Source organism: Pseudopodoces humilis, chromosome 14 (genome assembly GCF_049639895.1).
Source record: "Pseudopodoces humilis isolate 2021_Gansu_Grassland_sample_001 chromosome 14, ASM4963989v1, whole genome shotgun sequence".
Lineage (NCBI taxonomy): Eukaryota > Metazoa > Chordata > Aves > Passeriformes > Paridae > Pseudopodoces > Pseudopodoces humilis.
Genome location: NC_142213.1, coordinates 9,099,766 through 9,243,944, shown reverse-complemented (window position 1 = coordinate 9,243,944; position 144,179 = coordinate 9,099,766). Strand labels below are relative to the sequence as shown.

General features: G+C 39.5%; 4 protein-coding genes across 9 annotated transcripts; 3 read left to right on the top strand and 1 right to left on the bottom strand.

Annotated features, from left to right (window-relative positions):
* The first annotated feature begins 2,917 nt into the window (after positions 1-2,917).
* LOC102105745 (galanin receptor type 1-like) lies at positions 2,918-15,329 on the top strand. The gene is made up of 3 exons (XM_005526346.2): positions 2,918-3,628; positions 4,498-4,563; positions 15,012-15,329. Exons 1-3 carry the CDS (start codon positions 2,918-2,920, stop codon positions 15,327-15,329), a joined length of 1,095 nt encoding a protein of 364 aa, XP_005526403.1.
* A 1,822-nt stretch (positions 15,330-17,151) lies between these two features.
* On the bottom strand, positions 17,152-19,387 carry DDX28 (DEAD-box helicase 28). Its single transcript, XM_005526434.3, has one exon. It carries the CDS (start codon positions 19,385-19,387, stop codon positions 17,777-17,779), a length of 1,611 nt encoding a protein of 536 aa, XP_005526491.2. The 3' UTR covers positions 17,152-17,776.
* Positions 18,708-35,552, top strand: DUS2 (dihydrouridine synthase 2). Of its 5 annotated transcripts, none has more exons than XM_014255411.2 (16): positions 18,708-18,826; positions 19,820-19,959; positions 20,846-20,891; positions 21,594-21,685; positions 22,585-22,628; positions 23,275-23,335; positions 24,589-24,636; positions 25,236-25,301; positions 26,908-26,978; positions 27,370-27,456; positions 27,562-27,730; positions 28,656-28,777; positions 31,479-31,622; positions 32,869-32,956; positions 33,610-33,683; positions 34,887-35,551. In XM_014255411.2, the coding sequence occupies exons 2-16, from the start codon at positions 19,837-19,839 to the stop codon at positions 35,122-35,124; spliced, it is 1,473 nt and encodes a 490-aa protein (XP_014110886.2). In that variant the 5' UTR covers positions 18,708-18,826; positions 19,820-19,836; the 3' UTR covers positions 35,125-35,551. The 5 variants fall into 5 exon arrangements, with proteins under 5 accessions (XP_014110886.2, XP_005526402.2, XP_087918544.1 ...); XM_005526345.3 differs by lacking the exon at positions 18,708-18,826 and adding an exon at positions 19,406-19,492; XM_088062418.1 differs by lacking the exons at positions 18,708-18,826; positions 34,887-35,551 and adding exons at positions 19,406-19,492; positions 34,291-34,874.
* Positions 35,553-62,970: 27,418 nt separating this feature from the next.
* Positions 62,971-127,816, top strand: NFATC3 (nuclear factor of activated T cells 3). 2 transcript variants are annotated; one of them, XM_005526343.3, is made up of 11 exons: positions 62,971-63,232; positions 78,216-79,335; positions 88,458-88,620; positions 100,690-100,889; positions 101,558-101,730; positions 102,489-102,629; positions 103,837-103,892; positions 104,523-104,649; positions 106,427-107,473; positions 116,079-116,180; positions 124,316-127,816. In XM_005526343.3, the coding sequence occupies exons 1-11, from the start codon at positions 63,133-63,135 to the stop codon at positions 124,438-124,440; spliced, it is 3,354 nt and encodes a 1,117-aa protein (XP_005526400.2). In that variant the 5' UTR covers positions 62,971-63,132; the 3' UTR covers positions 124,441-127,816. The 2 variants fall into 2 exon arrangements, with proteins under 2 accessions (XP_005526400.2, XP_014110964.1); XM_014255489.2 differs by lacking the exon at positions 116,079-116,180.
* The last annotated feature ends 16,363 nt before the right edge of the window (positions 127,817-144,179 follow it).

The following is a 144,179-nucleotide window of genomic DNA, read 5'->3' as shown; positions in this document are numbered from 1 at the left end:
CACAGGGCATTAATTGTTTCTGGTTTCCAGATGAAACACTGTGAATTTTAAAGTACCACACATAATGTGAATGTTTCCAGCAAATCAGACATTACAGGTTCACTTGCTATCTGTGCTCCTGTACTTAAATGACTTGACCTTCTCCTGCTAGTTGGACTAATGAACAGGTCTTATGGCAGCTACTTTGTCTTGGCATGGTCAGTTCCCTTCTGATTGTATTTGGATTGGGAATTCTCGGGGACAGGAGATTTCTCACTGTCAAAACCACATGATTTAAAGCAGTTGAGAAGTGGTAAAATGAAAGAAACAGGAGAAGGAATCTTTATCTTTGTGAAACTTTTGACTGCCATGGTAAACATACTTTTAGGGTATGTTTTCAGCAAAGCATGTAAATTAACACTGGAAAGTACTTCCTTGTGAGTAAGGCCAGCCAGGAATATGTCCACACCAGCCAAGCTCCATTTGAAATCAGATTTGCAGCATCTCAGTTCCCTAATGAAAACAAGATGAGTTCCTTCTCATGGTTTTCTGTATGTCTAATTCAGCAAGTGAATATTCCAGAATATTCACCTTTCTTGCCCCTGCCCCTGTCATAACACCTTCACAGAACTGGAATATTCCTTTTGTAAGAATGTAGGTAATTGTTAAATTTTATTTTTTTTTTTTTTTACAAATCTAAACAATCCTATGATCTGTCTCCTCGCTGCCAAAACTGTGCTATTCCCTGCCCATGTTCTGCTTACCATGCCATGAGATTTTTCAGATCTGCAAAGCTGTATTTGTTCTGCAGGTGACATATACGAGCAATTCTTAAATTCCTGCATGCATTGTCTCAAATCCCCTGCAGTAGAAACCACACATATTGCAGTTTTATTACTTTGCCCAAACCCACTAAAAGACTAAAATGCATGTTCCCATTTGCTGTGAGTGTTACAGATTCTTTTTAAATAATTCTTTCTGGTATGAATGTCCACTAAAGAAAAGAGGAAAAAACAAAACCACAAAAAGCCCAAACATCGAAAATATAAAGATAGCCATTGAAATCACTTTCAATAGCCTGCTCTAAAAGGTTACATGAAGTAATATGAATAATATTACAAGAAGTAACCTTACAGCGGTCACATATTATCACAAAAGGAAAAGAGGTTTAAGTTTCATGATTTAAGGGAGGGGCGGGTGTGCATAAGGACGAGAGGAAAGTGCAGGCCTGACTCAATGGCTGAGGGGAGGGAAGGGTGAGGGAGGCCCAGCAGCTGCCTGAGGGCAGTGAAGGAGATGAAATGTCACTAGATGGCACTCGGGCTGCAGCACAGCGCTGTCCCCGCAGAGATCCCAGCAAACACACAAAATATTCGGGAACTGGGAGATTTAAAGGTGTCGGAGGTCCTGTGCCACAGCACCTCAGGCGGCCAGGCCATGGGGCTGAAGGTGACGCCGGGTCCCGGCACGGTGACCTGCTCATGACAAGGGGAGATCGTTTTTTCCGTTGTAGCTTAGACATCTTTCCCTCTCTGGCCTCACCCCATAACTACCCCGAAGCTGTGAGGGAAATAAGGGATTGAGCTCCAGGTCAGTGTTAAGCAGGGGTATAATCAGAGCAGGCTACAGAAGGCAGCACTGTCACCTCTCAACAAGGGCTTGGGAAAAAAATCACAAGACAGGGCAGCCCTCAGCTCCTAAACTTTGTTTCTAAAATTAAGGGGCTCCCCCCAGTCAAACCCTCCCATCCACAAGAGCCAGTGGATCACCATGTGCAGGTACTGTTACTGTTCACCTAAACTTTGTTCACTCCTCATTGCCTGAGGAGTCCCTTTAGAAATGTGAGGAAACAAACCATTAGAACTAACCTACTTAGTACCTTCTAAAACATATGTACTGATTCTATAAGTAAGCATTAAAAGCACAGTAACTGAGCCATTAATCTTTAATAAAACTTCTGTTAAAAAAACCCCACATCTCTATTCCCTGGCAGGGAATATTACAGCTGCTCACAGCTACTAAGACCAAACATTTCCTTTTCCAGTGCAAACACTCTTGGCACTACTGGGCTGAGCCCAAAATGTCTTCGAAGCTGGATCAACAGTGTCCATGAATATTCAGGCACTAAGGAATTAGGGCAGATATCCCAGAAGCGGCAAGACCCAGTGCTGAATCGAAAGCTCTCCCAGCTTTTTGTGTTGGAAACACAACCATTAAGATGGCTTTATGCTCTAATGGGACCATTGAAGATTATGAAAGAAATAAACAACTAAAATCATTCTCTGTTGATTAAAAGAAAGTATTTCTGCTTTTTTCCCTTCTTATGCAGCCAGTAACAATGCTGCCCCTCACAGAACTGCACACACTATTGTTCAGCAGCTGCTGCTTATCCATCCCTTTGGATGAGAACTGTTGCTTTGCTCTTCCCCCTCGTGAGCAGTAATGCATGGGGACAAAGCTGGCCAGGGGTTGTTTTCTGAAGGGCTCAGGTCACAGACAGCATTTGTTCTCTCTGCCACAGCTCAGCGTGGAGCTGGGAAAGCAGGTATGACAGCCACAGATCCAGGGAGTGTGGGAGGGAAGCAGAAGAGGAGGGGCAAGCCAAGCTGCTGCTGCTCTGCCGCTGCTCCAAGCTTCCAGGGCAGCCTCATCCTCCGCTCTTCTGGCACGGACTTTTTCTCTGCCACACCAGCATCAACTGCCAAACCTGGATGTCACCTCTTGGATGACACAAATTCCTCAACTCCTTTGTTTGCCAGTCCCTGGAATAATCTGCACCAGAGACAGAGAAAACTTGGAAGAATCATCTGAAGAAAATTACTCTTCAAAGGAAAGACACGGCATTGGAAAAGAGAAAAGTTCACCTCTGGCCACCCCTAACAAACACGGCCACACCTGTCAGAGTCAGGGCTGCAGTGACTGTTCCTTGCCTGGCTCCATGGAGGAGCAGGAAAACAACTTTGTGCTTTCCCTTGAAGCCAACACCAGCAGCAGGTGCAGCCTTGAGACCAACCAAACAGAGGCCCCAATGTGCTGGGCAGGAGCAACCAGGGGTGGCCCAGAGGTGGTGATTGTACCGGTGCTTTTTGGGTTGATTTTTCTCCTGGGAATGGTGGGAAACACGTTAGTGTTGGTTGTTTTGGGGCGTCTCCGGCCTGGGGGACGCCCATCACGCAGTGCCACCAATATCTTCATCCTGAACTTAAGCATTGCAGACTTCTCCTTTCTGCTCTTCTGCGTTCCCTTCCAGGCCACCATCTACTCCCTGCCAGAGTGGATCTTCGGTGCCTTCTTTTGCAAGTGGGTTCACTACTTGGCCATGGCTACAATGCTGGTCAGCATCTTCACTCTGGTGGCCATGTCTGTGGACAGATACATTGCTGTGGTCCATGCCAAACGCTCGCCCTGCATCCGCAGCAAGCGCAATGCTGCCCTCGGCGTGGCTGTCATCTGGCTGCTGTCTCTCCTCATTGCCATCCCTGTGGCCCAGCACCAGGCCCTCATGAGTGGCCATCAGCAAGCACCCAACAGCTCTTTCTGCTGGGAGCACTGGGCAAACGGTTCCACAGCCAAACAGATGTACAAGATTACCATCCTGCTGGTGGGATACCTCCTGCCCCTGCTGCTCATCACCTGCTGCTATGCCAAGGTGGGTGCCAGGGATGGGAATAATGTTTAAATGGAGTGAAAGATCCCAGACTCCTGGTGGCTTGTGTGTGCACACAGCTACACAGCCAAATAACTGATCCAACCCTTTCCATATCCTCTCCTGGTAGAGAATACTTTTTTGAGGTGGGGGAGGGAAGGAAAACAGAGAATGACATTGCACAAAAAGGATTACAACTACCAAGGTGACACCCAGCCTGACACCCCAACCCCCTGAAGATTCTTGCTGTTTTTCATATTTTTCATTTTGTTCTCTCTAAGTAACAAATGTTTGCTACTGGCAAGAGAGAAAGCCTACGGAGGTATAAACATTTCCAGGTTATTGCTGTGCTGTAATCAGGTTTCATAAGCTAGATCTAGATGTTGCTAATTGAGAATTGCCTACAGTGATCCAAGACCCCTTATGACCCTTCTTCTGGAGGGTGACCGATTCCTACCACTGCATTTGTTTGTGCTGCCTTCAGGAGTGGCAGGACAGTCCCACCAGGGTACAGGACTGGCAGCCTGCTCTCTGCCCATGTGTATCATCAGCCTAGAGAATAAATGAAGACAATCTGAGGCTCAATATAAAATTCAAAGTCCATCTGAAAACTCCTGTGGATTTCAGCATAGTGCCAACTGAGCTCTTAATATATGTTGAACTACAGAAAGCTTATCAGGTTTAATGCTTTTTCCAAACCTTGTTTCTTGAATGTGGAGAACTTAGAATTAAAAATCTGAAAGCATCAAATTCATCTTTGAAGTAATGTTAAAACGATTACTTTAAATTTTTGTGCTTGTATAAGGAGTTCAAGTACTAATACATAAATTTCAATTTCCCATTCAATATATTGTTCCTTTTTCCCCCCCAAGGTTTTATACCATCTCCATACGAAAGTAAAGAACATTTCCAAGAAGTCAGAGAGATCAAAGAAGAAGGTAAATGTCTTTGGTTTAATCTGTACATTGACTATAATACAATAGATGTGCCAGGTTTATAAAGCAATCAGCCTGGTCTGTGCTGATTCCAGTTAATTTAGAGAGTTACAGTTTCTGCCAGTCTTTTTTGCCTATGAATCCTAACCAGATTTAACTGTAGATTATATGTTGTTTCTACTGGTTCATTACATTCACTAGCATACACTCAGTTTTGTTTGCAATATACTTATGAGTATCAAATGCATAATTGGTCTTGCACCTACACTGTCTGTAAGGATAAAACTCAACTGGTGTTTTCAGTATTATCTCATAACACGATAACTGTAGAAGTTATAATACACCACAAACAACATTTACTATATGGGTGTTACTTCCCCTTTCCCCTCAGAGTGTTTTTGAACATGTTTTCTGTGTTCATCTAACCTTAAGTAGGTTCTGATAAACGTTCTTTTAATCACCTTTTCTAAGGCAGCACATTATGCAGCAATGAGCTGCTGTGTATTGCCGGCTGCAGGAACACCACCCAACCTCGATGGAACAGACTATGTTGAAAAACACCGTGTCTTGTTTTGCCTATTGACATTTTGATGGATGCTGCTGCTGTTGCAGATAAACTGTGAATCAAAATGTCAAAACCAAGAGTATAATTTCTGGATCAATAGTGCAAACTACAAACAGAAAGCAGAGTCAGAGTTTTGTGTGTTTAACAGCTACCATGAGAAAAGGCAACCATGATGTGTTGACAATTTTGATACTGTAAAATGCAGCAAATAAAGTGCTAAGAAGCACTGTCGTTCCACATAGAATGATTTCACAATTTCACAAGTTTGAAAAGTTGCTTTAGATCATCAACAAATCCCTAAACTGGTTGGTTTAAATTTCTCTTCAGAATTTTCTTACCTATGTATGAATGGCACACTACCTATTTTGTTGCTAATTTTTAAGAGAATGCTACCAACAGTTGAAAATATCTACTGTTACTTTTCTAGAAAGAAGTTAAGAATTTAATTTATGACACTTTTTGAAATGTATCCATTTGTGTTGTTTTCAGATTTGCTCTGTGGAGTTGGATGAAAAAATAGCTCTACAGTTTCTTCAACCTTGACTTTTGTTATTAGATATTGCCAAGAGGATCAATCTTTAAAAAACACTTTTGATTTTACCTGTTAAAATAAGTTAGTGGTACAGCATTTCTTCCTCCCTTCCTCCCATTATGTATTTCCCTGGCCATAATTATGAAACACCCAGTAGCAATTCTTGTTCCATGTGGCACAGTTAGGCGTAGTTAAATAGATGATCCTTTCAGATGAAAGAAAAAGCAAATATATTCCTCTACACACACACACACCATCCTTCACAATATGTCTTCTTCCAGCACTGCCTGTGTAGAAATTGTCCATCTAGCCTTCCTGCATGCCAGACATCTTCTTAAGTGTACTTACTTCAAGTATTTTTTGTTGCAAACACTACTCAGTATTTCTTAGGGAGACTTCCTTGGGTCGGTTGCAGACACACTCAATTCCTGCATAGGCTTTCAAAGCATACTTGAAACACAAGAGTGAAAGTCAGTCTTTTAAAGCACATCTTCTTAAGAACACTTCACACTAGAGCCTGATAGGAAACCCGTAGATGCCTGCCAGTTCTGTTAATCTAGCTTCCTTCATATGTACTTAGTTGGTCCATTTGTGAAAGTAGCTGTGTTTGGTTTTAAATCATAAACTTCATCAGAGATTAAGTGAACAGCTTTTGCTTATTTAATTGAAAGATGTTTGACAAATGAATCTTGATTCACGTTTGGAAGGTTAATTTAGTATATACAGAGCTCTGAGTTTGTTCTGAAATATGTGTGACTTCAGTGGCTAAACCCTGATTGCCTTGAGCTGTGAGAGAAAGTGTAGCACACCAGCCAAGTCTTCCCACATGAGGTGATAAAATTGTCTGAGTCACATTTATTAATTCACAGTGTGTGTCTTCACCAAACTGATATGGCAAACAAGGTGTCATATTCACAGAAAAGAGAATTGTCTGAAACTATGACCATGCAATTCCTGCTTATTCCTATAATTTCAAGAAAACAGGGCATTTGAGCTACTATTCTCCTTCTACCTCCAAGAGAACAGAACAGGGATTGGATTTGCTTTTTTTGTTTTTTTTCCCTTTGGGTTTGGTTTGAGTTTTTTTCCATTTAGTTTGTAGGTTTGGTGTTGTTTTGTTTTTAAACAGTTAAAAAGTAAATTTTGCAAGCAGCTTTCTGTTCAAATCTCCCAATGCTCATCTGGGCTCCATACATGAGTAAAGGTCTCAAAAGAATCAAATTGCAGACTCAGAGTCCTTGTTGAACAAGATTTTCCAGTGAAACAGTTTCCAACATTACCACTGCAAACAGTTTGCTCTGTCACTCAGCATTTCAGAAGCTGTAAGAACTCTCCTCAAGATTAAACACTTCAAAACATATAAAACATAGTTAAGAAAGAAATCAAAGCCACAGAGCTCAGGGAACGGTCTTGCCATGAGCAGCGTTCCACATGCTGATTGGAAACACATTGCTATTATTCTCCATTATAGGCTGCTTCTGAAAAAATAGTATTACCAGGTAAGATTTTTTTAAAATATCAAGATTTCTGGATCTTTAGCTTTCATTGACCTTGCTGGAGACTTGGTGTAACACCAGTCCCTTCACCCCCAGATCCTGTGACACTGATCACAGGCAGAAGAGACATCATTCTTACTGACATAGTTTGAGCCATAGAACACAGAAATGCAGTAAGAAGCATTACTGGGACAAATCCAAATGAAAGCTACCTGAAAGGTCATAGAGGAGCTGGTACTTTATCTGCTATTAGTAAATCTGGAAACAGCATGTGAACCTCAGTAAGACAAACATTTACAGAACAATTGTGACATTGCTGGATCCAGACCTAAGGTGATTTTTAAAGAGATGATGATGGCACAGCTAAATGAACTATCCCAGTGCTGTGCAAGTACATGCATGACTTTCCTAGCTGCATTGCTGTAGCAAAGAAAGCAAAGTAATTCTGGATTTAACTGACTCTGAATATGTGAATATGGAGCCCAGGTTCTTGGTACTGTAGCTGAACCTCCCCCTTTAAAGATTGTACTGCATCAGTAATTTGTATCTATGCCTTTAAAATGAAAAAAAAAAAAAAAATTTAAGACCTTTTCCTTTAAATAAATCAAACCCATGGGAACAGGACACAAAGCATAATGAACTACAGTATTAGGAATTTGTTTTTCCAAGAAGTCTCTTGTTTGATTCTCTACCCCTTTCTGCCTTTGTGTAACACAGCATGGTTCCCAGTGCCTGCTCCCTCCAGCTGCGCTCCGTTCCCTCCCTGGTGTGTGCTGCCTGCTCCTAGCAGAGCAGCACCAGCTGCCCAGGGCCCTGCAGAGCTGCACGAGCAGATGAGGCTGTGATAACTCTGTCTGTTATCACAGCATGGAAATGAAACCCAGTTAAAACAGTGGTAGAGTTTTGGTTATCCACACGGTTAAGAGGAGCTCTGACACGCCTACAGAGTGGCACTGCCACTCATTTCCTCTCAAGAGGATCTTGTCAAAAAGTTCCCACTGGTATATGAAGCATCTTCTCTAAATAGAAGTCTCTAACACCAGGCTTCACTTCAGCAGGATCTGAAGATCCAGCTGTTGTCTCCCAGACCACAGTGCCACAAGATACAGCCGGGGTTTCAGCATGGATTTTATTCCCTGCACAATGTTTGCAAAGTCACTTTTCCCTTCTCTTCCATTACAGGTTATCTTCCTGCTGTCTGTCACTGTCCCATTTGCCACAACATTGTACTCAAAGTCTGTTATTTGAAGTCATGTAGGGGCTAAAATGGCAGCTTAAGAGGGCCCTGTTTTTTAGGATTAACTACTCATGTAACTACTCATGGGCAATGTATAGACCCACTACTGTAAAGTCAGTTACAACCAGATTTTGTTTGAATGGGTCCAGTTTATGAATAATCCAGAGAGCTCTGACAGCTGTCACCCTCTCCAAGTCAGCGTTGAAACACCTGCTGAAAAGAACAAGTTTGTCTTTAGCAGAATCCTACAAATGACATACAGGCACATATCACAAAAAAAAAAAAAAAAAAAAAAAAAAAAAGTTTTGTGTTTGGGTTACGATCTTTAAGTTACAGGGTGTTCATGTTCAAACTACAGCAACCTTTTCAATTTATGCACACATAAAACTTTGCAAAAATGTCCCTTGCACAAAATTTGCTGCACCTTGATTTCACATTCCATTGTCAAAAGAATTTGACTCTTAATTCAGAATCCCACTTGGAAATTTTTACATAACTTTGCCATCTACGTGACAAATGTTGGACATGATCAATGTAAATGCTTTTCCATTTACATGTATAATCTGTGCATTAGAGCAAGGAAGATGTTTAGAACTTTTTGCATTCTTGTGCTGAAATTCTTTATGGTGAACTAAGACTGTGCCTGCAGAAGAGATATGTGACTGGCTGTTTCCCCATTTAATGCCATACTAGCTGTACAAGTTTGCTATCCTTGAAAATCAGATGGTGTGATGCTGCAGGATTCGCCTTTGAAGTTCTGGATAATTGTTTTTGAGGCCAGCCAGCAAGACCACATGCTAAGAAATCTTGTGCACCCCTCTATCACAATTAAGTATTCAGTCCTATTGCCTCTTTTCTGAACTATGCAGAGTACAGCAAGTCTGTAATTTGGCTCCAAAGAAAGTTAACGATTCCCCATTTGACAGTGTTACAAAATGTTTCATAAGAGCCCAGCCCCAGGAACTCTGGTCATACATCTGCCTTAAATAAGATGATTTAATGATGTAAATGAATGCAAACTGAGGTCTAGCATGGTCCTGTGGTGTTTTACTGGCCTCTGGAGCACACCAGGATTCCTCAGTGTTTACTCAGTTCTGTCTTGTGCATCTTTAAAGAACAAATAACAAGCCTTGCAAACTGAACAATCTGAAATGTTTTTTCAAGTTTAAGAATGTGTCTGGGGATGTGAATTTCACAGCTATTTTACAAGCTCCCTTGAAAGGACAGTAGGAGTTGTGGGACCTTGAGCCCAGATGCTTCAATTAACAGACCAAATGAGCCACTTAAAAATAACAAACTGGTATGATTTCCTATGATCTACTCTGATTTTCTTTTTTTTTTTTGTTAGCACAATAGAAAGGTGAGCCCTGCTTACCAGACAGGTAAGCAAATCAACTGTTCATTGCTTCCAGAGCTAAGTAAGACACATGGAGTTTATTTGGGACATTCCCTGGAGTGCTGCACTTTGAAGGTCATACAAGAGCCTGAGGTAAAAGACACAATTCATTCAAGGTAGATGGGTATTTCTGGACATCTTGACCAAGAGAGGCAGATAAAAGTTGCACTGTAACTGCTTTCCTGTATGCTAAACTAATTATTTGGCTATCGTTCATGCAAATCAAAGATTTCCATGTAGACGTGATGTTCAAGGCCTTGGCATTTGAACAACAGTAAATATAGCAAAGGAACATAGAAGATCCAAAAATCCATTGAGCAAGAGAATAGAATTCAGAAGTGAAATCCTGCATGTTGTTTGGTTAGCAGGAGCCCAGGGCAGCAGGAATTAAGAGCATCATTACCAATTAGGGGATAATGGAAATATCATAATGCTCATACGCATTTATGAATAGAAAGTGAGTAAGTTTCTAGGGCACCAAGAGAGGAAATTAGTGGCGTAATCCCAGAATGAGAGATGTGCAGATGAGCAGTTGGAACAATGCAAGCAAGCTGCTGGGAAATGAAGAGTCCCTCTTAGCACATAGTTGTAAAAATGAAGCAAGTAGTTAAAATGAATTTATAACATCTGAAAATATATTTACTTCCGTTCCTCCTCTTCTTCATGACATCCAACTGCCATATCTGGCTCCCAGAAAGAAGACAGAACAATGAAAAAGAACACTTTCAGTGCAGTTTTCAGATCATTGAAGAGTAGAATTAGACTCAAGTGTAATAAAAAAAAAAGAAGACCAAAGGGCAATGAGAAGTGCTTCAATAGTAATTAAAAGATGTGTGTGCTCTGAAGTAGAGACAGCTGCTATCCAACATTTAAGGTACTTAAGAATAGGTATGCCATTTTCTGAACATTTTGCATTTAGCACTAAGCCAAGGATATGTTTCTGGAGATCAGATTGTGCTGATCATTCTGTTAGAACTTTATGTTCAAAAAGGAAAAGAATGTGTGCAAATCTATCAGGGGGAGTCAGATTTGCTAACAAAGCAAACAAGAACATGGCACCAGGAGTGAAGAAACTGGCAGTTTTCACTTTGCACATTGGCTCACACATGGACTCTGAGCAAAGGGATGTTCTCAATTGGGTATCCCTGAATCTAAAGCCAGAAAAATTGTCTTCCTTGGAGGTCAGTAAGTTTCTCCATCAGTACAGTGGTATATTGCACTAAGCCACAGGTCTTTCCTGGGCACTGACACAGGGTACCTGCAATATCTAAAAACAAAAGCTTAAGGCACTGTGGGTCGCTACGTTTTTTCCAAGTCTTCATTACAATATAGTGAAGTCTGTAACTCTGTAACATATTCAAGCCTGGGGCTGTTGAAACATGCACCAATTGCCTCCATTTTATGGGAAAAATATACAAGTTAGAGATGAGCATAACAGGAGAAAAGATTTATCAGTAAATCACATAATCAGATATCAGATATCCTCCTGCAAAGCAGTAACAAAGGAAGAATTAATTGTTTGCTGATAAGACAGTGTGGAAGAACAGACATAGGCTTCTTTATGCTTCTTCATTTAGAATTATGGAAGAAAAAAAGAGGAAAAATAATCTCACCAATTTCAGAAAACAGCAGTTGTCTCCCTAATGAAGCCCAGTTTGTCTGCAAGCCAGTACTGTTTAATGAAAACCTAATTGAATGTTCTCTCCCATTTCTGTGTGCTGAGGTACACAGTAGAAATGGATGCTCTGACCAGCTCTGAAAAATGATGTGCAGCTGGGCTATCTCCAGCTGGGAGTAAATTAGGAAAGTGACAAGTCCTCTACCCTTCTACGCTGTTCTGTCCACTCTATATTTTAATCTCAGGAATGTTTATTAATCTAACATTCAGGCAGTTCTTCCTAAAATACGTAAATACATGGAATACTTGAAGCATTTGACTCATTACAGGGAAATCTTAATTTTGCACTTGACAAGATACCTGACAAGTTGAAGCGACTTCATTAGAATTTTATCAAGGACAACTGTTCTAAACACTATTAAATGTTAAAGATTTTTGCATCCCTCTGAATGAGGTATCTCCCCCAAAATGTTTTTTAAACACATTTTCCAATGCTTTTTTGGATGGGGGAAGGCTAAAAGCAAGAAATAGCTTGTCCAAGGCCAGGGGGAAAAATAATCAAAGGGCAAAACAGACAAAGGAATGCTGGAAAGCATAAATGAGAGGCAGATGGCCTACAAAGATAACAAAAGAATAAGCAAGTAAATTCAACACAATTTGCACATGACAAAAATGGGGGGGGGGGGGAATAACAGAAGTTTATCTAATTATCTGATGAATAAAAATATCTCCTAGTCTTTGTTACCATGCTATCGATTTACTCTACAGCTTAAACACATTTACTTTGCCTGTACAACAAGTCCACTCTAAGTTATTTCCTGGAGCTGCTTGAAAGACTTCTAGGAGAAGTACAAGAGACTTAAGTGGCCAGTAGTGGCCATTGTACATGTCTATTATGGACCCACCAAAATTTCAAAGTCGAATCAGAAGGTTTGCATTAATTGGGGACAGCTTGACCAACAGTAATGCAGTAACTGTGCAAACTACCACAGCTCATGGAAGAAACTCAAACAGTACACAAATTATTTGGATCAGTCCTTCACAGCCGGTCACACTCTACAGTAACAGTAGTCTAAGCTACAGGAAAGTTACCACAATAAAAGCCAGAGTTTTGTTTCAGTTTCCTCTGTCTTAACTACATGGTCCCTAACTTGAAAAAACAGACACAAGTTCCATTTCCAAAACCCATTTCTTGAGTCATGAATTATGTACATTATTTCTCTAGTATTGTCTGTGTTTTCCATCTGCAAAATCCCAAAAAGCTGGACCCCAGAAACAGCTCTGTGCTATTACATAGCAACTGCAAACACATTGTGTAATACTCAGCCTTATGTTAAATGCACGGTTTGTTATTTCACAATAAAAGGGGGGGAAAGCTAGGTATATAAGCCTTATTCAAAAGAATATTTCAGTGCTTGTAGCCCCCTAATTTAAGCAGATGGATGCTATGAAAGGTTGCCTGGGTAACAAGCCTAAGCTACTTAACATTGCTAGAGGGTAAAGAAGTAGCACCATTATTGCTGATGAAAGCTAATGATGGGACCTGTTTATTAATAATTTCTTTGGTACCATCATACCACAGTGGGTGAGCTAGACCCCACAAGACCACTAGGTCTGTGTCTCTCAGTCTCATCAACTTCTAATCATTCCAGACTATTTTCAAGGACATCATTTGACTTCCAGCATGGTCTGTTTGAGGACATTTGGCAGGGTAGTTTGTTCACACTTAGGGGAACATCTTTGTTAGCTCAGCTGTCAGACAGCATTCTGGTAGGTGAAACAAGGAAGCACCTGGGGCATGCCAGGTACACAATGAACCTACAGGTTATTGCCTCTCAAAGTTAATAGAACCTTATTTGAGAGACCTATTTGACAGAAATCCCTTTTTTCTACTTATATTGTAGTCTTTATCTAACACAATAATGCTTTCCTTAGAGAGGTTAATGGGTTTAACTAAATGTAGCCATGATAACCACTGACTAAATTAATTTCTGTTCACCAGAAAATTATCCCTTTTCTAGGAAAGTAACTTTACACTGTTCACTTAAAATCGTGCAAGGGAATTATTGACAGAAACATTGACATAGATTAGTAAGGCTGTAAATTTTGAGCTTAAATGAAACTTAAATTTTAATTTTTCTCCACTGCCTTTCTGCTACTTGTGCAACAACTCTCCTTAGGGGAAGAATATCATCTGTTACATTTATTATGACAAAATAGAAGTGAGAAACACTAAAGACCAAAGTTAAAAAGCATACATTGTGCAGAAAACCAAGAGGAGGCAAGAGGAGGGAAGTCACCAGCTGTGCATCTGCTACACCCCAAAACTGAGGGATTAAATACAGAACATTTGTGCACCTTGCATTACCATTTGTATTTCTGAAAATTCATGAAGTCAGGTGGAATTAGCCATGCAAAAACATCAGGAAAGTGTGGCAGTGAGGGTGGCTGTGACAAACCTCTGGGTCCTCTGATTTCAGGTCAGAGAGTGGCAGAAAAATAAATAGGAGCAGGAACAATGGTTGGCACCAGGAAAATGCTTTAATAAGGAATAAAAGAAAATAGGGACAATGCCCAAATGCCAAACAACAATAACCTGGGAGAGAACTCCTTTGGGGGTGACCAACCAAAGAGGAAAATAAAGGAAGGCACAATGATATATAACCTTAGGGAATGAACATTCTGGTAGCCTAACCATATAGGCAGTAACGTTACCCAGTCTGTGACTGACATGCAACTTAATTAATATAATAATAGAGGGGTATCTTGGGAAAGACTTCTAACTCAAATGAAAGATTCCCATGGCTTCAGATAGATAGGTAGCTCTTCAGAGGCAATAGTCAGCTGGCTTGGGTCCCCAGCCAGGCTGAACTCCATAGGAAAGGATGTTAGCACCTCCAAGTCAGTAATCTCTGATCCTTGCTAGGCACTCACTGAGTATTCTAGAAGTAGAAAATGAGAGAAAAGCAACACTATCAGCTTTCCTAAAGTTGAAAAGTGCAGTCCTGCTCCCACAGGCTTCAGAGTCTTACAGAAAGAAAGCTGATCCCAAAGGCACAGCAAGCCTCCCTCAGGTCATCATCCAGCTAGGAATATGTCTAACCAATGAGCATTGTGTATTTAAAAAAAAAAATCCTCTATGCCTTGGACTTCTGGGTTTCTCCTGTAATAGGGAAGATAGTGGAAAAGCCTTTCTCCTCAGGACAGCCTTTGTTACTCCTCTTAGGGGCATGCTTGCTTGCAAGTTGTTTTCCCCTGCAGTTATTTTCAATAGCCTTAATGTTTCTCACCCTCCAAATATTAGGGAATATTATTTCCACTCTTCCCTGTAACACAGTTAGGATTGTTGCAGCCTTTGAACTGTTTGAAGTTTTACAGGCACTACCTCAATTGTTTATAGTTATTTGCTTAAGCCAAAACCAGTTAATCAAAGTTTACCAGGGTTTTTAGCATCCTTTTTTACATTGTCATAATTTGGCCACCTGGCAGCTGTCAGTGTTGCCTGTGTTATGCTGCCTTCACTACGGACAGAGGAAAGCAAATTCACTCTTCCCACAGACTCACTTGATCACTGTGACCATTTAATGCACAATCTTCTCCTTTCCAGACAGCGCAGACAGTGCTTCTCGTGGTTGCTGTGTTCCTGCTCTCCTGGCTGCCACACCACATCATCACCATGTGGGCAGAGTTTGGGCACTTTCCCCTGAACAACATCTCCTTTACCTTCCGCATCATCTCTCACTGCTTGGCCTACGGGAACTCTTGCATCAACCCCATCCTTTACGCTTTCCTCTCGGAGAATTTCCGCAAGGCCTGCCGGCAAGTCTTCACCTGCAAGCTCTTCCTGCGGCCGGTTTCCACTGAGAAACTGGCCAGAGTGCGCATGGAGAACTTCTCTACCACGCACTCCACCACGAATGTGTAAGCTGGGCTCACAAATATGTTTCAGGAGGAAGAGGAGGGAAGAGAGTTCTGTCTGGGGAGAACATACATACAAGTGCATTCCAGGGAGCAGTGGAGTCTCCAACAGTGTGGACTTCGCCAGGTTACTGGAGTGGTAGGAGATGTATTTCCCTCTTGCTGTGATATGTGACAGAGATTGTCCTAGGGTACCTTGCTAGACATTGAGCTACAGAATTATCTGAATGCCCATAAGATAGAGCCCAAATGAAGCTGTAGTTATGACCATAGAATCTAAAATAATATTTATGCAGAAGGTAGAACATGTACAGAGAAGAATACAGCAGTTAATTATGTCTATAGACAGTCATTGAGATGTGAACAATGTGTGATGTGACATTCAGACAGTTTGGGAGAAGTCAAACTAAAGTCTTTGGATGTCTTTTTCACCAAATTTGACCATACACATTTAGCTCACTACCAGCGATAGGGTCTCTACAAATATCCTTGAAGACTTTGCTGTAGCATTTACCTATTGGGCAATTACACCTTTCACATGATGTGTTAGTGATGTGGCTGGCTGCATTTGGTGGCTCTGTATCATCTTATTCATCCCAGGGTCTGAGTGCCTGTGTGCTCCTGTGTATAATTACTGCTGTTAATCTCTGGGTCCAGCAACAGGAAAGTGTTATTTCTTGATATATGCTTAAAAAACTGTGATTCTGTTTAAAAGTACTGTCTACAAAAGGTTTTGCTGGTAAATACAGTGTTCTCTTGAGTCTATCTACCCAAGACTTTTTATTAGCCACTTTAGTATAATGCCTAAAATTTGTGGTGAGAATTTTTTGGGGTTTTTTTGTTTGTTTTTTTTGACAAACTGTTGTGGTCAACAGTGCGCTAGCAACAAATAGGTAAGAGTATTTGTACCCTTCAAGGTTACTACTTGTAACTATATGAAGTGCTTATTACTTCAAAAGTAGGAAGCAAATGGCTGAAAGAATTTCATTACTTCACTGTGTTATCTAACTTAGTATTTCTGTGTACTGCAGTGCAGACTGACCTGTTCACAGACAGTAAAAATGTGGGTTACAGAAGTTAAACTACCAATTATTTGTTGTCCATGCAATGAATGGGTTTCCAGTCTCCAAATGGATCATTCTTTCACTATATTTCTAAAACCTGGGAGCTATTGTATTAAATAATTTTACTGCAGTTTGTAACTTCTTTTAAGAGCACCTTAACTGGGCAATATGAACAGAGCACATGTACAATAGGATAAAGTCATTGCCCGATCCTTGGGTCATCCTTGATCTGTTAAGAGTTTTCTCTTTGTTTAACTTTAACTCTCAGTATACTAAGAGTAACTCCAGTGAATTATTTCCTTTGGAACTGGATTTAGATCCAATGCTGTGATCTTCTCATTCTCCATAATGTAGAAATCTACTATTTCTCCATTCCAAGTGATTGCACAACCTAAACTGGATAGCATGGGAAAAACAGACACTGAAAGAAAGGCTTGTGGCAAATCACTGCAACAGAAACCAGAGCTAAAATGCTTGTTTGTGTGATTATTTACCATGGATACAAACTAACAGCTATATATGAAATAACCTCAGCCTCACTTCAACTCTCTGGTTTGAAGCAAAATAGGACAAAGGCACTACATTCAAAAGAAATCTTACACTCATTCTGTTATGTGAAGGTCACTAGAACCCATGAACCAACACACTTCTTTCATTTTAACAGAAGACATCTTTCAGTGTGGTGGGGTTTTTTGGCTTTTTTACAGTCAGTTCAGAAACTGAACATGTCACTACAGTAGGCAGAAAAAAAAGGGCAGAAAACACTTTAGGGCTTTTTAGTTTTTATTTAATATAACATGAAGGAGCAAGATCCCATTTCTCAGTGAAAAGTAACCGTAAATTAAGGCCTTGAAAGAGCCTCAAGCATTATTGTGCCTTCTCATTCTCACTGTACATTATGGGTATCCCATCTAGAATTCTCTGAATGAACTGCTACATCACAAGAAAATCAAGTATCCTTTGTCCTTTAGTCCTTTGTGTCTGTGACTGGTCAGGTTTTCTCTGCTACCACAGCAGCAATTTTTAAGTTTTAATACTGAATGTTACAGATGGTGGTGGGCAGTAAATAAATGCAATAGAGCTGTATATCATACAGAGATATGTTCATTTGGATTTGAATTTAAATTATGTCTCAAAATAACTAAACTAAATCAACTGATGAAGTAATTCTTCAGTATTCTCCAAAAGCATTGTTACTCACTTACTAGTTTCCTTTGGGAAAGCTACATGTTGTGATAGCTGTGCAGATGAATACTGCAGCTTCCAGAACAGTGCACAAAGTTAACCTGACCACCTAGTTCTGAAATTCAACTCTATTCATTCACTCTGCCTTAGTGACCTCAAGGTAAGCCCCTACCAGGGAATGCCTGGCAACCTGAATTAACCTCCTTTAGGCAAAGGTAGAGTCCATTCCTGGGAGACCTGTCCTTTTTCGGGCTGCAGTCTCTATTTTCCGTACCAGGTCCACATCCCACCGATGGGTGACAAAACTAACCACAGCTCCAGGTGCCTTGCTCCCAACCCGGCCAACTCTCCCAGCACGGTGCAAGTAGTCCTGTAAGGTGTCTGGGAAGTCATAGTTGACCACTAGCTGCACACTGCTGGTGTCCAGCCCCCGCGAGGCAAGGTCAGTGCAGACGAGGACAGACACGTCACCCTTCTGGAAAGAGGCAAAGATGCCAGCTCTAGCAGCTGCTGACATCTGACCCTGCAGCCTCAGGTGCTTGATTTTGTGGTCGTCCAGGATATAGCCCAGCCAGTTGACAGTGCTGGCAGTGTTGCAGAAGATGAGAACAGCCCCGCCAGATGATGGGCGCTCCTTGAGCAGCTGCAGCAGTTCGGGCAGCTTGTCCCGGCCTTTGAGGCGGACAAACTTCTGCTGGACGTGAGGCGGCAGGCGGTGCAGGCTCTGGGTGCTGAGGGTGACAAACCGGCCCACGTCAGTGAACTTCGCCAGCGTCTCGCTGAGCCCCGTGGGGAAGGTGGCTCCGACCACCACCACCTGCGTCCTCTCCTCGTCGGGACCGACTGGCCCGGGAGCACCGGCGGCCAGCGGCGCGTGTGCCAGGATCTCCTCCAGCAGCTCCGTGAAAGACTCGTCCATCAGCGCGTCCGCCTCGTCCAGCACCATCCAGCGCAGCCTCTCCAGAGCCAGGAAGCGCCGCCGCAGCGCCTCCCGCAGCGCTCCGGGGGTGCCCAGCAGCACGGCGGGGCCCGGCGGCGGCGCCCACAGCTGCCTCCGCAGCCCGCCCGCGGCCCCGCCGCCCGTGGGGCCGCGCACCGCCAGCCCCGCGGGCGCGCACCGCGCCGGCGCCACCGCGCCCACCTGCGCCGCCAGCTCCCGCGAGGGCAGCACCACCAGCCCGCGGGGCGCCGCCGGCCCCGCCGCCTCCGCCGTCACCTCGGGGCGGCTGAGCAAGCGCTCCAGCAGCGGCAGCAGGTACGCCAGCGGCTTCCCGCTGCCCGTCTCGGCGGCGCACAGCGCGCGGCGGCCGCGGCGCAGCGCGGGGATAGCGAGGCGCTGCACGGCCGTGGGCCGGCCGATGGAGAGCCGCTCCAGGCCGGCCAGCAGCGCCGGCTGCAGCCCCAGATCGGCGAAGGTCGGGCCCTGTCCCGTCTCAGCCGGCGGCGCCTGCAGTGCGGGAGCCGCCTCCTGCGAGGGCTCCAGCTGGAAGTAATCCCCGTACGCCTTCCGGTGCTTCCAGCCCGCCGACACCAAGGGCGGCTGCTCCCAGCGCCCCACCGTCTGCCAGCGGGGCTGGCTCAGCTCCGGCCGCCGGCTCCGCAGCAGAAGCTTCCCGGGGCGCGGCGCCGCCGCCTCTCCCTGCCCGCGCCGCCGGCGCTGCGCGCCCCCCTGCAGGCGCTGCCGTAGGGCCCAAGGGACGCGCACCACGGCCGCGGGGGACTGCGGGCTCCCCGCGGCCGCTGTTCCGCTGCCCGCCGGCCGCCGAGGCAGCAGCAGCGGCAGGGCCAGCGCCGGCCCGGCCCGGCCCAGCGCCATCACGGCCCGCACGTGGGGCGGCGGCGCTGTCCGATGACGCCTGAAAGAGGCGCTGGCCCCGGTTCTCCCCGCCCCGCCGAGCCGCGGCACAGCCACGCCGGGAGGGTGAGTGCGGCGGACCGTGCCGCTCCGTTCTTTCGCCTTTTTCCGCTGCCGGCTGGGAGCCGTCACCGCGCCGCCACCGCGGGGGCGGCCTCGGCCCTGAGGGGCCCTGGCAGGGGCGGCGTGGGGCCCCTCGCTCGGGAAGGAGCCCGTGTGGCGGGGAGCATCTCCCGGCGCCCTCGGCTCCCTCAGGCTGGGTGAGCCTGTTCCCCGCTGCCCGGAGAGCCCTGTCACACCTGTCGGGGGACCCACCGCCCCTTCCCGGCAAAGGACTGTGTTTGCGGGCAGAAGTGACGCTCCATGGCAGTCCCCCTGGGCTCTGTCTTTCAGGTGGTACAGCAGCAGGAATGACGGTGAACACCCCGCTGTGCTTTAGAGGAAAGAAGATCCTGGCTCCAATGGTGCGAGTGGGAACACTTCCAATGCGTCTGCTTGCTCTGGACTACGGTGCCGATATCGTATACTGTGAGGTATGGAGAAGGAGCAGATGAGGCGTTTTTATCTGGTAACATTATTATTAAGAAAAGTACAAATGGACTTTTTTCATTTCATTTTCTTTTTACACATAGTTTTCCACTAAAATGAGGAAAGAAGAATCTCTGTGTCTTGAGGCATTTCTCTGAGCTATTTTCAAGTTATGGCAAACCCATATTTTAAGGCTGTTCAGTAGCTTCAAGTACTTTAGACAGAACACCATAACAATTTCCTCAAGTTGTACTTTTATTTTCGTTTGAGGGGGTAGTATTTTTTTTTCTATTTCTTTTTTCAGTAGAGTCAGAACTTTGAAGGAACTTTGAAGACTGACTTCATGTCTCATCTGGTTAGTTCTGCTGTGCATCTGTATATTTCACTCATAGCATTGCTCTCCTTGTTTCTTAAACACTTTTTTAAAATCTGGCTGAAATTGAGGTCTGGGGTCCCCTGCAGAAGAGCTTCGTGGACCTGTTAGAGTGGATCCAGAGGAGGCCACAGTGATGATCAGAGTGCTGGAGCACTTCTCTTACAAAACAGGCTGAGAGAGTTTGCCTTGTTCTCTTTGGAGAAAAGAAGGCTCTGAGAAGACCTCGCTGAGCCCTTCCAGTACATAAAGGGGGCTTTTAAAAAAGAGGGAGAAGAACATTTTACAAGGACAGATGGTGATATGACAAGGGGGAACAGTTTTAAACTGAAGAGAAGAGAGCTTTAGATTAGATATTAGTATTAGTATTTCTTTAAGCAGAGGGTGCTGAGGTATTGGGACAGGTTGCTCAGAGAAGTTGGTCTCTCTAGATAATTATTTAATAAAAGGGGCAACTGTTTAGAGCTGACTGGCTTAAACAATTCGACTCATTGACATTTTTTATTCTTTCTGCTCAGGAGCTGATTGACATAAAGATGCTGCAGTGTAAGAGGGTTATAAATGGTAAGTATGGCATTTCTTTTGATAACACCTGTAAGGAGTCTCTTATAATTACGAAAAAGGGTAATTATTTCTCTGAAGCATTTTTCTAGTGATTATAGTGATGTATCAGTACATATAATCTCACTGAATTGTGTCTAGGGGCTTACAGTAAACTTTTGAAGTGCTACCTTAGACCTGTCTGCTGCTGTATAGTTTGAAACTTTAGTTTGTTTGTTTGGATTGCAGTAGTGACAGTTTCCAACCATGAGTCTTTTTAAATGTTAGCTGTTTGTGACATGGTACCTTTTAGTTCTTCTGCAATAAGAAAGCAACATATACGAGATCTCTCTGTTTATCATTCATTTATTAACTTGATGGGCTGGACTTGGAATAACATGATTGTCACTGTAAGTTCTTAAAGTTCTTAAAAAGGTATCTTTGAGACCTGGCCCTGTTTGAGTGGCATAGAAACAGTTGTTTGCAGTGTTCCTGCTGGGAAACAGAAGTTCACTACAAATCTCCTTTCTCCTCCTGCCCCTTCCCAAAAATAGTACTGTTCATTCTGGCTAAGTCATCACTGGGCTTTGATACTTTTCAAAGAACATCAAATGACTTTGATGGCATTTCATTTATATACAAATGACATGGTCATATGACATTTTTTAAAATTTTTACATTTGTATAGAATTTTTGTCTGTTTTATCTGTTTCTCATTTCATACAGAAGTACTTGAAACAGTGGACTTTGTTGCACCTAATGAAAGAGTTGTTTTCAGAACTTGTGAAAGGGAGAGAGAACGTGTTGTCTTCCAAATGGTGAGAAACCAGATACTCTTCTAACAATGTAGTTAAATGAGGTAGTGCTGGTGACATGTTGATGTCAGCCTAAAGCAACTCTCCCTGATGCAGACTGTCAATTTCTTGATGTTTCCAGGGACAGGTAAAGTTTCACATCAAACGTTGCAGAATTTCTGAGCTGTTGGTACAAATCAAGATTCTGTCTGTTTTCAGAAGAGGTGATTAAGATAACCTCTGTGCTCTCCAGCAGCTTGTTTTTATAACAGGTATCTTAGATGTAAATTGTGCTGATGTCTGATCACACGTTGAAGTTTTTCACTGTCCTATAAACAGTCTCACTGGAAGGACTGAAAGAAATGGCATTGTTGAATATAGATAAGAGAGGATTAATTTGTGCATTAGCATTGCATAAATGAATTAAAGATTCTCTATGCAGAAGAGAAAAAGACAGTAATTTGCTCATAGAGACCACTCTGTAGGACAAGAGATGATGGGCTTGGAGGGAGGGAGTAGCGTGAGTGGACTGCGTTAGGTACTGAAAAGACCTTTTTCAGTGGTAATGTAGCCCTGAAATAGGTTGCTTGTAGAGTCTGTAGAACTGTTATTAGTGGAGGTTCTGAAGAACATTAAAATAGTTACCTATTGCTGAGGGGCTAAGAACATTTGATATTGCTGTAGGTGAAGAGGGCAAACAGATCTCTTTGGATCCTTTTTGTATCACCTTTTATCATCCAGTGGCTGACTCCTGTATGTGCTGTAGGTAAATGTTTTAAGTATCCAGTGTGCCTCTGAGTGGGTCTCTGTCTGTAGTAAATGTTCAGAACAAATACAGTTGTACACAGGTGCAAGTAAGCACTTTGGTTTTTTATTAATTTGATGATATTTTGTAATTATAAATCCTCTTCTTTTACCAACAGGGTTCAGCAGATGCTGAAAGAGCCCTGGCAGTAGCTAAGCTTGTGTAAGTCATCTACTCTCACCGCCTTTCTATCATGGGTTTGTCTGGGGTTTTTTTGTACAAGACAATTTTTTTGTAGAAGACAATTTTTTATGATTGAGAGCATCAGCGTAGCTCTTGATGGAACCAGGAAAAGTTCAGCTGCATATATTCCGTGCTGGGATGGCTTTTTGCTGGTGCAAATGTGTCCTTGATCTCTCCAGTATGAATGGGTATTGCACAGCTGCAAGACCAGTATACCTGAAAATGTCCCTTACTGTTTGTGGCTTAAAGCCTCCAGTAATGTGTTGTGCCAAAATGAAAAGTGACTCTCAAAAAGGAGGTCTTAAACCTCCATTTAAATAGATGGAAGTTTCAATAGGACTTGCTGTAGTGATTGTAGTGAATTTAGTGGTGGATTTGAGTGCTTCTGCACAGCAGTGGTTATTGAAACCTGTGGACAGGGTGATCTTCAGACTACCATTAAAATTTTTATATTTAACTTAAATAAGTGAGAGGCGTAAAATTCAGAAGTTCAAGCAAACTTTACCTTAAGTTCTCATTTAAGCCTTGATGACAATGGAACGAACTACCTGGAAGGAAGGATATCTGTTTCTTGATATTTGTTCTAATATGCTAAAAATAGTTTAATTTTTTCCTTCTCTCTCAGAGAGAGTGATGTGGCTGGTATTGATATCAACATGGGATGCCCAAAAGAATATTCTACTAAGGTAAGTAGATTTTGATTACTCTTAAATGGGCCTTTTCTGTCTTTCTGGTGTGGAATGTGAAATACATGGTCTAGTTTTCAAATTCAAGTAGTAAAAATTGAGAAAAAAATTGAATTTAATTTCTTGTAATAAACAGAAGACTCTCAAAAGTGTCATAGCCCTAATACAGTAAAATAATGTAGGCTGTTAGAAATTAAAGTCTTAAAGGCTAGATAAAATGAAGTGTTTTGTTTAGGGTATTGAAATGTTTTTCTGACATCATTAATTTGTTGGGTGAGTGAAAAAAGTTCTGCCTAGCTTAATAAAAATTGAAATCAATTTGTCATAAGAGTAAATAGATGGCAAAAAACAGTCACAACTTAGTAATGCTGAATTCAGTTATTTGTCAATTTTAAGTGGGAGGACAATGGATCAGTTAAAACCTGATTCTAATTTAATTTTTTTTTTGTAGTAAAGCACATGCAGTTCTAAATTAAACTGTTACTTCTAGTCTGTGACTAGAACAGAGCATTCAAACTGGTTGTTAGGACTGTTAAGCCATTTGGTGCAGAGATAAAGGATCAATAAATTGCACCATGGCGCTCCATTTTGATGTCAACTGCTCCACAGAACCATAATTAAGATCAAAACACCAAAATATCCATCTTGTACTAGAGTGAAAGATCAAAACTTCAACTGCTGGTGAATGGTTATTCTCCAACAATAGTTCTGGGTCAAAAAAGTTTGTTCAAAAAAGTTGGTGGCCTCTGCATCTATGTATGCAGATGAAACAGTGTGGGAAAAACAGGTAAAATATTCAGTTGTTCATAACTATGTTAAATATTCATTATTTCTGTTCAATAAAGGCACTTAATTTGTCTTAGTCTCTTTTTTAAATGTAGGGTGTAGACAGAAAGTACTGACTTAAGGACCTCTCAAATGTGGTGTGTAATGTTAAAACAATAAATCTTTTCAGCTGTCAATTAATGAGGAGAAACTGGAAGATTATATGTGCTCAAAATAGCTTTTTGAAATCCTATCCATTCAATAAAGTGATAAGAGCAAGTTGATGCCCTGAATTTCTGCTTAATTATTCTGATACAGGTCTAAGAAATGTTGCACCAAAGTGTTCACTGATGCTCCTGTATTTTAAATTTTGCTATTTTTTTCCTTAATACAACGTTGTGCTTTTGTTATGGTCTGCTATTAGGCAAAACAATTGAGTTGAAAAACGTGTTTGCCTGATGGGTAACAGCTTCTGTCTATTTTCCCAGGGAGGTATGGGAGCAGCACTGCTGACTGATCCTGACAAAATTGAGTCTGTAAGTATCACCTTGTGGGGTTGGAGCTGCCTTTGAAAGAATTGTGCATTGTGCTCTACTGGCAGCAGGAATGAGTTGCATAGACAGTAAATTTATGATTGCTGGAGTGGAATATTCTGTTTAGGACACTGGAATTAAGGTTATAAACAAATATTCCTAATTTACTTCTCATTTCCATTATCTGGCCTATACAATTGCTAGCTTCTTTCTTCTCAGTTTGAAAACTTCCAGTGTGGTGCAGTATTTGCGAGTTTTACGTGTCTGTGCATGCAATCTGAAATTATCAGAGTTCACTGGCCACCTCATATAAAAAGCAGTGTTGAAACTCCAGCAGCAGTTAATTGCTCTCTAAAAATCCAGTTGAAATCAGCAAAGAAGTGGAAGTAAAAATGTCTTAGACTGGAAGTAGGCTTGTGTATCTACTGGATAAAAAGGTATATTCAGTTACAGATTGTATGTCTGCCTAGCATGTAAGATTCTTTATAGAGGAACAGTAAACAGTATTACATTATTCTAACATTTTCAAGAGGGAGAAGAGGAGAGTTTTAGTAATGCCACTGTTGTGATCAGGATTTTGTCTTTTTTTCCTTTTTTTTCAGATATTGACCACCCTTGTTAAAGGAATTTGTAAACCAGTAACCTGCAAAATCCGCATTTTGCCTTCAGTAAGAACATAAATCATTGTGCTGAAGTGTTCAGCTGTAATTTCTCCAATTTATTAATCAGTTAGAATATATATTGTTCCAGTACGTTTCACTGTACACCTGTTGCTGTGAAATTACAATTTGTAATTGCTGTGCCAGCCTGAATGGTTATCTGACCTGCAAGGTGCACAGTGACTGTGGGCTTGTCAGATTCCATGATATGCAAGGGCACAGAGGCTTTTATCCTCTAAATTTCTCAATTGAGTCATTTTTATGTCATAGAGGTACAAAAGGGTTTAGGACAGCACCCTCAAGGAGCCAGTAGACACTGTTAATTCCTGTTTTTCACATGAAGTAGCCAATAAATTAATGTTTTCTGTTCTTTCTGACTAATTTCTCTTCCATACTGTTTTCCTGTTCTTGCATTTAGAACAGCCAGTGAAGTTACAGGGTCTGTCTTTTTCAGAATCTTTTCCCAGACTTTTTTTACAGCTGATGTATCTTCCTTACTGCCTTTTTTTTTTTTTTGCAGATAAATTCTCTACATATTTTTAAACCTCCAAGAGATGATTTGCCTTCTCTTTTAAAGACTGATTATTTTGCATTTGGTTATTAAATTACCTGCCTAGATACTATGATTGCATATGACCTAAATAGATATTTTAGTAGATGGATGAACTGTACCTGAGCCAGGTTTGTTCAGAAGTTGTTTATGTGTTGAGATAAACAAATGAAGCTTGTGTGAAAAGAATCAGTAACCCACTCTAAGATCATTTTGGTTCTGAAGTATTAAATCAGAGAACTGGCACCTTTATCCTAGAGCCTCTTCCTTTTTGTTTCAAGCTGGTTTTGTATAATGTCATCCATCAGAACAACAGGTGAGCTTCTGGCTCAGCATCCCTGCCAACTGGGACAGTTGCAGTTTCCAAAGACTGAATCTGATATATTTGGGATGAGCCACAGGTACTCCTCCAGCTCTTGAAAGGAAAATTTGCCTTAGGTTTTTTTCATTCTCCCTTTGCCTAAAGATGCATAAGACAGGCTGACGCAGCAGTGTGTCCATTTTATTTCTGCTTGTTAAGAGCATTTTACCTCCTTGAAAATATACTGGGCCTTTTGATTTACTGGGCACGTATGAATATCCTTAGAATTTTTTAGATGCTGGTTAACATTTTTAAGACACGTCTGAGAGGAATATTTATAGTTGTGTGATTGCTTGTTAGGTTGATTTCAGAAGACGTCCTCTTACTGAAAAGCATTTTAATTACAATTTAGAGAATAGTCATTAGGACTTGCTAATCAAGTGTTCCAATAATTTTCAATTGACAGTCTGAAAATCTGTTGGAAAATATTCTCCTGCTACAGAGTATTATGTTACCTGGTTTGAGAAAATTTGTAATCTGTATATTCAAGGAAGCATTGAAAATGGATTCTTATTTTTTCCATAGCATATAGTTCTTTAACAGATGAATATATTAAATGGTTGTACGTGTTGGGTGTTATTGTGAAAGTCAGGAATCACATCCCTCTTGATAAAAGACTTGCAGCATTTATTTGTACAGTGGTCTCATGATAGTTACTCTTTTTGCATTGAATTAAAATCATGTCAGTCTGTCTTATTCCTCAGGTTGAGGATACTGTCAATCTGGTGAAGAGAATAGAGAAAACTGGCATTGCTGCCATTGCAGTCCATGGAAGGTAAATTGATTTTAGGTGAGAAAGACTTTTTGTTTGTTGATGACTGTAGCACAGTATGACTGATGTGAGTATACTCTAAATGTAATATGTCCTTCTGATTTCAACTGTTAACTGATTTTGTGTTCTAGGAAATCAAGTCAATAATTAGGGAATTGAATTGCTTGCTGCTCTTTTCCTAAAGAGCATAAATATTTTCCTAAATATTCGTTTTCAAAAACCAAATAAAACTAAAATTATCTTGCCTGCTTTGTATCTAAAAGATCAAATACATAAAATAAATAAGCTGAAACAAGTATATCCGGATAATCATTGTCACATCTGCTGTGGTTTAGAGATCTATAAATTCCACAGGAAATCTTTGGTCTTGTCTTTTTTTTTGTTTGTTGGAAAGGAAGAAGGAGGAGAGGCCTCAGCACCCTGTCCACTGTGATGTGATCAAGGCCATATCTGAAGCTGTCTCCATTCCAGTAATAGCAAAGTAAGTTGGATTAATTAGCTCATTATGGTTAGGTGCCTGTACTTAAGATTTCCAAGTGCAGGAAGAAGAGCCATGATTAATTATATTAATGTTGTTAATTTTTAGTGGAGGATCTCATGACTTCATCAAAGAATACACAGACATTGAAACCTTCCAGAAGGCGACAGCTGCCTCATCAGTCATGATTGCTCGTGCTGCCATGTGGAACCCCTCTATCTTCAGAAAAGAGGGGTTTTGCCCCTTGAAGGATGTCATGCAAGATTACATCAAATATGTATGTTTTTTCTAAGATCTTGTAATTAACATTGTTTAGAATTGTTAATCCAAATCGTACTGCCATTTCTTAATTCCATTTCAAAGTGTTGGTTCTGGGAGTATTTTAAGATAATGCATGTGACACGCAATCAACCCCTGCCTATTCTGTTTGATTTTGTTCAGAAAAAAATATGCTTTTTCACCATAGTTCTGTGTCTTTGGGAACATTTATGAGATTTACCAGACTATCTAAAAATGTAAAGAAATTTAAAACTATGTAGTGCAACTCTTTCAAAGTCACAGTTGTACAAATTGAACAGAATATTATGTATAGTGCACAATATTGAATATAGAATATTGAACACAGAAGTGAAGGAATATTAAATACTCAGTTGCTCCTAGATCAGTTTTTAGAAATTAATTACTTTTCACAAATAGTGTCAAGAAATATTCACAGTAGGGAAGCAAAGGGAATGATTTGCCAATAAAGTAATGCTGTATTGTAGTGCTGTTGCTCTATTAGCCAAGTCATCTCATATATGAAGTTTTATCCATTATTCAAAAGACAATATTTTAATGACATAATAGGAAATTAGTCAGAAATCTGTAACTTTGATCATGTCATCAGTTCAAATTCTTTTTTTTAACTTGAGCTTGCTGTTAATCAGCTACTTACTAAAATATCAGTGCATTGCTAGTCAATGATGTAAACAGGTCAACTCTTTCTTCAGAAGTATATGAGTTAGTTGAATTTTAGTTCATGAAGTCATGCCAAAATAATCAGATTATAGTCACACCCATGGGTAGTATTGAGTATGTTACTGAGGAGATTGCACTGTGGTTTTCTTTTCAAAAATAATTGTGAAAGTCATCAAGACACCATGTGCAGTATAGAAGATAAATTTGTTTGGTGTGTTTTTAAATTCTTTGTCTCTTTCCATCAGGCAGTGAGATATGACAATCACTACACCAACACTAAATACTGCTTGTGTCAAATGCTAAGAGAGCAGTTGGAAACTACTCAGGGTAAGAAGCTTCATGCTGCACAGTCCACACAGGAGATCTGGTAAGCATGGACTTCAGAAAAGGAGTAGTACTCTGTCAAACTTGCACACCACTTCCCTGTCTAGCACTGCCTGGCATTTCACACTGTCAGGAGAAGTTGCAGAAACCCCCCAAAAAGTCCAGATGGGAGATGTGAAATAACAGAGTCAACTTTTCCAGGTTTCCCCCATGCTCAGACGTTAAATCTTTAACCCCAAAATTCTCTATATTCAGCATGCTAATTTGAGTGGTGCTTCACTGAGAGACAGGTATTTATCCAGTATTTGCATGAAGTGATTAAGAAAAATTTGAGCTTGTCTGAAATTTTGCTGAACTTGTCTTCTTCCAAGGATATTTATTTGATTTAGCTTTCCCTCTTGCATGTAGTTTTTTTAATGTTACTGGAATATTTATAGTACATTTGTTTTAAAATGAACCCTTAGAAACCATGTATCAGGGTTGTATGGTATTTAAATGTAGTTTTTTGTGCTGCTTTTCATACCTGGAATATCCTAACGAATGATGGCAATCTTTTTGAGGAAATCAAGTAGCTTTAAAGAATCTTACCATCCTGCACATCTGAAACAGACCGGATGAAATTTTTCAGTTGGAGAGACAGAAATGAAAGAAAAAAAATTTTGAAAGAAACCATAAAATAGGCAGATGAATAAAGAATTTGCACAGAACTAGGGGAGTTCAGGTTTGGACACATCACAGACTGAACAAAATAAAACTCTGAGCTTGTATGTGTCATATCCATGTTGTGTGTTATAATTATCCCTCTGATTGAAGGGAGGGGAAGAGTTTCCTTGTCTTTTTATAAAATGAGCAGTCTGAAACTCTTTGATATATAATGTGTATAAAAATGGACGGAAATACTGAAAGCCTGAAATATTTCGAAAAATAATTTATTAGTTTCTAGCAAACCCTATTCAGCATTCTTTTCATGTCCAAAATAAATGGAAATGCTTGCAATCTTTTTTCAATTTTATTGACTTTTACCAATTTTGGCTTTCTATAAATAATTCTGTCCATGATTATTGCCTTAGAGTACAATGAAGGGAATTTGTATTGCATATATAAAGTGAACGAGCCTTCATTATTCTTAAAGGAGCAGTATAATCCACGAACAACATTTCAACTTTGCAAGTTACTTTTCACTTTGGCAACTTAAAGAATTTAACACGTTTTAGTATTAACAGACAGATTAGATATTAGATTAACAGACAGACAGATATTAGATAGTAACAGACTATCTATTTTGATTATAGATTTTGTGTTTAGGAAAAAAGATGTTGTATAGATTGGAACTCAAATCTTTTGCAGCTTCAAAAAAGCCTTAGCCCAAATGGCGTTGGTGTTTTCTGCTGCATGAATAGCAATGCATAGTCTGCAAAGTAGACACTGTAAAGTAACAGTTTTGCACAGGTAATTAGAGATGTCATAGTTCATACACATAAACACTGGATAGAGATCTAGTGTAAAACTATGGGATTTATGTGCTATGCTTAGCAATTCTTTAGGGACTTCCAAAATCAAACTCTTGTTTTCGTACATGTGATGCAATACCAACTTCAAAATGGGCTAAAGCAATGTGTGTGAAGAGAGGGGGTCAGAGAGAGCCATTTGAAAATTTATGGAACTGCTTTCTGCCAGCACACTTGGTCTTTTAACCCCTGTTCTGAACAACCTGTTTCCTGTCCAGATAACTGAGGGACAGTCAGTTTTCTAAAATGCAGCAGTTTATCTTCAGACAAAAATAGTGCGTAATTCTGCTGTCTCCTGGTGGTGAGGATGGGTTACAGCCATTTGAGCTTTAACCTCAGTGCTGAATGTAAGAGAACAGCCTGCTCCTGTTCCCACAAAACATTTACATAGCAGTGTGTAATAAATTTGCCTTCCCTTAGAAGCATAAGTTAGTATTGTTCAGCTTCATTGCTTTTTTGCCTGGAGCATTGGAGATGGCTTTCTGGGCAGAATTCATTTTGTAATTGAACAGCCCCATATCAACCAGCATCCTCATAACAGAAAAAGAAGTTTCTTTTCTGCTGCAGGTTTTATTGCCATTATCATCTGTAGAAAATCAATAGTCTCATTTTTTCAAAGTAGATCCAGCCTGCCATGATTTTGAAATTTAAAAGGATTTGAGGCTTTTGCCTTTGACTAAAATCCTGGTTGCTCCTTCCCTTTATTTGGGCTTGTGAATAATACTCTGAAGTCAGAAAATCAGAGGTATTGAGGGGTTTGGATGCTATAGTGTTTATTGCTTATAGTATTTTTAATCACTATAATTAGAAGAAGAATCTTTTCTCTACTTCTTGCTTGTATTGCCCTTGTGGGAGCTGAAGGACCAGATTTCACTCTGAGATGTTTGTTCGCTGATTCATCCAACTGCAAGTTACTCAAATGAGCTAATAACTTGAACATTGCAGGACCTGTATTTCTGGCTGATGCTGCCTGTACTTCCAGGCTACAAATTGTACGTGTAGTGCTGGAAATCAGAATATTCTTTTTCTACTTGTAGCTCAACAATGTCTGGTAAGAATTGAAAGAGAAACAATGTAATGCTACTGTGCAGAATATAGGCACACTTCCACTTCACTCTCTGTACTCTTAACATATACTAAAAACACAATTGATTTCTACATTTTGTTTCTCTGTCATAAAAGTGATACAAAAGTTTGTAAATTGATGTGTAATATAAAGGAATTCTATTTGCATAGTGAAGTCTTTGAAATGGGTGACTTCTATGAAGAAACCACAGCTATTTTTGAAGCAAAGAAAACATCTTTGGAAACCAAGATGCAAGATGAAGATGACCAAATGGAAGATCCAGATGTAATAAAAATGGCTGTTAGATTTGACAAGTAAGCATGCTAATCAAGTTTTTCACTCTCTTGCATCTTTGAGTAATAACTGTGAGGTTGACAGTGTCTTAACAGTTTTTTGAAAATGATGATTTGCAAAACAGAACTTACTGAGTGAAGTCCTATGAAGCAATAAGTGAACATCATTGCATAATCACCACTCTTCCTGTGCTATCTGGATGTTGTAGGATGTTCTTTAGTTCCAGGCTTCCTGAGACTGCTTAATTCTCTCAGTTAACTTGTTAAAATGCTGAGTGCTCTAAAAGAGAGAAAAAAATAATATGTCTATGTAGAAAAGTATATTACAAAGGTGTAGAGTTCAGTTAGTTTTAGTGAAATTTGACTAAAACATAATAATTTTTCTATAAGAAGTCCTGAACAAATTTTTAATTAAATTTAATAATAATAAATTTAATAATAATAAAATTTAATAATAATAACATTTTAATTTTTAACAAAATTTTTAATACTCTTCTTAGAGTATTCTAACATGCTCATCTGAAGTCTTCTGTGTTCCACTCATAAGCTATTCCTTGAAAAATTAATTCATTGAGTTGAATTCTATTTTATATAATTTTTAATTATATTCTGTGAAGCCTATAGAATTGCTGTTACTTTCAATGTGAAACTCGTGTTTGCTGATTTTGCTAAGAGGCCTATCAAACAGCTGAAGAAGAATGGGATATGTAATATGCTCAACAAATCCAGTCATAATGCTTTAATATTTAGAGGATATATTACCTGACTCCTTGAGAACTGCATACAGATTTTATAATAATTTTTTTGTTCTGTCACATGCAAGGGGCTGTAATTCTGTGTCAGTAATTGAATAAATTCCTACATTTCCTACCCTTTTTTCATTTGATTACTGCTTTGTAACAGAAGCAGCTTCTCCTTTTTTCTACTAGTTTATAATTAGTACTTATAATAAGCAGTACCAAACTGTATCTCTTTTCTGTGTTGCATATTTAGTTAGAATCTCCTTTCTGGTAAGTATCTCTTCGCTAGCTGTATTACTATGGAATGTAAATATTCAGGAAGAATTAATAGAAAACTTGAGATTTTATTTTAGGTGTTTTGTCACACCTATTATTTGAGTTACCTAATGAGGAAGAAGCATCTTTTTCATAATCTGAGCTGTAAAATTAAACCTCAAATAACTGGTAGAAATAATACAATAAGCAGCACCGTCTGTTTTAAAATAGAATTTTGTGCACAGTTGTTGACCACAAATTTTTCTGCCTAGGCGAGAATATCCACCACAGATCACTCCAAAAATGTATCTTCTGGAATGGTGTAGGAAAGAAAAGCATCCCCAGCCTGTTTATGAAACTGTGAGTCAATGAAAAGCCCTTTCAAACCTCTTCCTCTGCCTTGTATATGAAATTAAGTATTTTAGGACTCAAGGTACTGAGAAATTCTGCTTCCCAGTCTGGTGTAGCTCTTTCAGAAAGCAGCTGTAGAAATGGTAATGCACATGGGTATGAAAATAGCAGCTTATTTTACTAGAAAATAAAAAACTAAAAGTCAGACCTTCAGTCTGCTATTGATTCATGTGTGAAAGAATTTGCTGTATTTTTTTGACCATTATATAGAAGCCCGTGGCTGACTTCCTTTTACTACATATGTGAAGTAAAGAATTAAGTCTTGTAATGTTTTCTGTTGCTCACTGTTACAGAGAGGAACTGTATGGGACAGGAGCACCTGTTTGGTTAGATGGCGACATTATTTGATTACTTTTTATTTTTGTAAAGCAAAAAATATTTGCAGCTTGGACAATTGCTTATTTTTTTTAATGTTGATTATGTATGGTGAAATTTATGCTCTGAGTTAGAGTAATTTTAAAGTTATGTTACTTGTTTTTCTTTATACCTATATACCTTTTAGTCTTTATACCTATGAAGGAATGTTGATGATGTTGTTTCTTCTGTAAATTACATGACTGGTTTTTGACAGCCCCTTCCCTTTTAATTCTTTTTTTCTACAGGTTCAAAGACCACTGGATAGATTATTCTGTTCAGTAGTGACAGTAGCTGAGCGAAAATACCGATCAACTCTGTGGTAAGCCATCCTTAATGGGTTTTTCAGATGGATTTTTGTTTCTGAAATGTTGCTTAAAATCTTACATTAAAAGGGTATTCCAGTTTATTTTATAATAAAGGTCAACTAAAAGCTACCTCCTAAAGCTACCTCTAGGAGGGAGAAAGGATTAAAAACTTCTGAGAATTGAATGTGACAAGAGGAAGTAAGTACTGGCATAATCAAGTAAACGGTTACAGGTTTTAATTCACTTTTTGTTAGTCCACTAGTTGTATTGGAAAGGGAGCAAATAGGTGACGCAGTTCCATTCTGTATGTGATGAGTTCAGAAAGAAGCCAAGGGAGGCAGAGGGGAATGTTGGAGGAGGTTATGTCTTCAGCCACGGCAGCAGATCCATTCCCAATAAGAAGTCAGGACTGAGAGTCTATATCTAGTGAAGCAGAGGACAGTACACTGAGTTCTTGGAGATCACAGTTAATTAGCAGCTACATCCAGGGCTACTGTAAAGTTTCATGATGGTATTTTATACAATCATCTATTAATACCAGAGCTGACTTGAGGCATTTTCACCTAAGGTGATCTTGATTTAACTGCAAAGCTAGAGCTCAGGATTGAACATTTTAAACAGGACAAGTGCACACAACTGCTTTGCAGCCTTCCTGTTCAGAGACTTTAGGAAGCTATGCTGATACGAAATTTTGAGAAGAAAATGTTTTAAAATACTGACTTCCACAAATGTGTGATGTGCAGTCTTTCTCAGAAATGACAGAACTTTTATTATTATGGAGCAGTTCCTGCTTTTGTCAGCATCAGTGAACTTACACATCTGCCAGAGAGTATACCTACGCCTGAGCCTCTTTCAAGAAGAGTGATCCTTCATAAATGTTTTGTTTAGTGATCAGATTTGTAAAAGTTTCCTTTCTGAGGATTGTGTGGGCCAAACACACATTGACTGTGTGCCTTTGAAATGAAGAGTGTTTTGAGAGACAAGACCTGATAGAGACAGATTTTCTAGGAATATTGCATCAGAAGTGTTGCATCAACACTTGACACCTAGCAAGATTGAAATAATTTCTGGAACTGACCGGTTTTGTTCCTCTGCTGTGAGATGGCTACAAATGCTGTTTGTTTCATGATGTTGCATCAGAGACAGGAAGTTGTGTCTTGGCAGTGTAGAGACCTCAGTTTCTACTTTTACGTGTGCTCTGTGTGCTTGCTCTTCAGGGACAAGTCCAAGAAACTGGCAGAACAGGCTGCAGCTATTGTCTGTCTGAGAACGTTGGGTGTCCCAGAGGGAAAGCTCTGTGAGGGAGAAAATCACCTGATTAACAAACGCAAGAGGGGAGACCAGGAGTGCTTGATTAGCAGAGGCCATGGAGAAGATCTTGCTGAGCCTTCCCATAAAAAAGCTAATTTTATTGAAGAAACTTCTGACAGGAATGTGCCGAAGATGCCACGATAGCATGGAAATTAGATGTTTCATGCCTGTGCAGCCACAAATGAGATCTTATTTGTATATCTTGCTGTTCACATTTCATTTGGATTCTCTCAGAGACAGATAAATTTCCTAGTTGTGAAAAATGCCACTGAGATGTTTACTGTTCACCACTCGCTGTCCCTATGGTGCCTTTTAGGTGATAATTAGGAACTTGATTTTAAAGAACATGGAGAAGTTAATCCCAATAATAAACTTTTTTAAAATATCAGGTATTTTAAAAGCAATTTTGTCATTGGTTTGTCATTGCTTGTTTTTTATTTATAATAAGTCTACAGTGTGCTGGTAAGAGATGTATTAATACATCATCCACAAGCAGAGGAATGAAACTGCAATTAATCAGAAAAATCAATGTAGGAAAATAATTACTAGCAAAGTAGACATGGTTGTGTCAACTGAGTTTTATGCATGTTCTGCAAACTTCGTTTACATTCCTCATGTGTATCAAGAAGAAGTTTTTTTTTAGAGAGAAGGACTTTAAAATTGTAAGACAATTATTAAAATAATGTTCTTCTGTGATAATTTCTACTACATTTTGCCTTTTAGAAATATGACAGTAGAATTAACCATCCTTTCTTGGTCTTAGATGTTAACAATTGTGTCTTCCCAGTAAGGAACTGGAGCCACACCTGGTAGCAATGACTTTTTTGAATGAAGACCCTTTGAGTTTTGTCTTTTGAACTTAGAAGTCCTTGTAAATGTCTACAAGTAGATTACTTGCAGTAATGGCCATCCAAATATGGCCTTGCATGTTCTTGAAATGTGACCTTGTTTGTCTCAGTAATCAGCTGTTGGTGATACAGGGGTATTGATCAAAGGCCCGTGTTCTCTCCTTTGTTTTCCATCATCACAACTACCTATTAAACTGTAAGTAAATGCTATATGCCAAGAGAGGATACAGACCCTGTCTGATTCATGGCAACTCAGCTGAGCTTGTCTGATATAAGTTAGAGTTCTGAATCCTCAAAAGAATGCCAAAAGAATTCAGAGATTTTTGTTATTAACAGTTTATTGAAACGGTGGCTTAGTTTCCCCCAACAGTGTGAGGGATCTTGAGATTTGCAGCTCTGGTATGAAAACAAAGTGATGGGAATGTATCATGCCATGATCTCTAAACTACTTTTTATAAAGAATGTGCAAGATATAATGCATTTGGTCATAATACATAAATAATCTTTCTATTTAAAAATTTGATTCTTTTCCTCAAGTGATAGTGCCAAATTAAACTTTCTTTTAAAAAGGAAGAACAATATCTCATCAGATAATATTCAGGGTTGTGAAGTTAAAATGTCTGCTGTTTCAGTTAGAGTAATTGACAGTAAATCTATACAGTCTAGGAAGAAGGAAGCTTCCTTGTTCAATTTGCACATTGCAGTAAATGCACTTTAATATGTTTACATTCAATATCATTTAGTGCTACAGTTTTACTCTGAAGCACTAAAAAAATTTGCAGTATTAATCAAATTTCAGAAGTAGCCTGTTTTCTAGTATAAGTTCTATCTGGATAGCTTACTTTTGTCAGAACTATTTGGAGCCATAATAATAAAGAAAAAGTCATTTTTAGGTCCTGCTACCGGTGTAGTTTGTAAGGTCTAATGTAATAGAATCATGGAATGTTTGAGTGTGAAAAAGACCTCTGGAGATTGTGTGGTCCAAACCTGTGCTCAAAGCAGGGTGAACTAAGTCAGGTTTCCCAGGACCATGTCTAAGTAGGTTTTGCACATCTTCAAGGATTGAGACTCCGCAGGCTTTCTTGGCAACCTCTTCCAGTGTTTGAGCACCCTTAAGGTAGGCAAAAGTGGGGATTTTTTCCTTTTTCTACATGGAATATCCTGTATTTCGATTTGTGCCCATTGTCTTTCATCCTGCCACACAGAAGGATCTGGCTTAGTCTCATAATCATTCTCTAAAAGGAAAATTCAATCTTTGGTAATATAGGTGGTGATGCTTAAATACAGTGTGAACTTGTATGGCAGCACAATTACTGTGGATCAGTGGAAGTTACAGTGGATTGGGATGAGTTTATAGGTAAGTCAGTCATGAAGAGCGTGTTATTTCTCTTTTGACTCAGAAAGAAACCCAAAAAATTTCTCAGGAGAAAGTGCCACTGCTGACTTGTACTTCTTAAAGAAGCAAGATAGGGTCATTGAGTTTAGAAGGCAAGGCCTTCATAATAGTGTTTGTACCATGGGGGTTTTTATTTCTGTTACTCTGTCATGTGATGTGAATGTGCATCCTCCTGCCTCCGTAGTGAGGTACAGCCTGTGCAGACTTTTCACATTGCTTCCTTCCAGCCAGTGACTCCATGCAATTCAGAGCACAGGTTTGTGGTGAGAGGTGGGTGTTCCAGTGTTGCTTCAGAAGGTGTAAATCTTGGGTTCATTTGAACAGCTGAGCAGATTTCTGCAGGATGCTGTCAAAAATTCACATGTAAGTGTAATAGAAAATAGATACCTTAACACAGGTATGAGTACCAGCCTGGAGTTGCTTTATTACTCATATTACAGAATATGTGCCTTGGCTTTGTTGCTGTAGAGAGTTGGATAAAACTTGCTGCATAGTTTGCTATGAGCAAAATAAATGTTAACACTAGTCTGCAAAGTGTGTGTATTAAATCAAATGGGTGCTAAATGTTGAGGGGTATATTTTTGTTTTCTAATAACTGCATGTTTTCAAATCCTTCCTGAAATTATTACATAGTTGCCAATGTTACACTGACTCCTCTTAACTCTCTGCACTGGTTGTACACATTAGCAGGGTTGTCTGTGCTGTAGTTATGGATAGGCCAAACAGAGCCTGTGAAAATGACAGTGAGGAGTCACTCTGTTGGAATGAGCTTTTAATGCTAAATATAGAAGGCCTGCAGTTCTGGCAAATGGCTAGAAGGCGTAACATTTGACATCTTTGATCAGTTTCAGGAAGAACCAAAGAAAAGTTGCTCTTGTGTATGTAGATGTATGTACTTGTCAGAATGTTGTGATTTAATGTATTTCTGTTACATACTTTGATTCCTTGTAACTCTGTTAGAACTAATGTGTGATGACTTATCCTACTTCGATCATTGAATTCGTCCTAACCAGTTCTACTGATAGGATAATTGTATTTATCGTGTGTGTTCCCTTCTCAGCACCAGTGGTAATTACTTCTGTGACCAGTGCTTTCCTCCTAGAAATCACTACATCCGCATTGCTTTTAAAGAGCAGCTGGTTACTCTGAGTTTCTGCCGTGCTTCTCTTCCCTGCTGTACCTTGCTGAAACAGAAGGTGGCGGGTTTTTTTATTGTTTTCAGAAAAATACGCTGACTTCTGCGGTACTTACCAATCCAGTCATTGCACTTCAGCATTCTTGCATAGGGTGGCAATTGAGACCACAGCTGGATTGGAGGATATTTAGCTTCACTTTTCAGAAACCTCTTTTTATTCTTCTTTTTCCTTTCTTTCTTTTTTTTTTTTTTGTTAAATTTAATGTAGTGTGAATATGATACTTGGTCAATACTGATGAAAGCTGTGCTCTGTGCTCTATTCTAAGTATTTGCTTAATGAAAATGTTTCACTATTAATCCCGTGGAACTCTGTGAAACAACTGGAGGGTTTTTTGTTCCATCAGCCAAAAAAGCAGTTGTATTTTTTCACTTGCTAGTGATGCTGCAGGGAGTATTTGTAATGATACCTGCCGAAGTGTGGTCCATGGGTGTGGGGAGAACTATAACTTGTCCTCCCTGTATTCTGCTTGCTAGAAATGTGAATGGGAATGCAGAGATATTTTTACCAGCCTTTCGTGTGGGTGCACTCACTGTGGGTCTACCTCCAGGGCCTTGCTGGCTGGAATGCTTTTTGGAATGTCCCGGGCTCTCAGCCCAACCCCGCCCTGGAATGTGAGGTTAAACGTTGGCGGTACAAATACAGAGTTTGAATATCAAAATCCTAGAGTTCCCCAGCACTGCAGTTTCAGACTGGCAAGTGAGCCACATGTCAGCTCAGCTGCTCTCCAGTTCAAAGAATAAGCGTGCCTCGGGTTGCTGGAGAAGGAGAGGGAGGTGGGATGGTTTTTGTTTTGGTTTGGTTTTCACTTACCCGTTATGACACGCAAAAGAACGTGCTTTTCAAACACGTCAACTGGCAAGATTGTGAGAGGTCCCAGACAGGTGTTAGCTGGAAAGAGTTTTCATTCACAAAAGCATTTGACTGCCTAGGTTAATCAAACCTAGGAGCTCAACATAATGAAAGCTATTGCCTTTTTAAACAGGAACCTACTTATATTTGGACTTGAGTCAAGGAGTGATGAGATGGCCTGTAAAGCTTAAGATCCATCTGTGCCACAGTGCAGGAGGCCAGTGCTTGAGGCTTTGAGTCAGAGGTGCTGATGACAAAGCTGATGAAAAACATTAAAAGCTAAACATGGAAAGTTAGTCTTTGGTGAAGAGGGGGTGCATCAAGTATTGCTAAAAAGCAGTTGCCTAGGTCAATCGAGGAGAAGAACTGCTGAGCTCCAGGGGGAGTCTGGTTCAGTCACCCGTATTCCAAGGAGCTCTAACCTCAGTGAGCTTTGTGAGAGGAGGCTTAAAATATGCCTCACTTGTGGTGTTCACTTAGCTCCCAAATGAAATTGTGTTGCAGGAGCTAATGTGAATCAGCTGTTAAACGTCTATCAGTTAAACAAATAAATACTTTTCCCTTGCCCTGGTGTGGTGGGACAGTCTCTGTTTTCTGTTTTTAGAAAATGAGTGTCTGCGAGATATCCTATTGTGAGAGTTTACAGAGCACTGTAGTACAAATCTGATACTTTGCTCATTTTAACTTAACTTTCCTTGATAAACTCCGTACATTTGTAACTGCTTCAGTATGTCATTGTGTTCCTGTTCAACTGCCTTTAAAAATTACTGCTTGGTGATTGGAACCAATGGATATAATCTAAATATAGTTGTGAACGTGCATTCTTTGATTAGTATTCTGTTGCATAGATCTGGCAGAACTGGATTTGAATACAGATCTTCAACCTACTTTTTAGCTGATTTAAAACTGTATAAGCATGTTTTTTCTAATGCTTTATTTGTTGATTTACAAACTTCTCTAAGCAATGCGTGCCTGTGCACTTGCCACTGCCTGTGCACACGTGTTAGCATGGATTGCCAGCAGCTGGTCGTGGGCCTTCAGGTTAAACTTCCTAAGAGACTGATAAAGTAGTTTCCCTCTTTGAGGTCAAAGAAAAGTGAGTTTTATAAAGATATTTAACTAAAGCTAGTACATTTTTACTTTTTCTAATCTCAGGTGTTGGAAAAGATTATCTTTTTGAATAAAGAAAAGCATGCTGTAATTGAAATTCATTGGGAGGTTTCTCAGTGACTTACCTGGTTTGGTTCAGTGTATGCTTATTTACCTAAGAAATGGACTACTGTGGTTTAATTTTCTAATTTTCTTGAAGCTTTTCAGGCTGTAAAAGCTTTTTTTTTTTTCCCTTTTTTTTTTTTTGGTAGTTTACTGCTTCATTTGCTCTCTGAATTGCTATAAAACTGAAAGCAAACTTTCTGGCCATCTGTGTATCCATTCTAGTTATATACTCATACTAAATCCCAACAAAAAGTTTAAAAACTGAAACCATTGTTTTCTTTTGTGCTGAAATAGAGCCAAATCCTGGACACCAGACAGAACACAAATAAACATGTGTGGGTAGAGGCACCTATATGAGCCACAAAACCCATGAGATCTGAAGGGTGTTAAAAGCAATGTGGGGCAGTTTCACTTGAGCAGAAGTATGCATTTATTTCCCCTGTATGGCGTGTTTGTAAGGGTGGTTTTTTTTAAGAGTTAATTTAACATTGTGTATTCAGATCTGTAGGTGGAAGGGAATGGAAGGTGGAGTGTTCACAAGGGCATCAGAGGTATGATTCAGGGAGGTGCAATATTGGGACTGCAGGATTCAGGCAGTAAATCACTGTACAGTTAGACCATGATGCCTACCTGTCACATCAGTGGCATGGTAATTATGTCATGCTGCCCTGTGACATTCTCTTATTACAGCTAATAGCAGCTTTCATATTTTGCTGTGCCTGAACATGGAAAACAGTTGTAGTTCTTAGAAAGTTTATAGCCTGTAGGCTATAGAAATACTGCATTACGAATGCTGAATTAATAGGTATTTAATAAATTACCTTCTCTCCATTAACTTTTATCAGCATGCCAAGTGTTGCAATGTAGACTGTAAAATCAGTGGTAGTTTGTTCATTGGTGTGGGTAATATGCATGACTGCAGCATGACTTGAGAGTGCATATCCCATCATGGCAGCAATGCTGGGTGAAGGCATAGAGAGAAAAAAAATAAGTTAAGTAAAAATTAGTTACTGCTGTCTTTCAGTGCAGTAGTACTGGTACAGCATTTACCCATAGATTAAACATTTACCCCTTTTCTTGTCTTTGTTTTTAGTATCTAAACTTATGTCTGTAGTAAGATTCTCCATTCTTTGTTAGAGGCAGAATGTGTACCACAGCGTTTATCGAAAGGGATGCCTTATGCCACAAAAGAAAACACAGCTCATAGTAGGATGGAGGAAAGAGTTTCCATTTAACTTTGTAGAAAAACACACTGAAGACAAACAGATTTGATCCACCCACACTTTATTTTCTTCATACCTCTTCATTAAAAAAAAAAAATTAGATGAAGAGGAGATTTTACAGAAAACGTTGATATATTTTCATGAAAGGAAGAGCTAACCTCATCCTGTTAGAAAACATCTTGCATCTTCATCTATGACTGCCTGACTGCTATTGTGTACTGTTTTCCTCTCAGCCCAGCCTGTGAATTCACCGGATCACCTGGCTGGAGAGAACATTTCACCCACACAGCTCAATCTTCTCACTTCCCCTGTGCTTTAGAACCCCCCGTGTCACTGTACTGACAGTGCAGACTCACAGTGAGCAGCTAAATTTTATTCCTTCTTGCATTAGGAATTTTTATTGGCTGTTCTAGGACTGTGACTTAATTGATTGTCACTAAATACAACTCAGCCCTTAGAGAAGAAGATGTCTGCAATTTTTTAATAGATTTTGGGGTATTGACAAAAGCTAGTCATAGCATATTGATGATACTCTTCACTCAGGTCTGTGCGGATCAGGAAGAGGGTATTCAAATGGTAATTCAGGATAGCTTCTGCTCAGGTGTTTTCTTAGCCTCACTGAGCTAAAGTTTGTTTTTGTAAACACCTTTCTTTTCTTCCACTTCAGTATTTAGAGCAGGCATGTCAGGCTGACCAGTCTTTTTAGCTGAACACTAATAGTCACCTTGTTAATCCTGGAATTTCCATTGCAAGTCTTTCTTGCATCCCTGGGTGAATGAATTTGGGATGCAGCTGTTAACAGTATTGTTAACAGTATTGTTGTGCTGAACAGTATTGTGCAGGTATTGACTTCCACTCAAGAAGGTTTTTAGCTGGGGTGACAAAAAAGTATGTTGGTTGTTTTCCAGTCTTTGACCTGCAAAGATTGTTTCTATAGCAGAGGGCATTACACAGCTTCTTCCTTGAGGTTTGTAGGGCACAGTTGGCAGCGTCCAACTGTTGCTAGTGTTGGTTTTCCTTACATTGCTTACTCACAGTGCAACTGGGATCATCAAGAGTATGTATGTACAAAACATCCTGTTGACAACCTCAGCACAAACATCAGTGGCTGAAAAAGAAAAGGGCAATTAAAATACTTTTTAGTTTTTTAAAGTACAGTATCTCCAGATCAGGACTCAGGACAGTGATAAAGGTGTCTGCGGAGTTTGTACAATTACTGTCTGTAATGTAGTTGATCTCCTAAAAGAATGTAATAATTTTCACTCTTTAGCACTTCTATGCAAATTAGCGGACAAATTAGTGCCATCAGAAGATACAGGCCAACAGATGCACTTTTTTATTATGCTTCCTTGTGACTGAAGAGACAGAAGTGGGAAATATCTGGAAAATTTAAATCCAGTATACTTCACATTTATTGACTGCTTGATATTGTGCAGACAAGTTCCTAAGCTTTGCATAGGTATTCAATTTATTCTGTTCATTTCTGTGAATTAATCAATTAATGAACAATGTACAGTATTGAGCTCTGTCAACAACTTGTATCTATAGAACAGAAAAACACCTCCAGTGCGTGGCGAACTACTGTAGCTTGACACAAAACTCGCATCAAGAGGATCTTCCTTGATAAGTGAGGAAGTGGCATGATCTGTCATTAGCTTCCTTCTAACGAGAAACAGGTATCTACAACCACATCTTTAGACTCCCACGCCACTGTGGATATCAAGATGTTAAACTTGGTTTATTTTAAAGGTCATCATGTGAGATCTCATGCACAATTTCTAAGCCATAAACAAAATATAGCTCCACAAAAGGAAAATGCAGATTATCAAAAGTGAGTGAAACTTAACACAGCATCTAAAAATAGGCTCTGACATTACTTTTCTGACTCAAAAACATTAGCAATTATGCACAGGGTTTGGGGTTTTTTGGTTGATATGAGAAAAAGTTCAGGTCTGAGTGGAATATAGTTTTATCCTATATGATAGCAAAATCCAAAATAGGCCAAGTGTTAAGAGTATATGGAGCATCTGCTGTGAAGAATTTACCATCTGAGAGAACAAAGCTGAACAACAGAGCAGACAGGATAGAGCTACAAAGGGTGAAAGTTAGGGAGGAGCACAAAGCTGACTGACCCATTTTTCACAAGAGTAGAGGAGAAGCTGGAGTACATATTTTTTCATTTTTTGTGCTCAGTGACAAGGATGGATGTGATGGAGGAGGAAGCTGAGGGACTCAGAATGAGCTCGTGGTATCATCAAGACAAAGGAGAAAGAAAAAACATTATACGAAGCATCTTAAAGAATGTGTTGTGGATGAACTGGTGAGCAGAAAGTTAAAATAGTCAGGGATGTGGAACTGGGGTCACATGAAGCTAAATTAATGTCAGGGGAAAATTATTTGCCATCTCCATGAGTTCTTTTATTGGTAATTTAGGTATGACTCCAAGATCCTGGATGATGTCCTGAATTCAGATCTACCCACTGTATACATGAGAAGTATTGATGTACTTTCTTATATATCATAGTTGACAGGAGATTGTTTAAAATGGAAATCAGCAGTTTTTCAAGTTTTCTCTAGTTGAGTATAAGGCTTTAGACTGAATTACTTATAAAGGATGAAATGCTGGTTGAATTAGATGGATTACAGCAACATACTTTGGATCTAAGTTCTCACAAACTTAAAAGCTATTTAGGAATTTTGCTCTGTGAACTTTTCTGTTTGAAATTTTTAAATTGTGTTCTTAAGAAGAAGGAACTGATATGCAATACTTCATGGGGACTGCATGAGATTTTTCATGAAATGTATTATGGTTAATGGAGATGGGAGGTGAACTGAAGAATGCCAAAAAGGGATATTGAATGACCATCAATTAAAGAAGTTGCTACCTGTCCTTGAGTCTCATAAGTGTGTTGGAAGGACACTGTGTTTAAACTATGTTGCCATTATATTCTTGGACCAATTCTTGAAACAACACACATTTCTTAGAGACACTCAAAGCTACTAAATAAAATTGTAGCATTGAATTCAAACCCTTTAAACTCTTTCGTGAAAGGAAAAGTGGAGATACAACTAAGGCAAGGGACTGTGAAGGCTGACTTGACATTATTCTGAAATCTTTAATTGACCTTTTCAGACTCAGCTGTAATTTCATCTCTTTACAGTTCCAGATCCTCTGTTAGAATGGACAGACTATGTTAGTAAGGCTAAGATAACAGGCTGTGGTTCAAACCAAGGTATCAAGTCCTTGCTTTCTGCTTGTTATTACAGCCTTTTTTGCTTCTTACCTCTTCCCTTTTGCCAACACAGACACTTGCTTGTGATTGCTTTTATTTTTCAGCTGAATCAGTTCCCTGATTTGATTCACTCTGGGACCACACAAGTCTTAGTGGTGGTAGAACAACAAGGATGGCACGTCAGCAAGAAAGGGTACCTAGGAATGGAGTTAGGGTTTCCCTAAAGAGGGAAAATGGGGATTATTGGCCAGTATTAGTCACCTGGGAAAGGTCAGTAGAGCCAAGCCTCATTAGCTTCAGGCCCAGAGAAATACCTCCTGGCAGTTTATGGGCAGCATTCATATTGGTCAAATGAGACTTACAACTTTTTTGCATTAAATTATCCCTGTGGATGATGAGAGTCATGGCAAAAGAGCCCTCCTGAGCAAGTATATGGTACTCTGGGAGAAAGTTTGCTTTGTAAGTTCTGTGATTTCTGGGAGCAGTTAAGACAAATGTTATTTCCATATAATTGAAGTTGTATTGTTAAAATACCAGTTAAAGTGACTGGCTACTGGCAGAAGAGATCTCTGAGCTGGCTAAACATCTCAAGTATTTATTCAGTTTTGTAGAACATCATGCACCCCTGCAATGAAATCTGTGCTGCAGGACTTCTGCTAACAACAGCTGCTCTACAGCCAGGCTGGCTGTGCTTCATGAGCTGTAGCTCTAAAAATGCCTACAGTGTCCATACACTCTCAGATACACTGGGGAGTTGTTGAGCCAGTATCTGCATTATTGAATGGTTAAAATAGTTGTAGTTCAGGTGGACTAGCCATTGATTTTGATGCATATGGCAGCAATGCAAGTTCGTGATAGAAATCTACATTTCTAAGCCTAGATGGTGATTTTAGGGAAGATTGTATCTTTTAAGCCCTAGACATTTTATTACTTCTTGCTAGCTCTCAATAGGGATCATGGCAGCTGATAAACAATTCACTCAAGTGTAGAATCTAAAATTAATTATCTTGTTGTACCTCCTTTATCCTCCCACTATTGTTTCCTGAAAACAAGCATTTTGAAACCATTATTGAATCCACAGCCTACTTGAAAATGTTTACCTTGGGAATTAGTGCTATGGAAGAGGTTTGGGCTAGTGTCTGTGTAGGCTGAAATTCTCTGTCTGTGATTTGGAAGGACAGTGGTCAAGTCAGTTGTACAAGTGTGACCTGTGAAGTCCATTCTAGAAAAGTACAGTGGAAATCTCCTCGTGCCCCTGTGTCACACTCTCAGTTCTGCAATGTGTACAACTGTCTGGCCAACTTGACTGGGGAACTGATGCAGAGTAAAAACAAGCCTGCAAAAGAAAGTGGGTTTGTTAGGTGGAATTTTTTGATAACAAAGGGCTACTGCTGCCAGAAGAACCACTCAGAAACCTCCTTTATTTCCCTCTAGGATGCCTTTGAACCAGGTTATATAGTTCCTGGGCTACGCAGCGCCCCACAGTTTGTATTACCAGATGCTTTGGACAGTATCTCAGTCCTAAATGAAAGATGAAAACAGATACCTTTTCAGCACAGAAGTGGCAGCTGGAAGTATTTAAAGGGTAGATATTGGCAACTAGAAATGAGCTGAAATGGAAGCTAAGTGGATTCTTGTATGTCTAACAAATAGCATTCTTGTACAAAGTGAGTTGTCTTTCCTGGCAATGAGGCACTCAGACTTGTTTCTTGACTGAGTAACAGATGCTGTGCCTCTTCTCTATGTATGTGAGATAGCAGCATTTAATATTTTGAGGGAAGTTAGTCTGTAGCAAAGGAAGGTTGTGCCAATTCAAAGTGTGGACAAGAGAACAAATATATTTCATCTTGCAGCAGTTTTTGAGTTAACTGCTTTTAATTGTAAGAGATTATTTTTAAAATAGAACTGCCAGAGGCTAAACTTTGCAGATCATTAAATATAAATACTTTTTTCCAAATGGCCATCAGTTCCTCTTACTAAAGAAACTGCTATACAGCTGCTTACTCCTGTGATATTCCTAGGGTTTCCTAGTGAGATTTCACTCTTATCTTCTAAATCATGGAATTAATTCACTTTCTGTCAAGGTATTATTAGTCATGGTAACTAACTGTCAGTGGGAACCTTGTCCAGTCCCTAGAGTAACAGGAGCCAACACAAAGGAGCATTTTTCTTTGATTCCTTTCCTATGGTTCTCTGATAATTTGCCACAAAAGGCAGATTATTTTGACAGACCCAGATATGAGAGTGGCTCCATGTGTAGTCAGACTGGCAGATCTGAGAGGACTGGCAGCTATAGGTGGTATGAAGGAGTTAATCTCTTAATACAGACCAGCTGTACAACTCTGACTATGTCCTCAAATTCAGTAAAGCTTCTTCTCAGATCAAGGCAAGGAAGACAGAAACTCCATTCTAGAAGTCCCTTGTGATACAGAGGCCAAATAAATGTTCATCTTATGGTCTGTATGATTTCTGAATGATAAATTTGAAATTCTGACTGCTCTGGACAGGCAGATGAGTCTGATCCTTACTGAACTGGTCCCAAAGAGCTTAAGGGATTGAAAAAGGCAAAGGGAAGGGAAAGGTCCAGGGGAAAGAATTGAAAGAAAAGTTGTTTCAGGATCCACACTAACCTTTTTTCACTACTCTTTGATGCTGCTCCTGAGAATTTATTATTTTCTAAATTAACAAGGTGGTGACATCTCAAACAATATGTCTTCCTGAGGAGTCCAGGTGTTTCTTACAGCTGCTGGGATAGGAGACAGACAAACTGCACAGTTATCTGTGAGCCATGTAACATATATCTAGGAAAGCGTATAAACTTTTGGGACATTATTCACACTTGAAGGCAAATTGGCAAAAATAATACAGTTGGCTCCAGTCTCCACGTTCCTACCACATCTATTTAAGCCTAGATAAGATACAAGCTCTTTTGAAAGGATTTGTGCATTTGAGTTTTCTTCTGACTTCTGGCTCCAGATTTTTGTCTATAGATTAAAAAAACACAAGCATGAAGGATTACCAAGAGTTGTTTCTGAAGGAAAATATTTGGGAGGGGAAGGAGAAAAACAAAAATGTGCCTCTGTTCCCTAAAACAAAAGCATATTCTTTGCAATCTCTTTATAGGGGTTCTATCTAGGGAGCATATACACTGGTCAGCCTGTGAAAGGTACTCAGTCTAGTCCCCTTGCCCTTCAGAAAATATACCAGGCCCTGGAAGTATCACTGGGGAGGCAGATATGACCTGTAAACAAACTAAGTGTTAGGGATTACCTCCTACCTCATGGAAAAACAAGTACTCTATTATATAGAGTAATAACTCAGCCCTCTATTCATAAAAGTGGGGACTGAGCAGCTGCTTAACAGCTCTTTTTTGTGTATTATAGAGCCTTTAAAATTCTGTCTATGAATTTTTACATACAAATACCTATATTGTGTGTCTGGTTTGGGGACAGCAAACATACTTAATCTTGGAAGTTTGTACATTCATGTGGGGTTGTAAAATAGTCTGCATGTTTTAATTTTTAATTTTCCAATAAACTGCAAGAGTCAGTAGCAACAAGCTTGTTCATACAAAAGCAGTGTGAAATTGCAACCTTATCCAGAGTGGGAGACAGAAGAAGAGACCAAGGAGGTCTGTGTGAGACCATTTTTAAGTGGGTATCTCCTTGGTCCTAATAGGGAGCTTTTGCAGGTTAAAACTTGTATTCTCCACATTAGTGCCACCCCCTCTCCAAACAGTTCTTTGAGGGCAACAAGGCAGAAAGAAAATAAAGGAACAAGTAGCCTGGAGTCAAGGATGGTTCAAGACAGAACTGCTGGCAAAAGCAGCATTTATCAGACTGTGTCATATAGATATTAGCTACCTTTGTTGATGAAGATGTCTGTAACATCAGAAATATTAAAGGCTTCCCAGCAGAGCTAGTCCAGGGAACTATAAACCAAACCCATTTGTTTCCAGATAAAAAAAACTCTGATCTATCAAAAGGGAGAATTGCCATTATGGAAGAGATGTGATTTCTTCAGCTGCCCCTGGGGAGGGAGAGCACTCAAAGTTCACATGTATACCATGGCCCTTCCCTGCACATATGTGTATTTGTCACATAAAACTGGTTGAAAAATTTCAACAAGTCAAAGTAATTTAAAATTTCAAGTTTCATTTTCATGGCTAATATTCGAGGCTACATCCAACTGACTTAAAATGAAAAAAAAATATAAATTTCTAAGGCATTTTGGAAATGAAATGTAGTTTTTGGAGGTAATTTATTAATGGTAGACTACTTATTTCATTCATTGCTGAAACTCACTCCTACTGCTGTGTATGGTCAAGCTTAATCTCTAGGCACTGTCATAAGAACTTGGAGTATGTCAGAGTTACAAATCAAATCAACTGAGAGGCATTTTTGATTTTGTGCCATGTAACTAAAAATCAGAATAGAAGTTGTCTTTCAAGTTGAATATATGGGGAATTTTTAATCTTTTAAAATGAAAACAATTCTCTCTTCTTTAACTGCACACAACTTTTCAGTGTTAAGCAAAATTTTACATTACTATCCCATTGTCTCTTTTAGTAACAAGAGGCAAAGTGAGTTTATGTAGGATAAAAGTCTCACCATAATCTTCCATTTTTAGAACTGAACTTTTTCCCCACAACTCCTGAAGACAAAACACCATGTGCGAGGTTGACTTCTCTCATCATATTCCAGCTGAGAACAGAAATAAAAGTGCCAACATCACAAATAAGCCTTTTTCTCACAAGACTTACAGCACATTTTTTTCTGACAGAAAGCATTCAGATGAATTTCCAAACTCTTAGATGTTTATCTAATCTATACCCACATTTTTTAATCTTTTGTAGTTTTCCTTATATCTGAGACTAAAAAATACATTCATCAGGGCCATGGCTTAGAACAACAGTCATCCCTAGCGGATAAATTGTTTGTTTTCAGAGTTACTGCTATGAATTGTTGGGAGGGGGAAAATTGATGAATTGTTGTCTAAGTGTTTTAAAGATTCACTCTTATTTGAAGTAAACTTTAGCCTATTTTTCCTGATTTACTATTTCATATACATCTTTCTGACAATGATCCTTTAAAGGATTTGCTGAATGCAAAACATCTTCAAAACAAAGGTTAACATGAGGAAATTCTATAGCAAACAATTCAATAGCCCTGTATTTATCACTTGTAAAAAGCCTTGTTATTTACTGTTCAGATTCACTTTCTCCAAGTTTCACTACTGATCAGCCTCATCACAGCTTTTCTTCTAAAGTCACTGTACAGCGATGTATTCACAGCATTTATGCTCGAGATCCCATCTGTTCATCGTTCATATGCTCGTTCAAAGGGGTTTTTACTGCCTGTGGATGTGACTCAGATTTCTCTGGGGCTGCTGCCCACCGTGGCCATGGCCAGGGACTGGGGCTGCTGCTGTGGTTTTGTCTCATGACACGCAGCACCCAGCAACAGTACTAACTTTAGACATCCTTGGTCTGTGTTCTTGCTGCAGCCACTGCACCATCCCCGCATGGCGGAGCTGACACAGCTCTTTGTGGGGCCACACTGTGCATCAGATGGGGGGAGCTTATCCAACCTGAACAATCCTCCCTTCTCCCCCAGATAAAGCTCGAAGCTGGGTCAGTTCCCTTGCTCTGGCTCAAGGGATGGTCTCACAAATGGTTCTGCTGAGGCAGCTGAGCAGATGGGATGCCTGTGGGGCACAGATGAAAGGAGCAAACTGGCATTGCCTAACACCATATTCTTATAAGCCTCAGAGCACAAACAGATACAAATTCTACATTTATTTCCTAATACTTGTAGTTATAACTGCAATTTGCCTTAATGACTAGGTTGCTGATTTTAAGGGAGGAGGTTTTGAGATTTACGTGTTATAACTTATCATGTAGCCTAAATTAATTTATTTATTCAAATTGATTAAAACATTGTTAGAGAAAAATCTGTACTTAATACACCCCAGTTGGCATTAATGGAAGTCTAAGTAACTGGTGCGGATCAGGGCATTGCTTCTTTTGCTAATTATTCTTTAATTGCTAGACTAATATCATCTTGGGTTTGTTATCTGGCACAGTAAAGATACATGTTTAAAACAGCAACAAAGGTCCTGCAAATGGGGTCAGGTCTGGCTCTGTTCCCTGGATTAGAGTGTGCTCTGGCATTCAGTCAAATTGAACCAATTCCAGTAATTTCTGTACTGTACCTGATTTGGGCTGGCTTTTCCTGCAAGTCTTGTAGGCTAGAAACCTGTGATTTTGCCTTTGGTGCCTTGCATTCATTCTCCATGTATTGTTCTCTGATCAAACCTTCAGATATCCCATGGTTTAAAATCTTTTTTTGTTCCTCCCCCCACTCTATGCAGTTTGGCACAAGGCAAGCAATTGACAATTTCTGTGGAAGCAACAGGTTCATCCTTATTAGTACTTTATTTTTGAAACTGGATGTGTTCAGTTGATACTAATTACTCTTTCTGTTTAAATTTTATGGAGGTGTGGAGATACAACAGAGGAACAGGAAAAGGTTACATGCAAAGCCCTGTCTTTGCATGTTTGTTGTGGCTTCATTGCAAAATTGGTGCACAGTGACAGAGCTCTGGTACACACCCATCAAATACCTTGGAGAATTGGCTCTGAGGTTCAGGCAGGTGGGCTGTTGGTGATAAAGTTATGATCGAAATACAGGTTCCATCCTGATTTTCACAGGGAAAGACCTGCAGTTTAAGCTGTGTGGGTAATGTGGCTTATTTAAATTGTGACTGCAAGGAAGTGTCACTGAGTGAGTTGTGGGTGCCTGGGAGAGGTCACCCCTTCCTTGAGCCATCCAACCAGGACATGCATCCCCAGCCTGACAGGGAAGAGCCATGGGCTGAGCTGAGTTGAACTGAAAAACTTGCTTCCAAAAGAAAATTACTCCATTCCCACCTTGTTCTGCCCCAGGCAGAAAATTAACACAGCAAAAGTGAGTGAGACATTTCCATCCGGTTTAGTGAGTTTAGGCAGTTCTCATACAAGGGGGTCATAGGGAAGAGGGTGTGTGGAAACCCCTCTTTCCCCACACAGGGAAATAAATGTCCAACTGGAGCAGCAATCCCACTGCACCTTTAATGTGCTGGTTCTAGCAAACCACTTGCAACAAGTCATGCTGGGCCATTTGTGACTTTTCTGCTGAAAGATGTTACTGTTCCCATGTTGGAAGTATCAGGTTTGGTAAAATTTCATCTGTTTAATTTACTACCTACCTAAAGCTAATTATAGTTCATGTCACTCTTTAGGCTGTGGACTCTGGGGCTCCCAGAGGGGTGGTTAACCACGGCACGCTGAGGGTCCCAAGGCTTCTCTGGGACCTCCTGAAGCTGAGCTGGCAAAGGTCCCTCCCTTGTGCCACTCATGCTACCTCATAATGAGCCAGTTCAGGGAACTGAGACAAAAAGTTGCTTTCTTTGGAGCACAAACCTTTAACTGGCTGAGGTCCCTGTGCTGCCTTGGTGCGCAGAGCTCGCAGCAGCACAAATCACCCGGCTCAGGGGAGGCTGGAGGGCCAGGCTATGGCAGCTGTAAATTAAGCTGCTTAAGGTGTTAGAGAAATATGCCCTGAATGGAAGCAAAAAAATATAAAAACTTCCCTTCCAGAATACTGTTTTTCTGGAGCAATTGAGCCACCACTGAGAAATGCAAGGATATTAAGTACAAAGGAATTTAAATCCTACATAATTCTAATTTAATTTTAAATTTTGAGTCATATTTGGGCCAGTTAAGTTATAAATATTGAAGTAGAGTTCCCAAAAAAGGAATTATTTCCACCCTTTCCCTTTTGTTTAAATACCTGTCATTCTGGTGATATTATGGGTTAATTAGTTTATTTTCTGAAATGTATTTCTGGGATATTTTCCCTTTAACTACTTCAACCCATAACCTCGTGTTCTGAGAGTTACTTAACCTTTGGTCTTGTAGAGTTTACTGGCAACCATTCCTTTCCTTTTAGGATTTCTTATTTGTGATTCCCTTAGCAATATAAACCACATATAGCTACTATTTCCTAACATGAAGCCTCACACAGACAATTGACGTTGCAGTTAATTAACAGAAGAGTTTTAGATATTTCACAAAGTTATTGATACCAGAAATGCTGTACATTAATACCAAATGCTTGACATCATTTACTGTAAGAAGAGATTGTACTCTCAGATTAAAAGCATATTAAAAAGTAGATCAAATTTATTTTCCAACTAAAGGACTACTATAGGAAAGAGTTAACATTGCTTGGATATCCTATGTAGTTCTAAGCTTTAAAAAGTTTGGATTACTTTCAAGTTCTGCTCTAACATTTCTTGGCTTACAAATGTTTTCTACACTAATTTTAAAGCTTAATTTTAAACTCTTAAAATCCATTTTATTACAGCCTCAGTATTATTTGTTAGGGAATCCCCAATGAGAAAAAGTCCAAGAAATCCAGTAAGACTAATTTTAATACTCTGAAGATATATAAATACCAATGTTGAAACTATTTTTAGTTTGATCTTTTGTCTGATTCACTGGTCCATACCAGTTGTTTTGTACCGGCACAGTCAGAGCCTGGTAGCCAGTTGAACTGGGTTTACAACTTTGGAAGCTGCTTAGACAAATAACTTTCATGTACTGTCTTGACTGGAAAAGATTAATTTTCAGTTTATGGTCATACTGCAGCAGACACACCCCTCCCTTTGTGATGATAAGTACAAAACTGCATTCTGTGATATGGATCTTTAATACATTGACTGTTTTTGGAAGGTGCTACTGTAAAAAAATTTAAAGCATTTTCTTAACACAGAGAAAACTTGGAGCAAGCAATGTCCCATTTGGTGCCCCTGGTGCTTTAGAAGGCTTTTTCTTTTAATGTTTCTTGAACAACTGTATAAACCCAGAGGATTAGAGTCTGCTTCAGGAGAGCACCAAGAAGGGCAGCTGTTGTTCTCTTCAGCATTTTTTTGCTGAGCCATCAGGACAGCTTAATGCTACTACATGCTAAAAAAGTCATGCATTATGGTGATTGTGGGTACATACAGTCCTGCTGAGTCCCAGCCCAGCTGAAATCACTCCATGGCTGATTGATTGTTTCTTCTTTTTGAATTGTGCAAAACTGGAGAAGATGCGTATGTTTTAATTCAAATGGAAAGCTAAGTAGCAGAATCCAGAGACCTTTTCTGATCTGAGTATATTTAGTTCAGCAAAAGGGTTTATTAAGTTAAAGCAAAAATCGCCATAAAACTACTTACTAGGACCTCCCTGTCTGTATTTTACCCATCATCGTGGAGGTGATCAGTTTCCATTAGCTTATATTCTTTGCCTCCCAAATGTTACTACCTGGATGTAACTACTAGTATGATATTTTAGCCTGACAATCACAGAAACCAGAAGTAAATGACAAAATTAGAGGGTAGTCCGAACACTGAGCAATTTTCTAATGATTCATTCTGCTTTCTGATCAATCAACAGATTGTGAACCTTGGTGTCAAAAAATGCTTTATAAAAAGCTTTATAAAAAGTCAGACTGAATAAAAATAAAAACTGAATAGTTAATTGTTTTTCCCAGGAGTCAGTGCAGCCTTGAATGCTTTAAATGTTAACTAGCCAACATTTTAAATGATAAAGGCACATGACATTTTGTACAGATAATCATATTTTCAGTCTGTCAAGTCAAGCAATTATAATGCCTCAAAAAAAAACATTATGCAATGAAATACAAAAGAAAAAAGATTTTGAGCACTCTGAAGTATGTATCATGTTTTAGAATGGATGTATTCTGTATTTTGAATCACTCTTAATGTCATGGGTTATAGAATTGTTTTAGATAAATTCCATTTTTTAATGGGAAGGTAATCTATTTAAGTTTAGTACAGACCTAATAGAATTATTTACCTATGAAATAATATCATAATATTGAGTTTAATAAGTTTAGCCTTTTCTCTTACTGGTTTTCTTAATGGGAAAGTATTGGTAGCTTATCGGTGTTATTTCTTCATAACATATGGAAGCACCAGATCCTGGTCTCCAAAGGAGTAAGCAGCAGGTCAAACATATTATTTTGTATTTGTAGACAGATGATATGTGCATATTCAGGCATCTGTGGCCTTTTTGATAATGAAGGCAAAAGGACTGATCATATGATTTGGTTTTGCTTGATGATTAAGTGACATGAACTCTTGCAATATTACTAGTGCATTACTAGGCATAATGCAAAGATTACTAGTTTGAATACATGTTAAAAATCCATTTTATGAGCATTCATTTAAACTCTGTTGTTTTGTTCAATAGAAATTACCAGCCAAGCCGTTCTTTATATGCATACTTAATGAATAAATATATAGGATCTTCAAATACAGCAAAACTAAATTAATTTTAAATGGTGAACCTTTACTGAGTAATATTCTTCCAGAGCTGACTGGGATCGCTTTATTAATTGAATAGCTCATTCTTCAGCTAGGAAAAATACTGAGATAGTATTTAATCAGTTATTCCTTTCTGTGTTTTGTCTTTTCTACTTTCCATAAATTTTTAATATACAGCAGTACCTTTATCCCAAGCCACTCTGACAATATTTAAGGAGCTAGAGGATGCAGCTAAGCCTATTCTTGGGAAGGGGTTAGGGTAGAAAGATAAGGATCAGGACCAGCAGCATATCAGATGACTGACTGTAATGAGGATTGATTCTGTGACCAAATCAAATAGTTAAAGCTCCCAGCCCTTGCTCTGTCAAAGAAGAATCAACCCTCTTACATGCTGCAATCTGGACATCAAGCCAGGCGGAAACTCAATCAACGTAAAAATGGAGAGGCAAGAGCAGCTAATGAAAACCACCAACCCTACAAAGGCAAAAAAAAAAAGGCAAAAAAAAAAAAATTTGCAAAGGCAAAAATAAACGTAAACCACCTGGCTGGCCTGTTTGACTTTAGACTGGGATGGATTACAGCAAAAAAGACACATAAGCACCTGCAACAGCTGGCGTACGGCAGTCGTGTTCCACATGTTACCTCTCAGCTGAAACCTGCTATGTCCAAATTGAGATGTTGAGTCAGAAAGCTCGTTAGGCACAGACTAAGCAAGGGGTTGAGCATATGTTGTCTAAGGACCGCACAATGGATCTACAAAGGAAAGCTGGAAGTCCAAGATCCAAACTGCCAGGGAGCCTTTAAAGTTTTCTGCACCACTGGAACCTGTTGTTTCATGTTGGCTTAGCCTGATCTGAGTCAAGGACACCAGGGTGGTTTGCACAAGGCTGACAGTTGTGCCAGTCAAGAGTGAGCCCATGAGGCTTCCTATGGAAACCTGGGAGTAGGCACATCAGGAAGACTTTAGTAATACATTTATTCTAATTGCTTATTCTGAATTATGGTGAATAGCTGTAATGAGGGGAAATACTCTTTTTCTACCCCGAAGATAATTAAAATACTGATGAAGAAACGTTAATTTATGGATAAGCAAAGTATATGTATCACTTATTAAATTATAGTCTATAAGGAGGGATGACTTAAGCACATGAGATTGTGGTTATACCTCAGCTAATCGAAGGATATCAAATGTATATGAAATACAGAAAAAACATTGCACTTTCTGCTGCATGCGCATTACACTTAAACCAAACAGAACCACTCCACAGAAGGACTGTAGTATTTATAGATCCTAGGACAGAACAGCTAAAGGCACAGGGGCTCAGGTTCCATTTTGCTACAACAGTTGTGTGATGCTTCTCCTTGACCAGTACAAAGAGAAACACCAGCCCAAATCAGCAGGCCAGGCTGCTTAAAAGTTAAAATGGAGTGTATAAGAAGTATTCCAGACTTGAGAGTCCTTACTCAGATGTGTTTGCAATCTAAGGGAAAAGAGGAACAGAAGTTGTATTAGCCTCACCTTAGAGGGAAACTAAGGCAATGTTTTGTGTCTATATAAATAGCAAGTTCCTTGTGCCCCTCTGAAGTCTGAAAATTAGACTGCACGAAAGGGGAAGCTTGGAACAGAGCCCATATTTTCTATATCCCAGTACTGTACAAGAGGACTGTCTGCTGGCTAGTAAACAGTCAAAAATAAAAGTTAAAATATGGAAAAGTAAGTAAAATGCCATCTTAGTATTTTTTTCAAGCCTAAGAGCTTTTATGAAACCTCATTTGAGTTTCCACAAATATTTATCTTATGCAAACGTTACTGTGCATTAAAGGAGTTTGTTCTTTTTCTGGTAGCAATCTCAGTTGTCATCTGATTTCACTCACAAACCACTTTAGGCTTTGTAATAAGACTCTAAGGTATCTGTAAAAGCAATCATTTCAGAAGCAAGTACTTGTGCCTGGTGTGTCCCTACGTACTGGTATCAATAATAATGCAGCTGATAATTTTACTTTGCTTTCACTTAATGATCTGAGAGCAAAATACTACAATTAAAAAGTCTGTGAGAAGAGCCATGCAGTTCTGTGCCAGATTTCTAGACCCTCTAGTCTTTTCAACATGTGTGATGGTAACCTCCAAATGGGAGGATTGCAACCTGCTCTGTAAAACTCTGGAAATATAAAGCAGCAGCAAACTTTATGAAGTAATGTCTGCTTTACATGGCATGTTAAACAAACAATAAAGTAAAGCAATGATTGTTTAATGTAAAAGTATATTGAAGAGAAATATATTAAAGTGTATTTAATATGACTGTAGTAGGTTTAGAAGAGTGATGAAATTTCTTGGGGAAAACTGTAAAATGGTTAAATGAGACTGTGACCTCATTAAGTTTTTATGTGGGTATGTTTTTGTCAACACACACCTTGTATGCAATCTTTTTTTTTTTTAACTTTGTAATCTTGCTATTACAAATGCCCCATTGATCAAACACCAAGCTCAAGATCTAGATAGGAGTGTTGTACCTAAATCATGACATAGGAAATCTTAAAAGGATGACTGTAGATTTTCACTGAAAATTTATCAAAGTTCAATCATATTAATTGTCTTGTACTCTATTTTTTGCTACTGTGTATTCTAATGCCTGAATTAGCACAACTCCTAATTTTGCTATAAAACTTTCCAGTGCTATGCAATCTACTTTTGTTTTTGTTTTGCTTTTAATTCCCCAATGGCAGAAGTTTCATATTTCACCCAGGCACTGGTAATTAGCCAAGGAAATTATTTAAAATGCCAGATGTCACATATTAAATATAAATAACCTATGACCTTGTGTGCAGAATGCAAGCCTCTTTCCTATATGACTGCTGAATTTAACCGTCTTCAACATAGGCTATAAACTGAAATATTATCTTTCTCCTACAGAACACCATTCTGCTTGTTTAAACAATGGATGTGCCTTGTTAGCTGTAAGAGACATGAAGGCTGTGATAATTTTGTTTGTATGCCATTTGCAAATGAGTTTGAGTATTAAGTATACACACTGATCAAAAAGTGTCCCTTGTTGTACTCATGCTTGCTTCAATAGCAGCTGTAAAAGGCATAATCATGGCTGCAGCCAAGGAACACTATCTGCTCAATCCAGGAGTCTTTCTCTGTGCTTTCTCATCTGCCCTTTCTATGCCACGCTGGTGTGTGTGGCTTTTAAACAGGTCCAGATTCAACCACAAATGGGAATGAGATCAAGCACATGAAATGCAACCTTCTGTGTTATATTCCTAATTCGAGGCTGTTTGGTTGATTGAATCATGCAGAACAAATGCCTGACCATGCGTCTTCCAAAGCCTATTCTGGCTACAGTTGCACAGCTGGCTTTGATTTGCTGCCCATGGGAAGGGGGGAGGAATCCCTATTACTCCAACACAAATACAGATCTGGGATGTGGCTGCAGATCCCAAATTCCTAGCTATCCAGCATTGGATGATGTGTGGAAAATAAAACACAGCACAATGTAGCCCTCAGGTTTTTGGAGCCGAAAGTCACAACACGCCTAAAAAATAGCCGCAGTTTGGAAAAGATTCAAATACCACAGGAAGCACGTTCCTTCCTTCTCAAGTCACATGCAATAACTCCAGCTCCTGACCAGATCAAGGTGTATCCCCATCTGGATGCAATAACATAGCCTAGAAGCAACAAGGACAGAAACCACCTATGCATGTTAAATAAATGAATAAATAAAGGAAACTTCTCCTCACAAAACCACAAGTGAAATAAAGTTGCCCTTGTTACTGCCACCGTTTCATTTCTCAGTAGCCAACAAAAGCCAAATCAACCATCCATGCCCTGGACCTCGAGCCCAGTGGTTGACATAATTCCCTGGAAATTGATGTGATCTCACTCACATCAGTTGTTTTACCAACTCACTCCTGGTCACACCCCAATTACTCTTTAGCTGTGTAGAAGAAGCTTGAAGGTGTGTTTCTCCTTACAGTTTCAAATGCAGAAAGGATGTACTTTTTGGCGCAGTGCAACAGAGTCAACAAAATGAAAGGTGTGGTGAACACAAGATAAAAAGAAAGAGTGATGTTGGCAATGGAAGTACTGAGCTCAAAGACAAACATCTGCTTTTGAAGTAAAAATCTTTATAAAGTTTGCTGTAAATAACTTATAATACCACCTTACCTTTTATATATTCTCTAAATTTTACCTTGTTAGCTAAGTGATCATGTCATAACCAATTACTCTGTTTATTTTAGGACATAGAGTCCATTTTCTCTTTCAATTGACAGCAGTAAGTAGGACTAAAAGCAACACCTAATGTCTTTTTTATATCATTGTTTTATGAATGAATAGTGGAAATAAGAAAAGGGAAAGAGATTTATTTTTACCATTAAGGGAAATGAACAAGTCATTAATATTAAAATCTTTATCATATTAATTAGAAATATACTCTGAGCATCTTATCAAAGAACATGGATCTTTGTGTTCAAATCTCCCCTTATAAAGAGAATATGTTTGATTGTATTTTTCACCAGGGACATGTATAATGAATAATATATTGGTATAACAGAACAGAAAACTGCTGTGGTTGCTCCATTTGCTGTAATCTGACACAATTATTTAACAATAAGACAAAGTCTAATTCAGCTGCTTTGAAAAGCAAAAGATTACCCAAAAGTTTTAAGACCAAAATTAGCCATTAAAAGTCTTTTTATGTATAGTGTATTTTACTGACTCGTTCATCGTAATCCATTTTCATTCAAGAATGTATGAGGGTTTTTCTTAACCACAGTTAATCCAATTACACATACTTTTCCAGCTTGTCTTGCTACGTGACCTTGGATTTAGAGATAAAAAGAGGCTACAGGCCAACTGTATGTGAGCTCCTTATAAAGGTTTGGGCTTTCTTCAGGGGAGGGAATTGTCTACCCTAACAAGAGCACAAATCTTTGGTTTAAGTGTTGTAAGAACAGTAGCTGTAGCTGCTCATGTATTTTCAGCAAAGAAATAGCTAGTGGTGTGTGGGAAGTGATAATGGCAAGGACAGTGCTTTACAAGATAAGTAAAAAACATATGGCTGCTTTTGCACTAGAAGCAACTTCCCATTTTGGGCAAACTTGGGCAAATTCCTGCTGTCCCAAGTTCTGCAAAGTATTTTTTCATACTATGTGTTCTGTTTCCACTAGAATTGCGATGTCACAAAGTAGCTTTTCATTTAGGCTTGCTTTCTTCAGCACAGATTACGGACCTTCCTCAGGAGTGCACAGAGAGAGAGAACTCACAAAGAATTCACTGCACTCTGTTAAGAGCCTCTGGACTGAGGATTATTCACTGTAGCTAATTCCTCTTCACGTGAACCTTCTTTTCTCACTTTCATTTGCAGGGTCTAAGGAGAACATCCAGGTACAAATGTATGCCTGGGATTATGACATGCATGTTTGGATCTGTCTAAACAGCAACAAACATGGAAAGACACTGTGCACAGAAACATGAGAATTAATGAGATTTAATTAAAATGAGAATTATTTTAGAATCAAACAATATTAACCTCCAGATGGTCATAGAATCACAACACACTAACTAGTTCAGCTGATTTTTCAACTGAGTAATGAAACCTTAGTGATAGCAGTGATATTTCTGTTTTATATGAATTTCACAGTCCATAACAAATTAAACTGTGAATATTACATAACTGTCTATAAGCAAACTTGACTATTTGTGACTAGTAGTTTAAATCCCATCAATGCCCAAGTTTCAGCACAAACCTAAAATCTTCCTAGATCATATATATTGAGGATTAATATTTTAGTAATTCCACAGCACACAGTGACTGTTACATTAAGTTAGAACCAGGGAACAGAATCACAGAATCATTTAGGTTGGAAAAAACCTCCAAGATATTTGAGTCCAACCTTTGACCGATCATAACCTTGTCAACCAGACCAGAGCACTGAGTGGTCTGTCCAGTCATTCCTTGGACACCTCCAGGAATGGTGACTCCACCACCTCCCTGGGCAGCCCCTTCCAATGCCTGACAACCCTTGCCATGAAGAAATTCTTCCTGATGACCAACCTGAACCTCTCCTGGCATAGCTGAAGACCACCTGAAGTCCTCTCATCCTGTTGCTAATTGCCTGTGAGAAGAGGCCAACCCTCACCTGGCTATACCCTTTTTTCTGGGAGTTATAGAAAAGGGATAAACTCACCCCTGAGCCTTCTCCTCTCCAGGCTAAACACCCCCAGCTCCCTCAGCCTCTCCTCACAGGACCTGTGCTCCAGACCCTTCACCAGTTCTGTTGCCATTCTCTGCACATGCTCCAGCACCTCAATGTCTTGAAGTGAGGGACCCAGAACTGAACACAGGACTCAAGTATTAAGCTCCCCTCAAGCTGCTCTATGATTTCTTAGAGTGCAAACTCCAGACACATCAGGACAGTTTCTATACTACCATCTCCTGCAGGGAATAGATGCCCATGCTGCAAGAACAACTTAAATTCTACATTTTATTTTTCCCTTTTTTGTCTTTCCACCTTAATGCAAGGCAAAACTATAGATTATGGTATGTTATGCCGGCAGAGCATCCTGAAGCTTCTGTGATCTTCCTGCTGACTGCTGGGCTCCCCACATTGATGACATACATTGCTAAGGAATATTTTAATTCATTTCCTTATAGTTAAAGACGTTTTGATGCAGATCTCACAAAATGCAAGTCTGGGAAGACTGCTTTAAAATTCTTTTTGGTTTCAGTGGAGAATTGCCCACAGTTCTACAGCCTTGGTGCAGCAATTGTGGTGACCAGAAAGTGAAGTGCATGAGGAAGTGCCACAGTGCAAGCCAGGGTGGCTGGGCACTGGAACAGGCTCCCGAAGGAAGTGGTCACAGCACCAAACCAGCCACTGTTCAGGGAGTGTTCGGACAAGGTTCTCAGGCACATGGTGGGATTCTTGGGGTGTCCTGGGCAGGCCTAGGAGCTGGGTGGGCCTAGGACCTTGTGGGTCCCTTCCAGCTCAACACTGAGCCGGAAGGCAAGCAGCTAACAGCTTAGAGTCCTGCAGCCAGCATTTCTTACCCAAGCGACATTCCTCAGCTTACGCCATCCTACCTAATTATTCGAGTCATTAGCTGGTGCCAAGAGTACCACCTATTTACATGCGGTGATTTAGAAAGTAACGCTCCGCACGCCGCAAGGGAGTTCTGCTCCTTTGCTCTGACGTGGGGCTATCTGCGCTTTGCAGGAGGGGTCACCCAGTGGGACCGGGAGCCGAGCGGAGCGGGCTGGACTCGGCTCAGCTCCGAGCGGGGCGGGCGCTGCTCGGCGGCGGCAGGGCCGACACGTGGCACCGCGCCCCGCACGGCCCCGCCCGCCGCTGGGGCGCACCATTGGGCGCCGACCGTCGACTACAACTCCCGGCAGGCCCCACGGCGCGGGGGGCGGGGCGAGGCGGCTTCTCTCAGTCCCTCGGTAGCACGGTCGGCGGTCACGGGGCACTGTCGGTGTCGTGACGTCACCGCGCGAGGGACGGACGGACGGACGAACGAACGAGGGGAGGGCCCGACGGGGCGGGCCGGGGCGGGGGGCGCTGCCCGGGGCGCGGCGTGGGGGCGGGTCCAGCCGCAGCCCGGAGTAGGCGCCCGCCCCCCCCGAGTGACAGAAGCGCCTGGGCACCGGAGCTCGCGCTGGGGCCGCAGCCGCCACTCGCGCCGCCGCCCCCCCTCCGGCCCCTCCGCCGCCCGGTGTAATGCGGCGGCCCTGAGGGGCGAGCGCAGCCCGGCAGGACCCGGCGCGGCCCTGAGGGGCGACGGGGTCTCGCTGCGCCTCGCCGGCCAAACCCATGACTACGGCAAACTGCGGCGCCACCGACGAGTTCGACTTCAGGCTGATCTTCGGCGAGGACGGGCAGCCCGGCCCCGGTCCGCCGCTGGGGCCTGCAGGTGCGCCCCGGGGCCGGGGGGGTCGGTCGGGTTCCTGTTTTTCTCCGAATGAGGCGGGGAGGGCAGCGGGGGCTGCGCCGGCCCCGCCGCTGCGGGAGGCGGCAGCCCGGGGGGGGGGGCGCCGTCCGTGCGTCCCTCAGGCCGCGGCCGCTTCCCGGCGCCGCTCCCGTTCCTCCCGCGGGACGCGGGGACTCGGGGGGCCATGGGCCGGCCCGGCCGGGCCTCTCCCCGCCGTAACAACTTTCTTTGGGAAAAGAAACTTAAGAGTTCGCATCGTAAGGGAGGAGCCTCCCCGGGCGCGGTGACTCCGGTGGAGAAAAGGCCCCGGGTTGGATCTGGTGGCCCCACGCCCCCCGAGCTCGGGGAACACGATGGGGCCGGTGAGGGACAGGGCAGAGAGCAGCAAAGTGTTAATGGGGCTGGACCAGAGCAGTGTTCGGGCATTTGCGATGAAAAGTTTCAGCCAAAGTGTTACCCGAATATAGAACATCCCAGTTACTCCAGTGTGTTTTGCACTTTGTGTACGTGTGGGTGGGCGAATACCGCGTGTCGAGATGTGGCGGCTCTTTGAGTCCGTGTGTACAGATGCACGCATACATCTCAGAGTGCTTCCATTTTACTTTCTTTTGTAGTATTTGAGCCTGAAAATCCTGTTTTAAAATGCTCGTATTTCTTGAAACTACAGAAAACAAAGTAGTCCCTGTGAATTGTGGTGTGAAGAATCAATAAGGACCAGCTGTGCCTTGTTTAGCTGTACCAGAGTTTGATGGCTGCGTGCTTTATTTTCTAACCTACTTGAAATAAGTTCTAATTTTTAATGGGCTGTCTTATGTCGAAGTGTTAGATGATAAGATAGCTCTGAAGCACGACTGTATCCAGGCTAAATGATGCAGCCATGTTGTTTAGTTCTCTCACTCAATTGTCTGCCTAAGTTAATTAGAAAAAAATTTGTTTGATACGGTCTGTGTGCAAGCACTCAGGATTGACTTCTTAGAAAATCCCTAACTTTCTTGATGCTCAGATTTAATTTGCAGATTCATTCAGATAAGGGAAGACTCTCTTCGCCTATTTTCCTTCTCAGTGCAATAGCAGACTGTGTGTTTTGTGAAAGGGGCCTGACCTGTGCAAACTAGATAAATGTATTACAGTACAGTATGAAAATGGAAAATATGTGAACAAATGACAACAAAAATAATTTTGACACCCCAGTTTCTATGATTTTGACACAAAACTGGTTGTCTAAACTATATTCCTTTGCAATGATAGATGAGAATGAGAGAATAAGTTTCTCAGAAGACTAGAAATACTAGTGTGGTATCAACTCAGTGTTATGATATTTATATTTGGGTAGCATTCCTTAACGAGCAGTTTAGATGATACTCTGAATACAGAGAATTTTCTTTGCTTGCTAACTCAAAACTATTCTTATATCAAATTTAAAAATGTGATATTTGAACCATGAACTAGTTTGTTTGCTGTAGCTCTCAGTAAGAAATCCTCCATCTGAAACTCAAGTGATTTTACTGTTTTGTAGAATTCTGGAGATGATCTCGCCTGCTGTGCACAGATGCGGCCTTCAGAGGAAAGGGTTAGAGTAGGACTCTGCCTTCATCTATTCTATTAAAAGTATTGCCAGAGTGCATCTGTTCTGCCCATGCATTTTACACATGAAAAACTAGAATTCATATGAGAGGTCCCACATTGGTAATCTATTTTTTCCCTTACCCCTCTTCCAAATATATTAGATGACCAAAAGAAATTTTCTTAGAGCTGCCTGAAGCATATATTTCATAATCCCGTATCACTTCCTTCAATGGTGGTGCCTGTTGTGCTGCAAAGTATGCATAAGGGAATTTTTTTTTCAAATGAATGCTAATAATAAAACATGTAGGTCACAGGGAAAGTTGTTTAATTTGAAATAAATAGTACTAAAATTACTAAGTTTTCCATGATCATGAAGAACACCTCAAAACATATTCTGATCCTTCATGCTTTGTCTCTAGAAGTTTGAGACTAGCATTCTGATGAAAGAGTTGTCTGGTACTAAGTTCTTTTGCAAATAACATGGAAATCTATGTTAATGGTGTCTTTTATACTGAGACTACTCTAGTGTTGTGAGGATTTTGTTCTTTTATATATGTACACATATAAGTATATACAGTTACATGTTTATATTTAACTGTGTTTGTAATCAAAAGCAAGGCAAAATGAGCTGTTCTTTCATTTCCTTGGAATACTTTTGATACTTGAACTACTAAGAAAGTGCTAGTGCCAGGCAGTAGATTACCCTTTTTATGATATTAAAAGAACAGTAAGAGAAATTAAATCAGCTGAGATCTTTAGTTATTACACAGAACAATTTCAGTGGGTTGCAGGATAGCAGAACTAACATTCATAGTTTTGTGCTAAGTGGTAAGGCTTGAGACCTCTGTTCTGCATTAGTGCTTATTTGCTTGATCTGAAAGTTGTAGTTCCTGCTGCAGAGAATGCATGAAAGATGGTGTGAAGATGCTTGAAATCCCTAGTGTAATACTGCAGTCTTAGCAACATACTTGGATTGAAATTAAAGGGGTAGCCCATTTTCGGTAGTTTTTGGGTGGAGGTAAAAATTTGCTCAGGTAATTGCTAAACTAAAGATTCTCAAAAGCTCTTCAACTGCTTTCAAGTGGATGTTAGGTACTGAGTACCTTCTACAAACTCTTGCCTTCTGTTTCTCTGATTGTTCAGTGTCTTTTGGTTCAGTTTTAAGGTACTGATGAGCTTCATCTTTTTATGACCAAGAAATTCAAGCCTCCAGTGCCCAAAGGTAATGCTATAGGTCTCTCTGAAGTGAACCAAATCTCTTTGGTGTGCTCTTTATTGCAAAATTTTGGGTAGCTGCAGTAGCACCTGATTGCATCATGCTGCCTTATATCAGCTGCATTGGAAATGTCTAAGTCAGCATGTGCATTACAGTATGTTCAGGTCCTCCACAATCTGCTAAAAGAGACTGGCATGCAACTGTCAGTGACAGTGTTTGATGTGCCACCTGGTTTGGTCTTTTTGATGAAGAGACCTTTGGGATGTAATATGTGACACTTGAGTACTTGAATTAGCATGAATGCTTTTGTAATGATGCCCCAGTTCCCTTCATCACTACCAGTGTTGCAATACTATTCAGACATAAATTCTAGACAAATTTGGGGAAATTTATCTAGAATTTATGAAGCAATTAAACTGCATTGAGTTTTTCACACTGCTGAGGACATTATACTTTTTAAATGCCGAATTTCCCATAATAGAAGCAAATATGAGTTGCTATGATATTTTCTGAAGTTTTGTTTTAGGGATTCATCTTCTCTTTTAATGAATGAGTTTTTACAAGGTAAAAGCTGTACTGGTTGATTTTGTTTATTTGCTTTCCCACGATATGAGTGCTTTAAAGGAAGCGTTCAAACTACCCTCCTTGGACTTCAGGTTCATAGTATTTATTTTATTTTCTTGGAAACCATGAAACAAGCTGAAAAGGGGTTCTTCGTATTTCCTTAATTTTGTAATCCTTTAACATTCGGTTAAGTAATACTATTTAGTAATCTTGTTACAAATGAACCTCACAATATCTCTTACTTTTCTTCTGAAGATTACAAAAAATATCCCAGTTCTGTGATGAAACATCTTTGTGATGTTGCTGCATCCTCATTTTGCATAAGGACACTGTCTGGATTTGCCTCTTTGATTGGCTTGCAAACTTCTACCCCTGTTCTTCTCAGAGATTTTTTTTCCTTTAGCTTAGAGCTGGTAGGTTATTGGTTTGTTACTGGATATCATGACTAAAATACACATTTTTCCATAGTGACTGTCAGAGTAATACCTGATCTTTTCTTTTGAAGGTTTTCATGTCAGTCCTTTCTCTGTGAGCATCCACGAGCTGCTTGGACTGCTCAGCAGTTGTCTCCTGCCCACATACCAAGTGCTCTGAAGTGATGATGGGTGCTGGATTTTCTCTCAGCTAGGCAGAGTTCTCTTGTAGCAAAAACTGGCACTATGTATAAGTTACTTCATTTAGGTATGTCTTAGAAGTCTTAAAACCACTGACTTGTACGGAAACACCGAAACACCGCCACAGTACTAGTCTTTATAGCTTTGCCTTCATCATTAACATGTAAAGTATCCTTTTTCCCTTCCTAAATGTGTATTCATGACTGGTATTGCTGTCAGGGATTGTTGATGGAGAGTAGGAAACAGACAAAGCTGTTGACAAGGCTTTGCATCGTGGTTGAACTTTTGTTCTTTTCCCCAAGGTCATGATTAAGGTAAATAATCTTAAGAAAGTCAAGTTGTGGTAGAAGAGAGAGGGTAGTCTTATAATCAGATTGAGCAGAAAATTAAAGATTGGATGCTAGCAATAGCTGTGAACTTGAGGTGTGAGTTGAGGATTGCTCTTGATGAAATTTGGTTTTGTTTCCAAAAGTGCTGGTCTAGAACTGTTGGAAAGTTTGCTTTCTTAGCTGAGTAAGAAGAGCTTGTGAGACATATTTTGAAGTCTTTTAGCAGGCTACCTTGCAAACCTGTATGGTTCACTTGAAAAAATAAGATATTTTGATTCTGTTTAGATTTGGTTGTCTATATAAATGGGTAAGAGAGAAAGTCTTTGCACAAGATGGTAACTGTGGTTAATATGTATAATTTGAGCCATCCATATAAATACAGCTGTCTGTGCTGGTCTGTTAACATTTGCTATACAAAAGAGTGTTCATGTGGGTTAAGAATAGGATCAGCTGGTGCAACTTTTAGCAAAGGAATGAATGGATAAGTTACTCGAATCCATTTATTTTTTTCTCTCTTATAGATATAAATGACATTTTGTAACAGAAATATTTGTTTACTTATTAGATAGCTGAGTATTAAATATATTGTGATAAACCACCACTTGCAGGAAATTGTGCTGCTATAATTTTATTTTACAAGCTAGTGGATGCTGGTATCTGCATGTAAAAGATTGACACACAGAGACACAATGCAAATCAGTCATATAGGCTGTGGTTATATAATCTGCTGATAGGGGGGAGGAGGGAAAACCAAACAGCTGCATCTGACCAAAACCAGGGGGTCCTGTGACTTCAAGATAGCTTAGAAAAACACTGAGGAAGAACCAAAGGAAAATGTGTACTAAAGTGATATTAATGGAGTCAAGAATTGCCTGGCAATTAAGAGTTAAAGATGATAATCCTAGCAAATTGACATGTTTGAGTATGTTGTGATTTTTCAAAGTATTCTGGATAAATTAAATCTTGCCTATTTGAATGAAGCATGACCAGGATGAGACTATTCAGGGAAAATATCAGATTTTTTTATGTGATGTTGCAAAGCAGTTGTAGTTGCAGCTAATGTAATTTAATAATTTTTCTGTTTTGGGAGTATGGTTCTTTGATCACTACATAGTGCATTGAGAGTCACTAGGTAGTGAGTCACTGTGTATTGCAGGGATTTGAAAAAGGTCCCCGATTTGACAAAATGTCATTTATTTTGTTTGTGAATTCACAGTTGCACATCACACTCTGTCCTTTTTCCTCCCAACTGAATTGTGGGCAGACTGTAAATGAAAACAAATCCTAAGATTTGGGATGGGGGAGATGGTCATGGTACAAAAGCATTTAGTCTAGTGCTTTTGTCTTACATATTTCTGAAAATTAGAAATAAGCTCACTCTTCTTCAAAGTAAAAAGTAACCCTCTGCCTAAAACATGACGGTCCCATTCCTTTGGTCTGTGTTGTCCAACTGAAAGCAGTTTGTCAGATGCCACCTGAAGTGTTGCCAGTTCAGTAGTGTTGCTGTGAATGAGAGAGAATAAATTTGAGTAGATGGGGCCTGGGTCAATAGTAAGCAGCAGTTTGGCTGTTCACAGCAATAACGTAAATATGGGAGTTGTTGCCTCAAGCTGCCCTGGTGGGCCAGGGAAGTACGTGGAGCAGACTTGGCAGTGAGCCCAGCCAGTAAAACAACATCCAAGTCCTTGCATGTGTCCAGGCATGCCATGTGGGTTCGAATGACAGTGGAATTTAAGATGAGTGAAATGATCAGTAAGTCTAAGTAAAACTGCAGGGCAGGAGCAAGCTTATTAAGAAGCCAGCATTCTCTTCTACCTTTAGTAGTACACCCATCTGTGAGTGTTCTTGTGAAATACTGGCAAAAGAGAACATTAAAAAATTGTAGAACTGTTCAAAATCATTCAGGGAAGATGAATTTGAATCTGAAGCACTGCAGGTCTGGTGGAAGGAGAGAAGAATGAACTTATTGGGGATCTGACTACAAACCCATGATCTTTCGTAGTAAAGTCATGAAAATAGAATTCTGTGTCTGTTTCAATTTGGTGTTGTGTGGTGATTTTGGTGGGTTTTTTTAAGGCAGAAACCAAAGCTTCATTTGAGGTTGCATGAAAGATGTTCGTAGATAAAAACCTGAGCAAGTACTTACAGCTAATTTATAACCAGAAATTTAGTACATTGTTACATTGTTTAGTATATTGTTTATACTAATATTTAGGTTAGTAGGAATTGCATACTTAAAAAATGGCTTCTCAGGCTGCACTTTGAAGATTAGTCATCACTTCTGAAAATGACAAATATTTTTAACATAGAAAAAATTCTTGAATGGAGTTGAATATTTCTTGTTTTTTGGGTTTCTTTAGCAGTTTGGTGGAGAGGCTTAATGAGAGTCTTCATGTGTTAGTGGCTGCTAACATCACTTTTTTGGGAACAAATGCTATGAGAAGTGGTTTTTTTAATCCTGTATTTTATTTTTTGTAATGGTTTTAGACAAAATGGAAGGATGATTTACACATACTTTCAGAGAAGCAGCGTTTGCTCTGTGCTAGAGAGGGAGTGAAATTGTGACTGATTGTAGTTGGGCCAGGGCAGAAACCGTCCCCTTTTAACTAAAGTTGTTTTACAGAGTAGCCCTCTGTATCTTCATAGCCAAAATGAAAGTGTGACAGAATGACAAACTGCTAATCCAGTCATGTTGCATTTATTAAATGTTAGTGACAATGATTCATTGCTTTGATGGCTGCATAATGGCCTGTAATAATATCTGCAGTGATGTATAGCTACTCATGTTTATCTTTAGATGCTTTCTAGAAGTCGTTCCCTAAGTCAAGGACAAAAAGGGGATGAGGAGATTCAGTAACTGATTACAAAAGCCTTTAAGAGTGTCATTTAGGATAACTGTAGTCAAACAACAAAGCCATAAGAAAATAGATGGCTTAATCCAAAGAACTGCTAAGAAAACCTGTCAACATTTTCTATTTTGCATAGATTCTTTAAATTACCTAAGTCTCTGTATTTCATCAGCGTAATTTGTCGAGTTTAGTCTTTTGAGAGCAAATGCCGCTGTCTTTCAAATTGCCAAGCCTTTTGTGTTGGGGGCAAGAGATTAGGCTGATGTACGGTATGTGGTGAATCCTCCACTCCTGCTGGAATAAACACAAGCTACTTAGGAAGAGATGCAAAATTACACGTGGCACAGTCATGAGGCATGCTATTATCACCATCTCTGTATTTTGGGGTGTCATTCTGAACCTTGCTGAAAAAAATGGTGTCTGCACTCAGCTCCAGCCTCCTCTTTTTCATATGGCTCATTCGTATTTCTGCCTTTTACTGTATCAATGTAGGAAAGTTAATTCAAGGTGTTTCTGATTCTACATTCATTTGAGCAGATGGGAAAACAAGGCAGTTTCAGATTGTCATTCTGGCTCATCACAGTTCTTTGATGTACACAGCCCTTGAATTTGATGCACCTGAAGTCCACATTTAAGATTCATTATAAAATATTGGTGAAAAAGCTGTAATAATTGATGGTTTGAAATACTGAGTTAACTATATGGTAGGACTGTCTGCTGTGGAATGGTTTGCCCTCTGTCATGCAGGCCAGCTGCACAAGTACAGTGTGATTTGGCTGAGACATCTGTGTAATTTGGCTGAGGTGTGAAGACTTCCCAAACGAGTTTGTTCAGATATTATCGATACCAGTTCTCAATCTCTGTGCTGTGCTCTGATAATCAGAAAGGGAATGCCCCCATTTCAGTCTTCCTTCCACTGTGTAACTGCTCCCCACTCAGACATCTTGCCTTGGCCTACTGTTCTCCTTTTCTACCAGTTTTCACAAAGACCCTGGTCTGTGTCCCCGTACTCTTCCTGTGAACTAAAATACACCTTTTCTTGCACACTCCTGTCTGTTTTCTTTGATATGGTACTGAAGCAGTGAGCTGGCAAGTGTCTCTGTATAGGGCAGCAGGTTGCTGTGAGCAAGGTTGTCTTAGAAGTCAGTTTGTGGTAAAGATGTCCATGTAGGAGTTAGGTGAATTAGGTGAGGATGTTGGTTCATTCTGTTTGAATAAATGGAGAGCCTTTTCATGGAGTCTGCTGGTTTTGCTCCCACAAAGGAAGAGTTGTACATGATAAATTGACCCACAATAGCAAGAATCTAGACAAACCTGGCCTGCTGGCAATTACAGCACATGATTAATTCCCTTGTTCCTTTCACTCAGTATTTGCCTAATCTTCTCACCTTTATGCTCAGTCTACTTCCAGTGGGTCAGGCACAGCACACCAGCTTGGGAGCAATCAGGCTTTTCTCAGGTCCCATATTTACACATCTGAAATGCTCTGGGGTTGCAGGGCTGCAGTCCTTTTGCAGATTCTAACACCTGATTATATAGAATAAGATAGTTCATCTTCAGAACAGCAGTGTCAAAAGGCTGCTCATACTGTGTGATAGTACCTACTGTGCTGTTTCTAAAAGGCTGTACACTAATATCTCTGAAGTACTGCGTCAAGTTAAGATGACTTTTTGTCTGACAGTGAATGACAAAGGAGGCTTCATCAAACTGGAGGGCAGCAGCTTCTTTTTTGTCTACAAGGTTATTATGCATGAAATATTGTGTCTTCTTGAACCATACAGCTACAGATTAAAAAAGGGAACCAAAGAGGAGCCCACAGAACTTGGAGTCTTTTAAAGCAAGAAGCAGATTTTTTTTTAATCTGTTATGAGTATTGATGAATAATCTTTAAATACTGAACCAATGGCTTTATAAAGTTGTCATTTAAAGAAGTGCTTCATATCAACCAGAAACAGCAGAAGAGATGGAGAAGGCGCAGGTATAAACACTGCTTAGTGCTTCCGGTTGTTATTTTCTGTTTTGTAACTGAACTTAGAATGACTAATTCTTGTTGAATCTTACAGTTACAAGTTGAATTCTTTACCTGCCTTGTACATAACTTTTTATCAATGTATCTCAAAGCTGTTCTTTCCCTATTTGAAATTTAATTTCATTGCTTTGGTGTGAAGTTAGATGCACACTAGGTCAACAGTTCTAGTTTAAATGTGTACCAGGCTGTAGCCTAAGGGTTTATTTAGTTGCATGTTACATTTTTATTTGATGGTGAGCACCAGTGAACACCTGCAGTTCCTGTCCTGGTTGCTTGTTTCCTCCCGTGTCCTAAAGCTTGCCATTCTGTCAGTTGTGTATATACAGGTGTTAGTGCACGGTAAATACGCTTGCCAAAATCATCTGTGTTAAAACCTCTTCTCATTTCCCCTCCCCCATTGTGTGTGGAGGTGTGTGGGAAGGAGATGGTTGCTGCTCAAAAAACCTTAGTGTAGTTACACCCCAAGAGTCAGTATGTTCTTATTTTAGTCAGTGTCAGTTGTAAACATTTGATATGATGGATTATTCTCTTGTTTAAACCAGTGCTTAAACCAGTGCAGCTTCTTTATTCTATATTTCTACAAAGGATGATGAATTCTTACCCAGACTAGAATTTGGAAAAGACTCATTGATGAGCTCCCACTGTTGAGAAGATTATTTTTCTTCTACATTTATAGTATTCTTGCTTAACAAAAGAAAGTGAGTGAAATTGTGACTGGCACGATAGAACAGCCTCTGACATACATGATTGACAAAAGTAAAATTTATTTTTGTCCTTTTTTGCATAATCTGATATGACCATGAAACAGAGCACAAAACCATCAAAGAGAGTGAACTGTTTCATAAAATAAGAATTGTAAAACATCCCTTTCTGAAAACTTGAACTTGCAGTAGTGCTTCACATATTGCTAACTTCTGTCTAGAATGATGTGTTTCCCCCTACTCCACCCTGCTACCTTAATTTTTTTTCACAATTTATTCTTTTTCAGTACCATATTTGGCTTGCTAGTCAGTTGTACTCCTTATAAAAGAATATATTGCTATGTTTCAGTTTGGGGTTGTGGAGTTTTTTCAAGTTGGTGTTTGTAGGAGGTGTTTCTGGAGAGCTGTTAGCTTGTGATGAAAAACTGGAATTAAATATCCATTTATAGAGCTTTAGTGTAATAAGATACTAAGAAGAACTCTGATCAGTTGTGGCTTTAAGTGCACAAAAGAAAAGCTATTGATTATTGGCTATGTTGTGTTCCCTGTGAAGACTAAAACTCCTCTTTCATCCCAAGAAATGTATAAACTGCTGCAAACCTGCAAAATAATGAAATAAAAAAACTACATAAGCTTTTTGTCCCTTTCTACAAATATTTTTGTAACCATTGTATACAGAAAGAGATAATGATAACTGTAATGACAGAAGTGGAAAACAGAAGAGTTGGTCATTCTTAAAGCTTGCAAGTGAGACAGACTTGCCTGAGAACACATGATGTCTGTGTCGATGTTCAGGTCTTTCCTCATGCTATTTAGAGGATTTGATTACTGATCCTGTTTTCACAGTAGTAGTTTTATAAGACTAGGCTAGGTAATGTTATGTTTTCTTCGTACCTTACAGCAACTTCTATTGTTTGAAAATGCTTGTTTATGGGCTTGTAAACTTAGAATAATAAAACAGTTTGTGTAATTCTGGCACAGGGCTTGTGTTCAGACATTTGATAGCAATTGACCTTCCTTCTCTGGAGAAATCTGGCTGAGTGCACAGCTGCACATGTGCATGTGCCAGTACACCATTGGGGAGTGAACAACTGGTGGGCAAGCATTGCTAGACCTAAATGTGCACTCTCATACAGCAAGTAGCAAGCAAAATGTACTTTAGAAGCAGTTGTTCTAGATATTATTTATTTCCCAGTTAGACAGCTTATGTTGAAGTGTTGTTAGCAGCCTAGTAAGGGATCAGCCAGCATTGTTTTAATACTGAACAGGAGCTTCTGTACACAAGGCTGTTTCCAGACAGTAGCAAATGTACATTCAAAATGAGCAACCTTCTGGTTCCCATTGACAGTGGATGACACAGACACTTCATGTAAGATTGCAATGAAAATCTGCAGCTTTATTTAGCTTATACACTGTGAATATACAGCATCTGTTCATTTTTGTGATCCCTCAGTAGTGAACCTGATCTCAGCAGGGTGGGGAAGAAGGCTTCAGTAAATTTCTAAAGACTTATGGCTTCTCTGTGCGTGGCAGTGTTAAAAGTCTTAGTAAGTAAAAACAAAGCTGTGTTTCTTTCTATGCCATTTGTCCAGTAGATCTCCTTTGATTGTAAAAGAAAATTTGTTTGACGTGGTTTGTTCTTAGGAAACAGTGACTTGTTTTGTTTCTTTGTCTCCTTTAAAATGCTTACTGGAACAAATAAACTATTAATACTACTTCTAAAACCGAAGTTGAACTTATTGGCCCATAATTCTTCAGTATTTTTTAACCTTTTATTTAGTCCAGTTTTCTTTACTCTGTGTTGCTGTTATCTTTATTAGCAGTTTATTCTGTTCTTACTAAAGCAAAAGCATTTAGCACACTTGCCTTTGCAGTGGCATGAACAGCTTTTGATGTGAATGGCACTACTTTTCTTGGTCTGTGTATTTTGCTGTGTCTGTCTTGCCTAGCATCTTGCTGTGCTTGTGCTTGTGTGCTAGAGTTTTTGTGCTCTACCTTCATAGTCTGCCCTAGTTTCTGTGTCTTGAGTGCTTTCTTATATTTTATGATCAGTGAAGGCCTCATGACTTCTTTATTGTCTTTCCTCCCCCAATAGGATTGTTTGGATGTAATAGCTCTCCTATTAAGTAACCAGATTTCCATAACTCCATTTTTTTCCTTTGGGCTTCTCCATAACTCTTTTTTCCTTACACTTGCCTATTGTGAGACTTCCCTTTGTTTACCTTTTGTTTCTTGAAGCCCCGTGTTGGATTTGTTTTGTGCTATTCTCACTGCTTTCTCTTTTAAGAATTATCACCTAAGTTTTTTTCATTCTTTTTTCCCCCAAGTTGTATTTGTGTTTGTATGTTTACTAGTTCCTTGAGATAGATTAGGGGGCTCTTCCAGATTGGATTCTCTGCAGTCTTTATTAGGACTAAAATAATTACTGGTAAATAATCTAGTAGAATTTATGATTCGATTTGTAAAGGTCTTAGTTTTTTGTGAGCAGCTAACAGGTTATTTTAATACACAAACTATAAGGGGGAGGATTTGTGCATGCAGACTGAAATAAATTTGCATGTTTAACAATTGTGTCTGAAAATGATTTGGGTGATTTAGACTTCAAACGGTTCTGTGTTCAGTGTTAAGCGTGCTTTTGAGATTGGATATTCATTAGGTTTCTAGCTTCCTGTTTGCTGTGTGTGCAGCTGGGGAGGGGTAACGGGACAGCACAGTGCCAAACTCAGGAGAGGCTGTTTGTCAGGAGAGGGACCAAAGAAGCCTGAGTCAAAAAAGTTCAGTCTCTTTGCTCCATCTCTTCCCCTGTTCTCCTCAGCTGGTGCTGGTAATTCTGTGCTAGTCTGATCTATCCACCTCAGCCTTGTCAAAATTAAATTCTGAATGTACATCTGCTTTTTTGTAAATCCCTGTGACACTGAAAGTAGAGAAATTGTCTTAAATATTTTAAGATTTCTTGATTATTGGCGCAAGAGGGATAAGGCTCTTTGCAATCATGAGAGATTTAGTGCAAACAGTGCACTGCTACTGTTCCTAAAACCATTAATGACAGTAAATGGTTATACAGAGGGCTTGAAGATTTCCAACTGTTGCTCTTCTAAAACATTCTTCTTATTATTTAAAAAGTTCTGTAGCTGTAACTGTTTTGTTTCTAAGTTTTGATAAGCTGGATAATAGACTTTATTAGAATTGCCTTTTTCTTACCTTGATCTATGCTTTTGTTAATACTGAGTTAGGAAACAGACATCTATGCTACGGTCTTGCACATTAATACACCAATAGATGTGGAAAACCTATAACCAACTACTGTCTGCAGTTCCTGTTTTGTGATGGAAAACAGCAAAAAGAAAAACCCTCAATTAATGTTTAAAAAAAAAAAGTCTGTTACCCTAGTGAAAAGACAAGGAAATGCAGTTTTGGTTGTGCTCAGCATAGTGAGCTTGTGTTAATTTTGTGTGATACATGCAATAGTCCTTCCTGAGAACCCTGATCCTTTCAGTGTGTGCATATTTAGAAATCAACCTATGCTGATTTTCTGTGCTCTTATCACATATAATAGTAGTTAGTGATGTATAATAGAGATAATTGTCATACATAACCATAATATATATAAATTACTAGGTACTCCTTAATTGCAATGTATGCCTCCTTTAATAGATTTCTTATAGAGTTGTTCCCTGCTCATAAACCTTCAGCCTTTTCTTTTTGATTTCTTTTATGAAATCTGAGGAATGTAGTCCATTCCTTGTTAGCAGTGTGCTTGCTCTTCATTTGAAAATGTTTCCCTGTGACTGAGGAGATGTTTTGTTTCTGTTTTAGTTAATTTTAAGATGATTCCTATTAGTGAAACTGGTAATAGATGACTTCATCGACAAACTAATTTTTTCATCATGGAAAAGTCTAAAATACATAGCTTCCTGTCTGGATAGTCTACCTGATTGTGAGAAAGACTACATTTATTTTAAAACAAATATTAGTCGTCTGCTGGTACTCAGGATAAAAATAATTCTTAAAAAAGAGCTAATACCTAGAGGTGAAATTAATGTCACCTAGCCTGGATTTATGGAAAATTAAAGAGTAAAGATCCTATTTACAGGTGTAAAGAAACAAGAGTGGAATCACAGTGGCTACAAAATAGGAAAAAAAGTTGTGTTTTCTACTTTAGTTTCAGACAAATATCTCATATTGACAGTTAATTCAATATTGAGAAGTGGAGCAAGAAAATCTGCTTCAGTTCTGTGAGACAAAGCTGCTGATTATGTTAACGGGACTTGTACTCCCTCTCAATTGCTTGTTTTTCTTTGGAATATTTCCTGTGTTTTGGATAAGTTAGTGAGATCTGAGAATATTTTGTTTTGCCTTATTTTGCTGAACAACTTGTGCTCAAACTTCATGCGACTGCACTGAAAAATACTATTCAGCATAGGCACTTGAGAGTTTTCTAAGCTACAAAAAATATATCTTAGGAATATGATTCTTTATAGTATCTCTAAGAATATTCCTTGTTAGGTCTCCTTTGGTTGAATGTTTTAGTAGTTTCCATTGAAATAATCTCCATTCAAGTTTGAGTCACGGTAAGATGCTTTCTGCTGTTAAAGTAGATCAGTATTACGTTTATGATGTTCTGGTGCTTGTAAGTATTGACTGGGCTTGCAGAAAGTACCTTAGTCCTATTTATGTCAAAAAGATGAGCTTTCAATGATCTTTGATTAAAAATGTATAATTATAAGTGGAATACAATTAAAATTAAAGTTATGAAAGATAAAGTTTGAATTGAGTGTTCAAGCATCCTTTCAGGTTTTCAACCCTTTTTTCTGTTTGTATATTTTCAATGATTGAAGATATGTATAAACTATGAAATCTTATTGAAAACAGGATTTGTGATAGAAAACCATACTGTAATCATATTTCGTTGTAAAACAGACTGGGGAAAATTTAAAATTAAGAATTAGCTTTATTTTGTGTAACCAGTGTAATGGGAAATGTCTAGGATGTTGATAACAGTCCATATCTGTGAAGCAAAAGATTTTGTTTATGGTGTTTATCCAGGTATGGCATTCCAACTCTTACTACTTCTATCTTTTTTAATTTTGTTTTTAGATCTTGAGTCAGATGACTGTGCATCCATATACATCTTTAATGTAGACCAGCCATCATCCTCTGTCAATCAGCCAATTTGTATTCCTCGCCATGGACTGCAGTCTCATTCCTCTCCTACAAGATTTCAGAGTCACAAGAACTATGAAGGCACTTGCGAGGTACCAGAATCCAAGTACAGTCCACTAGGTGGACCCAAACCCTTCGAGTGCCCCAGCATTCAAATCACATCGATTTCACCCAACTGTCACCAGGGGATTGAGGCCAATGAAGATGAATTACACACAAATGGCACAGAAAATGAGTATATGGAAAGGCCTTCCCGGGACCATCTCTATCTTCCTCTTGAGCCATCATATAGGGAATCATCCCTTAGTCCGAGCCCTGCCAGCAGCATTTCGTCCAGGAGTTGGTTTTCAGATGCTTCTTCTTGTGAATCCATTTCCCATGTTTATGATGATGTAGACTCAGAGCTAAATGAGGCAGCTGCTCGATTTACCCTTGGCTCTCCTTTGGCATCACCTGGCGGTTCTCCGAGAGGTCCCAGTGATGAATCGTGGCAGCAGCCTTATGGATTTGGGCATGCCTTGTCACCTAGACAGTCTCCGTGTCATTCTCCTAGAACTAGCATTACAGATGAAAATTGGCTGAGCCCTAGACCAACATCAAGGCCCTCATCAAGACCTACATCCCCCTGTGGGAAGCGCCGACACTCCAGTGCTGAGATTTGCTATGCCGGTTCTCTCTCTCCTCACCATTCTCCAACTCCATCACCTGGCCATTCTCCCAGAGGAAGCATAACAGAAGACACGTGGCTAAACACTTCCATTCATAATGTACAAGGCCTTAACTCTGGCCTTTCACCATTTCAATGTTGTACAGAGACTGATATTCCTCTAAAAACCAGAAAGACCTCAGAGGATCAGACTGCCACTTTATCTGGAAAAATAGATATCTGTCCTGAAGAACAAGGTAACTTGTCATCATCCCTTGAAACTGCAGTAGATGATTGCTCTGGATCTCAGCATACCTTGAAAAAAGACTTGCCTGGAGACCAATTTCTTTCTGTTCCTTCGCACTTTACTTGGAACAAACCGAAGCCTGGTCACACTCCTATATTCCGGTAAGTGATTAGAAAGTAACTCTTTCCTGTTTTTTCCCGTCCTGTGCATCTTAAATAGACATATAAATGTCCTTGTATTTCAGTGATGAATTAAGTCTTCTAAAAGAAAACTTGTTCAAGGTAGATAGATGTTATAATTAGGAAAAAACAAGTTGAGATACCAAATATCCTTCATCTTTTAGAAAAACAGGAGATGCATTGTAAATAGAATTAGTTTTATTTAAGTAAAGTTTGTGTATATGCGCAGAGCCCAGCTGAATTTAATGTCTGTGGATTTTGTACATGCTTTGCAATTCCATCTAATCTGAGCACTTTACATTTTAATATAGCTAAGGAAACCTAACTTACATGATTTTATAAAACTGGGAGATCACAAAAGAGGTAGGGAATTTATTTGCTTTTGTGTCTATTTGCTTCTTTGGGCTCATATAATTCTAGAAATAGAATAAAGAAGAAAATTTGTATGCCATGCTGAAAATCATCGAGAAAGAATGGATGTCTGGGCTGTAGTTCCAAGGTATTTCCACCATCCATGATAGATTTAAATAGGTCTTTTCCTTTTGCAGTCCTGTCATGTGCAAGCAGGATGATTTTTGGAGACTCAGAAGAGGGAAGTGGTTCAGTTCAGGGAGAAAGTCCCTCTCCTTTTCATTCTGTTACTTTATAGATGCATCAGTTCCGTGATCTTTTAAGTTATAGAGCTTGTATAAATTCTTCAGAAGTTGTCAGCTAGCTTGGCTTCTTAATAACTAAATTAATTTAAACAATACTTATTCAGCCATTTGATTATTTTTTGCCTAATTTTGTAACCACAGACTTTAATTTCTCTCCACAGAATTGTACTGATTTTAGTAAACAGAAGTGTTTTTTTTTTTTCCTTCTCCTTTGATATTCTTTCACATAACTGTGGATGCAAAATTTGACAGTAAAGACGCAAAGCTGCTGGCTGGAAAAATCTGTTTTATCAGGTCTGAAACTACTGTGTTAACAGATCAGCTAACTGTCCTCAAGTCTGGGGTTTTTTCAAATTCCATAGCCATCTGTTAGTAATAGGTGTTCAATCTGTTACTAGAATCTTTGCATTTGAACTGAAACAATGATGACTGTTTTAACTTAATTGTGTATTTTGGAATTGTATTATATTTATGTAGGATATTAAGCAGTCCTAACTTGGCATTTTTGTTACTTGCAGGCTAACATTGTTCATAAAAGGTGAACACTATTGTAGGATTAGAGGTCATGAATGTACAGGCATGGGTGTGGATCTGTGGTTCTTTTGTAGGATGAACAAAGTGGTTTAAAACAGATGGCTCATACCTGTTTCCTCTTGTACTGCAGAGAACTGAGTACAACTGAATAAAAAGACATTTTAATGCTTTCATTAAAAAGTAAAAAATATTTTTTAAAATGTCAGACTTTATTTAGAAGCTGGCACCAAAGAATTTCTGTAAATATAAGATGGGAAAACAGCAGAAGACAATGAAGACTACACCTGTACCCAAGGAAACTACATAAATCTATTAAGCTGTATACATTTACTGCCAAAAATGTCAGCTGACTATTGAATTAGTGGAAATGGCTGCACTGGCAGCTGTATCCTCAGTGAAATGTTGAATTACTTAGCAGTTGTAGCCTATTCCACAGCGGCTATGGCAGTGTGCATCTTCAATAGGTAAAACATTCCATTTTGTCATATAATACCTTGTAATTTTGATTCTTATAAACCGGGGTAGCTAAGTTGACCTTTACGTTTTATGAATAAAATTGAAATGCAAGAAGATCCATTGTTTCTAAATAGTTGATGATGGTGACCGAAAGTGAGCATATTAGTTGTCATAAAGAATTATATAATTGGTTTTTATGTATTTATTCCATATTGTATGTACAATTGTATTATTTGTAGTATAAGTTACAAGCTATAGTAAAAATAGTACACTTCTTAATGTCTTGACTGTATTGTCAAGTACAAAGTAGTGCATGAAGTAAACAGGAGTATTGATTCCAAGCAGATGAGGTGCACACCCAGCTGCAATAACTGACCCCTGGCAGAAGGGAGGGTTATTTGCCTCACTTATTCCGTGGTGTGAAATGTGTAGGTAGCACCTTCTGCTCTGAATGCTTGCTAAAGTTTTGTAAATCTGTTATCTGCTTTATCTGTCAAGCCCTAATCATGTTTTCCTTCATGCTTCTGTTTTCACTAAGTGTGCAATGCTATACAAAATCTAAAAATGTATAAGATGCTTTTGAGCATGTTACTCATATTTCACATGCCATTCAAACTGTTTTGTTAGATGACAGCTTGTTATTTGGTCACAGAAACCCATAATCTACCAGTCAGTGGCATATGAAAAATGTCTGTGTATTACTTGCCTCAAGTCCTATTTCTGCTTCCTTGTCAAGGGGAAGTGTCAGTGAGGGCTTGGGCAGGGCCACTGCAGCAATTCCTTCCTACTGGTGGAAGAACTGGGCAGCAGCTTCTGTACAGGGAATAGTGGAGGGTCTGTTGATGTCACTCACCGGTGTGATGGCAGATGCAGTTGGTCATTTTACAGAATATTCAGCAGCGAACGTCGTGATTTTATTGATTACGTGGTTACTCTTGTTCCTGTTTAAGATATCTGCTTCACCCACCACCTCCCCACAGGGTGATGGATAAGACATGGTTTTATCTATGTCTCATGTTTTCCTTCCCCTTCACTTAAAAAAAACTTTCTTTTTGGGATCTTCATGCAGTGATAGTAGATCCAACCTTCCCACTTGCATTTTACCCCAACATTCCACAAATGTGCTGATTTTATGACTTTCTTGTACACTTGAGTTTGAGTTGTAAGAGTTCCAGAAAGTGGGGAAAAAAAAAAAAAAAATCAGAAAGTCTGTTTGACAACACTTTTTTTTACTTGAACAAGGGGAATAAAAAGACTCTAGAGATGACCTAGAAATCTCTACTGAGCAGATGATTTAATATAATACATTGGGTGAGGACTTCAGTCGACAAGTACAATGCATAAGAGATCAGCAGCATTGCTGATGCTAACCTTGGTTATGGTATTATAGAATTAAGGACCATCACAGACATGGCCAGCACTGGTGTAGGTAACATGGGAGTATTTTTTTAGAAAAGTGGTCACAGATGATGCAATTGAAAATTATGGGAGTTCTGTTATTTTTGCTTTTAGGCTTGATTATCTTTTGCTTTAAACTTAAAATTTTAACATGAATGGCTAGTGGAAGAGTAGACTTCAGGTTTGGTAAAGTGGATCTTGAGAATCTAATTTGTATCTCAAGCAAACAGGCACTTTGCAGGGTAGTACACTTAATGAGTCATTAATTTTTTCTTTCTTTCTTTATCCCCACAGTATTTGATAGCAACAATTGGTGCTGCTGTATCTGGAGGATAACCAGGATATTCATTAATGGTCAAAAATCTTGAAATGAAACCCAGTTTCCTTTCCTTCCCTCATGGAACTCATAGAGATTTACACATTGATTAAAAAACTACTGCATAAATTGGTGCTTGTCTCCAGACTGCTGTGTCAGGACATCAAATAGCTTCTTTGTTCCAGTGGTGATGAACAAACAGACCTAGACAAATGTATTTACTGCTCAGAAATCATTTTAATGCTGGATATGTAAGGGCAACTTGAGAGTATTTTACTGCTGAAAACCAAGATGTCTGACAACGTAAATATTCATTCAGGAAAAAAAAAATAGTTTAAATAAAGTGGTAGATAGTGGAATACTTGAGAAAGTTGTTTCTCTTGTCTGAATCTTTCTCTTGGAAATCTAAAGAATAGAGAGGAACAGAATTATGTCCTATTTTTTCCATAACTATATTGGACCTTCTGTGTTAATTTTAAGAACTCCACTCACATTGAAAGATTTCTATAGTCAAAGTTAGTCTGCCAAGTATTTATCACCTTATTCTGATAAATGGAAATAACACCACCTATTCTACTAGCAAAACTTTAAAATGAAAATGTTTGCAAATTACTGACTTTGAAGATAAGGACCCATTTAAGTGAGACAAGCAAAGGAACTTTGAACCTCTTAGGTTTTTAATAAGCGAGGCTATCGCTGTAATGTTTACACACCACTAATGAATCCAGGGAAATTCAGGTAGTGTTTAATACAGGACCTTTGTGCTGTACCTGTTATTCATCTCTCCACTTTGCTCTGGGATGATGGAACTGAGATTTCCACGTGGCAGTTCACTGTACCAATAGTCTGACAGCATTTTGAGCTGTGGCTCTGCTAGGAGCAGAATGGTGGTATTTTGAATGTAAATGGTATTAATAAAGTCTGTTGATAAGCCACTGTGGCAGCTGGAATGGCCCCGAACTTCTTAACTTCAGAATTTGTCCATCAGGGAGAATGTGGCTTTGTTCTAGGCAGTGAAGAGCAGCCACAGCAGCATTTTGGCACTACAAGAATTCTTGAAAACCATAGTATTGGGTCATAGTTATGGTTTGAGATCCTCAGAGGATTTCTGTGTTGCAATATTGACTTGTCACAGAATACACCATGGGTTCATCTCTGCAAAAACTTGGGATGAGGAAAAAAATGTGGGATAACCGTTTTATAGTCAGTGAGTTTTTCCTCTTTTGGGATGCTGGGAGGAGCTGTAAGTGGAAAGTTATTTTTGCTGCAACTAAAAATTAATAAAAGTATCTCTAGAATATCTGGGAATCTCAGTCAATGAAGGAAACAAGAACTTTCACAACTCTCTGGAGATACTACAGGGTATCTTTGAGAGGTTTCTACTAGAACTAGTGGTTACAAAGAGGTAGGAAGATTTTCATACAGACTGGCTAAAATGAATTTTTATATCAGTTGCACCTGTGTTCAAAAACAGTGCTACAAGTGGAAGGTAATTGTTTCTAGCTGGATTGTGTTAATGAGTACCCATAGGCTTTGTTCTTCCTTCTGTCCCACACACGCTGCTCTGGGGCTACAGTTGAACAAGCAGTCTTGTTTCTGCCCTGAGCCTCTCACTATGGGAGAGGGGCAAAGTCAGCCCGTGAGCTGTGCCCTGGCTTTTATAGATCTGAATGCTGAAGTCCTTATGGACATCTTTGGCTGTTTTTATACTGAACTGAACATCAGTTGTTTCTTCATCAATCAGTTCTGTTTTGGAGATAATGGTTACAGAGAAGAATCTGTTAAATTAATATTGATAAAATCAGTGAAGCGATAGCTTTAAATGCTGCTGCTTCTGCTGAGAATGCTGCCGAGGTGTTCTTTCTTTACCTCTGAGTTCCCTTTAATAGCTGCTGTTCTCTAAAGTCTTTAGTTTTGATGCAATATGAATATGAGCTTTTGGAGGCTTGCATTAATCAGATTATAGAACTCCCTTGGTATTTCCAGAAGAACATTTGTAGGTTTACAGATTGGTACTGTTTCAACAATGTGCAAACATTTGATTTAATGAAAACTTTAGAATGGTTGTCACTCCTTACTTCCATATCCTGATGTGCTTTGGTGCTTTACTAGTAGGTTACTGCATTGTTAATAAGATTTTTACTAAAAAAAAAAAAAAGAGAGAGGAAGTTCTAGGCTAAGTCCCAAGCTATTCTAACAGTAATTTGGCACTGAACTGGGTAGAACATACTAATGAAACGTGTGGAAATATCTACAAATGTGTTCCTTCCCCATCAAGACTGAAAAGTAAAGGGTTTTAAAACATAAAAGTTCTTATTTTTCTTAATCTTTTGTTCTAAAATAACTTGAAAAACCCCTCATGGTCAGTGGCTGATCTGGGTTCTGAATGCAAAGTTAGATGTCTTTATCAATAACACAAAGTTGTCATGCTGCATAAGCTGGGGAGAGACGAAAAAGTACTTGTTTATTTCTGAAGCAGCTGAGCTGCTGCTTCTTAAACATGTTCCAGGTATTTTAAGAGTAATGCACCACTAAATTTTGAATTTAAGTTCTGCACTATAAGAGATCATGCAAAAGTTTAGTGAAGTTCGGTACATAGTTTACAACTGATAACTGATGAGTTAAATAAAAGTTTTACTGCTGATCCTCACCTACCAGTGTAGACTGAATAATATTTTCTTGAGAATGGATCCTTAAATGCAGTAAAGCTAGCAGCTTCAGAACTGCTTTCCCATATTCAGCATCTGGTACAAAATAGCATTGCTTCATATCAAAAAGTATTTAAAACGTATGCAAATTTGTTACTTCTTGCTTCCCAAAGGCTGACATGATTTTTCTCATTTGATATTGAATTGTACATAGACTAAAAAAAAACCAAAACCAAGCATTTCTAGACTGTATTCTGTTGTTTTTTTAAAATTTATTTAGTATGCAGTCTTGTGGATTCATGTGACTTTAAGAAGGTGGCAGTCCTGACCAGGAAGTTCCCACTCTGCTTCCCACCCTTTAGTTCTGCTTGAAGGTGTACAGGCAACTAGAACACTGTTAAATTAATAGGATTAAAGAATTTATATTTCAAAATGAACCAAAGTTAGAGCACTGATTTGGTTCAATGTGTACCTCTATAGTATTTGTCTGAAAAATGTGTAAGGATGATGTTGAAGCAAAAGTACATAAAACTGATACCCCTACAAGGCAGAAAGGTGCGTGACAGAGTACTATAAAACCTTAAAGAATCCACTGCTGCTGAGAAGTTCAGGGTAATAGAGACAGCAAGAAAAATATTCCGAGAGAAACAACAGTTTGGATGTCCAACATCAAAAGGGAAGCAGCTGTAACTGTCAGACCAGCTACATCTAGAAAACATCTGTTTGATGCACTGCAGCCTCAAAAGCTGTGTCATTTACTGGGGAATCTGTGTTTCAGAAGCTTTGCGATTTTTTTAACGTTTTAGGCATCTGCATGTGCACAGTGTACTTCCTTGCTCTCATGCTGTTATTTTTCTATTTGTTTTCGAAGAATGGCAAAATCTTGAGACTTGGTTATTTTCTCCATGTTTGTTCTTGTATGCCAAATATTTTTTCAAAAGATAATGTGAGTCTCATACAGCTTGTTCCACATTATTGTTAGTTAATTGGAGGAGGAGTAAATCTCTCTGAGACACTGTATGAAGAGTGGTCATGAGCAACTTTTTTCTTGACTGAATTGTTCCACATTATTGTTAGTTAATTGGAGGAGGAGTAAATCTCTCTGAGACACTGTATGAAGAGTGGTCATGAGCAACTTTTTTCTTGACTGAATTTATCATTCAACTTTCAGTACTACCTCACAGTAATTGGTATACAGCCTGTAGTGCATTAACGGAGTTCTCTCAGATACCATATCTGTTCAGTGTATTCCAACTATTTTGACACAGAAATTTGGGTATACAGGGGAAAAAAGATTTTCAGAAACACTGTTAAAAAAATTCTCACATGCAAGAATTTTTTAAGCCCTCTTCAGTATCTTCTAATCCTGACGTTTTCTTTCCTTTTCAGACTGAAGAATTGAATCCTTCTCCCTCAGTAGCTATAATAGTGAATGGCAAGGTGTAGTTGATAGGCAGTAGTAGCGTTTAGGCAGTGCATCTTGGCCTGTGGTGAGTACCTGGAAGGATTTGGCTTATACTGCATTCCTGACAGTTTCTTCTTTTATTGTTGGCATCACCATCCTATCCTACCCAGTAAATGCTATTGCTGTGGGAAGAGCACTCATCAGACCTCCTTACGGGGGAGAAGAAGCCTCTTTGCTGTGCATTGAGTGCTTGTGGAGATGATTTATTTCTCACCTTTCTGCGTTTCAGTAAGAAGAAAGGGAAATACTCACATTCTTCCTCTCATTGTTCCCAAAAAGGTGCTCCAGGAGAGAAGATTTATGTTTTAGTGCCAGCTCTCTCTTGAAGTGCACAGTACAGGTGTCCATGAAACAGCAGACCAAGAACTTGGAGGTTGCTCTCCACCCTCCAGCAAGCAGTGCCCTTTCTTCTCCCACTTTCCCATTCTTAATGACAGAAACTTCTGTGGTGCTGCAGGCTGAGCCCAAGTCCCTCCAGATGCTTCCAAAGGACAGAGATTTCTCTTTTTTTCTTCAGTCCAAACATTTATCTTCTTTCTCAACAGTGGATATGTGTTTATATGTCTTAGCTAAACTCCCTTAAAGGAATCATTTATCTTTCATGGACCTGTGACTATTCATGTTTGTGGATATTTGCATTGATTAGTGGTGGGGTTTTACCTAACTTCCTGTAAAGTGGAAAGAAATGAAATTGAGCTTTCCCAGGTGATACAAACCAATATATGTCCATCACTTTAAAACCTAATTTACTTTCCTTGTTGGTCAGAGTAAGGTAGTACAAAACTATTTTAAAAGTAGATAATTTTGTTGCAAATGTTTTTGTTTGATAAACAATGCTATAAATGTTCACTTTTAAATGTTCATAATTTAATGTACTGTACCAGGTAATTACTGGCTTCAGTCTGACTGTTCATCTTATTGGAATCTTAACTATAAATCTGTGCAGGTAAAAGGGTAGGTATGCAAACATTGGTTTGAGGTTCTTCCATGTTATTTCTATTCCTGTATTTTGTTCTTCTTCCCTGGAGTGACTTTGCTACTGTGTGTAAGGGTGTGTCTGTGGACAAGCTGGACACAACTTTAGGCGTCTTTTTGCCTGTTGTAAGTTTTTATGCTTAGATAGAACAAGTAGCTTATTTAAACTTCATGTGATCACATAGTGTTCATTTTAACGATAGTTAAAAATATGCAGTGCTTGCTGAAGGAAAACAAAACCAGCAAGCTGGAAGATAATGCAGAGTTAAAACTTAATGATTGGCAGGTTGAATTTACACTGCTCCTTTCCTCTAAACCACATTTGAATTTGCTTGCTGATATGCTTAAGGTTAAAAATATAATGAATGCGAATATAAAGGCATTATAGAGTAGCAGTGGTAGTGTGGGACTGGGGGTCATAGAGTACCTTTCTTTTGCTTAGGTGTTGGAAAGAAGAAATTCCATGCTAGTTGAAGATTTGAATGTACCAGCAAAATTGGAATTTTCACATAACAGTTTTAGGCTGAGAGTTATTCTTATTTGGTTATCATTTGTTAGGGAAGTGACATCATTGTCTGTATTTTTACAGTGAAGGCTCCGTGCTGTGGCCAGGTGGCACAGTTCATGTAACCACAGTGTGCTTATCTTGATTGCAGCACATCTTCATTGCCACCTCTTGACTGGCCTTTACCAAGCCATTATGGGCAGTGTGAACTGAAAATAGAAGTCCAGCCTAAAACTCATCACAGAGCTCACTATGAAACAGAAGGAAGCAGAGGAGCAGTAAAAGCATCTACTGGAGGACACCCTGTAGTAAAGGTAGGAAGTCTGGCTTTCTTGAATAGAAGGTAATTTTTTAACTACAGTTATTGGTATTTACAATGCTGTGAATTGTTACCTTTTGTGAAGCTTACAGCCTTTCTTGGGCAAGATATTCTTCCTTAAATGTAATAATAACTATTTTGAAAACACTGACCAATAAAACCAATTATTGTTGAGCTCAGAATTAGATGTGAGGTCCTAGTAAATTAGACTTGACTTTGGCATCATGCTCTGCTTGAAAAGAAAGATATGTGGGTTTGGTCTTACTGGAGTAACTGTGTGCATGAGATGTGATGTGCTCCTCTCTGGCTTGGAGTGTTCAGGTGTGTACACAAATACCTTGCTCTGTGCTGGGAATATTACTGGATTGGTTAGGGATAGTCACTCATGTTTCCTTTAATTCCATGGTGTCAGCTGACTCACACAGCTTGGAAGGGAACCCACCCTCCTTCACTGAACATACGGCATATAGTGCTGAGAAACTGTGGGGCTTCTTAAGATGCCTTGGTTTATGTTTGCCACATCCTTAGGTGAAAGCAATGTCTCTTTACTTACCTCAGTGTTGCTTAATGGTCTTTATCTTAGTTCCAAGCCAGGTTAAGACAAAATTTAATGGCTTGTTTATAAGTCAAATCAGATAACAGTTACAAAATCTTTATAAAACAAAGAGGGGAGAAAAATCCAATTACATGAAGGTTACAGCAGGCTTTGTCTTTTCCTCCAAATCAGTACATTTCATGTTCTTTTCCAATAAAATTACAGTCAGTGTTTAGTCCTAAATCTTTTGCTACAGTCTATATATTAAAAATGTATTTTATATATTTATCTTCTTCATTACTATTGGAGTCCAGATGCAAAGTGCTGATAGGATTGGCATAATCAGTCCCCATTCTTTCTCCTACTCTTACTGTAGTATAAACTTGTTATCACTTTTCCTTCTTACAGTTTATTCCTCCTCTTTGGCAAGTGAATTTTGTCACACTATTTACATCGTTACATTTCATCTATATTGATGAAGATATACTAGCAGAATTTAAGCGTCTTGGATGATCTGCTGTTCTTAGTCTAAGTAACCTCTGCTTTCCAGGCTCTTCATCTGATGAATTTCTTCCATCAACCTGACTCCTAATCATGTTCTTTGGGCTGTTTATTAAACTGTTTCTTCTCTGATAGATTACCTTGAACTTTTTCATTATACCTTTTTTCCTCTTAAAGACTTTATATATCGTTTCCCTCCCTCTGGAAAGGGTTGGTTATCTGCATCCCATCTTCTTTCTTGAATGTCTTTCCTTGTTTTTCCATTTCAATTCTTATGCTGAACTCTTCATCCAGTTTTCATGCTCCCTGCAAAGTTGCTCAGTATTTTTCTTCTCACAATACTGTGTCCTAACCAGCTGCAACTCTCTCCTTTTGTCAGACCTACAGGGTTTCTTGGCACAGTAGAGGCAAGGGTCAGGTGCTTCTTGGGGAAGTGTATGCTGCAAACTAGAGAAAACTGAGGATGCCTCGACTAGGTTGGGATTGAAAAACTGGCAAGACACGTTCCTTCATGTGGAGTATTGTGTTGCTTTAGTCAGTGGAAGACAAGTAGACACAACTTCCACATGCCAAAGTGCTTGCAGTGGAATGTAACACATCATTAATGAGGACAGAAACCTGAGAGATTTTAGCTCACAAAACAAATCTTTCCTGAACTGCTGTGAACTGCATTCAATATTGTTTATTTTTTTTCCTCTGGGTGCTTATGTTTTGCAGTAATATTAGCATTAAGGGAATTTACACTGATATTTGTAAGATATGACAAATATGTAGGCTTTCTTTTGCTTACAGAACTAGATGCTTCTAAGCTGCAGTACTGGATGCTTCTAACTGCAGTAACGCAGTTAGAAGAAACAGATCTGTAGTGGGTGGCTTATACCAATGATTTTAAAAGCTATTTATTTGCATTGAAATTGTGAAATACCTTGCTGTACAAGAATGCTGTCTTAAAAATGAGGATGGCATTTATGTGTCTGACAAGTCCCATGCTTCAACACATGCATTGTACTATGCCTCTCTAAATTAAAATGAATGCAAATGTAAATCAATATTCAGCTTTGCAATTTGGTCTCTTCCAGCTGGATTGGAAATTAATTGTTGTATTTGATAGGAGATTGGAAGTTGTTATGAAACAAAGCGTTGATTTGTATTTACTTTTTACTTACTGCTGGGAAAAAGAGTCAAGTAAAAAGGCCAGGTTTGGAAAAGGTAATACTAAATATTTGTAAACAGGTGAATATTACTTTACTTTCATACAAACTGAAATATTTTTCAGTACTTCTGGAAGCTTATTCCAGAAATCCATGTCACAATATGCATTACTTCTTTCTGACTTTTTTTTTTGGTGCTCTTAGCTTTAGAGCAGTCACTTCATATGAGTGATCATTGCAGTAAAGTACTCAGCATTTTCCTGTGTAAAATAACTTGTGTGTTTACCAGTGTCAGAGATGAGAAAGGAGGTGGGTAAATTCATTGGAACAGACCTACAGCAGTTGTCAAGTCCAACTGCCACATCTTTGGGTGCCTGAAGGCCTCTGTGCTTTTGTTCCTTACACAACTTGTTTTGCTTTTGAACATTGTTTTATAGAAAGCTGGAATATTTAATTGCCAAACTGTGCAGCCTCTGTAGTTCTACATGTGCACTTGATGTATTATTTAAAATAAAGATTTTTAAGATAGTACATGGCTTCAAGCCTTTAATGTATTAGTGCATGTCATTAATCTATTACTAATACTGTACCACACCTGTTGCTAGGACACTAAGCTTCTGACAAATTTGGCATCATCTGTTGTGAGTACATTTAATCAGCTTATTTCCAAATGGGAGGAAATTAAATAAGTGGAGCATCATGCTTTGCTTTGTATATCTCTTAACTTTAAGAAAGCTAATTCTATAATGATGTTCCCTTGTTTTTAGCTTTTTTTAATGCAAAAGGTTGTAAGTAGCAGATACCTTTCATTTTAAGCTCTGCTTTCTTGGGACTATGTTCCAGCTAATCCAGATTGTCATCTGGAACAGTTTCTTTTACCTTGGTAGAGAATCTGCATGATAATGCTGATGGTTTTCACAGGGAAGGAATAAATAATATAGCAGAATGGTTTGCAAGAAGAAAGTTGGCATGTTGAGCTTTTGTCATCCAAATGATGTGGAAATTTTGTAGTGCATTGCCAGGAGACAGCCTCTGAGCACTCCCAATTTTTATCATTGTTATTCATAGGTTAGTCTGCAATTCACCCATCTATGTAGCTTTTTAAAGGAGTAGCTGTCACATTTTTATCCAGCTCTTAAGTGAACAGTCATCACTGCTTGAATTTCCACCCTTCTCAGGGTCCAATTGTACATAAAATAATGTTTGCACTTACAATTTGCTAGAATGAGCTTTCCCTTCTGTCTGAACTGATAGGGTTCTTCATGAGACCTCACTTGAATAATGCTTATGATCAAAACCAGAAAAGCCTTGTAGAGCAGGTGGGTACTTGATAAGAATCTCTCTGGGATAGTTTGGGTTTTTTTGCTTTTGTACCTTAGTTTTCTACTCTAAAATGAACTTTTCTTTTTAAAATAAGCAAACTTGTTTTATGTATTGTGTTCCTGCTACTCATGTAATTTTCTGCAGTTTTCTGAGCTCAAATATTTTAAATTTAATGACTTCTTTTGGTAGTAAATTACAATGGCTGTGTTGTGCACAAGTAGTATTTCCTCTTCTCTTTTTTCCTGTTGCTAGGGAAGAAGGTGATGTCCATGCTGGTCATCTTGTAACCATACACAGTGATGCACTCGGGGACTGTGGGCTCACAGCTACCCCTTAGCTCCATTCTGTGTGCAAGGAGTGTCTGTCCTGGGGCCATTGGCCACTGTGGGAGGCAGGTGTGGGTATGAACTGTGATGGGGTAATTGGTTCTACAGCTGATGATGTATCTGCAACAGACACTGCATAGAATCCATTTACACCCCGTGTATGCAAGGTAGGTTTGGAGTGGTGGTAGCTGTTAAGAATTTGCCTGGACCAGAAGTGTCTTTTTCCTGTACTGCAAAGGGTTTAAGGATAGAATCATTCTGCTCCTCTGCCGTAAGCAAAATTATTCCTGTAGCAGATTCACAGTAAGAGAAGAGGGGAAGCATCATCTAATTCATATGGACAACCCAGCAGTTCTGCAGCTGAGAAAAGGATGTAAGATCAAAAATGAAAGCAATATTAAATAAAAGCCAGTTTATTTAGGTGGCTACACACTGCTAGTCACTGACAAGCAGAGTCGTCTTCTCTGTGAGGTTTCATGGAGACCTATAAAAGAGGGACTCAGTGTCAGCTCTGTTTAAAGTGATTGCAGAGCTTGAAGTCATGACAAGCACTGCAGTGGAAGAAGAAAAGTAAACTAATTGAGCAGAAGTAAACTTACTTCAAACGGCTTTGAACGGTCTGAGACAGGAATGTGTTTTCAAAAAGCCTGTCAAACTCTGCCTGAGTCCTGATGGCAGAAACTGCAACCAATAAGAGAGGATCTATCCAGGCAATGTCAGACGATCTGATAAAAATAAATTAACAAAAGATTGTCTAAAAGAGTGTATGTTTCCTGGTCTGTAATTCTGTAGCTGTTGCCTCTTCCCAGCTGTTCTCTGTGGCCAATGCATGTAACTACTTGAATATCAGGTATAATATTGAAATTCTCCCTCTTCTCTATGTCCAATAAACAGCACACTTTTTCTGTGTTTTGCAACCCTTCCCATTCTTCCTGTCTTTCACTCTAATTTTCATTTTTGTCTTGAATTTTTTCCTGGTTTGTCCATCACCAGAAGGCAGGCTGTATCCCAGCTCTAGTTGCGTACTGTTGATTGGTGACAGCAACTTGCCAATAAATCTAAAAGGCAGAAGGTAGATCTCAGCCTGTATGAACTGTCTAATGGGCTGTACTGGCAAAAACATCAACCTTTGGATGAGATTCTAAAACTATGTCTCTTTCAATAAAAGTTTGATGATTTAGGCATCTTCTGCTTCAGAATCCCAAAAACAGATAGCAACAGTGATGCATCTACTCACTAGAAAATGAAGTAATTGGTGTGAAAACCAATAAAAACAATCATCTGCTTTTTGTATCATAGGTTTACTAAATTTTTTTGTTTTTACAGGTTATGTGGGAATAACCTCATCCTATCCCAGCAATGCTTGTCCAAAAACTCTCCATAGCATAATTAGCATTTGGAGTTGGTATTTCAGGAATAGCACCTGTTTTTTCCAAGAGTGTGGCAGAGCCAAATGCAGACGGATGGTTTGATGGCTGGTTACATGGGACTGGCAGTTCTGCACTATGTGTTAGCCTACTATTTAAGCTATTAAATTATATCCTTTTTTGCATAGTGTAAAATGAAACAGGTCTGAAACACCTTGAAAATGCCTGACGTCAGTATTTAAAATACTTTCAATCCTGTCTGCAAGCAGTGAGTGGGTAAAAGTGTGAGATTTCAGAAATAGAAATCCAAGTTTTTAAACCTTGAAGAATGTTCTGTACATGTGTAAACACATGGTACCATGACAAATAATGAACGGATACTTGCCATTATTCTTTTGTTTTAGTCCTTTGCAGGATCTGTTTGGTTTTGGGATGACCTTTAAAATGTTTTTAATTGGACTTGTGCCCCTACCTAATAGTTTATTTAAGTTTGTTCCTTTTCTTTCTCTGTTTTTTTCACAATTGCAAAAGTCTGTACTATTTTAAAGCCTTCAAGTCAGTCTACTCAACAGGCTTATTTAACAAAAGACAAAGGAAGATACTTTTCTGATGTGTATGCTTTTCCTTCTCTGTTGATGGAAAGGTGCACCAAATAATCAAGTGATAGAAAATAGTACTGCATTTTGGGAAGGAATTGAAATAGATGTTTTGGTTCAACATATTGAACTTTAAAACCAGACATTAAACATTTATCATTTAACATGATAACCTCTGCAGAATCAGAATGAAATTATAAAAGAATTCCACTGTACTGTTAAGACTTTCTGAGCCAGTGGTTGGGATATTGCATGATAAATCTGAATGGAGTTTCCTTCCTTCAGTTTCTGCAGTCTCTTTTAAGCAGTCCACTGGAGATAATAGGTCAGCACTCCCTGCACCTCTGCAGGGCTGCAAGGGATGGCTATGGTCAGTTGGACTTGCAGTAGCTTCCCTGAACTCTGCTTTCTTCATTTCATGCCCGTTGTTTGCTTCAAGTTTTTCAAAATGCAGCTGTTGATAAATTCACAATAAATTGTATCACTGGTGTTAGTCATGGTGTCTTTTGTTTTAAATTATGTTCATCTTCATACCCTTGGATCCTTGTCATCCCTTACTTGTCATTCCAAGTCATGGTTGATAGATGTGTTGTTCAGCTTGGCAGATAGCCCTTCAGCTTTTAAACCCAGCAGTCCTCATAGTTCTTTTTGAAAGTCACTGCACACCACTCAAAAGGGAAATTTTTGTGGAGAAATGACTGTAGAAAAAAATTCAGTTGATCAAAGCTATGCACTGGTGCCTCTCTGATACCACTGTCTGAAAGATTCCAGGCTCATGGGTCATGTCTCCCTTTTCTCAGAGGATGAAACATTTAGATGGTTTGGTTTTTAAAAGAAATTGTATTTTACTTTTGAAGTAGACTGAAACTTAAGCAGCGAAGGTTCTTTTCCTTTAGGATTGTTCAGGTTCCATAGTGAACTGTACCATATTTTGTTCAGTCTTCCAAAGTAAAAGGAAAAAGTACCTGATTCAAGAGAACAGCTCTTTCTTTTCACCCTCTTCAACAGGGCATGCATTCTTCTCTTTTGCCCTCCTTACCTTGCCACTCTGGGGCATGTTGTAAGGAATACAGCAGTCACTGAAATGCTGTGAGTCTGTCAAGGGGAAAACAACTATTTACAACTGCTTTTCATATCAAGGTGTTGAAAAGCTTTGGAAATCTCCATCTGAAGTAATTGCTTAGTAAGTGCTTGTGGCTCTTTACACAGATGAGTTTCTTTCCCTGTTCTTCACATATGAGTTGAGGATTTTTGCATAGATACTGGTGCATTTAGTGAAGATGATTTAACTTTAGGGACTTGATTATGCCAAACTTGCTTTGTATTTCGAAACTATGCCCTATTTTTAGGTAGAACTATTTGTATGTAAAAGATTTCTTTCTAATCAGCCTACTTCACAATCCAGTAATGCCATAAGCAGTGAATTAATTGCACAAAGGCAAAGGAGCACTGAAATCTTCATCTTCAATTAGCAAGCAAAAAAAAGACACATAAAAGACAGAACATGAGTATTAAGCCCCAACAAAAGTTTGATTAAGCATGGAAATTTCCTAATAAACGCTGGGAAGTTTTGCAGGAAAAATGCTTTAAAAATACAACCAAATATGTTTTGATACCATCTGAATGTTGTTGGTATCATAGTATTACTTAATAGCTGAGCATAAAACCTAACTGATGAAATTCTTTCCCCTGCCACCACTACCACCCCACACACACACCCCCAGTTCTATGTTTTTGCTTAAATTCTAAGACTGAAAGTATAGGTCTGTGGAGTGCCAACGTTATTTCTGGATTCAGTGACACTGTTAGGTTTTGGGGTTTTGGATGCTTTGGTTCAAAAGCCCAGACTATTTCCAAGTATACTAGTGTTGTCTGTAAGTACCTGGTTACTGTGAAGTATGTATTTCCTGTTGGATATTTTTCCCAAGCTCTGTTGTGTGTCTTAAGAAATTACTTTTAACTTCAATAGAGATTGGTAAGACTTGGCTTGCAACAATAAGTGGAAAGCATGTACAGAACCTTCTTCATTTAAAAAAAAAGTGGGATGAGAAGGTTAAAATTTTATGTTAGAGACTAAAAAGACACTTCCCACAAGCTTTTCAAGTTGCAAGGTTTTCTTTAGATCAGAACATAGAATTGCTTTATGAGGCAGCTATTGCCCAAATATAATCTGCATGAAATCTGGAAAAATGCTAATTTATTTTTTCCAGGTTGATGCCTTTTAAAGTGACCTCTTTGTCTTCCTCAACAATGAAAGGTTCTTGCCACTGCCACAAAATTCCAGGTTTAAATAGTGCTGTCTTCAGTGATCAAATTAATCCATATAGTTTCTAGCATGACACATTTTTAAATGATTTTCTGTGTGTTCATTAAGAACATAGGAGTGTTTTTGTTGCATCAAATACAACTTCTTGATGATCCAAAACTCTCTCATGAAGTGTCTGCCTTTGTAGTTGCTTGGTAAAAGCTCTGAGATCCCAGTGCCATGCAGGGGTTTCCTGTGTGCAGTGTAGTAATACGGCTGGAACTGCTTTGGCGTGGAGCCCTTGTGGCTTATCCTGTAGTGACCTTCAGTCTTTAGCCTTCCAGCTTTAGTTTAACTTACGCAGGCACTGACCTCTGCTATGGAAACGATATAGAAACACAAAAACAACTTGGCTGAGTTTCCTCGGCAGAGCAGTGGGTGGTGTATCAGGATTCTGTTACAGAGGGTTTCTAGAGGTCAGTAGTGACACAGTGCAGTAACTTACTGCTTGTCTGCAGCACAGTGTTTGCTGCTCCTGGGAAAGTGCTATATCTTTTTTTAAAGTAAAATGAGCAATTTTTTGTTTGTAGTGAGTGGCTCTAATACTGCAATTAATGGAATAAGTGCTGGAAGGTGTACCTGAAAGCCTTCCTAAGGCTCAACCTGTAGTTCAGGTTACTGTTCCTCTGTAGGTGACCCATGACTGAATTGTGAGCACGCTGATACTGTAGTGCCTTACTGTAATGGTTCCTCATGGTGCTGATTCTGCAGCACTTGCCAGTAGGTTGTAAAATGCTATTTATTTAAATACCTATGGTCTGTAAAAAGACACTGTGTTCTTACTTGTGTATATTCTTTACTAAGGCAAACTGAAGGTACAGATACCATGGCTTCATTATGTGTTTGAACAAAATATAGTATTTTTTCTCCAAGTTAATCAAGCACTTATTTTCATTGAAAAACAATTAGCAGGTTGGATTTTTTACCGATTTAAATGTTTGGGCTGTTCAACATACAGAATTGTGTATAAAGCAGACAAGGTGGTAAGAAGGTGTCCTCTGCTGTCAATGAAATTAAGAACAATCAATATTTTTTTGAATGAGAACAAAACTGTATTTAAAAGGAATGCATTTAAAATGCCTCAGTAAGTAATTTTTCCTGATTTGAATTGGGGTAGTAAATCTCCTTCATTATTCACAGGTAGGTATTGCATCAATAATGGCAAGTCAGCCTGGAGTTGCCAGCTTGCTTATTACACAAGATTTAAGGGGGAAATGTTCATTCTAAAGCACAGATTTGTATAATAAAAGTTTGGATTTTTTTCTACAATCTCTCCAGCTGCCTGAGTTTCACTAGCACATCAGGCTGTCTCATTAGCATGCACAGCCTGTTGAGCTTACTGGCTTTTGGCTGTGGCTGGAGCTATTGGGAGCACAGGGACACTGTAGCCTGTCCACTGCTTGCTTAAGGCTGGGATGTTTCCTTTAATGAGGTCCCATTGGTGCAGTCAGGCCCTGAATTATAGTCTGTGCTGGAGAACAGGGGGGTTATTCTTTCTTTCCCACTCCCTGGCTTTCTTTACTGCCATGGGTATTGCATACATTGATTATATTTATATCTTTACATGGGGTGGGGGGAGGGCATTTCACTTTCTCTCTGCTTAACCTTGAATAAAAGCAATAAATTGTCTGCAATACCAAATATCCATTTTTAAGTCTCTGCTACCTTGTCAGTGTATATGGCCATAGAGTCTTCTGGGCAATACCGGTTTGACTGCTGGTATGGAGGATGTTTTACTCCCCTAAACTGAGCTCCTGCTCTCTGTAGGCTTCTGTAGAAGATGGTCTTCATGCACTGTAGACAGACCAGCTTAGTTTTACAAGTATCCCCCACCCTTCCTTATCTCTGGTGTCACCAGTATGTCTAGAACTGCTGTGTACATGTCCATTGTTCAGCATGGGGAAGATTAGCCTTAATTGGAAATTAGCTTTGTCACAGTGACCGCATTTGGAAGTCAGTCAAATTTTTGAATAGGTCTGGCTTGTAATTTTTATAATTCCCAGTATTAGAGTGAACACATTTAACTAACGTCACATTTAGGCTGGATTCCATTGTGTTAAAATTTAATTTTAACTCTGAGGAAAATGGATGGTGGAGTCACAGTGTTGAGAACTTGTGACAAGATGGCTGCTGTAATGATAAATTAATATGTGTCCTAATTTTCTTTAAACTCCTAAAACAATTCGGACTAATTAAAAAAAATTCAAATATTCATTTGGTATTTGATGAAAAAGAAACTTTTGGAAAGACACCGGAGTCCTGCATCAAACATAAAAAGGAACTTATGCATGTGTATATATCTAATCGATGTAACAGTCTCTATGCTCCACTGTGATAGCAGTATTAAGAGGAAAGATCCTTGTGGTCCTGATGTTCCTGTATTTTATAGTTGACTTCTGACAGTGAAGGGAGAGAAGTCTGTCAGTACACTGTCACAGGAGGTTCTTTACTGTAACGTTTCTAAATGCTTGTATATCACATTTATTTACATGGGAAGCAACTCTGACAATCTTGACTGTCTCTACTCAGTCACTGAAGAGATATTTTGGTTTGGTTTGGGTGGTTTTGAGCAGGATTTAGCTCTTTCTGTTCTGAGAACTCCAGGGAGAACATATCTGACACAACAAAGACTTTGAAGACTTCTGTTGGAACCTAAATTTTTATTCTTAACTGCGAAAGCTCTCATAAAAGTCACAGGTCTGGTAGGTGCTGCCACTTGAATGTAGAGACCAAGCTGTAACTTGAATATAGAAAGCAGGCGTTCATTTGGTCCACAAAACTCCCTGCCAGGAGTGATGCACCAGCAGTGGAGCTTCTGACTGCTGGATGTTGGTGTGCTTTGGGCTTTTGTGCTGCTGACTACTGGCTTAGATCTCTCTTCTAAGTAGGTTAAATTGACACATTTTGTTTGGTTTTTAAGTGTTAGTTCTGTAAAGAGCTTGGATAATACTGTTGTGTGACCAAATAACTCTCCCTAGAGACAAAAATATTGACATGACAAAACCACGTTTAAAGAATGACTGTCTGGCCCTCCCTCCCATTTGAACATAAGTTGATGTCAAAGTCAATGAAACGTAAATTTGCCCCAGTGCAGTTTAGCAATTATATAACTTGCAGCCTGCATCAATCTGCCAATTGCAGGAAGGTGAAGGAAAATGGATTTGTAAGAAATACTCTGTAGGCATCAGATTTGTAATAGCAGGGGTAAAGGAAACTGGTGTTACTGTTGTTTACATTTGTTTCCTTAACAAATTACCCATGTACTATCATAAAATGGTCTTTTTCTTCTAGATTCAGTGTATTTTTTTCTGCTGTTTGAGTGTTGTGCCAGAATCGCTGCAGGTTCTTTTATGGCAGGTGGTTTTATGGCAACTGAGTGCATTGGTGGTTAGAGTTACATTTGAGATATGGAAAGATGTGTAAATTAACATTTGCAAAATTTGGGGGTTTAAAGTATTTTCTTTGCCAAAAATAAACCACTCTTAACTTTCTAGATATGAATTGAATTTTCTTGTCCTAACTTGATACATTTGCATTCACAAAACTTCTTAAGTTTAGTAAAAGTTGCTATTCCACTTCATAGTAGAAAAGCTAAAATATTTTAGTATTTCTAGGGTTCATCTTAGTAAAATTGGTAATGGTTAATTTAAAACAGTACCAGAAACAGACCTCTAGCATAGCATAGCTTTGGTGTAAAAATCCTGTAGATAGAAAAATTATCTTGGAGAGATTAAAAAATAATAATATTTTGATAATCATTTGTTCTAGTAATTGTTGCCAGTCCTTGTGTTTGGTGACAGATACCTGTACTCAGTTTTCTGCTTGCTGAAGAGTTTGAAGAAATCTGTGATGGAATACTCTGACTCCTAACTCTTCGGACTCGCTGTGTGTTTGTAGTGTGCTCATCCAGATGCAGTGGGACCACCTAACCTGTTGCTATTTCATGTGCCCTTCCCACAGCTGCTGGGCTACAGCGAGAAGCCGGTGAACCTGCAGATGTTCATTGGCACAGCCGATGATCGCTACCTGCGGCCCCACGCCTTCTACCAGGTGCACCGCATCACCGGCAAGACCGTGGCCACTGCCAGCCAGGAGATCATCATTGCCAGCACCAAAGTGTTGGAAATTCCACTTCTTCCCGAAAATAATATGTCAGCCAGGTACATCACAGCATGTGTTGGCCATTTGGTTGCTACGTGTAGTTTCTATGCTCTTTGATTGTGTAAAGGTGAAAGAAAAATCCTGTAAAATTAGTGCATTTTCCACAAATCTGGGTCATGATGAAGAGATGCATCTCTTAAAACAAGCCAGTGTGAAAACAGTCAGAAGTAAAGGAGCAGAGAGGCAGGGAAGCTCTCGTACAAATGTGTTACGTGATCGAGGTTGTGTGTCTCATATGAATAATTGACCACTGTGGGGAATAGGAGCTGGGATTTGATGGGTACACTTTGTCATTCTCTAGTCCTTCCTGAGCTAGAGCTAAATACTGGTCTCTTGCTCCTTGTAAATGACGTTTACTATGTTAAATAACTCACTTTGGAGGTTAAACAATGTGCAGTAACAAATAATCTTTTAAAGGTTCAGAAAAGCAGCAGCTGGACATTTACAAGACAAAATGTTTCACCAGTACTTGCTGCTGTTTCTACACTAAGCGTTCTTTTAATCACAGACATGTAAAATAACCCTTAAAATACCATAATATGGGGAAAAATAGAACAGCTTCATTCTTCAACAAAAGAAAGGCTTCCAGAGTGAACTTTGGCAGTAATTTGATTGATTTCCTTCCATTTCTCTTGTGATCCACCTGTCCATTCTCTTCTATCTCCAGTATCGATTGCGCTGGTATTTTGAAACTGCGCAATTCAGACATAGAGCTCCGGAAAGGAGAGACGGATATTGGAAGAAAGAATACCAGAGTGCGCCTTGTGTTCCGTGTTCACATCCCGCAGCCCAGTGGAAAAGTCTTATCTCTGCAAACTGCTTCCATACCTGTTGAATGCTGTAAGATTGCTCTTTTATACACTTCTTTTATACGCATGGTTTCTGCATGTGTCGGTAGTAGTGTCATTCTGACAATATTTATTGCTAGAATTATATATAGCAATTGTGTAAAAGGCACTGTGTGTAAAGAGCTCAATTACCAAAATTAATGTATTCTTGAGTAAAGATGGTACTTGCCGAGTGGCAGCTTGGAGGTTTAGAGGAAAAACAAGGGTTTGGGCTTTACCTCAGTGCAGTCACACAGCAGCTCCAATAGTACCTGTGTATGAGCAGAGGCAGCTGATATATCTCAGTGAAAATATTAATTCTAAAACTGATACCATTTCGTTGACAAGTCTGTGCCTTTACTTTCCCTATACAGTATTATCTAGTGAACAGCTGAACTTCTAGAGAGTTGATTTGTTAAATATTGGCACTAAGGAATCAAGGCATGACCTTAATCTGAATTTCCCCTAAAATCCATTTTGTCTAGAAACTACTAAAGTAATTTTTAATCCAGTACTCCTAAACTAAAAATTGAATTAGCTGTAACAGTAGAGACTGTTGGCATAGATGTCTTCTTGGTGTTTCTTTTCTGTAATTATGTAATTATTCAAAATAATTTAAAAAGCAAAGATAAATCATACACAAATATGATTTGTGTATGTAAACAGATGGTCATTTTAGTTTCATCCCAGAATCTTCAAGTTAGAATCATAAAATAAATGTCATTATGATTAAAATTGTGAATTATAATTATTCCCTTAATATTTCTAAAGCTCAGCGATCTGCACAAGAACTTCCTCAGATTGAGAAGTACAGCATCAACAGCTGCTCAGTAAATGGAGGCCATGAAATGGTGGTGACAGGATCCAATTTTCTTCCAGAATCCAAAATTATATTTTTTGAAAAAGGACAAGGTAAATACTGTCTTGCTGGGTTTTCTTTAGACCAAGCTCAGTACCTGAGCTTGATTTTAACAAATAAGCATGTTTTAAAAAAGAAAACAAAAAGTCCTGAGTAGTAATTGGAAAGTTCACTGGGGCACTGGTCTATATGCTGCTTGGCAGTTATTAATGAAGTAGTACTTCTGATTCAGGATGACAGAGGGTAACTAACTTGTAATGTGTGTATTTGAAAGATGCTGTTGACAGATGTATTTGCTCCTTCTTATTAGAAAAAAACGGAAAAGTGAAAATGGGATCTAATTTAACTGTATTATTTGGCATTGATGCCGTGTTACATCTGATTTAATCAGTGCATAGGAACTGACTCCTTAATGAATGAAACAAATGCTAGTTGAAAACCAATAAAATCTGAACAGCTTAAATTACCATTTTGGTGACTTAAGTGTCTGATATGAACTTTCAGGGAAACAGTAGCAAAAGAAATTATTAAAAATAAAAATTTGCAAACCAAATCTAATTCTTCTACATCTTATTATTTCCTTACATATGTAAATAAGAGTGGTGTTGCTTTTATTAGCAAATACAGTATGTTATGTAATCATGTGTTTTGCCACACAAGCTGAACACCTTTGGAAGAAGTAGAGGTGCTGCTGTGGTTCCCTGGTTACCTGTGACAACGCCCCGTGGCAGAGGAGTGCTGGGTTCGGGGTGTGTTCCTGCCAGGTCCGGGCGCAGGGAGGCTGCTCTCGGCGCTGGAGCCGCGGGGTCTGTGCCTTCAGGGCACCGTGACCCTGGGCCAGGCAGGGAGTGGTGGCCTGGGTTATCTCTCGCTGCTGACTCAGCCTCCAGGTCATCAGCAGTTTGTTTGAATAAGCACAAGCGGCAGCAGCAGTTTAACCACCCTGCAGAAACACGAGGGGAGAATCCTTCTGTGCACGGAGTGCTCAGAGCCTCCCCTGCAGCTCGGTCTGCCTGCGTGGGATGAGCGCTGGGGTGCGGAGTCCTGCACAGCAGGCAACGGTGGTGGCTGGAGTGCTGAAACTCCTACAGCATCTCTGTACTTTGTTTGCAGTGTGTGTCTGTCAGTTTAACAGCCTCTTATGACTGAAAATAAATCCAGTTTCATATTAAGTTTAAATACTTAATATTTTTAAGATGAATTATTAAAGTGTTAAGAAAATGCTTTTTCCATGAATTATTTGTAAATTTCTCTCAACAGATGGACGACCTCAGTGGGAGGTAGAAGGGAAAATAATTAGGGAAAAGTGTCAAGGGGTGAGAAACAATTTTTCTTACTTTAGAAAGTGTTTTGGTTTTTTTAAAATGTGAAAATAGACATTTTCATTGTTGTTCTGAAATTTAAACTTCATTTATTAAAGTAAGTAGATCACTGGCTAATTCAGACAGACAATGGGAGACTTTTGAATTGTCTTAACACTATAAAGTAGCCATTAAGAGGATGCTTTGAAGGAGCTGGAAATAGCATGCTTGTTGTGAAAGCAATAAAAAAACAACTTGAAAATTAAAAAGTAGAAACTTAAGATAATTTTGCTAATGTGACAAATTACTTCCAGTGCATTAAAATTTTTTTAAAAGCTGAATGATCCAAAATGCAATTCTTTAACTGTTAGAAGGTTTTTTTGGCAGATAAGCAAAGCATCCTTTAGATGATATGTCTATTTACTAAAGCATTATCTTCAGAGCACTTGTGTTTAAAAGAAGATAAAATTGTCCAAATTAAAGTTTGCTTATAGTACTGTTTTATTATGTAATGTGCATAAACTTGAAGTTTGCCAGTTTCAAAATATTAGAGTGCTTCAGTTTTACCATAAGTGTTTCAGATTTTCTGTAATTGTTTCGTTTGTATTTAATGTGTAAAACTTTTTTATTTCAACTTTCCTATAGGCAAACATCATACTTGAAGTTCCTCCATACCATAACAAAACCATCACAGCTGCAGTTCAAGTGCAGTTTTATCTCTGCAATGGCAAGAGGAAAAAAAGCCAGTCTCAACGTTTTACTTACACACCAGGTATCAAATGAAAAATACAAAACTGGTATTTCATTTTTTTAAAGTGGACATACAAAAATACTCCAGGAAGTCTTGTTCCCTTGACAGGTACATAGGATTAGCTTTGAACTGTTTGTAAAACAGTTACTAAAGCTTGTCTAATTGAAAAGCTGAAATATAGAGTAATAAGCTCCAGTACTGTGACTGTAGCCAGTTATTGCTCCATTATAGTTTCTACACAATAATTTTTGCATTCTACTTTTCTTTGAGAATGATGAGAATCTCAGAAGCTGCTCTTTAAATAACCCTGTGATGACACAGCAGATAGTCAGATCATAGAAGAACAGATTTATGCATTTTTTCCACTCTCAAATGTCAAAAAAAAAAAAAAGCAAAAAACCAAAAAACAACAGGTTTAGATACAAGGAAGGTCAAATTATTTTCTCCCCCCCTCTGGACACATTGCAGCTTACTGAGACAAATCAGCTTGTAACTTAGCCAGAAGTAAAACCAGGACATGTTAACTGCAGGTGTAGTAAAACAGGCTGTTCCCTCCCACTTTGGTGTGAGGAAGAGCTTACACCAGACGTGCAGTGCCTGCTCCTTTCCTGTCCCTTGCTTTATTTCAGAGCCATGTGCCTGTGTGGAGCAGTCAGAATTCCCAAGGTGCCAGTGATGGTGGGGACCCTTTGGTGCTGCTTGGAGCACTTGAAGTCAGATATCTGAAGGAGTCTTTAAAGTCAAATATGGATATCAATATAAACCTCTTAAAACTTCTGTATATGCTGACAAAGCCAACTTCCATTAGTTAACACAATTTAAAATAAGCTGTGCTCACTTGTTGTGCTCTAAAATTACCTACTTTTTAAATTTAAGCAGTGTTACTGAGGTGTGTGGTATGCCAAGTACACATTAACTGTGTTATCAAATTTCTGTGGTATTTGTCAACTGTTTTCAAGAATATCAGCTCCTAAGATAGTTACATATCTATATTTTTGTTTGAAATATCTCTATTTAAATTATTTAAATGGTGGAATGTAATAATGAGAGTTACTACTTAAGAAGCAAGCTGAATTGTAACTGCAGCTGTTATTATACAAGCACTTAAAACACTCATTATGTATTACAGTTCATTTGACTGTAATATTTAGTTAACTGTGTTTTATAAAGTAGTAAATGAACATTTAAGTGTTAACATTTTTCTTCTAGTACTTAAAGATCAGTATCATACCATGAGCCTACCAGTAGTTTAAAAAAAATAAACCTGTAACTGAAAAGTGTGTCAGTTTGTAACTCTTATAAGAACAGTTGTTGCCATCACTGTAACTGGGGGATGTGCTTAAAGAGCTGCTGTAATTAAAACAGTGCACTTCTCAAACTAGGGTGTGTTGCCGAAGTTCAGCTGTCCTTGTGATCAGAGGCTAAGGAAAGCCTGAAGCCTGCTAAAAATTTCCTTCACCATTTCCTCGTACGTGATACTGAACTCACATCTGCCTATTTTCAGTGTAGCCCAGCAGCAGCTCCCCCACCTCCGGTGATGAGAACATCCTTTAGATGAACTGGGCTTTCTCTGGCTGGGTTGCAAATGTCTTTAAAACCGTATATTGCATAGGAAGGTGTGCTGGGAGATACTTGCCCTTGAATACCTGCAGGGAGAATAGCTCAGGCTTTGCAGGGTTGATGTAGCAGGCATAGAAACGAAGTAACGGTGCTGTTGTGGTTGTTAAACAGCAGTCGGTGTGTATTTGTCACAGGGTACGTATGGGCTGGCATTGTAAAACTATTTTACTTTTTTTAGTTATAATGAAGCAAGAGCACAGAGATGAGGTGGATTTGTCTGCTGTTCCATCCTTGGCCCTGCCTCATGCAGGCAGCGTCCAGAGCCTGCACTCGATGCAACCCCAGCTGCCTTCACCAGAGCAAGGGCACCCCCATGACAATTTGCTGTCTACGTCACCCAGGAGCCTCGTGTGTCCCGTTCAGCCACCCTACACGGCCATGGTGACCTCGGCAGTGCCACACCTGCCACATATGCAGGGTAGAAACCTCAGTCCAAGTGAAGAGTGTCACGTTTTGCCTCCTGCCGTGGTTCAGTCTTTTCAGGTAACATCAGCACCTCCCGTGAGGCCTTCTTACCAGCCTATGCAGTCTAACGATGTGTACAATGGACAGCCTGGTCTTCCTATGAGCTCTGCCTCCAGCCAAGGATTTGATGCGATTTCATTTCCACAAGACACGGCTGTACCTCATTTGATAAATCTCAGCTGCCAAGCTCTACCACCAATGCAGTTCCATTCTTCAAATCCAGGTTCTGTGTCAGCCTCAAGTCCGGCAGGACACCCTCTGGCACACGCAGCTCATTCGGGACAGTCGTCTGCTCATCTGCCATCGATGGGATACCACTGCCCAGGCGCCGGGCAGGGCTCCATCCCCTCTGCAATGAGCCGCTCCCTCGGCCAGGCTTCTCCCCAGCTGCAGCAGGTCCCGTACCACTCTCCAAACCCAGCGTCCGCTTCTTCCCCGTCCCCGACTGCTTCCCACCCGCTGGGCCACTCGCCGCTGTCCGGCCCCTCTTCCCCCCAGCTCCAGCCTCTGCCTTACCAGTCTCCGAGCTCAGGACCCGCCCCCTCGCCGCCGCCCGGGAGCCGCTCGGGGCAACACTCCCCGCAGGCCGCCAGCCCCGCGCTGGGAGCCCTGGGCACGGTGTCGCCCCTGGGACCCCACCCCGTGTGTGACTCATCTCCCTTTGCACCCGAGGGGACAGCTGTTCACATCAAACCAGAGCCTGAAGACCGGGAATTGAATTTTCAAACCATAGGACTACAAGACATCACACTAGATGATGGTAAGTGGATATAATATTGCAATACTGGGGTTATAATGGGCATTAAGCTACAAAGTGGGTGTGGGAGGGTTGTTTGGTTTAGAACACACTGCTCTTCACAGAAGGAAACTCGTATCATCAGAATGAAGTCATATTTTTGTGTCCAAAGCAACAACTTGTCTAAAACCTATTATATCGGCTGTTAATTTCTGGTTATACAATTCAAGCGTTTTAGTCTGATTTGCCCACAGATTTTGGTTTTGTCATAAAACAAGGCTTGAGGATCAACTCCTACACATTGATACCTTGTATTCAAGAAAGTAATTTGAAGTAGTTTCTGATTGTCTCATTGATATGTTTCAGTGAGAATCGTAAATTGCACAGATGTAGTTTGGAGTCTTGTTTCTTGGAGTTGTCCCAGTTTTGAAGGGCAGGCTGGTGTTTTGATAATGTATCACATGCATTTTGGCACTGTCTTGGTCTCCTCACAGACATTCTATAGACACCTCTCATAATTCAGCACCTCTGCTCACAGTGGCTGTTTGCTTTCTCCACTCTGGCTACCTTTTTGAGAAGTTCACTTGTTTAACACAAACAGAGCAAGGACATTATAATGCTAAATGCCAGATTATAAAGGACTGTATTGTGAATATTTGGACTTCTTTTTTATTTGGTTATTAATTAAATAGTTATTTATAATATTTTTCCAACCAAGTGAAAAAAGAAAAATATCAGATCCTAAACATCAGACTGTTTGAGGTGTAGATGCAAAGCAATTTAAAGAACATGTCATGCTAATAAAGGCTAGAAGAACAGAAGGCCTGGCCTTAAAAGTTGTGTAAAATATGTTTGGTTTTGATGAAGGGAATTATGCCAGTGTCTCTTTTCTAAAGTTGCCTTAAATGTTGTGATTTGGGGTTTTTGACCATCCTTGGTAATTACGTAATTGCATCAGTAGTATAATAAAGACTTAAGTGTAGGCCATCTGTTAAGTGTCAGTCCCAGCTCCTTGCATAAATGGAGCTTTGCTGTTGTTACCTCCAAACAGTAGTAGTAAAATTTAGTAAGAAATGTCTTTAAAGACATGGCATAGTAGAAAGAAAATGAGAGAAACCAATCTAGTTGAGCTTTCAGTTCAATTGCCACCTTAATTAAACAAAGCTCTCTTTTTAGAAACACTGTTTATCAATCAACTTAAGTTTATTTAGAAAGTAAGGAAGAGACTGATTCTGTCAAGGACTTGTTGAGGGGAGAAAAGCAAGGCGTTTCATAATGTGCATGCAGCAAAAAAATAGTGTTTTATACTTCTGTGCAGACGAGTGAGAAAGAAATCTAATGTTTCAAGTGTCAGGTTAGAACCTACCTTTTCCTCATCTTTCTTCTCTCCACACCCACAAAAAAAAGATGCAGAAACAAATCAAATATAGCTAAATACTGTAGCTAGACTCTTCACAAACTAAGCAAAGTGTTCAGCACTTACGAGCATCTTGCAGTTTTGTTTGTAGTTGTTCAGAAATTAAAATGGATGCACAGTAAAAAGAAAGTTGTTTTTTTTTTCTACGTCACAAATATTTGTTGCTTTTCGATACTATTTCCTTTGCTTAGCACTGAAAGTACTGCCTTGTTCCCCTGCTGACAAAGCCATGGAATCACAGAAGCTGTCGGAGCCCCACTGAAAGCGTAGCCACTTGCTGATGGTTTAGAGTGCAATGAACATGGGAGTCAAATGGCCACAGATTAATTAACTTCTGTTTTTAAACAATTGTTGTAGAAAGCCAAAGAAGTTCTGATAACTGCTGATTAAACATACTTCATATATGGAAAATTGAACATGGATTTCAAAGCTGAACTTGCCCTTGGCAGCAGCACTGGGATTGTGAGCAGGTCCCTGCCTTTCCCTTCCATGCTGCTGCCATGTGATGATTTCCTGAGGGTTGGGTTTGGGGCTTGTTTGCATTTCCAATCTGCAAATACAAATCAGATGTTGAGCATGAAACCTGCTGTTCCAAAAGTCTGGAAGGGCACAGTGACAAGAAGCAAAGCTGCTCAGTTCTTTCAATGTCAGTGAATACTTCCTCTGCTTAATCAGCTTTAAGGAAAAAAACCATGTTTAGACAAGAACACTTTTTTCAGTAATTTATCTAACATACTACTCTGGTTTAAAAAATAATTCTAAAATTTCTTTTTCATGTATAATTGAATTTTAGTTTCTGTACAAGTAGAGCCAGGCACAAATAGCAAATAGGCTATTCAACAATAATGTTGCAACAATTAAAGAAAAAAGTCCAAACATAATTACATATATAAAATTAGTGTTGATACAATATGTTCTCCCAACTAATACATCAAACCTGAAAGCTCTACTTAGAAAATAGGTTTATGAGGGTTACCTCTAAAAGGTATTTTAGAGGTAAGTAAATAAGGCAAATAAATTGGCTTAATTATTTAGGCAAATAAATATCTCAAAATATAACACAAAGGCAAAGCCAGTCAAAAAATTTTTAAATCATATCTGGATTACCGGCCTTAAATATTTAAATCAATAGTCTTAAAATAAACAAAAAGCTCTGTAAGCATAAATTATCTTCTTTCTTTTAAGTAATGTTGCGCACTGTTTAAATATGAAAATAGTACCTATTTCTTTACCAAGAAAATATTTCAAAAAATATTTTACAAAATTTCAGTGTAGGATGGAAGTTTTGCCCCATGACAAAGTTAATCCCAGAATTACGGTGTAGCTTGACAGAATCTGATTTAAAATTCTTAAAAACTAAATCTCAACCAAAAGAAACCCCACAAAACTGGGAAACCCTCACCCACCTCCAGATGTGGCAGTGTAGGTAATAGTTGCATAAATTCATTTAAGTAAGACCCCTGGAAGTGACTCTTACTGCCTCTTCAGCCAACATTCAGGTGTTTTCTTAAAAACACACCAAAACCCCTTCCAAATCACTACATAATACAGAAATACAAAGCTGCCACATCCGTCAGTGCTCAAGCCAAGAGCATCAGGATTAGTCTTGACCCAGCATCTCCTGGAAAGTGTAACACATTTGCAGCTTCCCTGCAAAGTTCAAGGTGTTAGCCAGTGACCAGGTAGAGAATCCTTTTAAATGTTGTTGTATTCCTGTGCCCTTTACCTGGCCTGTGAATGGAAAGGCACATCCTGCCCATGTGTCTGCGCAAAGGACGCTTCTTTCCTTTTTCCCCCCATACTGAACTTTGACTCTTCATTGTCTTGTTTTTCAAGAGCTCCTTGTTGATATCCTTAAGACTTTTCTAATCTCCACTTTGAATTTCATTTTTTTCCCCTTCTTCCCATCCTTGCATCCTGCAGGAACACCTTCTAATTCACTTGAAACCAGGGATCAAAATGCATGAGGTCATATAGATGCAAAATTCAAATTGCATTATAAAAAACATTTGAAACATAACACAATTTCAAAGTAGTATTGTATGCACTACTTTAAAAGCATTCTGAAAAAGTTCTCTTTTCTGCTTAAGATTTTGTAGTAGTCAGGCTGCACAAGCTCAGAAACTTTTCGGGCTGGAACTAAGTAAAAGCAGCTTCATGCAGTTTTATTTGTCCCCTCTACTCTTTTATCCTCCGGTGTGCTGGACCTTTTTTCCCTTAGTGTCTTTCAGCAAGTCAGCCCTCTGGCCAACACCTCAGGCTAACATTTCCCTGGACAGACAGTGGAATGTTTAGGGCTGCAAATAGATGTAAACAAGGCAGCTGAAGTGACAGGAAACAGGCAGCTGGTCATTTCTGGCCTTTCCTGCATCCATCATCCATACTGGGCTCTGCTGCACACCCATCTAGTAAAGTTTCTTCCTCATTTGAAAGAAAAGCTAGACTCAGTTAGACTCAGTCTGGTTATATGGTGAGGCCTAATTAATTTCTACCCCCCCTCTGTTTTTAGAAGGTGCTCCTAATGTAGTGGTTTACCTATTCCCACTGTCAAGTTTTAGGTTTAAAATTGTTCCAATACTGTTGATCTCAAATTTAATCTTTTGTGGTTTGCAGCTTAGGAGGGAGTTTACCTTGGATTTAATGCTTTTCTACAGTGATGAGATTTCTAACATGTACACCTGTATTTAACCATTTCTAAGGTATTGTTATGCTGTATTCAGCAAATCAGGATGACCTTCTACTAATCCTCTTACATCTTGTTACTCATTTCATCTCCATTACATAAAGCTGGAGATTAGAAAATACAGTATGTGCATTTACTATAAATCATAACTAGAAATCCCCTAAGTACTTTGTGTATATAAGGCAACAAGGCTGCTTTGGAATAAGGAATAATATGGAATAAGACACATTCCATGTAGAGCTCTAAGCCGTTAGCATTCATTCATTTTATTAGTTCTGTGATAACTCTCTAGCTGATAAATTCTCTTGCTGAGAAGTTGAGATTATTCTGATTTTGGCTAGAAGACTTGTACATCTTTGCAGGCAGCTTTTTTTACCATAGCTTCAGCTTAATTTCTGAAGAATCAAAGTGGTGAGTAATAAGAAAATATTGGAGAAGGACTACAGTTTGTATTTCTGTCTATATTTAAAACTTACTCATTTACAGATCAGTGTTAATTAAGGCAGAGTCCTGCCACTGGAGAGCTGCAGAAGCACAGAAACTACTGAATGCTGGAGTCTGGTGGAGTGTAGAGGAGAGCAGCTCAAACTTGAGATGTACATCTCAAATCCGAGGTGATTTTATTGTCTCCTGAGTACAGAGCAAAGTGTTGCACCTTGCAGTGTGCCCAGCAAGGCTAAGGACTCTAACCTACACTGTGCCTGGAACTCTCAGAACAATCCTGCACTGAAAGGCATTCTGAAAACTATACCAGTATAAACTGTTTAAAGTTGTGTTCAAACTCTTCTCTTAGCATTCTGACTATTAAATCTGTATTGTCAAGCAGTATGAGACAGCAATAAAAAGCAGTCCTGCAGTGAGATGTTGAAGCGATAAGGCAGAACCTGAAAGGTATTGAAGGAGAATGGAAATCTACTTTGAGAAATGTGTGCTTTGAACAAGATAAAGATCCAGACTGAGCAATAGTTTAAAAGCTGAAGGGTGGAGCAGCAAGCAAAAATGAAATGTTTTGCATCAGGGGTTGTCAGCAGTTAAAGGGTACTTTGACCATATCTTCTAGGGGATTCACTCACTGTGTCCATAAAATCTGTGTCAGCAAGGCATCCATTGAGAAGACCAGTTACAGATTTCTAATGTGTAAAAATGTCAGCTAAATCCTCAGGTGTCTATGGCCAGCTCTCCCAGTGAAAGCCACAGAATGTAACTCAACTGGCTCACCAACTCAAAAAGATTCCGGTTCAATAATTAGTAGAGGTTAGAGACTTCTTCCATCAGTGCAGGTGGCACTTCTGTCCCAAGGTGTGGCTGCTGGCAATTGCAGCAGAACTGGAAGGAGCTCAGTTCACCTTGTGACCCTGGAAAAAATCCACACAGACCCTACAGCACCACTTTCCATTGCACAGCCTTCTAGAGCCAAGGCTTTTGCTGAATTCTGTGTCAGACTCAGCTCTCCTCTTGTGTGAGAGGCTGCAGTGAGTTGGTTTCAGCAGGATACAGAACTGCAGAGTGTGGCAGCATAGCCAAGCCATGAGCTGGCTGTTTGTTACTGTGGCAGGTAGTTGCAGACCTGGTGCTGTGATTCTGCAGGCTCATTTAGTTTGCTGTACAGCTATAAACATAATGTGCACAGGAAAACTATACTCCAACATTCCGTACAGTTAATTTAAAAAAAAAATAGTACTGCCTAGTGAAGTTGACATTAAACATGAAATTACTAAAAGCAAGCCTGGCCTGTGGCTTGCAATGGTGGCTTGCAAGGCAACCGATCATGTGGGTCTGTGGGAGTTTGCCACAGCAGCCGTGGCCTGACGTGTGGGTGGTTTGGTCTCAGAGCAGCATGATCAGCTGGCTGCTCCAGCACAGACAACTGGGGGTTAATTAGAGCCTGGCAGCTTCTTCTGTTTTGTTAGGGAAAGTTGACACTCGCTGGTCATGTGGAGTCAAAACCAGGCTAAATATACTGCGCTAAGCAATGTGACGTATTTGCAGGGATTCTTCAAATAAATTCAGTTGGTAGAGTTCTGTCTGGAGCTGACAGAAGAAGGTGTATGTCCCAGGAAATGTGTGCTGCAGTCTGTCCATGGTTTTCCTTGAGGTTTCCCGATCCTTGTTACCTCTGTCAGGAGAGCAATTCACTCACCTGTCCTCTAATACAAACAATTTGTATCAAACTTCTTTTTGCAGAGTCCACTCTGTGCTACTCACTTAAGCAGCACTGCAGACGATCATGCATTCTAGAATATTTTGGGAGATGTACTTTTCTAAAACCAGTACATCTTCTAGGTTATGTCCCACAGCCCACACATCCTGCAGTTCAGCAGCAGTGAAGGATATACACAGGCTAAACTTTTAATCAGATAGTGCTACAAAAATAGGAAGTTAATTAACTCCTGTAGGAGGAGATCCTGAAAACTAAATGGGATGACTTCAGGAGCTCCTTGGTCTGCCTGTATCCATAGCAGAACTCTAATTTTAAGTTGACTTCCTGCTTTGACCCAGACCAGGTACTGATAATTGAGGGTTTAAAGCTTTTCTTAATCTTTCTTTACTTAAAGACTGGACAGCGAGGTTGTTCAAAAAAGTATGAATTTTTGATCAGTTAAACAGATCTACTGGGTGTCATTTTTCTCGATTTTTGTTTCAACATCCTAGTTTTCATTTTGGTTTTACATGATTTGGTTACAGAATGTATTTTAGTAGTGCTTAAGGTATTAAAAAGCTTTCTCAAATGTTTAGGATATCACAAAGTATAAAGGTATTTTCAATGTATATTTTTGTTGTACCTCAAGTTGTGTCTAATGTGTGTGTGTAGAACAAAATCTTTATGCTGTATCACACAGTAGCAAAGGCTGTTGCTTTGTGTCCCAAACAAGAAGCAGTGTGTGCCTGAGGACAGTGCATGCTCTGTTCCAGAAGGGGCTGGCTGGAGATGTGTGTGCTGTGCATGGCACAATTTGTCAGGGATTGATAAAAGCAAACACTCACCACTGTCAGCAGCTTTGGTAGTGCACGCAAGAACCTCAGGATCTTGCTAAGTATGAAACTAATTAGAAAAATTGCTCAGAAACGTATTTCCCTGCCAGGACATATAATCCTTACTGTATAAGCTGTGCTGTCTTTATGGTGCAGAGGCTGTTGCTTCATGAGCTAATGAACTCCACTGTTCCCTCTGGAGGCTTTTTCTCAGTGTTTGTTGTCTGCTCTTTTGAAAGCTTCACCTTTCTAAAGAGGGCTGTTGGTGCAGTTAATTTGTTTCATCATGAGACAGTTTCCTGCTCATCTCCCTGGATTCATTAGATCTTTATTTAAGTATCACTTTCTTGCTGTTTCTACCATAATTGATGGGCGGAAATTATCTTTTCTTATCTCCTATTATTTGACAAGAATTTGTCCTTAATTTACTCCTTTCCTTCACAATGGCAGTGGACATTTTCATTGAAACCCAGATAATGCTTTCCACTTCCCATTTAAACACACGTAACTTTACACTTTGAACAATTAAGCGTGAGAAGTCACCCAAAGAGGTAATTTGAGCTGCTTGAATTTCAGAAGGAAGTAAGGGTAGATTCCTTTGTTCTCCCGGGAGTCATCCCTAAGCAGGGCTTAGAAACCATGCTGGCAAAACAAGCGTGTGCCTCTATCCAGAAGGCAGAAATTAGCCAGGGTCCAGAGTAATTTTGTTAATTGCGTTAAAGCCTAGTTGACTAAACTTGCAACACTGTCTTGGGCAGGAAAATAAAAAAACAAATCCAACCCCGTTGTAAACTCTGCACAGCCACTAATCACAGCTGAATAAACGCAGACTTGTTGGTTAAAATAATGAATACACTATTTGACATTGATTTTTCCTCTAGGAAAAGCTCCATGCAATGCAGCTCTGCACTACCTGCAGGGTTTCTCACGTGGCCCAGGTCTGAGGGAGCCACCTGTGCCATGCTAACACTTGGTGTTTTGCCCCTGGAGCTGTGGTGGGCTGACTGCAGAGCCGAGTGTGGGCAGGGTGTGCAGGGGGACACAGAGGGGAGCCAGGGCTGGGAGCTGCGACAGCTCCCTGTGCTCACGGGAGAGGGAAAACGGCACCAAAGGTTTTGTTTACTAGGACTCTTTTGCCTACTCTGGAGTTGCTGTCAAGGGCCCCAAGTACTTCTGATTTGACCACAGTAAGTAAAGCAAATTGAAAAAACTGGAGGAGGAATGTTCTAAACACAAATACTAAAATCAGATTTAATTAGTATGTATTCATGATGCACCTAGGCAGACATCCAAAAAATTAACCTTTATGGCTCTGGCTGCTAAATGAAAAGTAACTATACAAGTAAATATACAAGTTAAGTGATACTGTTTTTAATAGGCACTCTGATAACTTATAAATAGTTACTTATGTCACATACGCAGTGTTTGTGAATGAAACGGGGTATTTAAATTTAGTGCTATTAAAAGAAAAATGAAAGTCACTTCCTGGTTGAGTGAACTGTAACTTCTTGGTTTAGTCCAGTCAGTAGTTATGTCTGTCTTCTTCTCTGACACAGACAGTTTTATCTCTGACCTGGAATACCAGCCATCAGGTTCAACAGAGAAATGGACTCAACATTCAGCACTCATGTCCAACTCCTATGTGGAAAATCTAGAGGGTGAGTCTGCTTACTGAAATGCTTCAATGTTTGAAATTGGAGCACAAAGGAAAGGGGAAAGTGTTTTAAGAGTTTTAAGAGCTGCAAATAAAAAGCACTGTGTACTACTGAAGTATTGCTATAACTGGACACCTCTGTATTCTGAAATACTTTGAAATTTAGCATTTGTGAACCAGGTGTGCACTCATTCAGTAAAAACCTCCACTCAAAGTATACAGAGGTGCCACAGAACTTCCTGAGTGCTGTAGGATCTAGTAAAACAGCAGATGAGGATATGAAAATCTTAAGCCAAATATGGGCAAGGTAGAAGAGTGGCCAGATCAGTTAACTGAGAAATTTTGAATGTTTCTCTTTTTCATAAAGATGAAACAATGTCAATTTAAATAGATAGAATACAGTGGCATGCACCACCAGTCATAGGAATACAGGTTCATTACAAGATTTAGAGTCGAATATGCAGTATGATTGGGTAAGAATATCTGGATTTATTATTTCAGCTTCTTTATTTCACATATAAGCAAGATAATTATGCACTATGACTCTTCTAAATACTAACAATATTAGAAATTGTTGCATGGTATATTGGTCTTGTTTGTGTTCAGACTTCAGTGGTTTTCACTTTATTACAAACATCCTTAATATGCCAAAGAACTATAATGTCCTTTTTTTTCCAATACATATACAAATACATTATAAACACTTATAACACGTTCTTTCTCCATAGATTTTTAAAGGTTAATAGCTGTAAGTGTACAGTAGATTTGGTAACAGTAAAATAACCAAGCTCTTCATAAAACTTTCACACAATTACTGTGTAGACTAATCCTAAGTTTGCTTGTGAAACTGAAATAAATCACAGTGGTCTTTTGCCAGCTTTCAAGAAACTTAATTCTGCTTTCCTTACCTATCAAATTGTTGTTAGTAAGGTAAGTAGCTCCTGTTTGGGATGGCAAAGCCAGGAAAAGGCTGTACACCAAGCTGACATTCCTATGTCTTGAAGCAGCAAATCAATGAGTAAAACTCAAGTTACAACTTAGATTATTTCAGTGTTCTACACTATATCCTATGCAATTCAGAATCTGGTAGGTTCAGAATAATTGTTGAAGAGTAGGAGTTGTTGAAAAATGGAAATTCAGGCTAATAATAAAATAACCCTCAAATACCAGTATCCCCAATTGAAAAATAACACATAGGGTGGCAAACCCCAAATTTAGGCCTGTGAAATATATGCTGATAGGTCCTTTTAAAAAGGGCACACAAACAGAAACCCAGACACAGAGAGAAACACGTTTACACACAAGTGTTAGCATTTGACAAATGCAGTTGAGAAACATGGCATTTTTTAAAATTTAAATAATGGCTATTTTATACTACATAATGTAGTGTGGTATTAATACAAGAGATAGGATCACAGGAGGAAAGTAGGATGGTTTTGTACCTTGAAGAATGCTCAGTGTCAAATCAGACAAGTTAACTATATCCACTGCCAGTACAGAATTCTTCCAGAGCCAGCTTTCAGGCTTAAATTAGGAAGAGCACAGCTTCTAAATTCTACTGCTGAAGAGGAGAGCGACTGTGACTGTAGTGTGCTGCAGGAGATCAGAGCATCTACAAAGGCAGGAAATAACTAATGGAATACTTGAGTCACCCTTTATAGGAGGGGTAAATGAGATGACTGCTTCATGGAGTACCAAATCATGAGGAGAACCCACACAGGGAAATATCTCTTTATTTGGTTGAAAGGAGTGTATAAAAACTTTTTGAAAAAATTAAATCATGTTTTGGAGCGGTTTCAGTATCACAGACTGTGACAAACTTGAAAAGAAAAAAAAATGGGTAGTTAGAGAAAAAGTGGAAATTAGAATAAGGGAAAGAATAAAACCTGCACTCATCAATACAGTATTAACTATTCTCATTTAAAACTGTCTTGAATTTAAAATGGACAGTTCTATGAAAACTTGTTCAGTAGTGTTAAAAGTAGTCTTGAAAGGGAGAATAAATGCTAGGAATGTCTAGGGAACAGCAGAGAATAAGAAAATGCTACTCCTTAGGTCTGTTTTGTGGCCCCATTTTGTCCCTGATGCCACAAAGGGAATGCCTGTTGTTGGATCTGCTAGAAGAACTCTGCAGCCAGAAAAAGGAATGAGGAGAAAATGCCAAATTTAATAAAATGAGTGGAGGGCACAAAAAAGGTAATGGAAGATAATTCCTGGAGAAGAAACCATTAAGTGACCACCAAGTAATCCTGGGTTAAGTTCAGCACAGCTAAAAAGCATTGCTACTGCTATAGGGAGTTACGCTTTGGAATCTGCTGTCACAGAATGTTGCAGTTGACAGAATTTTGCACATACCTTAAAATACCACAGGGAGAAAAATCCAGTTTGGACCATTTGGTGCAAAAGACACTGTCTCTAACTCAGGAACTCCCTGGGAAAAACACATTTTGGAGGTTGGTGGAACACCCTGGGGAGGCATTGTTGTATTTTACACGTCTGCTCTTGCCCATTGCATCCTAGTGGTCTATAATCTGAACTGGTTTGCCTGAAGTTCTCCATGGAGGTTTTCAGGCAGTATTTTTGACTTAGAAAAACCTAAAATGCTTGGCAACTGCCAATGAAGAGATTTGCTTGTCCTGTAGAAAGTAGATTAGTGGCTTCCAGCAAGGAAAAATATTTGCATTATTCCCTGAAAGGACTGTTGGTTCAGGAATTTCCTTTTCTTATATTCTTATATAAAATATATATGCTTAGATATTTTTCTGTTTTCCTTTGTGCTCTGGTACAAAATATTTGTCTTTTAGCACAATGAGAGGGGGATTAGATACAGAGCAATTCAGAAGCATGTTAGTTTCTGCTTTGCATTTGATTAAAGAAGGTAATGCCTTTACTTTTGATACTAGAACTTCAAACTTAAAAATGCCTTAAGAGAACTTGTTATTCTAAATTCATTGTTGGGGGGGGTTAATTTATCCAAAACAATCAGGAACTTATTATTAGAAGCACCAGCTTTCATGATGATGTCATGCTTCGTAACACAAATCAGACAAGTATGTTCTGTTGCAATCAGTGAACATGGATCACTTTCTGTAGGTGGGAATTTCACCAGAGGGGTTGGTCAGTGTTGGGACAGCTGATAGGATCAACACCCATAGCTCTGGGTGTCACTCACTGCACAAATGGCTGAGTTGTTCAACCTAACTTTAGGTCTTAAAACTCTGGATTGCAAATTGCAAAGTTTGAAGAGCTCATCCTGAGCAGTCTGGCTGTCAGGCTGTGGCTTTGTCAGCTGTCCAGTGCAAGCCTTCAGTGACCAGAGGCAAAGCCCTCGCTTGGCCTCAGGGGCAGGGGAGGCCTCAGTGCTGCTGCAGCTGCTTCCACTTGTACAGTGAGCAGGGACTGCAAACAGGCAAACAGAGCACAATGGGAAATGAAAACCATGGGAAGAACCCAGTAAAACAAATCTCTTATTTTATAGCTTATTTTACAACAGATCCAAAAGTCAGAGCTACCTTTACTCTGTTCTGCCCATACTGATGTTAGGATGCTGCTTCATATTTTTCAGTTCTTAGTTTTGTAGGGTGGAGCCTCTATCTGACATTTGTTGCTTTTTCAATGCAGTGTGTTGCTCCTTTTTCAATGCAGCACAGAGAGGGAAAAGCTTTGCAATGCAATATGGCAGTATCACCAGTACTGACCAGGCCAGTCTGCTGTGTCTGTAGCAGATTTTCTCCGCACCAACTTAACTTCTGTTCTGCACAATCTATTTTTAACTATTAGTATAAATTTGCTAGCCAGCTTACATTCTAGATAAATGTTAAGGGAGGAAAAGGTGAAACTTTTGCATATAAAGTAACAGCTGAAATTCTGAAATCTGGGAAAACTGCCAGAGAGGTCAATTACATAGACAGAAAAGTTGTTAAAATCATTTCCATTTCACAGCCCAATATTTAAAAAAAATCTATTTTAAAAACCCACTGTATCACATTTTGATCTGTGCCATATCTGACAAGTTTTCAAAGGGCAGTTATCCATGTTGTATGGAGGAATATGCCACATGTGTGCACAGTGTACTGTGTGCACCCCTTTCTTTTTGTCTGCTGCAGTCATTATTTGAGGATTAGTGACCTGGACTGTTAGCCCAGAAAAGGCTTTGTAACATTTTTGATGTCATCCACTCAGTTGACTTTGATCATCCACAATGATTTTAGGTATCAGTAGGTACCAAATGATTACTAAATATTAGCAAGGGCTCTGTAATGATTTAGTGTGTAAGACATTTCTATTTCCTCCTGACTTGAGGAGTGGGTAGAGGTCTGAGCTATGGGATCAACACCTGGCACCACACATACCAAACAGGAAGGGATTTAACTGGAGGGGGCAGTGGACTGAAAAGTCAAGGTCTACTTGCACAACTGTTCATCCAAAGTTTAATGGAATTGGCTCTCTCCAAAGAGGCAGCAAAAGTATGAACTACAAAACACACATGAACCTGGCAGGCAGAGCACAGGGAACATGAAAATTGTCCTGGAGATCTGTATTGCTGAATCCCAAACAAGCTCGGCAGCCATCTCCTGTAAACTTATGCTGAAGAAAGGAAATAGTATTAAGACAAGGAGGCTTAACAAAGCCATGCATGCTGCTTCTCCAGTGTCTAGTTGCTAATGGGATAACTCTTACAGTTAAGCAAAAGGAGTATGAAAGCTTTCTAGCTATATTTTGAGGACAGAGTAGCCCCTGCAGTCAAAACTAGGAGAGGTGGGGTAAAGTGGTTTTTTAAAAGTAATTTTCTTCAGTTTGTAAAGCATCAGCAGTAGAGCCTGAGCTTGTCCTTCCTCAGAATTGTTGAAATTTGTTCCTGTCCCGGTTTGTCACCTGAAGAACTTGAGTTTTGCTAGACAATATTGTAGAAAACCCATATTTATGCTCATGAATTAAATTTTCAGTTTTAATCACAGACTACTACATGTTGTGTGCTTGCCCCTCATTGGAAGAAGGTGACATGTCATACATTCAAATACTGACCTTTGGATTTCTCTTTTGGCCTTTGATGCAAAAAAGAAAATGCTGCATGATTTTGTCTTCAGCCTTGTACATTTTTATGCAGGATTTTATCTCCTCTTACTGATTACATGATTTACATTTTAAACTGCTTTAATTTATACCATTCCCCATCAGAAAGACAAGTTCTTATAATGCTGGTATTATATGAATACTATATGTGCCATGAAAGATTAGAGACTGATTTGAGCTGCTGCCTTCTGCAAGTTCTGCTTTTTGTGCCTTTATTTTTACCCTCATCTGAATAATGGAGAGTCTTCTGGAGTCTGCAGGCTCCCCCCACTCCATTTGTTGGGTACAGAGTTTGAGACAGCTGAAATGGACATTCCTGGAAAGTATAGAATAGGAAGATGTATTAGGTGAGAGGCCAAAGTCTCTGAAAAAACACCATGTCCAGACACAGCAGGAAAAGCATTTTGGCCTTTTCTTGAGGCCTACAGGGTGCTCTGGCAGAACACATACTTACTTTGAAAAAAGCACACTTGAATACTGGTTGGTTTTATAAATTAGCAAATCTTACAAAGTCACTGGAACAAGTAAGATTCCTGCACTAGAATACACTGTTGGAATGAAGACATGGTCCTGCATTTGTCTAAGAAATGGTAGATGTCTCTAATGGAAATTCATGTAAACCAGATAAATCTGTATTCATCACATGTTAAAAGTATTGCAAAAAAACCCACTGAGCCACTAAACAGCTTCTTATAAACAGCTCAGTAGTGATTATTTAGAACAAAGCAACACAAACTAACCTGTAGCTTTAATATTCTACATAATGATTTCTGCAGAAGCCTGGCAAATAAAACCCCATGTGACCAGCTATTGTCCTCAGTGTAATGTGTTTTAAGGAGAATGCAGTGCCAATGGCTACGTGCTGTTCAGTTAAACACCTCTGCCTGTGGGAACTACAAAACAGTGCAGGACGGACCAGTTTGTGCTAATGGTGCTAGTACAGATACAGATCAGCCATCAAAACTTAAGGGAAGTAACTAATAATTTCAAAATACTGGACTTAAAAATGTTATTTTTAATGCTTTTATTGTAGCACTCATGAAGGTTTTAGCAGTACTGAACAGCTGGGCCACTTGATTTGCACAAAGCTACTGTTCAGTAGATAAGAGCTGTTGGAGGTCCTTAGAGCAAGCTAATGAATCCCCTGACAGAAGCTGGTGGAGCACAGTTCTTATGAATAATCATCTATAAATTAATCTATAAAAAAAAACTTGTGGGTTTTTTTAGCAGATGTTTACTTATGCAATGTGTTGGCCTAATAAAGACACTTGGGAAAGTGCCCTACCTGCAGTCACACAATTTCCAGTGTCGTAGTACAGTTAAGTTCACAGAATGACAGGTTTTTTTGAAGCCAGATAAATTGCAAATCTTGTAATGTGTGAGGGAATTGGCTTTTCCATAGTGTGTGTGACCTGTCAGAACCTTTGGGTTCAGTACCACGTGTGTAACAAGCTGTCCTTGCACTCCTGAGGAGAAAACCATTGCAGCGATGGAGTCATGGATAACAAACACCTCCTCGGTCACACACAGGGCTGTGACAAGAGGTGGTTTCAAAACTTTCCCGAGCAGCTTTAAAGAATATAGACACCACCTCTTTTCAGAGCGGGATTTTCTATGTTACATGGACTTCAGCATATTCACAATAGTAATATATTTTCTTTCAGAATCACATAGGATCGTGCTGCCACAAAGGGTAGTCAGTGCTCAAGCTGTTCAGTGCTATAAACACAAAGAGCAATTTACACCACCTGTAGATTGATTTTGTTATGCTTCTACCAGACAGGAATGGTTGGTAGGAAGCTAAATCCTGCTACAGAAAATTAAGGAAGCATTAAGAAAGGTGGTGAAGTGCATCAACACTGTTCTGTAAAGTTACCCAATGGAGAACAAAGTAGCAAAAGCCTGAGTTCCAAATCTGTTAAGATGTTCAACAGAAGCAGCTTATTAGCAGAACAAAATGTTCTAAACATAAGAAGGGTCCTTAGTCAACAAAAAGATCCATTAAATACCTGTTTATAGAAGGTCTGAGCAAACTTATGCCAATGATAAAGGAAAAACCTCTCTAATTCAGCCTATTCAAAGTCTTGCTGGGAAAGAGAAACTACAACCTACTGCCCACTCAGTAATGGAAATCAACAGGACTCATTGCTTCTATGAAATAATAATTTAGAGCTTGGTTATAGTCCAATATTTTTCTGAAATTTGTCATTATTATTTAATGTGATATTTTTCATGTCCATGTAGAATGTTATTCAGTTTTCTTTGATAACATTACCAAGCTCCATTTTTGTAAAATAGACATTTCTATCACTACTTTTAGCCTTTAAAATTATAATTGTATCATCTTTCAGCCTCAATTGCCCTTCAGTCAATTATATAGGATTTAGAGTAAGACTCCAAGATTGTAATTTCTTAATAACTTAGGTTAACTTTGTCACATTCGTGGAGGTGTCTGTCATTTTTAAATAGTACAAGTTGATTAAAAGTTGCTGAAGTTGACACACATGGATACATAAACTGGCCTGCATATTAGACCATCCTAAATCTTCACTGTAGAGAAATTGACAGATAATATTTAGTTATTGTGGTTTCAGAAATGCAAGTATTCAGAAAACTGCCCAAATTAATAGGTATATAGTGCTTAAAAAGAATATTTTATTAACCTGAATCCAAGTTCTGAGGAAGTTCTGTAATTGGTCTGAAGGAGCCAGGAGTTGTTAGAGTTACTTGTTGTGCTTGTCACACTCTTGAACAGAAGGAGTTCTGTGGAGAAATCTCAGTTAACCTGACCTGTGCTGTGCCTTTCAGTTACCTGCATATCATGAATACTCATGTGCTTATTTTCTTCAAGGGGCTTAGGGAGTCTCCAGCATGAATTATGGCAGGACTTTTCTCCCCCTTTGCTTAACTGTTCCTGAAGCCAGGCTCCTCATTCATCTCCTGTTATGTAATAACCTCAAGGCTTAGCCCTGAAAGTATTTCTTTTTAAAAGGGTTATAGTGATGAGTTCTGCCTTTTGGAAAGCATAAAAACTGTCACTTTTTAATATTTCTTCTTTTTTTATAGTGAATGAGATCATAGGAAGAGATATGTCACAGATCTCAGTGTCACATGGAACAGCAGTGGCCAGCCAGCCTGCACGTACGTGTCCTGGATCTCTGGAGACGAGAATATCTGATGGAATCCAGTAACGGATAAGCTAACAACTCAACATCCATGAAAACTTCACAGTTTCTCTGAGTATTTCTTCATCCTCTTCCTCTTTAGACTTACTGTGCTTCCAACTCTGTGGCCTTTATGAACTGGAACAGTGGATCCTTGCAAAGCCCTGTTAGTGGGTTACATTTTTGATGTAGAGACAGAGCATTTTAATTATAGTTCCTCAGATGCTGTAAAGAGACTTCTTAAAATGGACACACAGAATCTACACCAGATATTTTAACTGTTTTAAAGTTACAAACAAGCTTTGCTTTTTGCATTTAAATAGAATACTTTTATATTTTAAGTGCTTCAGATGTGTGGAGATGTTAGTTTGCTCTTATAATATTCACAGTCCTGAACGTGGAAGACAATTTAATGCACATCTTCAGTGTGCCGCTTGCCCTTAGAGGTAGTATAGTTTGTAACTGATGATTTGTAACACCTTTTGGTCCTTTTGGAAAGCCTTTAAAGCTTCTGTTGTTTGATTTTTTTCTAATAAGATCTTCCAGTGGCAAATCATACCTGTCATCGGAAGCCAATGCCACGGAAGCCGTTGTGTATATGAATACTGTAGTGTTTTCTTTCTTAGATTCATAGGAAGCAAAGCCAAATGTAGATCTGCACTTGTTTATAAACTGAAGATGTTACTTGATAGGCTGCAAAAAGACCATTCCATCATGAAAGTGTTGGGATAGAAATTACATTCCAAAATTTAACTTTTATAACTTTGTGGATAATCTTCCTGATCTTTATTAGCACAGGCTCCTTCTTGAAATAGCTTTTTTTCTTAGAAAGTTACATTTGTAATCAAATTTGAGCAGTAGGATTTTAGATTAAAGAACAGCAACATCAAAGCCATGTTAGATACAGGAGAAAATTTAATGTTTGCTGAGGATCTAAATGTTCCCATTATCCCTGCAGAATATGGTTTTGAAATCACCAATTCAGTGGCATTCAAGTTTTCAATGCAATAAATCATTTGATCACATCTGTATCTTTTATATGCTGTATGCCCAACCATGCCACTTGGAAGTCCTACAGAGATGGCAGTTAGAGTTCCTTAAATTCAGCCTATTTGTAAATGTCAGTTTGCTAAAAAGTAATTTACTGTGAAGTAGTGGCTAGGCAGTATAATGTGTCCATGCTTAATTGTGAAGGCATGAATCAGGAGCTACCAAAGAAATACACAAGAGTCATCACAGCAGCAGTAAACTCCCTGCTGTGCTCTGAAGATGCATCTCCCTAATCCCTATAATCTGATGAATTTGAAACAATCTGTTTACATCATTACTTAAGAATCTCTTCCCAATTAGACTCTATGGAGAGGATCTCCTGTGCCTGTGGAGGCCACACACATTTCCCTCCCCCAGGAATCACTGGTTAACAGAACTTCCCTCCATGGAGCACACGGGGTAAACCAGTCATGGCAAAGGAAGGTCAGCACTATATGGAACCTCAGAACATCCAAGGTGTTCCTTTTAATTGCTCATTTCGGTGAGCCATGACAATCTAACAAAAATTAAGAATTAATTAACACAAAGAATTAGAAAATCAGAAATTATATTTGCATTGGATCCAGTTCAGACAGGTGTGGCCATTTTAGCAGTTTAGCACATAGGGAGCACATGCCCTTTGTAGACTTCAAATGAATGAAAGGGTCTGACAGTGGAGACCAGTGCTGAGTTATAACACCTGGGAGAGTAAGCACAGCTTCTACTGATGTTGCATTTTGGCAACTGGGGAAAACTTTCTATTGAGCCTTTTACAGGCAGAACCTTACACCTGGAGTGAAGTCAGTGCCCAAGGAATACCATTACAGTAGCTGTAATCACATCTCTGTAGTAGCTGAATCATGAACTTTTAAAGACCATATATTAAGTGAGTAAAATTGTAATTTTATCATGTACTTCCTTTTAAGAGCACAGCCTGAGGCTACTAACTTGATGTTTTATAATTATTTCAAGCAATTTAATGTAAGGCCACTATGTACCTGCTGGGAATCTTAAGCATCCTTTTTGTGAATGTACTGTTCAGTGGTGCAAATCTTGACATCTGCAGGAAATAATTGGCAGGGCTGGAATCTGAAAAGTGTGATATTGTAATTGTCCCTCAGCAATGGTGCTTTACTCTGTCCTCTACTCACATATGTTAAAGATCCTAGAAAGAATTCACATGCTCAGAAATACATCTACTTAAATTTTAACACCTTCAAAACAAACCAAACCACACAATGCTGTAAACTATGTAATTGTCTCAGACTGTGTGCTGGTGGCAAGGCATGTTCCACTTTTCATTCATGTTTTGGGTCTTTTGCATTAACCATTGTTTGTAGGAGAATTCTGACTGAAAAGCTTTTCATACTGTATGGGATTTATGCTCCTTTATCCTGCTGGTACAGACTCTCCTTGCAAGTTCTCCAAGTAGCTGGAATTCACACTGTACCTAAAATATAGGAGCCCAAACAATCCGGAGTTGCTATGCACTAAATTTTCTGATGCCTTTAAATACCTTGATGCCTGTAGACATAGATATGCTTTCCTATTTAAAAATGAAATTTAAAAAAATATAGCTTTGGATACTAAAGCAGTTTTGTATTTGCCTTGTAAAAGCTTCAATACAAGGGTCTTAATTTTATTTTAGCTTGTGTGATAACGTAGATAAAGACTGTTAATCTTGTATAATTTTAGTGGTATAAAAAGCACACGATCTCTATTGGACTATGCAAATTTAATTAAACAACAGAACCCGGCAACTGTTAATATTTTGTTGGCATCCACTTCCTTGCCCTTAAATCCTGTCTTCTCCCTAAGAACTTTTCCAAAAATTTTTAATAATTTAGATTATCCTGAAGGAAAGCCTTAATGATGAGGTAGCTTTTCTATAAGGAGGGTCAAAGATCAATGTTTAGGAAAAAAAAAAATAAAAGGGTAGCATATTAATCCAGGGGGACAGGGGTGAGTTCTGAAATTACCATAAACTAGCAATCTGAATTTCTGTAGTAAAGCTTACCTGTTATCAGGGGAACTGCCACCCTTTTTAAACCAAAGAATGAAAAAACGGTTTTGTTCTGATACAAAGCTTTGAAACTCTATTTTTGATACTCATAATGGATGTCATTCCTTGAGGTTCGAAAATCGTTCAAATTGAAGTTTTATATTTAAAAATGTGGGACAATAAAGATTAAGTTCTAGATGTTTACAGAGCCTTGTATTGTAATTTCATGTACATTTTGTATTTTAAACATTTTTGTAAGTTATGATTGCAGTGCTACTTGCAGAAATAAAGGGAAAAACTTGCATTTAGGCTCTTAAATCATAGTGTTCAAATAAATAAAAATAATGCAAATGCACTGTCATTTATTTAAAATGCAGAACCAGATACAGTGGGAAGAAATTCTGATGCAGTGGTAACCAGCTGTGCCAGGCAGGGACCTTGGATATTCTGCCTGGAAGAGTGGTGATTTTAAAAAATCTGATAGTTTGGAGCTCAGATTAGAGCGAGCAACAGTGGACCTCCACCTACTAGAGAAGTAAGCAGCAGTGCTGGCAGAGTAACTGTCTGCAGAATGCTGCTGCTTCCCTATTTACAAGTGTCATTGTTTCAATTACACAATCACAAGATTATTCTGAAAGATTTTTCCAGATGTATTCAAGGGAGTTCGTCATAAACAGCAATTTCCGCTCCTGAGAGGATATTGTCATAGGCAAGATGTAGTTAAACTGTTTCTGAAATGAATGTGAAATTCAACAAAGTTTAAATTACTTGCCAAATCCTGGCTGATCGAGCAGTACAGAGGAAAGTCCCTGTGGGTAAAGTCAGGCCTTACAATGTGTATCTCATCTCGGTGATTTAGGTGCTGCTGGAAAGGTTTTTATCTCCCTTGCAGTTTCTTACCGGGCCATTTCGGATCCCGTGGGATCCCGGTGAGGTGTGGCACCGTTCCAAACCGAAGACGGAAGAAAAAGCTCCGACCTTTGGCTGCCCATGCTCACCTGCCCGGGAGAGAGTAGGAGCGCAGGGATCACGGCTGGCAGGGACGGCACGGCCAGGGTGAGATTAGCCTCCCCCTCGTGTTCCGGCCCATTACCTTCAGCACTTCTTTTAGCTATAAATACACCAGAAAGGGGATGCTCAAGTGCCACCAACCGAATGCACGGTAAATATAGCCGAGGTTTAGTAAAAATAGCCCCGGCAGTTTGAAAGCTGTTCACATGTTCTGTAGGGTGATTACCCAGGGTATAATTAGCACACACCGACACCAGCAATAAAGCCATTGACTGCGTCGCCTTTCGCGTCAGTTCAAGTCACCTTTCAGACGCAAATGGCTGGAGGCTGCTCAGCTCGGGCTGATGGGATGGGACGGGAGAGGATCCGCAGTCACGCCAGGGCGGGTAGAGCTCAGCACTGACACGCACGGCTCTTGTTGCACAGACGAGACTTTATTCCAGGCAGGTTGAAAACGTTGCTTCTACTTTGCAAAACACTGGTTTGGCATTTCAGGCAATCAGAGAGAAAGAATGTCCTGTTAAAATCAGTTCCTTTAGAAGAGTAACCAGAAGTTTGTTCATTTAGGACCCAAACGCAAAGGAAATGCTGGCAGAAATCAAGGCCTTTTAATTCTCATATTGTAGCCAGTATTTCCTTACAATATTCTACAACATTACTTGTGCTGTCTTCTTCCTGCTGCTTGTTTCTGGACCTCTTTCCCTGCCTAAGTCAAAATACCACTGTACGGCCTGAGTCCACCATGTGCTCTACTGGAGTGAGTAAGGTGAGGACTCAGCTGTTTTCTCCCCACCTTTTTTCTTTGCCCCTTGGCTTCAGTTAATTTACAAGAATAGTATTCAGGAACTAGCCACTGCTGTAGGGAGTGAAATATTAAGGTATTAAAAGGCCATGGAGAAGAAAAAAGGATTTTCAATATATTTAAATTCATGCACAGTTTTGCATACAGACTTCTCTGGTAAAGGAAGTTAATCATGAACTTTATTCTGCTTGCTAAAAGGATAATTTTTATCAATCAGTCATTCTTAACACACAAAAAGCATTGTCATTTGCAGAGATTGTCTAAGAAATTATTTTACAATAACCTACTGTTATCTTTGTTAACATCTGCTACGTGAAAAAGAAAACAGAAGGAAAAAAACAGATGCAGAAGAAATAGAAAAAGAATACTTACTTTGCAATGACTTGGATGCTCCATGGATCTTGCTTTTGAAGAGATTGATCCACTAGAAAGGTCAGGCTATACAAGTTCTCAAGCTGTTTCTGCAAATGTAAAGTTTTCATTTCTTTGGTGTTTTTTGTTACTAGGAACTAAAAAAAACCAATACTTATCTCTTCCTTCCTGTCACTGCTGTGACACCTGCTGGTAAGAGCTGGAAGAATGTAGTGCTTGTTCTTTTCTGTAATTTTTGATCAAAGAAAAGTGATGCTCCTAAAGAGGACTTGATATGAAAATATTGCTTGGGAATGCAGTTCTGGATAATCACTGGTATCATATGAAGTCAATTGGAGGAAAAAGGGAAAAACTCTCTTCCAAGTTCTTGTGACAGTGGAATCATAACTGACTGATGACTTAGATCCTTCTTGTAATGAGAAGCAGGAAAGACAAGGAAGGAGCATGCTGAAAATCCTGGTAGTTGGGAAGGCAAGTATTTTCTAGAAAATAGGCAATTATAAAAAACAATAACCACTCTACACATTAACAACTCTCAATAAACATCTCTCAATAAACACTTTCACTCATTAATGACTGTAGATTCTGCAATCAAAGACAAAAGTTCCAAAGCCAAACTTCTCCACATACCTGAGCTTCTGGCTGTAACACCAACATTAAGGATTTAGGCTGGCATAGAGCATTTTTAGGACAAGGGATGAAGGGTCAGGGCTGCCTTCCTAAATTTACTACAGCTTGGTACAAAAGGTGTGATGGATTCTTCTCTGCCAAGGTGGCACAACTACTGCAACAAACACAGCACAAAACAGCTGAGTGTTGTCCTACATGCATCATAATTCTTTTCTCACAGCAATAAAAGGATCTGTTTGTAAATATCCCAAGAACTCCCTGGTGTATCCACCAGCCAAGTCATTCTTAAAATGTATTGGAAAAGGACAAGACAAATTTTTAGCAGTCAGTATGTCACTGTTTTCAAGTAGGAAATTCTCTAAGGATAATGCAAGAACAGATTTTTCTAGTCTTCCGTCATTTGAACAAGTGCCTCCAGAGCTGTTGCATGGCCTGTCCAAAGCACTGGTTTTCTATGATTTAATGAATTAAGGTTTGCCATTTTGAGAATTGCATCATAATAAAGGTGCAACAACCATTTACAGGTCAGAAACAGCTGCAGTTGACAGCAGATGTGCAGATTTCCAGTTTAACTGCCATTGGTTCAACTTTACCTTGTGTGTTTTCTAGGCCAGGTCTCCATGTGGAAAGGTTGCTCACAGGACATGAATCCTCACACCTGCCTGTCACAGCAGCTCCTGCTCAGGTCCTTGCTGTGTAATCAGTTCCTGCTGCAATTGTTTCTGTCTCCAGCTGCACTGATCAGCACACAGTTTTGCCAGTACATGCATTTCTTCATTTCCATGTTCCCATCATTTCTTCCCTTACCAGGAATAAAAATTTGCTAATAAAATCTTCAACAGAAAGCAAATATGAGAGGTCAAGGATAACTTTATTCAAGTAACAGCAAATACCACCCTGTGACATTTGCCTGGCTGTAGTCACAGTAGCTGGAGGAGGAGTGTAAGCCATCAAGCTAATAGGACAAATAAGGCAATACTGAAACTGAACTAAGTGCTACTATGGGATTATTTTTTTCTAAGGATATGAAAAAAGAAGCTATGCCAAGAATGTCATCATTGCCATCTGACCTCACCACTGACAGAAGTTATAATGGAAAAGTTGCACAAACAATGGAGGGTATCAAGCAATCCAACACTGGCCAAATCCTGGGTGAATGACATGGTGGCTTGGAGAGGCACAGCCATACATTTTGTGGCTGTCAGCAGAGTTTGCTGAGAGACTCGAATGCTGCTTGCCCAAGCTTAAACTCTTTGGAACTAATCCAGCTGCTAAAATGACACTGGAGACCAATAAGGTTTCCTTAGCTAGAAAGAGGAATACAAAACATACAAAAGAAAGAGAAAAGGGGGAAAACAGAAAATATTTTGGTAACTGAGCAGGTCTGTCTCCAATTACAGGCTTCCACTCCCACAAAAGGCTGACCTCAACCACTTCATAGCAGAAAGAAGGAAAATCTCTCACAAAGTTCTTCTTAGATATACTTTTTAGACATCATTAAAGCTGCAGAAATCATCTTTTAGATAAGCAAGAGTTAAGCATATCACTAGCTAAGCAGTGCATATTCTAATGTAAATTGTTCCATTTTTCTTTGCCATTTGTGCTGTCCTGCCCAGACTCCCACTCCGTACAAAGATTCTGCCTTCATGACTTTGTATCATTTTCACATATATTACACTAAGCTAAATATTTTGTTCAATAGCACATGAACTCTTTGCAGGTCAAACACCATCTGGACCAGACGAATAAAGTGGAATTCTGTCACTTATGACAAAAAAAAAAAAAAAAATCCTGTTTGGTTGGAAGGATGTGACCTAAAAACAGAACAATTCTGAGTGACATTAAATATTATATTTAAACAGTAACTCAGTCTTTCATAATCAAAGTAGAAAAAATTTAGAAAGCAATTAAACGTTGTTTTTACACTCAGTTTGTAAGAGAGCTTTCAAACTATTTGGTGTTCCTTTCATTCAAATACACTCGGGTGGCTTCACTGAAGGCCATTTTGCAGACAGTAGAGATGTGCTGCAGATGGGCCCAGCAAACAGAATCAACACTGGCTCCATGCAACATAGAATATCCTCAGGGGTGGAGTTAACAAAAAAGAAATGACATTATTGAGATTCAAGGAGCTCAGCTGTCCTGGAAATGTCCCCCAAGCTCTCAAATTTGTTTAAAACAAGCATCAAACCTTCATTCAGTGTTACCGGCACTCTCTCAGTCACATAGATACCATCAGGATCCTGCTCTCAACAGCAAAAGGACTTTTTTTAGGATTATTGATTTGTTTTCTTTTTTTTTTTTTTTTTTAGAAGGCAAATTGCAGCTTGGGGGTGAGGCCAGGGATGTTATAAAATTCAGTTAATGTAGAGATCCTATGCAGTTCTAATTCCCTCTAGGAAAAGTCAGGGTAAGAAAAAAACTGACAAAGGACAATTCTCTGGAGACTCTTTTTCTGGCAAACAATATTATTGAGTGGTCGCATACCTGAATCCAGGTTAGACTTTGTGAGCTCCCCAAATGCACAAACATTCACCTTAAAGCAAGCAGTTAATAGCAAACCAGCTTTAGCTTTCTATTTGCAACTGAAAAGGAGGTCTAAGATCACATGCAGTTTGAATTATTTCTCTCCATTTGTATATTTTGAGTCACCTTACTCTCAGTAGGACTCCCACAAAACAAACATAAGCAAGCAGGAATAGCAGATGAAATCTCAAAAGCAGGAAGGTCACTGAAGGAAACAGCATTGGTCTGCCAGCACTGAACCAGCCAGGGCCCAGAGGAGCTTCACAGCCTCCAGAGTTTCCCCTGTACCGAACTCCAGAGAAGTCCCTGCTGCTTCTACCTCCAGTTAATGACAGGACTATCTCACAGCCAGGAGAGGGGAACGCCTGCCAGCTAACCAAGATACAATGAACCAACTGAAAGGCAAAGCCTGAATTTTTGGTAGTGCTGCTAGTTCTTCATCCCAGGGATGACCACAGATGAGTCCAGGGGAGATTTACTTCTAAAACAAGATGCTAGGAAGCCTATGAAGGAGAAAAGGCTGGGAATCTGCTCCCCCTGAGTGGTGCTCAGTAGTGTCTGGTCTCCCTCAGGAGCCAGCAGTAAGGTGATAGAACCACAGCTGCTTTCAGTGCACAGACTGACACAGGGCCTCGGTGGAACAGCAAGGAGCAGCATCTATGGAAGGGAGAGAATTCCACATCTCATTGAGGCAAAACACCTAAGCAATTTAGTAAAAGAACTGATGCTTAATGGCTGGAAACGTTTACAAACCATAATGAAGGGAAACAGCCTTTATTGTAAATACAAGGGTCGCCCAACTCTCCTACTCAAGAGTAGGATCTGTAAGAAAGGCAGTATGGGCGAGACTAAACCTGGATAAATCTTCTAGAAGACTTGAAAGAGAATAATGGTTGTAAAAGGTAAAGACATGCCACCAAAAATGTGGAAGACACAAAGGCTAAACCCTTTCGTTAGGTTATCAGAAGGGCACAGAGCAAAAGCTGATTACTGCTTAAAGAGAGAGCTTTATCACACAGTATAAATGAAACTAGACTAGACATGGGACTGGTTGGTTATCCATTTTCTACTCCTATGTCTTTTTTAAAACACAAAACAACAACTAACCCCATTGCTCTGAGCATTATCATTAAACACAGATTCACAATCTAAATCACACTTAACTCATGCTAGTTAAAGTAATCCAGGTAACTGCAAGGCATTCCTTATCCTCATACATGGTGAATGTAAGAACTGAGGCCTCAGGACATTTTAGCAAGTGACCCAGCCACCCAGAACTGCTTCCACTCCATCAAAATACCAACAGAGCAGGTTCCCCTTTCAAAAGGCTTCAGGAAGAGTTGCAGCACGTGTGCCAGAGAAGCACAAATAATTCCTAGTAGCTGTTTGCCCGTTTGGAGGCTCCCTGTTGGACATTCAGGTTTTGAAACTACGCTAGAACTGCAAGGCTCACATGGGGCAGATCATCACAGCACTGAACAACCTTTGGTAAGATACATGGATATCTTAGGATGTACTAATAATTCAGTATCACTATCATAGACAACTTGTGCTATAATTTTGTGTTTAACCCACTTTCTATCATGAGGTACTTCAAATAAATGCAAAAAAATAATGTTAGCCACCATGAAGACAGCTTCCACTCAGCTGGAATGCAGTAAGTGTTTAATATTTATAATAAAAAGTCAAGATTTAAGAAATATCACTTGTAATAAAGGTGAGTTTCAAGTAGGTATTACATAAGTACCTGGGTTTGTGCAGACTGCTAAGGTAAATGTTTTCTTAAGCAATTATCCAAGTTATTTTCCACTATGTCCCACAGAGATAACATAAAATCTCTGTTAAGTACTGTGATCTCCAGTTCCCAGAACTCAATATATGTTTTGGTTGACATTTCAGGTCACATATAGAAAGCATTTTAGACTCTCATTGGTTACAAAGTGCACCTTTTAGTCCCAGTCTTTGCAAACATATTGATCATGAGCTGTTCTGTCGCCGATCTTTCCTGTAACTCAAATTTTCAACAATTCACAGCTTCATCAGCAATTTCTCTCACTACTCCCAGAAAAATTCACCATCTAAAGTCAGCCCCAAACCAAAGGAACTTTAAGCTGCATTGGTTCTTTCCCCCTCCATGCTACTTAATGAGTCCATATAGGATTGGTCTCAGGAGGAGAAGGACCAGTTCCCAGTTAGGATCAGGTGTGTTTGGGTGCTGTGCTCACACCCTCCCTGTACTCCCAGAGGAAGAAAACGTGGGGAGGGGACAAGACAGAGTTCTTCAGGGGCTTTTCTTATCTCCAACTCTGCAACAGCAGCAATGACTCGTACCAGCTCTTGGTTAGAGAGTGTTTTCTCACTCCATTCTGCTCCTATTATTTCATATTTAAAGTCCTCCTACCCAGCTACAAAATTCTGCTGTTATGAAAAAATACTTGGGTTCACCTAATACCTTATTTATGCCTCAACATCACATTCACTTAACTAACAGATGGTGGTTGAGGAACCCTAGAAATTTTTAACACAGGCTTCTAGTTTTATTAATTTAAAAGTAATGAATAATTTATACATAAACAATTAATCTGACATCCCTCTCTTGTTCCAACAGCAGTAGAGAAGCATCCAAACCACATGAAACAGTTGCTTCCAACATCAGCCATGCACAGCGGTCCAGGAAGTCTTCCATCTGCCCCTGCCACTAAAGGTACTATCTGAAAGCCAGAATTGCACAGCTGGTGGTTTCCACAAAACAGATGCAAAACTAAAGAAAGGATGAAAGTGTATTTAAGAAAGGCAGCATTAATTCTCACTAAACAGATTCCTGGTATCCTAGACTGGATGTCTCAAAAAAATTGAGAAGAATCAAAACAAATCAACCCTCTATAGACTTATTTTCTAAAAAGTAGTGCAGGTTTTTGCACAGAAAAATCTTTGTAGGAGAGAAGAAACCTGGCAAAAGAGGCTGGATTCAGAGGCATGGCCAGGTAGGACTGGTGAGTCAGTGAACGTTTTTTAGGCAGAAGAGCCATTTTGGACATAAACAAACTTGTCCTTCAGAGAAAAGGTGTTCCTGCTGTAGTAGGGTTAAGAGGAAATCTTTGTTGTTTGCTCAGTGTTGAGTACATCTAAATTATTTTCTCTTTTTTGTCTGTATAATTAAGGCTGGCCTATGAACTTCCAGCAACTACTGTAGTCATTCCAGCGGCTTCACACAGCTGGAGCAATGTTTACAAGGGTTGCAGAGCCGAGCTGTTCTCAGAACAGGCTGGGTGGGCTGGGAACAGGAGGCACAGAGTGTGCTCACCCTGCACAGCAGAGCCGGCTGCTCACCAGCATCGACACCGAGCTCCTCTCCCAGCTCCCGTTAAAAGCCAAACCATCCACTTCACTTTGTCAGGCACCCCTTGATACTTCCTATAAATACCTTCCCATAGGCCTGTCCTCCCAGAAATGTCCATTAAATTACTTTTACAGCAGTGCAGAAAGGATTATTTATAAAGCTCCACATTAGCAATCTTTTAGGGAACGCTGCAGTAAGATAAATGCAAAGGCATTTTTGAAAGAGAGGAATGCTTTCCCATCACAAAGCATTATCAAGAGAACATTATCTTTAATACTTTAATAGAGTTGAGACAAAAGGGTGTATGTGTGGTTTGATTATTGGTCTGAAGTGAACTGCATTTTCTGTGTTCACAAAAAATTACTTTAAAAAAACAACTTTCTTTGTGCCTCAGAGTGAAAGTCTGAACAACTTATGTGGGGGGGGAGGGGATGAGTTAAAAAAAAATCACAAGTTGCTAATCTTATTCACTATTGAGATACTACATGGAAAACAAAGATAATTTTAGACTAAATATTAACATCATGTTTCAAATGTACTCAAATGTGGCCAAAACCAGACAAGATCATTCCACAAACAAAATCTATACTTGGGGCATATCAGAGCAAACCTGGGCTGCTGCTCTGAACAGATTGCTGAGCCAGCCTGTGTGTGCAGGCAAAGCAGGGAGAGGTTCAAGAGAACCCCACAGCAGATACCCCCTGTGCAGAGCTTGCACAGTGCCCACCCTACTGAACAAGGTATGTTCTGAAGAGGGAATGGACACACAAAAACCAGTGTGAGACCCCTGAATACAAAACACAGCCGAGGCAGGTTACCATGCCACAAAGGTGTTCTGGAAGCACAATCTGAGCAGCTGCTCATGAGCATCACAAGGCAAGACAAAAGCTTTTCCTTCACACTTACATTACATCATCTTTACTATAAATTGCCACTTCCATTTTTGTATCTAAAAACCCCAAAAGAAGCTGCCACACTTTACTGCTTTTAGCACTACAGAGCCACCACAGTGACAGGTACTAGTTTGGGTGGTTTTCCATATTACTGATGGTTATCTACTTACAAACCTCACCATCAGTGGAGAAGTGAGGTTGGGATCTTAGGTTTTATTTGCCATTCCTGAAAAACATCTATCAGGTTTGGAGTGACTGAAAGGCAGCAAGCATGAAATGTCTTCATGTAACTCCTAAAGTACAACAGCAGAACCCATTCAGGAGAGAAGAGAGGGTCACTGATATTCTCTCAACATTTCCCAGTGAGGGGGATTGTCACAGCTGTTACCATTCTGCACAGCTGCTGTCTCACACCACCATCTAAACAGGGATCTCAAAAACACTGCATGTTCCAAAGGTACTCAGAAAGAAAAGTACTGAAAAACTCATCTTGTGGGTTTCAGTGTTCCACTGTTGATTTGGGGAACACACAATGGAGTGTTTTTAATATAAAAGTTTGAAAAAACACCCTATGGTTTATGTGGGTAAAAAATAAAAATGAATTATAAACCACAGAATCTTATTTTTCCTGAGTACACTGAACAATAGAGAAAACTGTTCAGTTGGGGGTAGGGATGGCAGTGGTTTTGAGCATTCAGGAAAAAATATGCAAGTCCTCTTACACAAGGAGTTTGTGGAGTTCAATTTTCAGTGGCACAGTCTGCTAAAGAGAAACCATTTTTTCCCTGTATCCTTCACAAATTTTGTTTCTGAAATAGGATACTGAATATTTCTGAAATCAACAACAATACATAGGAATGAGAAGAATTTCTGAAGAGAGATTATGTGCTTGCTAAATAGAATCCAAAAGTTACTCTAATTCTGTAATAGCTCTTCTGAAGGATTTCTGACTCAAATGCCAGTTACAAATTCAAGGGCTTCAGGAGCCAAGGGTATCTGCTTCATTACTAGCTCCATAATTATTCCTCAAAACTGTGAACCTTTTACAGTGACATCCACACAAATATTGCATGTTCCCCTTTACTAAGCCTTGTTTAAAGGGATGAAAACTGAGGTGCTGGCATAAGAAAAATTGTTCCGTGGCTCATCCTTCTGATTTCAAATCCAATTTCCTACTCTGTATCTAGAGGCTAAACCTTCATTTATGCTCAATGACAGACATGCAATGAACAAACTGCAATTGTATCCAACAACCCCTCCTTTCCCCCACTTCGGTTTATCCTAATTGTCTCAAAAAATTCTAGAGTCTATAACTTGTAATCAGTTGTGACCACAGTTCATGAGACCAGCAACATGAGCAGAGCTGTGCTGGGAACTGCATTCCTGTTTGCCCAATGGAGCTGCACTCAGCTGAGCCTGCTGGTGTTTCTGGACCTGCCCAGCTCAAAGCTGCTTTAGTTCAATCTGCAATGCACTTTGACTGATTTTTGTGTTTGTGGCTTCCCAGAGTTAACCCAAGGGCAGTCTGCCAGCAGTGCTGTCCTTTGCCACTGGCTCATCCCAGCCTGCCAGCAGTGTGGGCTGATGCTGCCTCCTCAGCACATTTGAAACCTGCTTTTCCTGATCAAAACAGGTCAGAAAATCATCCCATCTCCTAAACCATTACAAGAGTCATTATCCTGGTCATTGCACAGCCTCTGGAAGCTACAATATCCAACACTGGACTTGCTCTGTAGCTGGAAGAGCTCCAGTCTCTGCAGTGAGTCCCACACTGCAGCAGCAGGGTGCTGTTTTGCCAGAGTAGCTGTATCTGAAGAGGAACCACTGGTGGAACCTGGTGCCAGTGAACAGAATAGAAAAAAAAACCAAACCAAACAACGCACAAACCCAAAATACTGCCTTCACTGCACTCACAGACTCCTCTGTTGTCAGCACACTCTCTGGGATGTATCACCAGCGTCTAGGTCCGTAGCCTTACCATTTTCTTTCTTCCCCAAATCATCTCCAAAACAGCCCCCATAACCTGAAAATTTGGAATCCTTTCTTTTCTGGGGGCTAACTTTTTACAAGGTAAGATCAGGTCACTTTAAATATTACCACTGACACTCTGTTATCGATTACCAATATCTTTAAGCTGAACAAAACGATTGACTTTAGTAACAAGCATTTTCATTTCATTGAAAACATGGAACCTGCCATCCTTATAAGCCTTCTCCTCCTCACAAGCAAGAGAAATGAGCACTACCAGGTATAACTCCAGCTCTAACTCCAGGATATAATCTCCTTATGGCCTGCAGATCATCATCCAACCTGTGCTCTAGATCCCATCAAGAACATGATGTACCTGACTTTTGATAAAACATTTTAGAACAATTTAAAAGGTAAATACCACACACACACACAAAATACATAGCATTGTAAGCAACCTGGCAGTTTATATTCCCAGGCATAGACCTCTAGTCAGTAAAAACTAAGGAAAAATGATTGGTTTTCTAAGTTTTTGCATTGCTTTTCAAAAAACTAAAACCAAAACCAAAACAAAATAACCAACCAACTCCACCCCAAAACCAAATCAATCAATAAATAAATAAATAAAAGTCCTGACCTCTTCAAGGACATTTTATTTTAATACTATTATTACAATTAATACTCAGTGTAGCTTGTGTGGATTTTCACAGTAAAGCTCACAATTGCACAAGGACTGCATTGCATCAAACAAAAGAAAGACACACCTAATCCAATGGGAATGAGTCCCACATTTTCAGGGCATGTTTAACTAAGAATTCCTTGGACTAAGTTGTAGTGACAAATATTATGCTCCAGATAAGGCTCAGACAGTCCTTTCCTCACTTTAACCTCTCATGCCCTGCCCAGAGAGAGGAGGGACCTGTTCCTTGCCAGCCTTTGAACTGTGCAGCTCCACCACACCTTTGCATTTCTCCCACAGAAGAACTTCGTGTGCCTTCCATCCCTACTGAAAGCAGTCCCAGAGAGATCCCCTGAACTGAATAAGTTCAGAAAACAGCAGGAAAAGATCTTACTCTTCCTGACAAACCCAAAAGCTTTTATTCAATGCAGCAAAGACAGCTAAATTCTAATGCTATTCCATTGCACACAACAGAGATTTTTCCAATAAACCACCATCAGTATTTCAGAGTTTCTCACGGAAAATTCTAATAAGGCTCCCCCTCCTCAAAAATGCATCATTTTTCCTCTCCTCAGTTATTCTGTTGCTTCCTTCCATCTCTCATCTATTCTTGTGGACAGTAGTAAGAGGAAATATAACAGTATTTCCTTCATTTTGCTCTTGCATACTTATAACTATTATTAATTGTACCCAGAGTAAAGATTTTAAATATTTTTGCACAGTAATACAAATTTTTAAAGTTACATTTGCATGAAATTCAAACCTCTCAAGTTATTTTAGAAGGGAATATACACACCCAAATGATCCATGGCAGTAGCACATTAACTTTTCCCCTACCTCCAGCAAGCAGAAGATAAAGTGCTGATAACAAGGAATGATTAGAACCAAATAGCAACAACAACAAAAAAACCCTTTCAAAAGTTACAATGTTGTAACAGCCAAGCTAGAAGGCAGGGACCAGTACAGGACGTTGGTACAAACCAGAACAATTGCACCTTCATCAGGTCTATTGTAAAAGCTACTTTCCCAAATGAAATACAACATATTCTTCTTATTGCTCAGCAAGAGAAGAATGTCCTAGAAGGTCTAGGAGCAGTAGAAGGCCGTTTAATGTTCCCAGACTTCAAAGCAACAGAAATTTACAAAGACAATTCCCATGTTTGAGAGTTAAGGGTTGTGGGTGAGAAAGTTTGTTCCTTTTTCTAAATAGCAGAACTATTGATATGCGACCCCCCTACACCCCTCTTTTCAATTTCTAGTGAAAAAATTAGACAGTCCCAAAATGTGGCAAGTGCTGGAGCAACTCAAGATCTAATACTGAACATTAAAAACCTCTCCCCATTTTTACGCTTCCTTCTGTATGATCTGCACACCATAGCGTGAGCGTGAGCGAGTACCTCACGGGATCCCCCACAAGGAGAATTCCCAAAGACTCCCAGTTGACCAAAGGAAATGCCCTGAGAGACGAGGATTAAAACCAACAAGAACAACAAACTCGCTCTCTGCCAGGAGCAGTTTACAGCCCCCAGCAGCGAGGGCCCGAGCCAGCAGCCTGAGGCAGGCAGCAGCTCTCCGGGAGGAGCCCTGTCCTGCACGGCAGCAGAGCGGAGCCGGCAGCAGCAGCAAAGGCTGCTCCAGCCGAGCTGCGGGGCCCGCTTCTCGCTACAAAGTGTAATCCGCTGGAAAGCCCTGACATCATAATGCTCATCTACGGTTTCCTTTCCTAAAGCCAGAAGACTAAAGAGTAATTTTTCTTTCATTTTTGGTCTAACGCAGTATGATTACCATTGGGGTGACACTTAAAGCACGCTTTCTGTCCAATCATTGCCACTGGGTTTCTAGCAACCATTTTATGGATTTCTTTTTGTAGAGCTGTTTTTAAAAGTTAATTTTTTCCGACTAAACGCAGTCAGATACAGCTGTGATTTTCACAATTTGAAATCAATTTGTACATTTCAAAGCAACCGTATTGAATATCAATGAAATCACAGAAAACATATAGAATAGAAAAACAAGGACAAATTTGAGAAGAAGGAGGGGAAAAAAAAAACAAACCAACGCAACCAACTTAAGTCAACATTTTTATGAGCAGCAAAATGACCTCCAATTTTAAGGCTAAGGGACGTCAGAGCACTGCAGGCACTGAAGCTGCTGCTGCAGTTATTAACAGGGAGCTCCCGGCTCCAAAGCTGTGGTGTTCCCAGCTCTTCCTGCGAACCCCGATGGAAAGGGGACATCTACTGGCAGCTAAAGATATTCTCTCAAAGACTCGGCTAACATGAAATCGGCAAAATTAGAGCAGCACCTTAGTAATGTTTACAAAAGGGAAGGCATTTTATTTAAGGTCAACTTTATATTATCAGCAAGCACATCGGAAAGCAAGAAATAACTGCTATTTAAAAAATGTATTTAAACTATTATAATAACATAGCATAAAATAAATGGCAATTAGCAAGTCTAAATTAACATGCTGTCATCTTTATTAGAATATTTACATTTCAACTGTATATCCAGCTAAATAACACAGTATTACCTGATGATATAAAAAGAAAAAAGGGGGGGGAAATCAAGTCTCTGGTTTAGTTTGGATTTTTTTAAAAAAATCTTTATAACAAGTATATCTAAAAAGGTGAAATTTTAAATTGACTACAGACAAACCTTGGCAGGAATTTTCTGCTTTACAATATTTCAAGCTTTCCTTAGATAAAATCATCTTTTAGAAGACACTTCTAGTGGTAGACTCAAAATACAACAGATTTTGCCAAATACAATTTTATATAAGACAGGACCCAAGAGGTTAAACTGCCAGCCTTCAGCAGCAGCTCATTTTAACTGACTGAAATATAACAAATACATTTAAAAAATGAAGGCACTGAAAATATTTTTTTCTTTTTTTAAAAAATGAGGAATAGATTTTCAGTAATATAATAATTGTTGAAAATATCTTAGTTCACAGAAACAAGCAAAACTTATAAGCTCGTCTTGGGCAAGTCTGCTCTGCAAATGAAGAAACACCAAGAAACACCTGATTTGGATGCACAGCTGCAACTACTGAAAGAGAGCGGCCACTTCAAACTCTTCAGTCTCATCTCCAACAAATATAATAAGAATAAGCTATCTTCTCTCTAAGCTGGGCAGGAATATCCCATGGGACAGGCCAACATAGAAATCATTCCTAAGTGAATTTACCAGTATCGAGAGAATGGCAGCAGAAACAATTAAATGAACCTCCAAACCAGCACTATCAGAAGTGTGAAACTAGGAGCAGAAATACAAACAATGGTAACTCTGTTCCTCAGTTACACAACATGGCAACACAAGTGCAGGTGAGGGAGTTTGCTGATTGCAAGCAGAGAAAAACTTCTTTTTGAGAATCAAATTTTGTGGCCGAGTGTGAGGACCTTTTCTTGAACAACAGTAATAGTCAAATCAGAGTACTTTACCAAACTTTACGTCTTCTTTGGTGAAACAGTTAAAGCTTAACGCTTTTCGAATTTTTCTATTAATCTACGTGCTATTCTTCTGATAAGGCTTTGCAACACAGCATAGTCTAAAATGTCAATCACAAAGAGTAAATGCATTCGTCAAAGAACAAGAAAATACTTAGGCCTTACCCCAAGCTCCCAGCCTTCTCCAGTGATGGAAGCCATCATCCAAACACGTGTGATGCAAGTATTTATCTTCCATTTGTGAAGGAGAGCTCTTGGACTTGGAGCCAGCCCACCAGCTATGAAGGGTCTGCAGCCAAATTCCAAAGGGGCGCTGCCTGTGGCTCCTGCTGCTGTGAGGGGTCAGCGTGGGCACCCTGAGCTGCCGCGGGCTCCCTGCCTGCCCTGAGGGCCCGGCGCAGCCCCACAGCTGAGGCACAAAGCCTCGGGCGGTGCCAGCACACTTCAAAGGCCGAGCGTGGGCCCAGCCCGGCGGCTCTGGCCCTGGGGCCGAACCTCCGGGAGAGCCGGAGCGCTCAGCACGGCCGTACCGCTGTTACCGAGCAAAAGAACCGAGCAGAGCAAGAGGCACTGGCGGAGTTTGGTTCCCCGCTGGCCGCGGGGCCCGGCCGGGACCGTCCCCTCACAGGATCAGCCCCCGGTCAGAGCGTGGTGCCGATAGCGCCGAGGTGAGGGTTCGATCCCCGAGTGGGCCTTTAACGTTACGGGTGGATTTGGTCTCTGTGGGTCCTTCCCTACGCAGAATATTCTGTGATCCTGATGGATTCCTGCCCCAGCCAGCGCTCTATGCCAGCAGCACTCGTTTTTAAATAAAGGTCCCCTTTATTGGTTTCTCTTTTATTCTTTTTTTAGGCAAGACCACAGAATTTTCAGTACGAGCAAGAAAGTTAAAGTTCAGAGGAAGAGCATCCCCAGGCCTGGTCTCTTGTCAGACCCCCACCCAAAGGGCTTTGGTCTACCCAAAATGCTGCCACTGCCTGTGCAGTCATTTTACACAGATAACTGCGAAAAACTCTGCACCGGTCCCGCGTCCCATGTGTCAGGGTTCACACACAAAGCCACAGC

What these genes read in the sequence shown, in the direction of transcription:
- NFATC3 (XM_005526343.3), top strand. Translation starts at nt 63,133, where the DNA reads ATGACTACGGCAAACTGCGGCGCCACCGACGAGTTCGACTTCAGGCTG. An exon ending in ATTTTTTGAAAAAGGACAAG is followed by an intron (nt 102,630 to 103,836) that starts GTAAATACTGTC and finishes TTCTCTCAACAG; the next exon opens with ATGGACGACCTCAGTGGGAG. An exon ending in AGACATCACACTAGATGATG is followed by an intron (nt 107,474 to 116,078) that starts GTAAGTGGATAT and finishes TCTCTGACACAG; the next exon opens with ACAGTTTTATCTCTGACCTG.
- DUS2 (XM_014255411.2), top strand. Translation starts at nt 19,837, where the DNA reads ATGACGGTGAACACCCCGCTGTGCTTTAGAGGAAAGAAGATCCTGGCT. An exon ending in CTGGCAGTAGCTAAGCTTGT is followed by an intron (nt 22,629 to 23,274) that starts GTAAGTCATCTA and finishes CTTCTCTCTCAG; the next exon opens with AGAGAGTGATGTGGCTGGTA. An exon ending in TCCATTCCAGTAATAGCAAA is followed by an intron (nt 27,457 to 27,561) that starts GTAAGTTGGATT and finishes GTTAATTTTTAG; the next exon opens with TGGAGGATCTCATGACTTCA.
- DDX28 (XM_005526434.3), bottom strand. Translation starts at nt 19,387, where the DNA reads ATGGCGCTGGGCCGGGCCGGGCCGGCGCTGGCCCTGCCGCTGCTGCTG.
- LOC102105745 (XM_005526346.2), top strand. Translation starts at nt 2,918, where the DNA reads ATGGAGGAGCAGGAAAACAACTTTGTGCTTTCCCTTGAAGCCAACACC. An exon ending in TCACCTGCTGCTATGCCAAG is followed by an intron (nt 3,629 to 4,497) that starts GTGGGTGCCAGG and finishes TTCCCCCCCAAG; the next exon opens with GTTTTATACCATCTCCATAC. An exon ending in CAGAGAGATCAAAGAAGAAG is followed by an intron (nt 4,564 to 15,011) that starts GTAAATGTCTTT and finishes TCTCCTTTCCAG; the next exon opens with ACAGCGCAGACAGTGCTTCT.